At 43.0% G+C, this 144,179-nt stretch overlaps 1 protein-coding gene and 1 long non-coding RNA gene across 6 annotated transcripts; one reads left to right on the top strand and one right to left on the bottom strand.

Moving 5' to 3' along the window:
* Positions 1-52,021: 52,021 nt before the first annotated feature.
* VRK1 (VRK serine/threonine kinase 1) lies at positions 52,022-104,030 on the bottom strand. Of its 5 annotated transcripts, none has more exons than XM_079948968.1 (14): positions 103,850-104,030; positions 95,328-95,481; positions 87,646-87,701; positions 84,878-84,947; positions 82,677-82,764; positions 80,888-80,996; positions 80,661-80,753; positions 77,602-77,734; positions 75,245-75,365; positions 73,491-73,549; positions 70,312-70,490; positions 62,144-62,255; positions 61,781-61,868; positions 52,022-52,384 (listed from the first exon to the last, which is right to left on the bottom strand). In XM_079948968.1, exons 2-14 carry the CDS (start codon positions 95,476-95,478, stop codon positions 52,285-52,287), a joined length of 1,359 nt encoding a protein of 452 aa, XP_079805094.1. In that variant the 5' UTR covers positions 95,479-95,481; positions 103,850-104,030; the 3' UTR covers positions 52,022-52,284. The 5 variants fall into 5 exon arrangements, with proteins under 5 accessions (XP_079805094.1, XP_079805093.1, XP_079805092.1 ...); XM_079948967.1 differs by having other exon boundaries at positions 103,825-104,030; XM_079948966.1 differs by having other exon boundaries at positions 95,328-95,486; positions 103,850-104,028.
* Positions 104,031-104,278: 248 nt separating this feature from the next.
* On the top strand, positions 104,279-109,421 carry LOC307200847. Its single transcript, XR_013832450.1, has 3 exons — positions 104,279-104,308; positions 104,699-104,849; positions 109,114-109,421. It is a non-coding gene; the product is annotated as an uncharacterized lncRNA (long non-coding RNA).
* Positions 109,422-144,179: the final 34,758 nt, after the last annotated feature.

Genomic DNA, 144,179 nt, shown 5'->3' on the forward strand with positions numbered 1-144,179 from the left:
CATCACCTCTTGAGTGCCTGCCTGCCTGCCTGCCTGCCTGAATCTTTCATGGAAGCAAAAAGGGGCACCTATGGAATGCGGCTGTGACGTGGCAGCTAAAAAAGCCAATGCAATTCTGGGTTGCATCAATAGGAGTATAGCATCTAGATCAAGGGAAGTAATAGTGCCACTGTATTCTGCTCTGGTCAGACCTCACCTGGAGTACTGTGTCCAGTTCTGGGCACCACAGTTCATGAAGGACACTGACAAACTAGAACGTGTCCAGAGGAGGGCAACCAAAATGGTCAAAGGCCTGGAAACGATGCCTTATGAGGAACGGCTAAGAGAGCTGGGCATGTTTAGCCTGGAGAAGAGGTTAAGGGGTGATATGATAGCCATGTTCAAATATATAAAAGGATGTCACATAGAGGAGGGAGAAAGGTTGTTTTCTGCTGCTCCAGAGAAGCGGACACGGAGCAATGGCTCCAAACTACAAGAAAGAAGATTCCACCTAAACATTAGGAAGAACTTCCTGACAGTAAGAGCTGTTCGACAGTGGAATTTGCTGCCAAGGAGTGTGGTGGAGTCTCCTTCTTTGGAGGTCTTTAAGCAGAGGTTTGACAACCATGTGTCAGGAGTGCTCTGATGGTGTTTCCTGCTTGGCAGGGGGTTGGACTCGATGGCCCTTGTGGACTCTTCTAACTCTATGATTCTATGAATCCTACCATCCTGACTTTAATAAAGGGATGGGGAACATTTTTCAGTCTGAGAGCCACATTCCCTTCAGGCCAACTTTCTGGGAGCTACATGCAAGCTGGTCTAAGGAAAAACTGGGTAGAGCAATGAATTTTTTTACCTTTGCAGGTGTCCAAGACAAATGGAAAGTGTTTCCCACGGTCACTGACCTTATTTCTCCATTCTCCGATCAACCAGGTTTGGCAGGTTTTTTGGGAACCATACAAAAACCTGCACGACTTCTTTGCCGAAAGTGAAATGTTGCATGAAAAGGCATACCACACGTGGCAATCTCGCTTTCTAGCCACCGTCTACTTTGGGTGGGGGGAAATACACACCTCTTGTCTGTCACCATCCTGAAACAATACATGGCTGATTCCTTTCTCCCTTTCTAATCTCTGGAAAACACTGCCTCCGAGTGGCAAGCTTCAAGATAGAAGACTTCCAGTCCCTGTTTCCTTCCCGACTCCCCTTCATCTCATTCCCCTTTCTGAAAAATCCCCAACTATTTTTCTTAAGGATATTCATTAACCTTGTTGAGTGGAAAAACCAAAGTGAACTTCTTAAGAACTGAGTCATATAAGCAATCTCACAGTGGGCATTATTTCCCCCGTTTATTTTAAGAATTATCAACAAAGTTGTTTAAAGCAGTAATCAATTTCAGTTCTTGTTTACTTGCCATCTTCATTTTCACATTTCCCAACATATTGCGAAGGAACGTAAGAAGCTGCCTTATACTTAATCAAACCATTGATCCATCTAGTTCAGTGCTGTCTACACGGACTGGCAGCAGATCTCCAGGGTTTCAGGCAGGGCCCTCTCCCAACTCCACCTGCAGATATTAGTGATTGAGCCTGAGACCTTCTGCATGCAAGGCAAATAGTCTACCACTGAGCCAAGGCCCTACCCCTTTCATGTACACATGCTGAATCACTTATTGAAACACTATCGTATTTACCTGTCCTCCTGTGACATAGAGAGTTTGCTTTCCTAAATGCACCCCGTTCCCCTGAAAGCCAGATCTTTCCCTTCATCAGCTTTGTTTGTCCTGGAATTCTCCCCCACCAGGTTTTGGGTTTTGTCTTGTCTTTAGGTTAGGAAAATGAGAATGTTATGTTTGTTTCTCTGCAAAAGAACAAAGAGTCACTGTGGGCTGATAACAAGTTGCAGAACTGTAAGGTTGCTCCAAAATACAGCGGTGAAGTCTTGAGGGAATGACAGGCTTCTCAAAATATATGTGAGTTTTTACACAGACTAGAAGAGAATAGATAATTATAGTTTGCCAGTGGACTTGGATCTAGGTCAGGAGTAGCTAACTTGGTGCTTTCCATATGTTTTGGACTCCAATTCCCATCAGCTGCAGCCAGCATGGGCAACAGTAGAGGATGATGGGAACTGTAGTCCAACATCTGGAGAGCTACCCCTAAACATTAGAACTTGGTTTCCAGCAACTGGTATTCAGAAGCATTACTGCCCCCAAATGTGGTAGCCACTGGTGCATGCCCTGATTATTCCTCTCCCCCCCCCCCCATTCATTTCTAACGGAAATACATAGCGATCCTGCTCTATAGCTGTGGAGAATATTCTGCTATGATTATGGTAGGGCAGGAAAGCTGTGGTGGTAGGGGGAGGAACTCAACCCGTGGGATCAATATATCTCAGGATCGGTTTATATCATACATAAAAAGACACCATAACTGTACTGCTCGCTTCTTGTTTAGTGTCCTGTTCTTTCTATCCACTAATACATCGTAAACCAGCTGATCCCTGAGGTAGGACACTGGCAAGGAATCACACACTTTTTAAAAGTTACTTTTCAGGGGCTTTGTCTGTGCATCTCGAATTGATGCAGGACGTGGAGGTGAAGAGAGGGCTGGAGCTGCCTTCAGCATTTGTCTGGGAGGCTGAGACACCACCCACAAGAGATGATCAGGCCAAAGAAGACTGCTGTTGTATTCAAGGCTGGCTGATGTTCTATCAATGTTCTGTAATTTCTTTTCTTTAGTGCAGGAAGATGGGAAGCTGCATTATACTACGTCAGATCATTGGTCAGTCGGTCTGCGTGGACTAGCAGGATCAATTCAGGATTTTGGGCAGGGGTTTCTCCCACCCCTACCTCAAGATACTGGGGACTGAACCAGAGACCTTCTGCAATATGTTTCTAAATACAGTGGTACCTCAAGTTAAGTACTTAATTCGTTCTGGAGGTCCGTACTTAACCTGAAACAGTTCTTAACCTGAAGCACCACTTTAGCTAATGGGGCCTCCTGCTGCCACCGCGCCGTCGGAGCCCGATTTCTGTTCTTATCCTGAAGCAAAGTTCTTAACCTGAAGCACTATTACTAGGTTAGCGGAGTGTGTAACCTGAAGCGTATGTAACCTGAAGCGTATGTAACCCGAGGTACCACTGTACCAGTTTGGTGGGAGCAAGTGGCTGTTGCTTGCTTGAGGTTTTAAGCTGGCTCTCCTTTATTGGGAACAGGATTTTGGACTGAACAGACTGTTGACTAAACTGAGACTCTAAGATAATAGCAACTAGGTAGGCAGGCTGGGCACACGCTTTAAAATAACTAGTCCCCCCCCCCACACACACACACAAATGTCAATGCAAGAAGAGCCCTACTGGATCAGACTAAAGGTCTATCTAGTCACTGTCAGGAGCTCATCCTACACTCGAGTAAGACCCTGGCAGAGACACATGCCCAACTGGCATGTTCTCTCCCTCCTGGTCGATTGTTCAGGAGCTTCAAAAGCTTTCTTCAGCCCAAACATCACAGCGACCAATGCCAACAGACATTGGCACACTTAGGGATCCGCAGAGTCTTCGCAGCTTGCGTAACAGACCTCAGCAACTCAGCATTTTGGCTAATCTACTTTATTTACATATAAACACACACGGAGCACTGCAACATGTCTCCCTCTCTCTCTCTCTAGCATCAGACACGAAGAGAAAGGACAAAGGACAATAGTCCCACTTCACAGAACACAGTAACACAAACATCCTGTCTCCATCACTTCCCACACTGTGGAATGAAAACATACACCGTCATGTGATAGACAAAAATCCCATGACTGCAAAAACAGAGCAGGAATTCTAACAGTCACCCCCAGTAGACCATCCAATGTCTATTAGAAGCCTACAGGCAGCTCATGAGCTCCATGGCATTCTCTCGCCACTTGTGACCTGAACTGGTTAAAGCAGAAATTCTATGCTCCAACTTTGTGCTCAAACAGGGCACCACTGAAATTTGAAAGGCAAAAGTTCACCCTTCGCAGAAGTTTATATTGTCACAAGTTTATATTGAGCCCAGAAACAAGGTACATAGGTACGGGTTGGAGAATCTATCAATTCTGGTTTCTCTCTTTCTCATATTTGCACTCTCAAGTTTTCCACATCAGTTTGCAAAATTTTGAAAAACCGTGAAAATTCAGGAGCATTTTACTGTATATGTCTCCTCCTGTGCACATCCTTTGTACCTAATTTTGCCTAACGTAGCAATTTTTACAAAGTGCTTCTATACAAACAGACACAAACATACACACACTTGATGGTTAATTTAAACTGGTTTTATTTCTACTGCATCTTTTATATATTATATTATATTATATTATATTATATTATATTATATTATATTATATTATATTATATTATATTTTAGTCACTCCCCCACCCCTGAAAAAAACAGAATCTCAAAGCAACTTATAAACATAGGGCTGGTTGATTGATTACAGAAACCGATTTTCTATAATCAATTAAAAGATTAACAATTTTGCCCCCCCCCCCCCAAAAAAAGATCAACTTTTGTGTCCGGACTTTTGCTCTTTGAAAGATAGCAACCCCATATACAAACATCAACATTTTAAAACAAGGATAAAACTCTCTACAATACCAAAGTAACACATATAGAAAAACCGGTCTAATTCCGTCCCATCCCACTAAAAGGTAAGCAGGAAAGGTAAGCTACAAAGGCCCGAGTTTTTACCTGGTGCCTTAAAAACAATAGTGAGAGTGCTGGGCATGGCTCCCTGGGGAGAGTATTACATAAAGAAAGGAGTCACCTCTGAGAAAACCCATTCCCATATCTTTTGCAAGCTTACTGGATTCTGCTTAGAGAGTATGGTTAAGTGGTATATAAACTTGTAACTTTAATAAAGGTTAGGGAGGGCCAACACCAATACGAAAAGTGCAGCTGATTAATATTATATTAGAATGAAATAATCCAGGTTACTGGGGGAAGATATAGATTAAAATATATTTACGATCTACTTACGTATTAAATATACTTGGCTAAGGTAATCCCTTTTTAAACTATAATTATTTTATAAATTAAAAAGAGCGAGATTTTGAGTGGTCTTGTATTGAATAACATTTAATGTCTTTGTAGAATGTGTGTTTCAGATTTATGTAACATTACTATGTTACAAGCCTAGGGCTTGTGGATCAGAAGGTTGGCGGTTCAAATCACCGTGGGGATTCAAACTGCTGACCATTCGATCGGCAAGCCCAAGCGGCACAGTGGTTTAACCCACAGCACCACCCGTGTCCCTTCTTGAACAGTAGTTTCTTAATTTTTAGAAATAAAAATAAATGCATTAGTCCCTTCAACATTTTCTAATTATTCTCATTTTCCATTTTTCTGTGGAGGAAAAACCCCAAATGCACTCAGTGGCATTTCTGATTTGCAGAACTGTGCAGTTGCACAGATCAAAATGACTGTGTACCCTTCAAGTGACCTCATTTGCTTTTAGGATCATTTGGATAGGCAGTATAGAAGTCCCAAAGGAATGTAGTAAATAAATATGGTGTAGGAAAGTCTGCACCAGCTCCATCCTAACAATAATTCTGCCAAAAAACAAAAGTTGACACTATGAAGATGCACACTGCAATGCAGATCTTTCAGGCCGGATGAAGATCGGAAGTATTTTATTTTATTTATTTTATTTACTTTATTTATTTTATTTTATTCCCTACCCATCTGGCTGGGTTTCCCCAGCCACTCTGGGTGGCTCCTAACCAAATATTAAAAACACAATACAGCATTAAACATTAAAAACTTCCCTAAACAGGGCTGCCTTCACCTTCAGATGTCTTTTAAAAGTAAGATAGTTGCTTATTGCCTTGACATCTGAAGGGGGGGTATTCCACAGGGAGGGTGCCACTACTGAGAAGGCCCTCTGCCTGGTTCCCTGTAACCTCACTTCTCGCAGACAGGGAACTGCCAGAAGGCCCTCGGAGCTGGACATCAGTGTCCGGGCTGAACGATGGGGGTGAATCACATATATTGTGATCTGGCCTGGAAAGACTAGTATCAGCATTTTAATAATAATAATAATAATAATAATTATTATTATTATTATTATTATTATTATTATTATTATTATTATTTCTATACCACCCATCTGGCTGGGTTTCCCCAGCCAGGTAGCATTCCAATGGGATCTCTGCCTGGTGAGAAGGGTCTTAGTTCAGTGACAGAGCATCTGTTTTGCATTCAGAAGATCCCAGATTCATTCCTATGTATCTCAGGGATGGGGACTGAGAAATATCCTCATCTGATGCACAAGGCAACTTCCTGTGTGCCTCTGCCTACCCTACACCATCAAACAATTTCCCACTATTTCATGGGAGTCTGTCAGGCTTCAGGGAATCTGATCTCCCTCCATCTTGGCAGGCTGCCAGTAATAGAAAAAAGAAGCTGTTACCAAGGTATTTTGTTCAATATTCAGAGAGAGAGATGTAGGATGCAGTCTCTCAGATAATGGGGTTGCTCCGAGTAAAGTCCCACCCCCCTCCGTCTCTCCAATTTTACGTCATTCCTGCATTGGCTGATTTTTGCTTTCTGCCTCTGAGCTTTCTGTTCTCCTACTCTCAATGCCTGCCAGGTCCTGGGAGAGGGGGCGTGTCTGGAATGCTTTCCAAAGACACTGAGTCTGTCAGCTGTCTCTCCCCTGGTGCTTCTTCTTCCTCCTGCTCCTCTGCCAATATTTCCCAGCTTCTCCCCACTGCAGCCTCTGAACTGTGCCCTTCTGCAAACCACTGTTCTAAATCTATACTGCCTCCCACTTCTCTGGGAAGTGCAGGAGGAGAGGGCGGTCCCCACCATTCCTCCTCAGTCCAGTCCCCGACAGAGCCACTGTTTCATTAAAAAATAATATAAATGCAAATATTTGATTTCTCACAATGCTACAGAGCCACAGGGCAGATCCCACACTCAATGCCAATGCTAATCGAAGCATTTCTGCTGCTCTGGTGATTCTCAATGCAACTGGACAGTTTGTTGCTCCTTCCACACTAAGCCAACTCTGTGGCTTGGGGTGTGGTGGAATCAGAGCAGTAGCAGAAGCTTAGCTCCTCCTTCCAGACATCAGGTGTGTGTTCAATGCACATGCAATATTTTCCATACATCCACGTGATTGTGCCAAGGCCATTTCACACGTTTCTTCATACTGTGCACACAGTTAAGCTAAGGAATTCGCTTCCACGAGAGTTAGGTGATAGCCACCAACTTGGATGGCTTCCAAAAAGGATAATAATCATTAATCATTAATCATTAATAATAATATATTATTTATACCGCGCTCATCTGGCTGGGTTTCCCCCAATCAAATATTAAAAACGCAATGCAGCATTAAACATTAAAAACTTCCCTAAACAGGGCTGCCTTCAGATGCCTCTTAAAAGTAGGATAGTTCTTTATTTCCTTGACATCTGAAAGGGGGGCGGTATTCCACAAGGAGGGTGCCACTACCAAGAAGGCCCTGTGCCTGGTTCACTGTAACTTCACTTCTTGCAGTGAGGGAACCAGCAGAAGACCCTCAGAGGAGGACCTCAGTGTCCGGGCTGAACTCTCCTTCAGTTATACTGGGCCGAGGCTGTTTAGGGCTTTAAAGGTCCAGAAAGGAAGAGTCAACAAAGGGGTGTTATCTGCTTAGGGCAGTGAATGACTGAGAGCATCACCACAGTGGTTGGGAAGGAAGAGACAAATGAGAAAAGAACTGAAAAAAAATGGCTCTTTGTCACCTTCCAGCCTTGCAAAATAATGGAACAAATTAATGGACCTTAACAGATTGGAGAACTGGGCCAAACTAACAAAATGAATTTCAATAGGGCCAAATGTCAGGTTCTGCACTTACAAAACAACAACAGACCACACCTGCAATACTGTGCCCAGTTCTGGGTGCCACAATTTAAGAAGGATGGGATATGTGCAGAGGAGGGCAGCCAAGATGATCAAGGTTCTGGAAACCAAACCTTATGAGGAATGCTTGAGGGAGTTGGGTGTGTTTAGCCTGGATAAGAGGAGACTGGGAGGAGATATTATAGCCATTTTCAAATACGGTATCTAAAGGGTTGTCTCACATGAAAGATGGAGCAAGCTTGTTTTCTTCTGCTCTGGAGTGTAGGATCTGAACCAATGGCAGGGGATGCTGAATTTTGGCCTTGCACAAAGTGCTGCGGAAATTTGAGTGATCTGCCACCTGTCACGGATGTTTTAGTTGATATTCCTGCATTGCAGGGAGCTGGACTAGATAACTGCCAGGATCCTTTCTGACTCTACAGTTCTGTCATTCTATGTGCCATGGCCCAAAGTGACTTGCAGAAGTCACTTGCTGAAGAGGACCACAGAAATTGTGGGATGCCCACTAGAGTATTCTCAGGAACGTAGGAAACTGCCTTATCTATTGGCCCATCTCCACAATTTCAGAGAGGGCTCTTTTCCAGGCCTACCTGGAGATGCCAGGGGTTAGTGGCTTGGTGTTGGGGCTGTTGTTGTTGGTAGGAATGCTGGCTGGTTCCTGTGAGGCAACTGCTGGGCTGCGGAGTTACTGAGCTTCTATCCTCTGCGCCCATCGTCACGCCTCTAATCCACCTTGCCTGGGGAAGGGCCTATTCCTATTGCCTTGCTGAGGTAAACGCAGCAACATAGGAACATAGGAAACTGCCTTATCTTGAGTTAGACCCTTGGTTTATATAGTTCAGTATTTTCTATACTGCATGGCTGGCAGTGGCTCTCCATGGTTTCAGGCAGCAAGTCTCTCCCAGAGGTTCAGTCTGGGACCTTCTGCACACAAGCTCTACCACTCAGCTATGGGCATTCCCCAAGAATTGTGGGATACACCAAAAGCCTTTCTACTTGGAATAATAGGACTGGAATTGCCCCCCAAAGATGTTAGATTGTTTTTGTATGCCACTACAGCGGCAAGACTTTTATTAGCCAAAAATTGGAAATCGCAAGAAATACCAACAATAGAAGAATGGCAGGTGAAGATGATGGATTTTTTGGAGCTGGCCGACCTGACTGGGAGAATCTGTGACCAGAAAGAAGAGGAGACACAAGAGGATTGGAAGAAATTCAAATAATATTTAACTAAATATTGTAATATAAGATAAATAGAAAATTCTTGGAAGGAACAAATAGGCCTAGGGGTAGAATAAGAATAGGTGGTAGTAAATATTAAGGATTAGAATGATAATAAAGGAGAAGAGGTTAGTTAATGAATAGAGTTAATATTATTAGAAATATGAAGTTGGAGAACTGTTATACAGGTGATATAATGAAATTCAGATAGAGTGGATTTGAGGAAGTCAGTTATCAATGTAATGAAATTATGGGTGTGAAGTAATAATTCTCTTTTTTTGTTTTTTACTATATGTTTTGTTATGTTTTGTTATGTTTTCTTTTTCTTTCTGTGATAATTGTGAAAATCAATTAAAAAAATTGGGGGGGAAGAGAGAATTGCAGGATGCAATGGACACTCGGGTTGCAAACGTGATCTGTGCGGGATGCACATTCGCAACCCCCAGTGTTTGCAACCCGCAATGGTGCACCTGCACATGCACAAAGTGTGATTTAGCGCTTCTGCACATGCGCGACTGCCGAAACCCGGAAGTAACCCGTTCTGGTACTTCCGGGTTTCGGCGGGTCCATAACCCCAAAAAACGCAACCTGAAGCTTCTGTAACTCGAGGTATGACTGTACTTTGGCCGTGCAATTCAGCGACAGTGTGCTCTAGGAACAATACCTTCCTGGGAATGCACGCAACACCGGTCGTCGACAACTGTGGCGAGCAAGGGGGTCCGTGGTGAGCACTACCTGTGAGCCAGCCATGCCTCGTTAAACTCAGAGCGATCAACACTTGAGTTGGAAGTGGTCCTGTTTGCTACCATACACTGCGTGTTCACTGAATTCACTCTTACAGTAAAATAGACTTTGTGGCTGCTTTTCATCAGCGCCTTGTGCTCTTTGGTGTTTGGTTGTGGTGTAGTAGTGACAGTTCCCCTGTGATAGATGGCTTTGAGGTTCGGCTGCAGACCTCAGTAAAATCAAACAGCATCGCTATTTGTGTGTGTGTGGGGGGGGGTTATTTCCCCCCTCTCCCCTCCCCTTTTCAAGGAAAGAACGACAAATTTTTAAAGAGCTCCAAAATGCACAGGAATCCGTTTATATTAAAAATGCAGCATAATTGCCTAATTACAGTATTTGCATCATGCTACACAGATTGGCTGGGTTATTTCAAATTGTTTTAGAGTCAGAATGGCAACGGGCCTGCAATCTTCCTAAAGCGCTCAGCACATGTGCGGTTGCATAATGAAACATCGCAAATTTTACCCTGCAATTGTGCTTGCTTTAGCCTCGCCTAAGTGCTACATTAAGAGCATCAGATTACCAAATTTACCCAAAACACTTTCAAAAACAGAACTAACTCCCCACCATCGCCGCCACATCACACCACTGCCAACTCTCATCCACAAATTAAGTCCCTAAAGATTCTTTTTTTAAAAAAAATCATTAACTGCACTGAAGCAATAAATATTTTCTTTTTTCCAGTTCCTCAACCGTTTTGCATGAGGAGGTGGCTAAGTTTTATCAGTTAATTTACACCAGTATTGTCTCTTGTGTAAGTAGGCAATGCAAACACTTGTCTTTCATTTCATTGCTTTGAAAGCTGCTTTTCCTGACACAGAGACTGAGAGATGGACAGCCACACACGCACACACACACAACAGAGTGATCACTACAACACAAATTGGGCATCAGAGATGTAGCCCAGACTTCTTTGCTATCATCCCTGATTGCCCTGTGGGATGAGAAGTGGCCAATTTAAACCATGAATATAGTCTGGGGATACATGAATCGTGAATCAAATTTCATGTATGGAAAGGAACAATCATTCAGAAAGGCAGAAAACGCAGTCATCTGCTTTTTAAAGTTGGAAGGGAAGTCTGCAATAGACAACAACAAGGAGATATATTAAAATACCAGGAGTATAGTACCTGGATATTATATATATATATATATATATATATATATATATATATATATATTCTTTGCTTCTGGCTTTCCTTTTTGTTTTGTTTTTTAATTGGGCTGGAAAGGGTTACTTCATTATGCAGCAAATTAGAAAATTCATAATTTATCATTGCACCCAGTTGAAATGCCACCCAACTGAGTCGCACCCCTGCGAAAACCATCACATAGTAACAAACTGTCAAAGTCTGCTGCAGCCGACGGGCAAAATTAATATGCAAATGTATGCAAGAAATTAAAAAGCAGAATTACCCAGGCAAATGAGGTAGCTATACTTGAATTGTTAGAATTATGAATAATTACTGCGAATTTTCTGCTCCTAATATAACTTGTTTTTTTATAAACAAAGACTTAATTATCGAGATGCGCTGGAGAATTTCCGTGGCGCTCATTAATCTTGCAAAAAAAAAAAAAAAAAAAAAACAAGTCCCTGGTGCCCAAACCGTAATGAAGAGCGCGTGCCCTGAATCTTCAGAAAGATCAGAGGCACCAGGATGCCAGGGCTGGATAAAAAAAAAAAAAAGGCAGTGCCAATGTCCCCTCTTGTACCCTGGAGTGTCATAACGTCTTCCACTAACTATCAAAGGGACTTATTTATGCCAGCAGCTGAGCTATAAGTCCAATTTACGATGCCTTGAGCAGTGGTGAAATGATCTGTTGATGTGCTATGGAAATGCCATCTTGCGGTGGTTCAGCCTGGTCCCAGGGATACCAACTTGACAAAGGGGAGGCCTCCACTCCACGGCTAATGGATGCCACATGACAGACCACAATACCCAAGAGGGACAATCTTTTAGGACCAGTCTCAATGGTCGTCCATTAATCTTGGTTCTGCAGTGCTCTGGTGTCCATGGGAACAAGGGCATTATCATAAACACTGATTTTAAATTTCCCCATTAGGGACTGCAAGACAGACAAGAGTTGCTTGGGGTGATGAGCCTGGAAGCAGGGGTGGAGGGGGGGGGGACAAGAGAATGGCCACTGTTAGCTTGTAGATATATGGGAGCCAGCCTCACCCAGAAGTGGATGGTATAGGCAATATTCCCCCTCCCCTGCCAAGATATCACATAGGGCCAACAAAGAAGGAAATAGCTCTAAGTGTGTCTGCGGAACAGTGGCTGTTCCTTTCCTCTGTTTTTGCAGAGAGAGAGAGAGAGAGAGAGAGAGAGAGAGAGAGAAGGAAGGAAATCTGTCTGGCCCTGCCGGGTTGAGATAATTTACCATAAGAAAGCAAAAAAGGGAAAATAACCCCAGGTACTCTCCATGCAGACCAAATTGAACCTGCTGTGAGCTTATTATTACTTAAAAACTGGCATGTAAGTGGAAATGACTGACTCCCTGTCATTATCCCTATTTACCAGGATGATAAACCTCGAGCAGATGAGAAGGCAAAATTACAAAACATCAGTTCTGGCGCTCAGAGGCTACTTCAAGGAGCTCAAGGCAGGCTGTGTTTTCTAAAGCATCCTCTCTGAATTCAAGTCCCCAAATTTCCTGATGCCTTGACAGGACCATTTGGCTGCATAGACAAATTGTCACCTTTTAAACCAGGAAATCTCTCTCTCTCTCTCTCTCTCTATCTCTAACACAAAACTCCACCACTTTCTCCCCCTAATCCTCCCATTTCTCTACATGCACAGAAAAGAGACAGTAGCAGAATATTTGAAAATGTTTCCTCTTGCCTCCTGGTCTACATACTTAAATATGGATGTGGGAAGCTGATGCCTTGATACATGGAGGACAGGGTGGTGGCGAGTGTGGAATGGCTTTTCGCTCTGATCCAAATGATGTATCTTCGGAACTTCCATTTCCTGGATGTTGTTTTAATGCAGAAATAGGAGAGGCTGTGCTTCGGCTCCACCTCTTGGTCCAACTCTATGCAAGTTTACTCAGAAGTAGGCACTGCCGAATGCATTAGGAGTCACCGCTACAGATAATACTCTGAAATGCTCTTTTCTGTGAGCCTGTAAAAAGAACCATTTGGGAAGCTCATTTGGATACCATTAGAACTCCGAAAGCACAGCCCAAAATTTCCATTTCATTTTGAAGGAATTTTTTTTAAAAAAGTCTACAGGATCAACGTTTCCCAACTAAAGACCTAGCTGCCTGGGTGGGTGGCTCATTCTAAATCCACATATAGACTTGTAGCATTGGAAGGGATCTCCAGGGTCATCTAATCCAACCTCCTACAATGCAGAATCCTGCCCACAGCCATCCCTGGGTCATAAAACCATCAGCCTTCTGGTATTCCCAGGCATTCTCCCATCCAAGTACTAACCAGGCCTGACCCTGCTTAGCTTCCGAGATCAGAAGAGATTGGGCTTATTCAGGTTAGACAGACATTCAGGGTCAAACTGGTTGTGAAAACAGCAGGCACTTCTGTGCATCGGCACCCTTGTTTCTGAGGCTGTGTGTGCTTAAAGCACATGGCTCTCCTCCCGCCCAGCCTAGAAACAGTAGTGTTTTTTTAAGGCTGTTTGGAATTGTGGTTCTGTTCCCAGGATTCTTTGCAGGGAACCCTGTGTTTACAGCCTGAGTCATGTAGAATTTGTGAGGGGAAAAGCTACAGATCAGTGGCAGAGCACATTGAAATCAACTGATTGCCTGCCTCCCCCCAAAAAACTGCTCAACTTTGGCTGGGTTGCATCCAGTGGTGTGTGTGTGTTTGTTTGTTTGTGTGTGTGTATGTGTGTGTGTGTGTGTGTGTGTGTGTGTGTGGTGTGTGTGTTGGGGGGGACTTTAATTTTCAGACAAACCAAAGTTCAGACAAACAACCAAAATTCAGTAAGTTCCCACCATCACCCAAAAAAGTCATTGAAGGAATTAATTATTTTGATGTACATAGATGTTTATTATTTGTCTATTTGAAGTGCATAGCCTGACCATCCTCCCCCCAGGGTGGTTTAAACAATTTAAAACAATTTAAAATAGCACTACGTCACATATAGCAGATAGCAGTTAAAACCAGCAGTGTTACAAGTTCATAAAAGTATTAGCCCAATGCCTGGATGATTTTTTTATTTTTATTTTTAAAATGTCACTACATGTTTTCAGAATGCAGGGAAAGGGTAGAGAGGGGAAGAGAGCTGCTTTATTCCCCCTTGGGAGGCAGTTCCATAACTGGGGTGCTGCCACCAAGAATGTCCTGCCTGTTCAGCCCTTGCCTGGGGGATGGCAGAAAACCAAACAGGGATGGAGGAGGAATTCCATTCAATCTGCATTTGAAAAAGCAACCCTACCCAAATCATATTTTCTGAAATAGCACAAGAACTGGAACACAACCATTCTTTGAAATTTGCAGTTTTCCAGATTGTGCAGTGCAATTCTCCAGCCAAGCAACATATACAGAAATGCATAGACTGTGATAAAGTGTGACTAAAAAGCACTGCATTAGTGCAAATTACATGCAAAAATCCATTACATTAGACAAAACTGCTTTGCGCAATTTTGTGCATTGGTCAATACCGCATGCAAACCTGTTTGTATCAGGAAAAATGCTGATTCATTTTCATGAGGACTTTCTTTTTTTAGCAAGAAAGAATAAATGTGGAGAACTGAACTTAAGATTTGAAAAATAAGAAACTGAGAGGAAGTGAAATGGGCAGATTCTCAAGCCCCTCAAAGCCAAAGGCAATGGGGTGGTCATAAGAGATATTTGATCAGACCGAAAAGTGTAGGAGCAATAACAGAATAATAGAAATGTAGAGTAGGAAGGGACCATGAGGGTCATCTAGCCCAACCCCCCGCAATGCAGGAATCTTTTATCCAACGTGGGAGTCAAACCCAAGACCCTGAGATTTGGAGTCTCATGCTCCACCGACTAAGCCAGGCATGGCCAAACTTGGCCCTCCAGCTGTTTGGGGACTACAATCCCCATCATCCATGACCACTGGTCCTATTAGCTAGGGATGATGGGAGTTGTAGTCCCAAAACAGCTGGAGGGCCAAGTTTGGCTATGCCTGGACTAAGCTATCCTCCACCCCTTTCCTGCCTCGAATGGATCAATATCTCTTTTGACTGCCCTATTTCTTTTTTGCTTCTCCTCTAGTTTCTTTTTTTTTGGGGGGGGGGGGGTTTCCTAGATTTGTTGCATCCCGTCTGAGAGATGCCAACTTACAGCCCAGTCCAAGTTATGCTTTCTGCCCTAATGATGCTAATGGGAGAGTTAAGCACCGCCAAGATTTAAGCACCTATCCTGCTGCATATGCCTCTCTCCTATTGACATCAAAGGGATTTAGAAGTACTTAACTGGATCACTCCTACTGCGATGGCAGGGGGGGGGGACCGGCAGGGGAGGGAGAGAGCCCTCAAACATGGCTCTTTTGTTGTCACATTCCTCCATTGTATCGAGTGGCGTATTATTCTGCTGGCAGAGACTGAAAACTGTATTTTTCCGAAGCACTGGTGTGCCTACCTTGTTCTTACATCTGAAATGGCATTACCTTGTCACGCGCGTACATTGATCTAGTTTGACTGTCATCCTCCCCCTTCCATTATTTAGGGTTATTACTTTTTTGTTATTATTTTTCACTCAACTCTGTAATTACTCTTAACTTTCAAGTTTATTTTGATCTCTTTGTTCATGGATTTAGGCTCCCCTCCCCCCCTTCTTTCTCTTTGACAAAAGCATGTGGCTGTTGAGAATACAGCCATAATCATGCCTAATATTGTTCAATTAACAGTCACTCATTTGTGACTATTAATTTGGTTTTCCTTTGAACCTCTTAATGCATGTGGATGTAACAAAGCGTTGCCAATCTGATTTTTTTTTTAAGGGTTCTCCCACTTTAGTTTTCCCCAAAAGAAAGTTGCTACTTGCCTCTTAGTTAAAGAATCCTTAAATTGTACCTGCAACAGGGGTCAGACCTTAGTGGAGAGGTGAAAGCAGGCACCCGACTGACTTAAAACACCACAATTTTATTGATAGCAGCTTAAAACGTGATAGCAGCTTACTACTATTTAACTTTAAGAATTGCTCCAGGGTGGTTTTTGTTGTCCTCCTCCCAACCCACCCATTTTTCCTTTTGTGCTGTGTCTTTTGGAAAAGTAAGTCTGCAGGCAAAAATTCTCTTGTTTTGTATTGATTGCGTGTAAGCCACTCTGAAAATCTTTTTAGCTGAAGAACGGGGTGAAAATGCTTGAAATAAATTAAACACAGTACTTCTCAACATCGGAAGGGAAAGGTTCTCCGGGTATGAGAGCCCAACAGTGATGAACTGCTGGAGGGATGGCTGGGGACAAAGCCTATGTTAAGGCAGTCAATTGTTCACCCCTACCCAAAGTCAAGGGACGCGGGTGGCGCTGTGGTCTGAACCACAGAGCCTAGGGCTTGCCGATCAGAAGGTTGACGGTTTGAATCCCTGCGACGGGGTGAGCTCCCATTGCTCTGTCCCTGCTCCTGCCAACCTAGCAGTTCGAAAGTATGTCAAAGTGCAAGTAGATAAATAGGTACCGCTCCGGTGGGATTGTAAACAGTGTTTCCGTGCGCTGCTCTGGTTTGCCAGAAGCAGCTTAGTCATGCTGGCCACATGACTCGGAAGCTGTACGCCGGCTCCCTCGGCCAATAAAGCGAGATGAGCGCCGCAACCCCAGAGTCGGCCACGACTGGACCTAACGGTCAGGGGTCCTTTACGTTTATCCAAAGTCAATCCCAAAACTGAGGTGGCCCCTTGCATCCCAAATCCCTAGCTCCTATAACCATCACCACCCCATGAAGGCGTGTCAGGCACAGCCAAACATCCCATAGTGAGCTGTTGCGGCAGACAGCACATATGGTAGGAAAGCATACAGTGTAGCTTTTAGGGCTGTGTGCTCAGTCCGAACAAATCCCAGATCCTGAGGCATCATAGAGCAATCCAGGGCTATCACAAAGGAGCAAGGGGAGAAGGTGTGTGTGTGTGTGTGTGTGTGTGTGTGAGAGAGAGAGAGAGAGAGAGAGAGAGAGAGAGAGAGAGAGAGAGAGATTTCTCTGATGGAGACTGAGACTGTCTTGCTCTGTGCTAGACTCAAGAATTGCGACTTTGGGCTTCTTTGAAACCCTAATGGGAAGCAAGCATGGAGGGTTCATGCTATGAGTCCCTTCATCCTATGCTCAGCTATAGATGCATATATACAACCATATAAGGGACACAGTGGCGCTGTGGTCTAAACCACTAAGACTCCTGTTCTCACCGATCGGAAGGCCAGCAGTTTGAATCCACATGACAGAGTGAGCTCCCATTGCTCTGTCCCAGCTCCTGCCAACCTAGCAGCTGAAAAGCATACCAGCTGGAGTAGATAAATAGGTACCACTGCAGCAGGAAGGTGAACAGCGTTTCCATGAACACTGGCTTCCGTCACAGTGTTCCATTGCACCAGAAGCGGTTTAGTCATGCTGGCCACATGACCTGTAAAGTAGTCTGTGGACAAACGCTGGCTCCCTCGGCCTAACCCTAACCCTATAGTCAAATTCGACTGGACTTAACCATACAGGGGTCCTTTACAACCCTATTTCCTAAAGATACCACAGTCTCAATTGATCTTCACACTAACCGAATTCTGGGAAAACTCAAGAACCTCTTCCTGTTCAGAGACTGGCGTATGTGCAACAAAACTCTTATACCATAGCCTTTCCCCCATAGAAGACAATATATACTTTCACGCCCTCATTTTCACTTGTACACATCAAAAACAGAATACACATACACGGCAAATGCAAGTTTGCAAAGACATGTACTTTACAGTCAAAAAGACTAAGGAGCCAGGATTGGCTGCGGTTATGCATAACTGGGGAAACAAATGTATATTTTCGAACGCATAGTGTGCGAAAACAGCTCTAAATGAATATCTAGCGCAGGCACGAGAAACCTAACCCTGTCCCAATGCTGGACTGGAAAAATGCAAAACTAACTTTCTCAGTAGTGCAGTTAAAGTCTGCAGAGTTGCTCGGATTTCCGGAATGTGGAGTGGCTGCAATTTTTGTTTTTATTTTATTTTTTTGTGCTGCAAGCAAGGCTCAACCATACGCACCAATCGTACAGGCAAATGAAAGAGTAACATAAAGGCGCACAGACAGCAACAGCAACAAATGATCCCCTTGGTGCCATAGCTAGAGGCTTAATGAAAATATATCTACAAGATACAAAACCACTTTAAAACAATTTTGCACCATTAATCACCTCTTTAATACCAAGTCTTATCTTATTAATTGCCAATGCAATTCTGGGCTGCATCAATAGGAGTATAGCATCTAGATCAAGGGAAGTAATAGTGCCACTGTATTCTGCTCTGGTCAGACCTCACCTGGAGTACTGTGTCCAGTTCTGGGCACCGCAGTTCAAGAAGGACACTGACAAACTGGAATGTGTCCAGAGGAGGGCAACCAAAATGGTCAAAGGCCTGGAAACGATGCCTTATGAGGAACGGCTAAGGGAGCTGGGCATGTTTAGCCTGGAGAAGAGGAGGTTAAGGGGTGATATGATAGCCATGTTCAAATATATAAAAGGATGTCACATAGAGGAGGGAGAAAGGTTGTTTTCTGCTGCTCCAGAGAAGCGGACACGGAGCAATGGTTCCAAACTACAAGAAAAAAGATTCCACCTAAACATTAGGAAGAACTTCCTGACAGTAAGAGCTGTTCGACAGTGGAATTTGCTGCCAAGGAGTGTGGTGGAGTCTCCTTCTTTGGAGGTCTTTAAGCAGAGGCTTGACAACCATATGTCAGGAGTGCTCTGATGGTGTTTCCTGCTTGGCAGGGGGTTGGACTCGATGGCCCTTGTGGTCTCTTCCAACTCTACGATTCTATGATTCTATGATAATTCCAGTCTAACTAAATGGAATTGCAAAGGTTTCCAGAGATTTCTTTTGTTAGATGCAGGTTGGAAAATCATTATATACAATTTGTACTTCTGCCTCTCACTCTGTCTCGTGGATTCTTTTGGGCCAGGACAACTTAGGGATCTCCAAGTGGTTCCCCTTCTTTCCAATCTTTTTCTTCTTTTTTAAAATCAGTATTACATTTCAGAATGTATTGAGAGAGCAAATTAAATAATACGCATAGCTTTAATTTGTCTCTGATTTGGATTCTGCAGGCACAAATCTGCCTTGGCTATCATCGTTATCATATTGTTTTATTACGACTCTTAAAATTAAAATCCATTCTTGTCTTTAAATGTTTTATTGTACTTATCGTTCTTGTTTTGCATTGCGGGATCCGTGATTAATTTTGCCCGCCAAGTGCATATGGCTACCTGGCTATCATCCATTATCTTCATCACTGTTGCTTCAAAATGAGCACTTTATTATTACCTTTTTTTTTCCTCCAGCTTTTCAATTACCAGATGTGCTCTCACATTTCTCCACTCTGGAGGCATCTCCCTAGACTTAGACTTAAGGAACGTGCACAAAACACCCAGTGTAAGTGAGCGAGGTCAAGGGGACCAACTTATCCAAAGAGGATAACACAACAACGAAATCCAGAACAGCTATTTCAATACAGTTAGTGGCTGTGGGAACAACATGAAAATGAACTGGAGTTGCTAAATAGTTAGACTTTGGGGTTCTGTCTGTCTCCTGCAGGAGTAGCCAACATGGTGTTTTCCTGGCATTTTGGACACCTCCCGTCATTGCCAAACATCACAGTCAATGGTCAGTCCTTTGGCCTGATGTTATTCCATTAAAGGAATCCAGGGACTCGATGGTTTCGTCAACCCCTGAAAGGGGGTTGTGCCCGTGCCTGAGTCCAGGGGGAAATTTGGGTGGCGGAGATAGCCTCTTCCCAGCTTTCCACTTATCCAGGTGTTCACCCTTGGCTGACCTATGCTAGAACCCTGGGTCAGCGCTACCTGCATAGCAGGGAGCTAGTCAAACCAGAGCCTATGCAACCAGTCACTTTCTGTAATCAATAAATTTGTGGCCTAAATTCTGCCAAAAACCCAAACCAAAATTTGAGTCAAGTGTGAATTCATTTACGAGGGAGGTTCTGGGTCTGATCATGCAAATAACTTCTCACATCCACCTCCTACGTCAGGCTTAAAAACTAAAATTCTCACTCCACTCCCTTCCACCACATTTGTCAAAAACCTGTCCTGGTATGGGTACAACGTTGTCAGGTGGGGCCAGGCAGCCAGGCCATTGTGCTCACCCCATTCCCATCATGCCAAGTGCAGCAGCACCGTTGCCAGGAGAGTTGCCGCGTCTGCTCATCCGACATAACCTCCAACTGCCCCCAAAATACCAGGATCGTTATGAAAACCCTTACATCTTAAGCCATCGCAGCTTCTCACTTTTTCACACAGCGTCCCAAATTCCCAAGGGGCCTTCCCTTTGGTATAGCCTTTTGACGTGTTAGTGGAAGTTCAGATCCGTGCATCCCTGTAACGCATTTCTAGGCCTCCTGCTCCCTTTCCCCCTTGCGCAATATGAAAACAAGCAAGTTTTTTGGTCAGTTTCTCATAAAGGGAAGGGCCTGTCTGTGAGGGGTGCTGAGGCATTTCAGGCAGTGAAGAGAGGCCATTACAATCGCTTGGCTCTGGCTTGCTTTGTTTGGCTGCTACATCTGTGTTCGTGTCCCAGCCTCTGAGGGGGAAGCGTGAAATAGGGGAGACAATGATGTAGAATATGTCCCTATTTTCATCTGAGGGATGTTGGAGGGTAGGATCCCACCACCCCATTCACCATTGCTGCTGGGAGTGACAGTGATATTTCCCTCTGATTATTTTGAACCACCACCAAGAAAATGTTTGTTGCTGTTTTTTAAGAGTCAGCCCAGAATGACATGTTTTGTCCTTTTTTGAAACAGGAATAAAAATAAGGCTGCTCTCTTCAGCTGCATATATAAAAAATTAGGCTGCTCTCTTCAGAGATAGATGATAGATAGATGATAGCTAGATAGATGATAGATTAGATAGATGATAGATAGATGATAGATGATAGATAGATGATAGATAGATAGATAGATAGATAGATAGATAGATAGATAGATAGATAGATAGATGATAGATAGATAGATGATAGATAGATAGATGATAGATGATAGATAGATAGATAGATGATAGATAGATAGATAGATAGATAGATAGATAGATAGATAGATAGATAGATGATAGATAGATAGATAGATAGATAGATAGATAGACAGACAGATAGATAGATAGATAGCCTGCTGCCTTTGGCTGCATACACACCGAAAGTTTAATGTGCACATGATGTCCCCAAGGAATCCTGGGAACTACGGTCTACCCTTCAGAAATTCCTCGCACCCTTAACAAAAAGCATTGTTCCTCGCACCCTTAACATAAAGCATTTCCCAGGATTCTTTGGGGGAAGTCACATGCTTTGAATGTGCTTTCCATATATGTTGTGCACTCAGATTTCTACTCTCCCATGGGCTTTGGCTATAGATGGAACAGAACATTACTTTTACCTCGGGAGGCAGGAGAATAAAAAGGTCAACCATTTTGGAACCCGTCAGGGTTCTTTTTAGACTGACATGCCCTCTACTCTTCCACCTTACAGTAGAAGAACAACGTCTATATTAATGGCTACTGGCCCTCTAAGTTCAGAGGCAGTGAGCTACTGGATGCCAACTGCTGGTGAGCAATGACAGGAGAGGGGTCTGGCCTTCGTGACCTGCTTGTGGGTTTCTCAGAGAAACATCAGATTGGTCACTGGGGAAAAGGATGCTAGATTAGTTAGGCCTCTGGTCTGATCCGTCAGGGCTCTTCTTATGTTCCTAATCTGTCCCTCACCGCTAAGCTGAAGCCACAGGGGGTTGACTCTACTAACTGAGCTAAATTAATGCTGAAGGTGACAGATCACTTTGGCTTATGAAGTACCCGAAAGCATGCTAATTTCATGCAATATTCAGAAGCAGGTTGGATCTCAGCATTTGCTTACCACTCTGAAACAAGCCCCTCAAATCCAGACCTTGTGAGACTTTGCTTGTCTTCTGCTTGGAAAGGTTAGATGTTGCGCGACAATGATGCGCAATGGCATGGTGGACTTGACTGAGTAAATCTAGCCTGACATTGTTATTTTCCATTTCTGTCAGGGACAAATGACTACCTGCGAATTGGACATCTCTTCACCCACCTTCCTCTTCCTGCTATCCCCCTTCACTTCTATGTCTTTCTGCCTGACACACATCCAAGCCCAAACATTGTGCCAACCCCCCAAAAATCTCCTGGGTTTTTATTCATTCTCCAACAATTAACAAGAATAATGTACAGTGGTACCTCGGGTTAAGTACTTAATTCGTTCCGGAGGTCCGTTCTTAACCTGAAACTGTTCTTAACCTGAAGCACCACTTTAGCTAATGGGGCCTCCCGCTGCCGACACGCTGCCGGAGCACGATTTCTGTTCTCATCCTGAAGCAAAGTTCTTAACCTGAAGCACTATTTCTGGGTTAGTGGAGTCTGTAACCTGAAGCGTATGTAACCTGAGGCGTATGCAACCCGAGGTACCACTGTATTGCAGACAGAAATTATCAAAAGGGGAAAGAGAGAAAAAAACCCCAATGAAATTCTCATAGGTGGAGTTAGGTTTAATGAGGCTGAGGGGTACGCTGGCTGAGACCCTACCTGCCCGTGAACTGTCCTGTCAGAGTGGTGCATGCTCTAGTTATCTCCTGCTTGGACTACTGCAACACGCTCTACGTGGGGCTACCTTGGTAGGTGACTTGGAAACTACAACTAATCCAGAATACGGCAGCTAGACTGGTGACTGGGAGCGGCCACCAAGACCATATAACACAGGTCCTGAAAGACCTACAGTGGCTCCCGGTACATTTCCAAGCACAATTCAAAGTGTTGGTGCTGACATTTAAAGCCCTAAACGGCCTCAGCCCAGTATACCGGAAGGAGCGTCTCCACCCCCATCGTTCAGCCACTTCTGGGGGTCTTCTGGCAGTTCCCTCCCTGCGAGAAGTGAGATTGCAGGGAACCAGGCAGAGGGCCTTCTTGATAGTGGTGCCCACCTTGTGGCATGTCGTCCCATCAGATGTCAAGGAAATAAACAACCATCTGACTTTAGAAGACATCTGAAGGCAGCCCTGTTTAGGGAAGTTTTTTAATGTCTGATGTTTTATCGTGTTTTTAATATTCTGTTGGGAGCTGCCCAGAGTGGCAGGGGAAACTCAACCAGATGGGCGGGGTATAAAGAAATTATTATTATTATTATTATTATTATTATTATTATTATTATTTTATTATTTTATTATTATTATTACTATTACTACTACTACTACTACTACTACTATTACTACTACTACTACTACTACTACTACTACTACTATAAGTGTCCTTTCCTTCATCCTGCAGATCATTTCACCTGTGGCCTGTACTCTGCAGCCTTCCCAGGTTCCTGCTCTTCAGTTAAAGCCTAGGGAAATATATCAAGAGTTAACCTCTCCTTTTTCAGTTCAGGAAGCCCAGGCAACCAAGGAGGCTGCAAGCATGTGGGGAAAACTCAACCTAGGAGGCACAAGATTTAGATAATGGGAGATTGGAGAAGGAGGGTATGAAATTGAGAGAGGGACAGCAACTCTTTTCATGGCTGCCAAACTGTTCCCAAGTTTATAAGCATCTGCCACTGCCCTCCCCCTACGCACACTGTTTGTTTTCCTAAATTAAAAGGTTTCAAATGCTTTACTCTTTCCATGAGTATTCCATTCTGATTATCCTTTTGGGAACTGAGTCAGATATATCCTTGTTTCCTGGAGGGAGCCCCCCAAAATGGGGAGAAGGGTGGTTGGAGGGGAGGGATTGTTGGATGGAAAATGAAAGGGGAGAGGGGGGTGCAGAGGAGGTACACCAGGGGAGGAAGCGGAGGGAGCCTGAGAGAGAGAGAGAGAGAGAGAGAGAGATATGTCCAGGATTTTATGGATGTATGGCAGCCCTAATAGAACATTAGCACATTTTCCTACAACATACAATAGACAGCTCCCCCATAACAGCCATGGGAAGCATTGGCAGCACACTAATAACAGAATTTGTTTGGTTCAGTAAGAGATGGGGGTTAAGTCTTTACCTGCTGCTGAAAAGATATCTGTGGAGGTTCCAGGCGGACCTCATGGGGGAGAGCATTTCACAGATAGGGAGCCACAACAGAAAAGGCTTGCACGCCTTCCCAGTTGTCATTTGTTCATCCCACACTTTTCAGTGCATTTCCCCATTGCTTTCCAGTGTGCCAAGATGTGTGCATTTCCCAAACCCCATTGGGAAATAATGGCCAGAGAGTGTACAAAATTCAGTCAATAAATGCACATTCCCCAAGGCTACAAAGTTCCTTCTTCATGCAAGGATTGTATGCACATTCTCCACAAGGCTTGGTGAAAGTATACTGTGGCTGGTTATTATGCACAATATCCACTCAACTTGTAGTCCCCTTGCCATGCATGCATACAAACACAAGAAAGGTCTGTATGGAAAGCTATTGATCCGAGCTGCTTTATTTTTATAGCACCATTAGGAAGCATTAAAACATAAGATCACTGGAAAGACCATTTCAGATAATGCCACGAACTGCTTTTCTTTTCAGTTTATGAGATGAATATTTCAAAGTACTCATAGATTGTTGTTAATTGTAATAAGTTCGAATAAAACTTGAGAAAAGAGCTATCCCGTATCCGAAAGAAAATATTTCCACAGTAGAGTTGGTAGCCAGAAGTCTCTCTCCACAGCTTTGTGAAAAGGTAGAGATTATATTATTTATTTAAGCTTTTTATTAGCCACTCTTCAGCCCAAACTCTCCAGGTGGCTTACAAAATCTAACAATGAAAACCACAATTAATAAAACAAATATCATAAATAAACCACAGTTAAACAAAAGAAATGTAACCTGCCCCATGAGAAGGGAAGGAAGCAAACCTACTTATCCAGCCATTGCTTCATCTACAACACTGTCAGCAAGGAAATCTCTCCCCTGCCCCCGGCTGCTGCCATTAAACTACCCTTTAACCTCTGGAATTCTCTAGAACAGGAACATCCAACTCCCAAGAGGCTGCAATCTACTCACAGAATAAAAAAACTGGCAATGATCTACCCCTTGGGGACGGGGAGCATTTCAGGTCAAAGTTGCTGAGCTCTTTTTAAAGGAGGTATGTTTAGCTTTTTAGAGGGGCACATCAAAAATGTTCATCTTTCTTTAGGGGGAAAAGAGGAAAGTCGCTCACCAAAATCTCCATCAGGAAACATCACAGCGAAACCTCCTTCTTCCGTTCTAGCGATCATGCACAAATAGAGGACGGGGCGACGGGAGATCCTCTTTTTCCCCTGCAAAGGAAAAAGAGCCTGTGATGTCCAACCACAATCAAGCCTAACCTCCCAGGGATCGCTGTTGACTATTTGGACATCCCTGCTCTAGAACAACAGTGATTAGAGCGCTGGGTAGAAGCAGCTCAAGGGATGAGGGAAGAGCTGTTCTGCTAACTTCCTGTCAGGTGGGTCTCTGCTGCTTTACCAGGAGGGAGAGGGGCAAGACAAGGCACTGGGGAGGTTGGCGTGGTGCAAACACACTAGCAGGATCCACTAGCAAAGCTGCATGTTCCACGAGAGCCAGTGTGGTGTAGTGGTTAAGAGCAGTGGACTCGTAATCTGGTGAACCGGGTTCGATTCCCCGCTCCTCCACATGCAGCTGCTGGGTGACTTTGGGCCAGTCACACTTCTCTGAAGTCTCTCAGCCTCATTCACCTCACAGAGTATTTGTTGTGAGGGAGGAAGGGAAAGGAGATTGTTAGCTGCTTTGAGACTCCTTAGGGTAGTGATAAAGCGGGATATCAAATCCAAACTCCACTACCAGGAGCGGAGAGCAGGTGGGGGTATGCTGCATGCCCGGGCGTGTGGCACGCATCCTGGGGCATGCCACACCACCCGCAGGGGCATGGTGCACATCCCAGGGGCATGGCACATCACCCGCGAGGGCGTAGCGTGCTGCCCAAAGGGGCGTGGTGTGCGTTCGGAGGGCATGGTGCCCAGTGCGTGGGGGATGCACGGTGTGTGTCCGGGGGGGGGGGCTGCCACGATGGCACCCTACCGGAATAGTGGTGCCGGGGGCGGTCTGCTCCCTCTGCACTCCCGTTCTTCTGTCAGCGGCAGGAGCACCAAAATGGCTCCAGCATTTGGAAACCTCCCTGATGTCTGCCCCCCGCTGGTAGGCAACCAGGACCCACTTGTGGGAAGTTAGTGTAGCAACTCCTCCCCACCCAGCAAGCCAGTGTGGTGTAGTGGTTAAGAGCGGTAGTCTCGTAATCTGGGGAACCGGGTTCGCGTCTCTGCTCCTCCACATGCAGCTGCTGGGTGACCTTGGACCAGTCACACTTCTCTGAAGTCTCTCAGCCCCACTCACCTCACAGAGTGTTTGTTGTGGGGGAGGAAGGGAAAGGAGAATGTTAGCCACTTTGAGACTCCTTCAGGTAGTGATAAAGCAGGATATCAAATCCAAACTCTTCTTCTTCAAGCCGCTACTGCTTTTGAGGTAAAATCCAGGAGACTCAGGTTCAAATCTCAACGCAGCCATGAAGTTCACTGGTTGGCCTTGAGGCAGCTATTACCTCCCTAATGTACCTCACAGGGTTGTTGTGAGAATAAAATGGAGAACACACTGCCTTGAGCTCCTTAGAGAATGGGCAGGATACCAAAGCAGTTAGTAAATAAACTCTGTGCTGGGTAGTTAGGTATAGGGTGCAAAGCAAGGCCTCAAATCTGTTGGTAGAGCACGAGACTCTGAATCTCAAGGTTACGGGTTCAAGCCCCATGTTGGGCAAAAAGATTCCTGCATTTCAGGGCATTTGGACTAGATGACCCTTGTGGGGGTCAGCTCTACGATGTTGTGATTCTATGATTCTATTCCAAATAAAATTAAACCAAATCAGTGTTGTGTTGTGGCAACACTCTGAGGGAACTGTGGGAAATTGAAATAGCACCGCCCAGAGTCCAGCAGTAAGAAGCGTCGCTGCTGCTCCTGCCTGAAGTCTGCTGAGGTAGGATGGGGTCCCCAGAGAGCATCTGGCAAAGGCCCACTCAAGCCTCTCTGAGAACAGAGAGAGTGGCTGGAGCCGCTGATGGCGGGAAAAGGGCTGGCAAGCGAGAAGGGTCAGCGCCATCTTTTTATATGCTAAAGAGGTAAGATTCCCCAGCCCTGCTTTATATGCAAACAAGGTAGACACACGAGCGATCTGCAGTGAGGGGCAGGCACTTTTACGTTGCTAAAAAGAAGAAGAAAGCGTATGACCTGAAAAGGGGATATTTGCATATGCTAATTGATATGCAAAGATGCAAATTTGGAAACAAGTACTGTCATTTAAGCAGAAATACAATGCATCTCGCCCTAGAGAGAAGGACCAGGGGACCTGCGTATCCCTGCTCAGCCTGCTGACCGAGTGTTAAGCTGTGGATGGGCAACTTGGAGCCTCCTTCCTGCTCTCCCTTCTGAGGGTTCTTGAGCTTTAAACTGGACACGGACCAGGAAAACTTTCAAACAGAGTACTCGAAATAGAGGGCTGTCCTCTGTACTGTAAGACACGTGGCCACATGATGAGCCATGGCTCCATCTCCTCTCGTTTGACCCCAAGTATCTGGAGTCCCACAGGACGCGGGTGGTGCTGTGGGTTAAACCACAGAGCCTAGGACTTGCCGATCAGAAGGTCGGCAGTTCGAATCCCTGTGACGGGGTGAGCTCCCATTGCTTGGTCCCAGCTCCTGCCAACCTGGCAGTTCGAAAGCACGTCAAAGTGCAAGTAGATAAATAGGTACCGCTCCAGCAGGAAGGTAAACAGTGTTTCCGTGCGCTGCTCTGGTTCGCCAGAAGTGGCTTAGTCATGCTGGCCACATGACCCGGAAGTTGTACGCTGGCTCCCTCAACCAATAAAGCGAGATGAGTGCCACAACCCCAGAGTCGGTCATGACTGGACCTAATGGTCAGGGGTCCCTTTACGTTTACTATCTGGAGTCCCCTGATGTTCTTCGCTGCAGAATTCATCGGAGTGCCTTGCTGACTGGCTGCTCAGAAAAGTTTCAGTGAAAGGGACTTGGTATCAGCACATTACTTTTAAAGGTTTTTGCAGTGGCAGAACCGAGGCCTCGTGTGCCTTTGAGCATTTAAAACGGAGCAAAGTTAAATGATAAAGTGCACCTTTAACTTAATGACAGTAATTCAGTTTCAGATGGTGAGTGCTATTATACCCCCCCCTTAAGTCTAGACTCAGTCATAATTGAAATGACAATTATAATAATCCTCGTGTAATGAAGATTATTCTGAATGAATGAAAGAAAGAAATCTTTTTGGATGGTGTGTGTGTGTTTTCCCATAACCTAAGTATAATGGCATCGTTCTCCATAGGTGAATAGACAAGTGTTTCGCTTGCCACTAAACTGCTGCAGTTTTCCTTTCCAGGTTCAGAAGCACTTAGTGAGCATTCTTCCAACGAACATTTGGCCTCCAAGCCTGAGGTTCCCTACCGCTGCTTTTTATTTTTTTAAAAAAAAAATTCCAACATTAAGATTAGCAAAAAAAGAGGCGACTGCAGAAAAAGCAACACAAAAATAAAAATAAAAGTTAACCTTTTCTGTGGTGGCTCCCCAACTGTGGAATACTCCCCCCAGAGAGGCTCGCCTGACCCCATCATTACATGTCTTTAAGCTCCAGACAAAAACATTCCTCTTTACTCAGGACTATATCTATTAAATAATATATGGCCTGTTATAACTTGGGGGAGGGGGCTGTTGTTATTATGATTATTTTATTATTATGCTGTCTGTTGTTTTGCTTTTTATTATCCTTTTATTCTTGGTGCTCTGTAATGTGCTTTTAATGTTGCATACTGCCCTGGGGTCCTCTGATAAAGGGCAGTATATACATTGAATAAATAATAATAATAATAATAATAATAATAACCACCAAACGTATAGGAAAATCAGATTGTTTTATTCTGATTGTTTATGCCTAAAGTAAACAAAGTCAGTGCCAGTTACAGAAACAGCCCTTTCTTGGTCACAAGCAGAGAAGCACAGAAGGAGACCTTAAAACATAGAGACAGCATCAAGTGAGATGAGGCAGAGCCACTTTCATAAATGCGTATGCATCTGCAGCAGCACAACTGGATGCTTTCATCTGCCCCAGCTGCAACAAAACATGTCTCTCCCATATCAGTCTCTACTGATACACCGGCTCACCACAGGGTTGTGTGTTGAGTCCCCTGCTCTATACTCTCTATACGTATGATTGTACAGCCATCTATCCCAGCAACAAAATCATCAAGTTTGCTGATGACACTACGGTGGTGGGGCTCATTTCAGGAGGGGATGAGTCCGCCTATCGGGACGAGGTGGAGCGGCTTTGTGTTTGGTGTGGAGAGAACAATCTGGCTCTTAATACGGCTAAGACCAAGGAATTGGTGGTGGATTACAGGAAAAAAAAGGCGGACATTCAGCCCTTGTATATCAAAGGGGAACGGGTGGAGAGGGTGGCGGAATTCAGGTTTTTGGGAGTGACTATCGATCAGGGCATGACTTGGAGCGCAAATACCACTGCTCTGGTGAAGAAGGCCCAGCAGAGAATTTATTTCCTCAGACTTTTAAAGAAGAACAATCTGAGTGAGAGACTGCTGGTGTCCTTCTACCGAGGCTCCATAGAGAGCATTCTCACATACTGTATTTGTGCCTGGTTCTCCAGTTGTACAGCTAGGAAGAGGAAGGTGCTCCAGAAGGTCATAACCACAGCCCAAAGGATTATTGGTCATCCTCTCCCATCTTTGGAAGAACTGTACGGTTCCCGTTGTCTTAGGAAAGCAAACAACATCCTGCAGGATGCATCTCACCCGGGATACAGTCTGTTTGCACTACTGCCTTCTGGCAGGAGATATAGAAACATCAAGTCAAGGACAAATAGACTGAAAAATAGTTTCTATCCAAGAGCTGTGGCCTTTTTAAATGCTGTAACTCGATAGTGTGACCTGGGAGTTTGATGGGTGTGGGTGTGGGTGTGGCTGGAATGTGGTTTGTTTGGTTGTTGTTGTTGTTTTGCTTTTGTTGTTTTTAAGGGATGGCATCCAATTTCGTTGCACTTGTGCAATGTTGCACTTGTGTAATGACAATAAAGAATCTATCTATCTATCTATCTATCTATCTATCTATATCAGTCTCTACAGCCACGGCAGGCACTGTAACTCCTGCAACGGTTGGACTTCACTCCCATTGTCTACTGAGCAGTGCTGGATTTACGTCTAAGCTAAACAAGCTATAGCTTAGGGCCTCACTCTCTTGCCTCCCCCCAAAAAATTCACTATTAATATACTTCTTAATAGTATTTCAGTTCAACAATTACTTTGATAAACTACATATTTTGTTATGTGCAAATGGCTTTAGATACCTATTAGGTCCATAAATTACCATATAGCATATATTCAACACAAAAAAACAGCGACAATTTGTTGTTGACAAAGGACAGCTGGACATAGAAAGGCCCCCATTACCTTCAGTAGCTTAGGGCCTCATCATCAAATGCCAATGGAACCTGAAAACTGGCGAGTGGATCGTGCAAGTTGAGTTTCGCTTTCACAAATGCTTTTGGGAGCAGGACTCTTGTGATTCACGTGCCATGGTTTGGTGTAACATTGTGGAAGGTGTTCCTGGGGTGAAGTAGGTACAGATTGGAACTGCTTTTTCTAGGCTGCATTTCATATGCAAGACCAGTGCTATTTTTCTAGAAAAGAGGTGCTGGAACTCACCGTGAACACTCCCCTTGCTCTCTTATAATAGCAGTGGTGCACACCTGAGAGATGCCGGAACTGAGTTCTGGTGAGTTCTGGCTGGGGGGGGGGGAGTTCGGTGCAAGATGATCTACACTATGACAGTTGGGCATGCAGGGGCATGCGTAATCATATCTCTGGCCATTTCACTGCACCTTCTCTGATTAGGCACTGCCAAGATACGTGGTACGTGTTTTGCGTGTCAAGGTCCTCCAACCCACCCCCAAATGATTCACACTTCACACATAATTTTTGTTTAAGGTTTTTGGCATAATTTTGGCCACAACTTTATTAAAATACATAAATGTGAGTGGTTGCTTAGGCGTTGGTTATGACTATCTGTCCCCACACCTAGGGACAGAACTGACTTCCGGATTCCAGCGAAAGCCAGAAAGGGAAAACAATATTGGGGAGAGCATGGAGCTGGGCACCAGACCCTCACCCCACCCCCTCCATGCTCCCTGGGGCTTGCACGGCCCTAAGCCCCCTTCAAGGGTACGGACGAAAGAATGGCAAGCCCCTGGATTCCTTTAACGGAATTCCCTTTCCGCAGCAGCATTGGAGGGGCAAGCACCACCAATCCTTACCCCTCCACCAACCAATTTTTTAACCAATGCCTAACCTTACAAGTTGTGACAATTTGCTACTCAGTAGGCAAAAACCAAATGGCACCAGCCAATCAGCCAATTGGACAAAATTCCTACCAGGCCCCTGCCCCTAAGCAGACGACCCTATGACAGGCATAGCAAGGTCAACCAAGATTCCTAAAATTAGGGAGGGTGGGCGCGTGATCCGATGCACACAGCAAAAGTGCCTAGTCCGAGCTGCATGACTTCATTTTATAACCTTTGGTCCAACCCCCTAAATGGCAACACCAAAAATTTGCCCAACAACCCAACCGCCCAATCACTGCAGATGGTCATCCAAACTAACCCGCCCAGCAACAGAGGGGTGGCCTGTCAGACCCCACCGCAACACGTGCTCTCTATGAAGGAGAACACACTTTGTGGGGTTTACAAATATTACAATATTACACATGATTCCCCCTCAATAATCTCATGCAGGAAAACACTATACACACCTTTTAATTATGAAATACAGCACAAGTAATTCACCCTGCTAGACGCATGTGAGAGAAGAAGCCATGTACACAACGCCTGTTCGCCATGGGCTGATCCCATGTGTACTACCCTAAAAGCAGATTAAGAATTGGTTATTTCTTCTTCGGCCTGACCTAGTTCTAATCATTTGCCATTCAAAAGATGCAGAACTTAGATCTTGGCAGGAAGCTGTTACCATTCACTGCGAATGGTGGTTTAAAAGGACTGCTGTATGTAGTCAAATACATTGGCACAGTAGGGAGATGTGATCTTTTCTAAGGCTGTTATTCTAATCATTTCATCTAGTCCCTTGTCCCAATATAATATTCACTGGCACAAAGTTAATTTAATGCTCTTTTTTTTTCCTCGAGAAAAAAAAAGAAGACAAAAAAAAAATCCCAGTGATAGTACAAAAACCCTATTATAAAAGCAGAATGCATTGAACAGGGGCTTCTGGGAAGCCCTTCATCTCCTGTTAATTGTACACTGCATTTTGTGTCAGGAAGCCCTTGGTGGCAATGCACGGTTGCCTCTTCCCTTATTTTAATGCAATATTTAAGAACAGTTTGAGAACCGCCGGGGATAGCGGGCATTCTCCATAGATTCGCTGGAAGGAATTGCAATTAAATATAAGCCAACAGATTATATTAGGAAGCATTTCTCCCCTCCCCCCTTCCTTTCCTTTCCTTTTCCTTTTTTGCTTAGGGCTGGCGAAATTCCCATCATTGTGATGGGAAGAGTGTATGTAGCTAGAGACCTGGTGGGTTGAAGGGACCAGGGGCGGATTTGGGCTTTTCTAATCTCAGCAGCGGCCTATGTGAGGCCAAAATTTGGCAGGTACACACATGCTTTTCGCCTTCTGTTCTGAACAGTTCACCACAACCTGGGTGTGGCGCCCCCTAGGCTTGGCACCCAGTGTGGCAAAACCAGTCGTGCCACCCTAAATCCACCTCTGAACAGACGCAGCATGTGTGCAGGGAAAGGATGCCTTTTGGTATGCTCAAGACCACGTGAGGAGACCTTTTTCAGGTCAACAACTTTCGGCGCAACCTTGGTGGGCAGGATCAGAGGCCAAAAAAAAAGTAGGTGGAGCAACGAATGTTGATTCTACCTTTGTACAGTAGGCTAGTGTGACGTTAACATATGAGAGTGCTGGAGGTGAAATAGTTAAACAAGTTACCCAATCAGAACCCAGGGGGGTGGAGTCAGAGGGACTATAAAACCAGCTCTGGGAGGGGCGAAGGAGGGAGTTCTTTGGGAGTTGGGTGGTTGGTTGGAGTGGGAGTGAATAGGGATAGAGTCAGTGGGTAGGTTGAGTTAGGGTAGCGAAATAAGCTGAGTCAGGAACAGTTAGGAGCTAGGAAGACAAGTAAATATCTGAGAGGTGGTTTAGTGAGTGAGAGCAGGTAGTAGAAGTTATAGGTCTGGACAGGCACCCCATGATTGTAATTGACCGATACCGTTTATGAAACCACACACTTGTTAAACTGCAATAAATAAACAGAAGCTTATGTTCCAACTTAACCCTGACTGGACTCAGTATTGTACCAGGTAGGGCCTGGGTGGTGGCAGCGAGAAATAAAGTGGTGGCACAGGGATCAATAGATGGTGAAACGTCCGGGGACCCTGTGTGATCTCCACAGCTGGTTGTTACGCAGTCAAGACTCATTGTCAGAATTCAGGGACACATTCCAGCGCACTTCTGCACATACGCGACCGCCGAAACCCAGAAGTAACACCTGGGTTTTTAATTCAGAGGAAAGAGTGTTGTGAAGTAAACAATGAAGACTAATTTTGGAAGGGGCTTTTCATCTCTAAAATGTTAAAAGGTGGTATTTCAACCAGTGACATCTGAAAAAGGTAACTTTTGTTGAGGCACTGGTGATATGCAAAGATATTTAAATATAACTGATGAATGGATCAGTTAATTGGTTTAAAGGCAGGTGATTATTCAAATAAATATTATTCATTTGGTTGGCAGTCCTTGTAACTGGGCTTCAGAAAGTTTGGATCCAGTTTAATTGCTTCCTCCTTGTTCTGAAATATTAAATGATCAAGCAACCCCTGTGTTGTGTGTCCAGGGAAGGTCTATAGAAAACATCATGACGTGTGACAAGTGCTATGTTGTGGTTTAGTCTCATCAGAAAGATTCACTTTTCACATCAGTTCAGATGAGCATCCACATCAGTATTTTTACTTGAAACCTGTAAGCCAAGTAAATGCTGCATTCTCCTGAACCGAATGTTGTTTAACAGGGTAATATGCTAGCTTTCAAAATAATTAGCTGAGCAGTAATGAGGATTTAATGGGGTTTTGGGCACCGCTGAAGGACGGACGCAAATACTTTGTTTTTTAACCTACCTTGTGGCTAATGACCTCAGGTGGGAATATGGGAGTATTGCATTTGGAAACAAAAAACCCCACAAAGAACAGAACTGGAACTGAAGGTTGGCTGTAGATTTTCAATGAACTTCTTGTTGGAAAAAGATGAAACAAAACAAAATAAACATGTCTGATCCTCCCCAGACTTCACATTTTATTTTTTTATTTTGTTTTTAAAAGCATAAAAGAAGCAGAGCCCTCCTGAATTGGATCTGCACAATAGAAACATCAAAACCTACATTTCCACAGCCTATCTTTAACAGCATATCTGGCAGAAATCTGCATTGATTGAAGTAATTTCTGATTAGTAAAAATCCAAAGTATCACAGGCCCGAGAGCTAGAGGATGTCTGCAAGAAATCATAGCCTTGCCTATGGCTATCGTTTAGGTTTTGCTTCCTTGGACAGCTTTCGTGTGAGAACGTTGCTTTCTTGGAATTCTGCAAGGTTCTGGAGCACTGGCCAGCCAGCCTTGGTAGAGGCACCTGTTGGCATCTACTCAAGGATGAAGCAGGACTCAATGGCCAATTGCACTGTCCAGCACTCCTGTGATTCTGGATCTTGACAGGACACCCTCCTCTCCAGGGATAACAAGTGAAGGAGCCCAGATCCAAACTCCCATTAGTGTTCTTGGCAGATAGCAATAAAATTTCCTTGTCCGTGTGGGTGGGTGGGTGAATTTTTACACACTTAAGGGCCTCTGAATTTATTTTAAAAAAATGAGGCTCTCTTGAGACTCTAAAAGGTTTACAATAGATTGAGCCCATAATTATGATGTATTTCTTAGCGGACGAACTTTGCCACATTGGGACATCAGAAAGTCAATAGGAATAAAAAGCTTGTCAATGGAATAATTCCACCCTCTTCTCCTGAGTAAATGTGATTTAGGAGTTACGGCCTCCTAAGGTAGCAGCCAGTGAAGAAGTGAAACAAATAGAGGAGTAACCATGGGGGTGCCAGCCAGCAGTCATGTACCTGCACCGTGCCAATGGCAGCCGCTGACTGCCTTCATCACCAACTCATACACCCTTTTCGGCAGACCCAGCATCAGCCAATGATGTTCTGGAGCAGCTGCAGCATCCTCAGACAGTTCCTTTCTCTTTAATCAGATTTATGTGGAACTCCATCCCATTGCCTACCAGATGAGCACCTTCTCTGCTGTCCCTACAGCCCTGCAAAAGAGGTTCCACATTCAACAACCCTGCCAAAATCTTTATCCCAGTTGGCATCAGTCTTGAACTGATTTCATGCATGTGCTGTTGTTTTAGACTTTTTAGAGTGTGTGTGTGGATACAATTATTTTAACTGCTTTTATTTATGTTTTTTAATACGTTATATTATTGTAAATCACTTTGGGATTCCTCAGTGGAAGAGGCATCCAGTTGTATCTAAACAGAGATTACAACTTGTTCCTTTATCTCAGGGATCATCATGCAAAATGTGATTTACAGTATCTTCAAATGTATCCAATTGCATAGTGAACAAACAACTTTCCAAAATACGTGTCATTGTCTCTGCAGTTTGACAGCTTGGACAAATAACTTAAAGGCCTACAATTCATCATCTGGGCTGGTGCAGCATTTTATTTTATTTTTAAAAATGAGTTTTTAGCCCTTCAAGTGAGCAAGGTAGGCTTGAACCTGTGTGGACATTCATGGTGAAATTTCAGAACTCAAGGCCAATTCAAAGTACAATTTCTAGTAGTTGGGCCCTGCCCCTTTTGGTAGGCTCCTCCTTTTAACTATCCGTTATTTCTCAGATGTCGGCACCATGGAATTCAGTCTGGTGCTCACAGATCTTTCCTACAAAAGCTATGTGGATTCTGCAAGCGGTCAGAGGAGATGGGCCTGAGTTTGCAACCTATAAACTTGGCTTTGCTTTTCGTTTGATTTCAAGGGCCTATTCAGATTTCATTTGGGGTGCTTCTTTTGTGTTTCCTTCTGTTGAAAATTCTGGACAACAAAGCCTGGCTTCTCTGAGCAAATAATGCCGTTGTTTGCCAGGATATTGCTTCGGATGAAATCAAGCAGTGAGCTTAAGGAGGTCCTCTGGGAGATTCACTAAGGACCATGTTTTTCACCTTGGTCTTTGGGGCTATGTCCTTAATTGGAGCTTAGTGTCCCATTAATGATTCGGCCCTCCGGGACTGCCAGGACCATTTCGGCACTGCAGTTCGTCTGCCTAATGGACCGCCAAACAACAAAGATCCCTTGCAGTCTTCTCCCAGAGGACCCCCCCACCCCCATTAAATATACAGCAGTCCTCAATTAACCTGATGTTTATAAAACATTGTGGCACAAAGGCTTAAAGGGCCATCTCCTTAGGAAGGTCTCTCACTTAAAAGAGAGGGAATCTAATTGCCCCGTGGTGCATGCATGTCCATATGCAAAAACCAGCTTGCGCCTGATGCTAATGGGTCAACTGCTGCACCCTTGCGAGCAAGTGAACAAGAGCTTTTCGTGCCACTTGAGTATCAGTTGCATGGCATTAGGACACCGCGGACTGACCCTGGACGAGGGCCACTTCAGGGTGGTGATTCCAGGGAGGGGAATTCATTGCAGCAAAAGCAGCAACAGACTCCCAGCACGTTCAGAACTGAACTAAGCATGGTGTAAACTTTCACAGGCCAGAACCCGCTTTGTCGAAAACATGAAGGGGTCTCAGAAGTGGTCCCTTGGATGCTGCACACACCCCATTTGTTTAGAGGGTATTTAGAGCACATGGCTTTGCCCCCAAGGAAACCTGGGAGCTGTAGTTTACCCCTCGCAGAGCGAGCGTTCTCAGCACCCTTAACAAACCTCAGTTCCCAGGGTTCTTTGGGGGAAGCCATGTGCTTTAAACATACAGTATCAGTGAAGTCGTTCTTCTCTCTCATCAGAAGAAATCTTCCCCATCCTGGACCTTCGAAGCACAATGGTGTTATATTTTTTCCATGTTTGAGAAAGGTCCATAGCTCAGGGGTAAAGAAAATGCTTTGCAGTATTGGGGGGCGGGGTTCATCATGGGTTTGTTTTGTTCTTGTTTTTAATTATGTATTTTGTGTTTTTATTCTGTGAACTGCCCTGAGATCTTTCGATGAAGGGCCGTATACAAATATAAAATAAAATAAATTAATGAAATGAAATGAAATGAAATATGCCAAGGATTCCAGGTTCAATTCCTGGCATCCCTGTCTAGGGCTGGGTAAGATTCTGCTCCTGCAACCCTGATAACTGCCACCAGTCAATGTAAATGGTATTGAACTACATGGAACAATGGTCTGACTAGATATAAGCATCCTCTGCTTGTTCCTGTATGCCATATCTGCAGGGAAACATTTCCCCTGATCTGTACCTGAAACCTGAATGATTTTTGCCTGTGTGCTACTGTTAACTTGTCTTTGAGTTCAAGTCCTCTCAGAAAAGAGAAACATATTTACTTAGGATATTGCACAGAAGGCTCTGTAAAAATACATTATCAAATGGAGGGGGAAAAATTTCTTAGCAAACAAGATGTCATTGCAATAGTACAAATGTCAAATTTAAATTCATTTTATTAAGATGTATGGCATTTAATGGTGGGCTCTGAAAATGACTTTATAAACAGAACATCATTTTCCTATAAAAGGGATGGTATATTTTTAAATCAAGCCTGTAAAAACTCAGTCATCAGTGGTTTATGAAACTTGAGTACACTGATGCTTCAGTACTCAATTAATGTCAAGCAATATGGATTTCAATCTGGCCTGAATATATTTAAACAAATGAACTAGAGACAAATGTTGGCTCTTTGGCCAGCCAGAGCTAAAAATCCATTTTCTACCCCATTTGTAATAAGAACTAATTTGAATGCAATTTATCTAAAGCACAATATGTTTCCTAATTTTTGCATGGAACCATTACTTACAGTTTAAGTAATAGGCATATCCTTGGATCTCGGGGCACTTAAGTGAAATTTCATGGAATTGAACTGCAATGCACAATCTTTAAAAAATAAAAAAAGTATTATCCTAAAGAGTAATTGAATATGGAGAAAGTATTTGGTGGGAGGGCTGGAGAGCAAGGCCATTAAGCTGGAAGTTAAGATAAAGAAAACGAGTCTTTTGTGACACTTTTAAAACACATATTTCAACGCGAACATTCCTGCTTGTGTCATTTTTGAATGGTATTCTGATGAAATTGGTCCCTGGAGCATTTTCGTTTAAGAAAGGGGGGGAAAGGCAAACTAGGCAAGGTATGATAGAGGTGTGGAAGATGATGCATTATGGGGAGAAAGTAAAAAGGGAGAAGCTTTTCACCCTCTCTCATAATAGTAGAACTTGGGGACATGTAATGTTGGAAGATTTGGGACAGGCGAAAGGAAATACTTGTTCACAGTTGAACTATGAAAGTCATGGTAATATATATATATATATATATATATATATATATATATATATATATATATATATAAAATGTTCAGTAGCACCTTAGAGTATAACTTTTCATGTGCATGGACACTTCTTCAGATACACTGAAACAGAAGTCACCAGACCCTTATATATAGTGGGAGAGTGGGGTGGGGTTTTTCTCGGAAGGGTAGTAGGAGACGGATGATTGACTCAATGGGTATGGTAAACCTGTGGACGACTGTTAACGACTGCAATTAGTCCTACAGGAAAAGGCAAGGGTTAGTATGCAGATGATTAGCATATGTAATGAGACAGGAATCCAATATCTCTATTAAGACCAGGTCTCTCCATAGTTTTCAGTTTAGTGATAAGTTGTAATTCAGCAACTTCTCTTTCAAGTCTGTTTCTGAAATTCTTTTGTAATAAGACAGCTGCTTTGAGAGCCTGTACTGAATGTCCTAGTAGATTGAAGTGTTCTCCTACTGGCTTCTCTGTCTTGTGATTCCAAAGATAAATTCAGGGAGGATAAGGCTAATATAGCTACTAGTCCACCTATCAGTTGCTGGGAATAAAAAGATGTAAAGGACTGGGCATCGGAGGAGGAATGGTGTAGATTGCCTCCACCTTCTCCTGAACTTTCCAGAAAAGAGGAGGACAGTATAGATTCACAACGGTGGTTTGCAGAGGGTCACAGCTCAGAGATAGAAGAGGGGCAAAACTGGGAAATAATGGGAGAAGCAGAGCAGGAACAGCTGGTTGACATGTTATCACTAGAGAGCATTCCAGACCCCCCCCCTTCTCACAGAACATGGCAAGCAATGAAAGTAGGAGAGCAGAGAGTCCAGAGGCAATTGTCTCTAAGCAGACACCGTAAGGGGCGTGTGGGCTGCTGTTGACTGAGAAGGGATGGGGGGGGGGAGATTACTTAGAACAACACCATCACCCAAGAGGTGATATTTCTACATCTCTCTCTCTGTGAATATTGAATAAAAGACATTGGTAAGAGCTTCTTGCCGTTCCGTTACTAGCAGCCTGCTGTGAGGGAAGGGGAACGGGTTCCCTGAAGCCTGACACTAGTGGGGAGAGTTGTGTTGCATTCAGGTCCTGTTTGTGGACTTCCCATAGGTATCTGGTTGGCCACTGTGAGAACAAGATGCTGTGCCAGATAGATCCATCTGATTCCTTTACTCCTATTCCAGTGCACATGGAGTCGTTTGGAATCCTGATTTTCCTGGGTTTCAAAATACATGAAAACCTCCTCTGTGAATACAGAAGGCTTCCTTGCTGCTGACATTCTCGCTTGCATTTGTGCCTGTTCAGCTGAGCCACATCACAATGTCTGAACAAGACTTTGGTTGATGTATCAGCTTCTATGAAAGAAAGAGTTCGAAGACACCCTTACTAGCAACAAGCAACTACTGCCTTGAAAGTAAAGAGATCAGTTCCACCTTATGATCCATTCAAAGTCCTTCTGTATCTGTGTTCGTGGATGAAATTTTAAAAATAGGCCATATATTCAGATCATCTGTTTAACAAGTTCTGGAAGGAATAAGGTTTGCCTTTCTGATGCTTGAGAAATGTTTTGTTATGTAAAGGGATGGCTAAGGGGGGCGGGAATGAATGCCTCACACCAAGATTTGTTTGACAGAACATTTGCTTTTTATTCAACAGTAGAGAAAGGGAATAAAACTGTTCAGTTCCTTTCCCCCAAAAAACGGGTGGGGAACCGGTGGCCTTCCAGATAGAGGCGACAACTTCTCGAGAAAATGGGGGGGGGGGAGGCGATGCGATGCCCTGACATCACGTGCGCAATGTTGCAAAATTTCCTGGTGTTGCATGCGCAACATTGTGAGGAGCCAGGGTGTGGAGCCAAATGCCCTCTGAACATTGTAGGAGCCTAGCCCCCTAAAAGAAGAAAATATTTTGGGGGGCAAGGTTGCTTTGGTCCTCAGGAGGTGGCACCTATTCCTCCAGATGTTGTTGGATTATTTTCCATAATCCCTGCCCTAAAAGCATTACTGTACTGTCCAAACATGCACAACGTGAATCTGTTTCCCATGGTGGACCTCGCCCGTTTCGTACTACAGGTCTCCTTTCGAATTTTGCAAACACTTCTTTTAACCTTGCTGTACTATGTGACAAGCGACACAGGTGGCGCTGTGGGTTAAACCACAGAGCCAAGGACTTGCCGATCAGAAGGTCGGCGGTTCGAATCCCTGTGACGGGGTGAGCTCCCGTTGCTCAGTCCCTGCTCCTGCCAACCTAGCAGTTCGAAAGCACATTAAAGTGCAAGTAGATAAATAGGTACCGCTCCGGCGGGAAGGTAAACGGCATTTCTGTGCAGTGCTCTGGTTCGCCAGAAGTGGCTTAGTCATGCTGGCTACACATCCTGGAAGCTGTACGCCGGCTCCCTCGGCCAATAAAGCGAGATGAGTGCCGCAACCCCAGAGTTGGTCACAACTGGACCTAATGGTCAGAGGTCCTTTACTATATCAATGCAAAAGACAGTGTTAAGAGCAAATTAGCTGGACGTTTGGGGATGAAATCTTAAAGAGGGATAAATAGCATGTTTGTTTAGACAGCTTTATTTGTTTCTTGAAATAGTTCAACCACAAAATTGATATCAAAATCTTTATTTGCAAGCGGTCCAGGATAAGGGGGGGGGGGGGGGAATCCATCACCACCTGAAAACGAACAATGTTTCATTCATATTCAGATATAAAAACTCTAAAGTTGCTAGGCTATCCGTTCCATTTAGACAAGCTAAGAAGGAAATAAAAGAGACCTACTTTTTATATCTTTGTTTTTTAACCTGCAGAATTAGAGGTGACTAGATGGTATTCAATATATAGAATGGCTTGTCTGGCAGCTGAATGGAGGCTCTTGTTACCTTTAATCTTGAACTTCGACTTGACCTAAGCCAGTATCAAGTGATACCAGTTTACCATCTGTCCTTGGTCAGCCCGATGGAAGACTTCAAAGGGTAGATTTAATAGCATATAGCTTGGCCTTGATGTAGAGGCTGTATCTGTTCTTACTTACCGAACAATAAAACCCTGTATTTAGTTTCCCATCAACAGATGGAAGGCCAGCCCCTCACTCCATTTCGTTGCCCCATCTGGATGCCTTAGAAGTAACAGAAAATGGAAGTCGAGGCCACCGAAATGCCCTGGTCAAATCCAGAGAGTAAGAAGGGGAACACCAAGGAGACTGAGGGCTGTGCTGGGTCATGGCAAATTAAATACATTCCAGGCAGCCCTAAGCGATTGTCAAAACTAAATCAATATTGGCTCCAGGATAATGGCAGCAAAATCAGATGATGTATTGATGGGAATGCCCTGAAAAGCATTTTGCCACGATCCAGGTGCGCCAACATTTAAAATTGGTCGAAACTCTCCCGTAAGGCACAATATTTATTTCTCTCAAAAGAAGGACACAACTCTCAGGAGACACAATACCTCAAGGACTGTCTCTTCCTATATAAACTGACTCTTGACTCTGCGTCCATCAACTGAGGCCCTTCTTTATGTGCCTCCTCCACATGAGGTCCAGAGGGTGGCAACACGAGAACGGGCCTTCTCTGTAGTGGCTCTCCAATTGTGGAATGCTCTCCTCAGGGAGGTTCGCCTGGCACCTTCATTATATATCTTTAGACACCAGGCGAAAATGTTCCCCTTCAACCAAGCCTTGGGCTGATGAATATACTACAGCCTTTCAATATTCTGATGAATATTCCAACGTGTTTAATTCATTCTGGAGGTCCGTTCTTAACCTGAACTGTTCTTAACCTGAGGTACCACTTTAGCTAATGGGGCCTCCCGCTTCTGCCACACGATTTCTGTTCTCATCCTGAAGCAAAGTTCTTAACCCAAGGTACTATTTCTGGGTTAGCGGAGTCTGTAACCTGAAGCGTATGTAAATAGAAGCGCCTGTAACCCGAGGCACCACTGTACATATTTATAAATCAGTGTTTGGCTAAATTTTAAAATCAGCCTCTCCCCCTCTTCTGAACTTGCTGTTTTTGAGACCAGTGCTGTTTTTCTAGAAAAAGAGGTGCCGGAACTCAGCAAGAATGCCTCCCTTGTTCTCCTATAATGGCAATGGCATTCAGTTGAGAGGTGCCAGAACTGAGTTCCAGCAAGTTCCGGCTGCGGAAAAAAAATCCCTGCCCATACCCATTGCATGATTAACTGGAGGGAGTTCTCCGACGCAAGAGGTGATGATGGTGCTAAGAAAGGGCTTGAAATCTACTTGTAGTCTCAGTGGCTATGTGGAACATTAACGGTCAGAGTCAATATGCCACTGATGGCCATTCGCTGGGGAGCTTTGGCTTTCAAGCCCTCCTTGTGAGTTTATTGGAGGCATCCGATTGGCCACTAGTCTAGGATGCTAAACTACATGGATCTCAGACTAATCCAGTGGGGTTTTTTTTGCACCCACATGCCATGCCAACCTTCTGGCTCCACCTCTCATTAGCCACAGCCAGCATGCCTAGTGGTCAGCAACCATTGTGGCAGTTGCAGTCCAACGCCATCTGCAAAATGACAGGTTCCCCATCCCTGCACTAGCTAGGATGCCCTGGTTATCTCCCGCTTGGACTACTACAATGTGCTCTATGTGGGGCTACCTTTGAAGGTGACTTGGAAACTACAACTAATCCAGAATGCGGCAGCCGGACTGGGAGCTGCTGCTGGGACCACATAACACCGGTCCTGAAAGACCTACAGTGGCTCCCAGTACGTTTCTGAGCACAATTCAAAGTGTTGGTGCTGACCTTTAAAGCCCTGAACAGCCTTGGCTGGGTATACCTGAAGGAGCATCTCTATCCCCATTGTTCAGCTTAGACACTGAAGTTCATCTCTGAGTGGTTCCCTCACTGCAAGAAGTGAAGCTACAGGGAAGCAGGCAGAAGGCCTTCTCAGTAGGGGCGCCCACTCTGTGGAACGCTCTCCCATCTTATGTCAAAGAGATAAGTAACTAAATAACTAGACACCTGAAGGCAGCCCTGTATAGGGAAGCTTTTAAAAATGTTTTATTATGTTTTTTATATATGTTGGAAGCCGCCCAGAGTGGCTGGGGCAACCCGGTCAGATGGGTGGGGTACAAATAATAAATTATTATTATTATTATTATTATTATTATTATTATTATTATTACTAGTACTAGCTGGAGTTCCTGCAGGCACTGAGTATGAAATAGCCACCTGGAGCTGTGTAGGCAAAGGAGTTTTGCACAACATACAACAATGCTTTGCTTCCGCAACCAACGGTGGAATGTTTTCCATGTGAAACAATATTTAAGATTAAGAAAAAAATCACAATAATAAAACACAGGCCAATGACAACAAGGTCAACTTTATTATCCTCTGCAGCAGAAAGCAATGGAAAGGTAAAGATGGAACACTTTACCATGCATAGCAATTATTCGGCTTGATTACCTCCTGCCCACCAGCACGGAATGTACACTTCCAGAGGTTACGTTTAACGTTGATAGATCTAGAAATGCTGGATATTGCCGTTCCCTTCCCTCAAAATGCTGCTACATCTGTGGGAAGCTATTTGCCAGCAATCTAATTTCCCCCCCGCAATTTGAAGAAATGTAGCACAATATTTATTTTTGTTTCCTCTCAAAAGAAAGGAGAGAGAGAGAGAAAGTAGAGTACAGCTATTTTATTAGCATTGAAAACAAAGCACCTTCCATTTGAAACCTAACTTAGATAAACAGCTGAAAAACGTTGTGCTTTTATATGCTATTATGCTCAATAATATTATTGGTTATGCCTTTTTTATATATTTTTGTAATATATTGAGGAACTTGCCGATGTTTGTTCTCTCTCTTTGCCCAGACAAATGAATTCCTCGCAGCCATAATAATACTTCAAAAAGCTGCCAAATGAAGAGCCGGTTGAGGGTAGTGTAGTGGTTACAGACTGCTGGACTAGGTACAAGATAAAAGGTAAAGGACCCCTGGACGGTTAAGTCCAATCAAAGGCGACTATGCAGTTGCGGCGCTCATCTAGCTTTTCAGGCCGAGGGAGCTGGCGTTTGTCATGGTCATGTGGCCAGCATGACTAAACCGCTTCTGGCACAACAGGACACCGTGACAGAAGCCAGAGAGAACAGAAACACTGTTTACCTTCCCTCTGCAGTGGTACCTATTTATCTACTTGCACTGGTGTGCTTTCAATCTGCTTGGTTGGCAGAAGCTGGGGCAGAACAACGGTAGCTCACCCCGTCGCGGAGATTCAAACCGCCAACCTTCCGATCGGCAAGCCTTAGAGGCTCAGTGGTTGGGACCACAGCAAATCCCCAGTCACTGCCTCTCAGCCTAACCTACCTCACAAGGTGGTTGCAAGGATAACACTGGGGAGTGTAAGCCACTTTCCTTTTCCTTAGAGGAAAGGTAGGATATAATAACAATTAAAAAAACAACAGCAAATTAAATGATTGAAGGGGAAGGAAACAACACACCTCCCTACCCAGGCTTGCTCTACCTGACTGACATCTGATGCCCTTTTAAATGTGTTGTGGGAGGGGGGTTATTGGTTTGTTGTTGTTCCTGTCTTTATTATGTATGTTGTATTTTTTTATCTTGTATTTTTATGTTACGAACTGCTCTGAGATCTACAGTGGTACCTCAGGTTAAGTACTTAATTCGTTCTGGAGGTCCGTACTTAACCTGAAACTGTTCTTAACCTGAAGCACCACTTTAGCTAATGGGGCCTCCCACTGCCGCACGATTTCTGCCGCCGGAGCACGATTTCTGTTCTCATCCTGAAGCAAAGTTCTTAACCTGAAGCACTATTTCTGGGTTAGCGGAGTCTGTAACCTGAAGCGTATGTAACCTGAGGTACCACTGTACGGATGAAGGGCGGCATACAAATTGACTAAATAATAGAGAGGAGCAGCCAGTTCTTTCCAGGGATGCCTCTACCAGTATTGAATACCGATGGCTGAGGAGCAAAGAAGGAGAGTGAACCATTAGGCAGACTGAGGCAGGTGCTGGGTGTTGGACACAGCAGTGAGATGGTTCAAGACAGAGCAGCGTTGGCCAAGTGGCCTCCACTATGCTCCCCAAGCTAATCTGCTGCCTTCAAGTACCACCATATTGGATGCTGGGTCTTCACTAGTGTCGAAGTAAGATTCAGCTGCCAGCTTGGTTGGCTTCTCTATATAGAACAGTGACCAATGTCTTGAGATGACCTAGATTCCTATTTCGGACATTCAACAAGGTTTCAAAAGCTCAGGAGCCCCTATCGAGGCCCGCCTTGTTTACCATCAAGGTGTAAGATGCTTTGGGGGGGCTCCCAACTTCTGCAGGCTCTGCGCGCATCTCATATGCAAAACCCACACCCCGGCTGATGCTTTAATTCAAATGAGAGGACCCTGGAGTCTTCAAATGCATCTATTGGCAACCCAGGGAATTTCTCTTTCTCCACCCCTCGCCCCCACTCCCTCTCTCTCAGTACATCACACTTCAAGCCAATTGCAGAGTTTAAAGCTTGATTGCAGAGTTTAAAGCTATCTGGAACAGGCATTCCCAAGTGATTCCGGGCACTTTGCAATCGGTGACACGAGGAGTATCAAAGCAAAGCACGAACATCAGGCCAGAAGACTGACTGCTTCAAATGACACTCCAGCCTCCCAGCAGTAGCGAGTAGGCAATGCTATGGAAATGTAGCTAATTGCAGCTTTTGTCATTTGCCAGTCCCCTTTTAGCCCGCAATAGTTTCATTTCAGTAATTGACTTCCACGCGCTACTTACAAATGCTCGTTTTTGCAGGTGGAATCTCAGAGTGATAGGAACACGTGACGCAGCCTGGTCACGCATAGGGTTAGGAAGAGATTTCCAGCATTTCAATATTCAGGCAGTATTAACCCAAAGCGATCCGTCCATGCAAGGGAAAGCGGGCATGAAGCCAGACACTGTGTAGAGCTACGTGAGATGAAAATAAGGCATCCTAAGTCAACAGGAAAGCAAAACCCCAAATACTGACATCCTGGAATGTTTAGTCAAAGTTGTATTGGTCGATTTTAATAAAGAATAAAATAATTTCAAGATGTAACCCACAAATCAGACCTATGCTGTGTCAGTTCCCCCAATGAGTTTGCATTCAAACTGGCCAGAATAAGATTCTAGAAGTTTCTAGCTTCCTTTCATTGAGCAATTTGGTGAAAATGTCGCCTGTATATTTTGGGGTATATGGGGCATTAGGGGAGGAGGAGTACCTCTTGTGGGGGACACATCATGCTCTTTCTGGGGTTGTTTCTCCACCTTTGGTCCGCATCCTGCCCTCAGATCTCACCTGTGGCTCCTAAAAGCTGTTAGCATGTGACAGCAGCCACACCCCAGGATCAGCTTCTACTGGCCAGCTAAACCAGGCGAAGGTGGCTGATGGGTCTCAAACCCTCAGACTTCCCCTGCATATGAAGGCTCCAGTGGATTGGGCGAACGAGACCGATAGTGGGTCCAGCTGTCAAGATGGCAGTTTCTGCACATGCTGTAGAGGGATTTGAGGGCCACATGGAGCCCCTCATCAGCCCATCTAGGAGAAGAAAAACTCTGATCCTAAACCTCCACCGCCTTGCAGGCTATCTCCAGGAGATGAAAAGGCTAAGGAGTAAACCCTACACAAATCCAGAGCCGAGTCCCTAAGACGGTGGGATTGTGACATGTACATCTCCTTCAAGCAACACCTGCAGCCAAGCTCTGCTTTCCTTTGGACCACATTAGAGAGGCCAAAAAGCAGGTCTTGTCATCTGGGCAGCCCAGGACATCCATATACACTGCCCAGGCTAATGCAGCTGTTTGACTTCACCCCCTGGTCACCCACGGTGAGAACAGATGGATGATTAGATGGTTGGTTGGCCTGATCTCATAGGCTCTTACGTTCATATGAGCTAGGGACAGAGTATTTCTTCTTTCAAGAAAACAAACAAGGCAAGGAAGGGGCAAATAATATAGCAGAGGAAGATGGGGACCCCTTTCCTCCCCCCCCTTCTCTCACACAGGGCATTTGAAATGGGTCAGCCCTAGGATCATGACCATAAACATATTTACTGGGGCATAAATTCTATTGATTAAGATTGCACTAATTTCCAATCCATTTCTCCCATGTTATTAGCAGTGGATGAAGCAAGGGAGAAAAGACTGTGAAGCAGGAGTGCGTGAACTGTGGCCCTCCAGATGTTGTTGGACTCCTGCTCCCATCGATCGCAGCCACCAGGGCCATCAGTCACACATAATGGCAGTTGCAGCACAACATCTGCAGGGCCTCAGGTTCCCCTACCCTGCTGCAAAGGAACGGCCTTCAGAACAAAACCCAAATGCCCTGGTCTGCCAAAGCGGCAGCCATGTGCAGAAGGGCTTCTGAGCACAGCTGAAAAAGACGCTGCATTATGATGCACATCCATGCACCGCTGAACTGGCTGGATGCACCCATTGTCTAGAGTTGCCTCAGTTGGGACAGAGGTCTTTAATTAAGGAAGTTGCATCCGCTAACTGCAAGCTGGTATAAGCTTCCTCTTTGGCTTCCTGGCAGGGTGTTTTGCAAAGCAATCTCTGCAAGATTTACCGTCCCACCAGAAGGTGCTTTGGATGTTTGTGCTAACCATTTTGATCAACTAAATGAAATAGAGGAAAAATCATCATTCATCTGATTAAAAAATAAATTTAAAAAATCAGAACAAGACTCCAAGTGGAGAATTAGCTAGTAGAGCCTTGACACCTCCACCTCAGCTGCTGCCCCCCTCTCTCCATCCCTCCCCCCATCTCTGAAAATCTTTGGTTTCCAAAACTAACAGTGCAATCCTTTGCATGCTTATACTTGCAAAGGGACACGGGTGGCGCTGTGGTCTAAACCACTGAGCCCCTTAGGCTTGCTGATCAGAAGGTCGGCTGTTCGAATCCCCGCAATGGGGTGAGCTCCCATTGCTCTGTCCCAGCTCCTGCCAACCTAGCAGTTCGAAAGCATGCCAGTGCAAGTAGATAAATAGGTACCACTGCAGCGGAAAGGTAAAAGGCGTTTTCGTGCGCTCTGGCACTTGTCATGGTCCTCCATGCACCAGAAGCGGTTTAATCATGCTGGCCACATGACCTGGAAAGCTGTCTGTGGACAAATGCAGGTTCCCTCAGCCTAAAAGCGAGATGAGTCGCCTTTGACTGGACTTAACTGTCCAGGGGTCCTTTACCTTTACCTATTTACCTTATATGACAAGGTCTTCTCCATTCACTTTTCCATGCAATCCTTTGCATGCTTATACTTGCAAGCAAGTTCCACTGTGTTTATGGGGACTTACTCCCAGGTACATATGCATGGGATTACAGACTAAGCCTGTGGACTCTCTGGCCACATCTGCACCATATATTTAAAGCACTATTATACCTCTTTCGCAATCATGGCCTTCCTGCAAATAATTCTTGGAACTGTAGTTTGTTAAGGATGCAGAGAGTTGGTAGAGAACGCTATTCCCCTCACAGAGCTACAATTCCCAGGGTGGTTTAATGATCAAGCCCTCCTACCAGGGAACTGTAGCTCTGTGATCTACTAAAAACTCTCAGGACCCTCAGCCAACCAGGATTCTTTGGGGAAAACCATGACTGCTTAAAATGGTATAATAGTGCTTTAGGCGTGGTGAGAATTTGGCCTCTATGTGTTTCCCACTCAGAGCAACGTGGAAGGCATCCCTTCCAAAATTTCTACTGAAGTCTGGCATTGCGAGAGCTGCAAACATAAGCACTGGCTGCCATATATTGGCTTTTTGCTTTAATAGCCTTTTAACCAACTTTCTTAATGGACTGAATACAATTTAGATATGGAACTTGGCTAAAACGTAGCTTCAATTGGCTATTAAAATTTAAGAGCCAACTAAGATAGCTAATTACAAAAAAAAGAGAGAGAGAGAAAGAAAAAGAGCTCCGGTGATAATGCTAAGCAGAATTAGTAATAGCAAATGACAGTCTGTCTAGTCTTATTCCCAAAGGGAAGCGGAATTCTTAACTGAGAAGTCAAGCAGACAATGTGAACCCCCCCTCCCCACTACCACCACTACCAAAAAACCCCCAACCCTTAATTATATTACTGGTGTTATGGCATCCCAAATCTGGCAGCTTTTTGGGGCAAACCATGTTAGCGTATCGGCAGGGGTGGGCTGCCAAAGCTATTCCATTCTGGGCTGTCAGATTCTTAAGACATTATATATACACACACTCATTTAAGAATTATTACTGGGGGAATGGGAGCAAAGAGAGAGAGAAAATGAAACCATCAAACCAGCAGAGTATTTGGGGTGTGTGTGTGTGTGTGTGTGTGTGTGTGTGTGTGTTTAAGAGAGAGAGGGAAAGGACAGAACCCAGCCTATAATTAAATCAAAGTCTCCCCTCCAGATATTTTAGATTAGAGAGGGAGGGGACCAAAGTACACAAGGATCTGCCTGCTGAATGTTTTGGTACCAAGAAATGTTGTACGATTCATTATCAATACCCTCATTACACCATCAGCTGAAGTGCATACTAGTTCTCCTGTGAAGATTTATCATGTATGGTGGCTACTTTGAAAGGGGTGGGGGAGAGAAGATGGGGGAGGGGGAACCCCACGTAGGTAGTGGAGTCTTTAACATTCCCGACTCAAGTGTCTCCCTGCTGTGCCTGTAAATGTCAGTCCGGTTTTTTCACGGCTGTGCGCACAGATTAGAAACAGCAGGAGAGCTCGGGAGTATGACTACAATACCGGTAAGGACTCTTGTCTTCATGGCAGTGCTCAAGTGATTCTTGGAATGCAGGACCCTGCTGTTTTCTAATATTTACACACAACTGGAGTCATCAAGAGCAGTAAATGCAGTCTATAAGGAAGCTTGCTTCCTTTGTGTAAGGGACTTTACATTCAAATCAGGACGCCCCAAGTGCTGCCACCCTCCTTCTGCTCCCTCCCACCCCACAGACAACAGGATAGGGCAATACTTTTTAACCATGTCGTCATAGCAATGTGCTTCCTATCTTCTCCCTGGTTCTTTAAAACACCAGGCAGCAGTTCCTAAGGAACGCCTCTCCTTAACGCCGTGGGGTTTTCGTTGGGCGAACAAACTTCTTGCTTTCCAAAACTCCCCCAAAATTGCCTTATCTCCCTCCGTCTCTCCACTCTTGGCTCTGAGGACATCCATTTTTGGAACCCTGCCTTGGTCAGTTCTGCCATTCTCAAGTCACTCCACGCCCTGCTCCCGAATGTCAGTCCTCACTTACTTTCTTGCTGCCCCTTCAGCCTGGAACTGCTTCCCAGAGACACTTTCATGCAAACAAGCTCCATTAATTCCTTCAGCTCCATTCCTGGACCTCGGCCTTTCCAGGGACGCTTAGGAAAAACGAATACCAAAATGGACCAAACTAAAGTGCCTGGGATTGAAATGACTGCATATCCTTCCTGTTCGTTCTGGCCTTGGTCCGCGCCCCACCCCACAAACTTCTTCTGTGGCTTAAACTTAAAACTCCTTCGGCACAGATTTGTCACACCTGCTGTTAGTATAGCCCCAGCCATGTAAGTATGTACATCAGGGGCAGGGAACCTTTCAGAGACTGCGCGCTGCATTCCCACCTGAGTAATCTTCCAGGGGCCACATGCCAGTGATGTGCAGGGCCAGAGGCAAAAATGGCAGAAGCAAGAGCTGCAAATTTTTTCTTTCCCCAGTAGGCTAGTTTAGTTACACACACAGGAAACCACGAGGCACCAACGGAGATCAAGGGCACACTCCAGCCAGGAGAAAACACCCAAGGAGAATAAGAGCTGGGGAAGGGTTAGAATCAGAGGGCCAGAATCAGAGTTCCCTTGCAAGAGAGATTGACTCCTGAACCACCTTGAGAACTGTAGCTCTGTGAGGGGAATAGGGGTCTGCTAACCACTCTCAGCCCCCATAACTGCAGTGTCCAGCGTCTTGTAGTGGCAGCCATAACCACTAAACGTGGTATGATACTGCTTTAAATGTATGGTGCAGATGGGGCCTTAGTGGGACATTGTTGTTGTTGTTATACCACCCTTCATCAGAGGAACATGGGGCACTTTACAGTATAAAAACACAAAACATAACAACAAGCCAAACAATAACTCCTCCAAAAATAAATTTATCAGTTCTTCCAATTATTATTTTTAGTTTGTTTTGGTTTTTTACCGTGCGTGGGAGGTACTAGTTGGTGCTTCTGTCTGTTTTACGGGTTGCAGTTTTGACCTCTGTATTTTTGTTCTTGTTTTCTGTGAACAGCAGCACATAAGTTACCCTAAGTAAATGCATATTGCCAGTCTTTTCTTGAGCTAGCAATTGCAATTGCACCCCATTCGGAAGCACATTTATCTTGCATGTACAGCACCTGGATCCCAACGCAGCTTGCACCCGAACACACTTCCACTTCAACCTCAGGTTTCATTTAAACAGAGACCAGAATTGGGACTTTATTTTTATTCAAGTTTGACATAAACTAAACAGTTAAATGAGCAGGTGCAAAAACAGCCATTCAAGATTTTTGAAAACTTCTGTACTAGTATTAAAACTGTACATTAAAAACTTAAAATACCCCTTTTCCAGTTTCAGCTACATAATGCAGTGCCGCATTGTGACTGCCTATAGGCTAAACACTTACAGAAAAAGGGGAAAGCCCATGATTACTGGAAAAAGAACAGTAACTAGTAAAAAGCAGCAAGCACTCATCATTTAGACTTTCCTATTTCTGGGTCCTCTTCCTGGGGGTCAAGGTTTTCTTGGCTTTGGGAGCGGTCTTCAGTGCCTTGGGTTTCGTGGCTCCTGCCTCTACAGTTGTTAAAAACAAAAACAATTTAGAGGTTAGAAATAACGACTACGGTAAAGTGGTCAGGATATAATCAGAACGTTTTAGATTAACAAAGGAAAATCCACGTGAATTTGCTACTGATTTAGACCAGACATAAAAAAAAGAAAGGAAAGGAAACGCAACCTGCTCACATCAGCTTTAGGACACTCTTGAACCCCACAAAATTAATTTATAGCAGTAAAAATCGTAGAAGTAGTTTATAGTATTTCGAGCTATACAAACTAATTAGTCTGAAAAGGCAGCCTATGGGCAGTACCTAGTCCTCTATGCGATTTCATCTGGCCCCTTTTAAGATTCCTGGATAGTGATCCCTGTGTGTCTACACTGCCAAAGGAGAGGACTATGTGAAGGCAGCTCTTAGGCACACAACGGGTCCTTTCCTCTATTCCTCAGTCCAGTGGTTAGCAGCGATGCTTGGGGAACGTTCACTTCCTACAGTCCTGACACCAAGAGCATTTAAATAATAAATAAATAAATTTTATTTATATCCCGCCCTCCCCAGCTGAAGCTGGGCTCAGGGCGGCTAACAACAATCAAAATAATCCAACGGTTCTAAAAACATTTCATTATAAAAATTAATTAAAATCAAATTGATGGCAACCATTAAGCAAAATTCTGTGCAGATTGCCAGAGGAGGGGGGTTAGGCTGCGCCCTGACCAAAGGCCTGGTGGAACGGCTCTGTCTTGCAGGCCCTTCGGAAAGATGTCAAGTCCCGCAGGGCCCTAGTCTCTTGTGACAGAGCGTTCCACCAGATTGGAGCCGCGGCTGAGAAGGCCCTGGCTCTAGTTGAGGCCAGCCTAACCTCTCTGTGGCCTGGGATCTTCAAGATGTTTTTATTTGCAGACCGTAAGTTCCTCTGTGGGACATACCAGGAGAGGTGGTCCCGTAGGTACGAGGGTCCTAGGCCGTATAGAGCTTTAAAGGTTAAAACCAGCACCTTAAACCTGATCCTGTACTCCACCGGGAGCCAGTGCAGCTGGTATAGTACCGGATGAATGTGATCTGGCAGCGAAGACCCCATAAGGAGTCTCGCCGCGGCATTCTGCACCCGCTGGAGTTTCTGGGTCAGTCTCAAGGGCAGCCCCACGTAGAGCGAGTTACAATAATCCAGTCTGGAGGTGACCGTCGCGTGGATCACAGTGGCTAGGTCAGGGTGAGAGAGATAAGGAGCCAACTGCTTAGCTTGGCGGAGATGAAAAAATGCTGCCTTTGTTATAGCTGTAATCTGTGCCTCCATAGAGAGGGAGGTATCGAAGATTACACCCAAACTCTTAACGGACGATGCTGGCACTAATTGCACCCCCGCAAAAGATGGGAGTTGCCCCCTCAATCCCATATCGCCCCGTCCCAGCCAGAGGACCTCTGTCTTCGAAGGATTTAACTTCAACCGGGTCCCACGTAACCATCCAGCCACAGCTTCCAGACATCTGGTCAGTGTGTCTGGGGCCGAGTCAGGGTGGCCATCCATCAACAGACAGAGTTGGGTGTCATCGGCATACTGATGGCAGCCCAGCCCAAAACTCCGGACAAGCTGGGCGAGGGGACGCATAAAGAGGAGTGGCGCGATGACAATTCCCCCCCAAGCGCCACCCTCTGTCCCTGACCAGAGAGAAACGAGCGCAGCCATTGAAGGACTGTGCCCTGAATCCCCACGTCGGCAAGGCGGTGCAAGCATCCACAGGATCTGCCAAGGCCCGGGGATTAGGGAGGGGAAGGATAAAAAGGTGGGAAAGAAATAAATTCCAGCTTCAAGTGAGGAGGGAGGTGCCTCAGGTTAGCCCCCTATCTTTTCATGAACCCCACCTCTAAAATAAATACTTTCCATGTATGCTCCTGTACTGTAATATTGGTAATAACACTGTAATTGCATGTAGAATGGTCTCACAGCAGATCCACAGCCGGGGACCTGCAGCTGTATACATAGGTGTTCACACACCGAGTTCTTTATTTGCTGTTGTTGCAGCACCCCTTCCCTCCCAGCCGCTCGTCTTATGTCTTCAGAGATCAATAAAAATACCCCACGACTGTTTAGAAATCTGAGTTGCAGGTAGGGCAGGGAGAAAAGAGGTGTTTGGCTGACGACAATGAATCCTCAATATATATTTGCAAGCGTGTAAGTCCCTCTCTGAGAAATTGATGCTCCAGTGCGGGAAATACATTTGGGGTAAAGCAAGGGCTGTTTTGGACAGTGGTGCCTTAGCAGGTAAAGAAGGAGCATAGGTGATTCTTGCATTGGTTGTTCTCGCTGATATTTCATTGTCTAAATCACTTTGAAAACACAGAGATCTCTCACCTTGCCTGCTGTCAGATCTGATCTGTGTATTCCAAGACTTTTCAGGGCACAAATATGACTGCAAATGAGATCCATGTGCCAGTTAAGTAGAGTGCAGTCAGTTCTCCCTTCTGCTACTCCTATCACCCTCATATCCAAACTTGCTCGAAAATGAGCAAATCAGCTTCACATCCAACAGTGAAAGTTAAACAAAGGGAAATGAATTGGGGAGATTTTATATTTCTAAGGAGGACACAGAAGGCAAGGTCCAGAAACAACTACTGTTTCTCAGTAAAAAAAAAAAAAGATAAAGATAAAAGAAGCATACAAGCACTCATGCAGCTTTAACTAGGGAGTAGTAGGCAAACATCTCTAGTATCTAGTAAGATCTGGAATGGTCTCCCTCAGAAAGTTGTGGACTCTCCTTCCTTGGAGGTTTTTAAGCAAAGGTTGGATGGCCATCTGTCATGGATGCTTTAGCTGAGATTCCTGCATTGCATGGAGTTGGACTAGATGACCCTTGGAATCTCTTCCAACTCTACAATTCTACAATCTCAGCTATTTATTATGTTTTTATATGTGTTGTAAGCCACCCAGAATGGCTGGGGAAACCGAGCTAGATGGGTGAGGTATAAATAATAAAACTACAGTGGTACCTCTGGTTGCGAATGCTTCTGGTTGCACATGTGTCGGGTTATGAGCTCCGCTAACCCAGAAATAGTGCTTCAGGTTAAGAACTTTGCTTCAGGATAAGAACAGAAATCGGGCTCCGGCGGTGCGGCAGCAGCAGGAGGCCCCATTAGCTAAAGTAGAGCTTCAGGTTAAGAACAGTTTCAGGTTAAGAACGGACCTCCAGAACGAATTAAGTACTTAACCTGAGGTACCACTGTACAGTGGTACCTCTGTTAGCAAATGCTTCTGGCTGCACATGTGTCGGGTTATGAGGTCCGCTAACCTGGAAGTAGCTGCTCCTGGTTGCGACCTTTGCCCAGGATGCAAGTGGAAATTGTGCGCCAGAGGCGCGCACACAGCAGGATGCCCCATTGCTGAAAGCATGCCTCAGGTTAAGAACAGTTTCCAGTTACAAACAGACGTCCAGAACAGATTTAGTTCATACCCAGAGGTACCACTGTATTATTAATAATACAGTGGTGCCCCGTAAGATGAATGCCTCGCAAGACGGAAAACTCGCTAGACGAAAGAGTTTTCCGTTTTGGAGGCGCTTCGCAAAACGAATTTCCTATGGGCTTGCTTCGCAAGACGAAAATGTCTTGCGAGTTCCTGCGGGTTCCCCCCCCCTTTTTCTAAGCCGCTAAGCCGCTTATCTGCTAAGCCGATAAGCCGCTAAAAGCCGCTAAACCGCTAATAGCGCTAATCCGTCAATGGGCTTGCTTCGCAAGACGAAAAAACCGCTAGACGAAGAGACTCGCGGAATGGATTCTTTTCGTCTTGCGAGGCACCACTGTAATAATAATAATAATAAGAAGAATAAGAATAACAGACACATAAAACATGCACTATGAAAAGTCAAAATCTTGTACTTCCCACTAACAATTGCCTCCACCTCAACTGAAGGCCAAGCTCACATATATTAACACCAAACTCCTTATCCTGATGTTGGATCCTCATGTCGCCAAAAGGACACCATCCACACAAAATTAATGAGACATCGGCAGGCTTGGAGTAACTCCAAGGTGTTCAGAAGTACAAAAAATAATAATAATCTGGGAGATCTCAAATGCAGGAGCCCAGTGATGACTGACTTTGCTTGGTAGACAAGGAATGCCAATTGGCTCTTGGAAGGGAGGGAATGGAAATTGAGGGGAAAGCGAAATGGGACACAGCATCCTGGAATAAGGATAGCTGGACCTGAGAAGGAGCACCACACACTTTTATGTTGAAATTCCCACTGCAACCTCAGACATCTGAAAAGGATACATGGGAGAAATGCCAGCCATATTTCGAGAAATTTAAAACAGGAGATGGGGTACCAAGACCAATTCTCAACACCACATGATTGGTTTGTTACTGGGAACAGAAAATAAATAAATTGCAGCTGTGCAAAGTTGTACTGCTGGAGAAACACCATGGAAAATATACGTCACATGGCTGGGAAATCCTACACTGAGAGATTAGCCAACAGCTTAACAGGAAAAAACAGACCAGATAGCGTGTGGGGTCTCTGACTGAAGAAGGCTCATAATGGATTAGAGGCCCTGGACACTGAGGGCCCAATTCAGGCTTGAAAAGCGGAATGGCGCTGAAAGACCGTGCGCTCAGGGGCATAAAAATGGAACATTTGCAAGTTAAGACGTCAGTGCTGGGCAAACTGGATACAAGCCACTGCATGTATGGATGGGCAGTATATGCTAACAAACAGGCTGCATCCGTTATGTAGAGAAGCAAGTTTCACATAGTTTCAAGTACTGTACATCGTGTGGACAAGGGTTATCTAGTAGAAGACATACTTGGAAATTCCCTCCCCATTTAAATTCTCCTCTCCCCTGCCCCATTACCACCACTCCAAAGTAGTAAAAGGAGCACGCCAGTCACTTTGAGAGACATCTTTACATTTACCAGCTCAATTTACCAGCTTTACATTTACCAGCTCAATTTACATTTATCACTACACCAGGGGTCTGCAACCTTTAAGACAAAAAGAGCCACTTGGAACCGTTTCCGAAGAAAAAAAAACTGGGAGCTGCAAAACTCGTCATTATAAAAATAACTTTTTTGTCACTTTTTTATTATTTCTTTGTTTGACCCCTCAGAATTACTCCTCCTCATAGAAATAAACGTTAAATTAACAAGTTACCTTTTTGTGTGTGTGTGTTCTTCATTCCCCTTCAAAACAGTGACCAGCATACATGCCCCCTTTCAATGCAGTGACCAGCGTACATGCCCCTTACAATGTAGCGGGAGGGCGGGCGGGAAGGTGACGTCGGGACGGTGCGTGATTAACGCACGCACCGCCCCCATGCGACATCCCAGCCAGTATAGCGCCCGCCACAGTGGGGAGTGTCGGGGCGCACAATGCACCTCCTCCCCTCGCTAGTATCCGCCCCGGAGCCATGGCAAAGGTGTAAAAGAGCCACATGCAGCTCCGGAGCCGCGGGTTGCAGACCCCTCCACTACACTAACCATGCAAAATCATTTTTCTTCCACAAGGGTTTTCTCTGCGTTAAACCTTTTCTCTGCAACCTATACCTTATACTGTCTCTACCTTCTACACTGCTAAAGAACCTCTCTAAACCCCTCTCTGTTAATTCTTTCTCTACTCCAGAGCATACATATTCTTCTTTCTGCATGTCACCTCTCTGTTTCTCCTTTTTCCTCATTAATTCTCTTCCTTCTCGCTTACATCTTGCGGGGTCCAGAAGCACAAGCTCATGAATCTTTCACTCTCCTAGCAATTCACACACTTGCGGAGCTTCAAGGCCAAGACATTGTTATTAATGGATTTATTTATACACCGCTTAATTGCAAAGGTGGAAAATGCTAAAGCCACACACTCTTCACACTGATTTCCCATAAAGCAGGACAAGTGGGGTGGCTGTTTAAAGCACAGCAGGAGCAGGGTGGAGAGGAATGCCAAATCCTTCCCTTGCCTATGTTTCACACCCTAAGCAACTTCACTTCACACACTTGATGGCGCCCTCCCATCAGATGTCAAGGAAATAAACAACTACCTGACTTTTAGAAGGCATCTGAAGGCAGCCCTGTTTAGGGAAGTTTTTAATGTCTGATGTTTCATTGTGTTTTTAATATTCTGTTGGGAGCCGCCCAGAGTGGCTGAGGAAACCCTGCCAGATGGGCAGGCTATAAATAATATAATTTTTTATTATTATTATTATTATTATTATTATTATTATTATTATTATTATTACACCGACAGGGATCCACTGCAGAAAAGGCCCGTTCTCATGTTGCCACCTTCTGGACCTCTCATGGAGGAGGCACACGAGAAAGGACCTCAGACGATCATCACAGAGTCTGGGTCAGTTTATATGGGGATTGAGGAATTCCATTCCTCTGAAGTACCTCCGCCACCCCACAAATAACCAAGCAGAAAGTTTTTGAAAGCTTTTTTTAAAAAATCCACTTCTCTGACCCCCCCCGCCCCCCAAATTAAGCTAAACAATCGACAACTTAATTATAACAGTTTCATGTTTAACAGAAGGTGACAGATTCATTTTAAAGCTGGGTTTTCCTCTTAACACGTTTCCACGTGTTAATAAAAGCTCAAAATAATAATAATAAAGTTTCAAACTTTTTTTTAAAAACCAAACACACACAAAAACCAAGCAATGGATTTCATCTGTCCCAGAGCAGGCGATACCAGGCTGGATAAGAGTAACAGACATTTGTCTGACAATACGAGGAACATAATTAACATTTTAGAAGAGTTACAAGTGAATATCAACACTAAAGCAGTTTTGATATTTGTGGACGCGGAGAAAGCCTTTGACAATATTTCTTGGAGTTTTATGAAGAAAAATTTACAGGGGATGGGGGTCGGTCAAGGGTTCGAAAATGGTATAGGTGCAATTTATTCAGAACAAAAGGCTAAATTAATTGTGAACAATGTAGTGACGGAAGAATTTAAGATAGAGAAAGGAACACGACAAGGTTGCCCAATCTCTCCATTGCTTTTTATATCGGTCCTGGAGGTCCTTTTAAATATGATTAGAAGGGACCAAACAGTTAAAGGTATACAAGTTGGAGCCAAACAGTACAAACTGAAAGCATTTGCTGATGATTTGGTATTGACATTACAGGAGCCAGAATCCAGTACTAAAAGAGTACTGGAACTAATTCAAGAATTTGGCCAGGTATCGGGTTTTAAGTTGAATAAGATGAAAACTAAGGTTTTAGAGAAAAATCTAACAGTGACTGAGAGAGAGAGGTTTCAGAAGGAGACAGGATTAGCACTGGTTAAGAAAGTGAAATACCTAGGGGTTAATATGACTGCTAAGAATGTGAACTTATTTAAGGATAACTATGAAAAATGTTGGATGGAAGTGAAAAAGGATTTAGAAATATGGTCAAACCTGAAGCTATCATTGCTAGGCCGAATTGCTGCGAAAAAGATGAATGTATTGCCAAGGATGTTGTTTTTGTTTCAAACATTGCAAATTTTGGATAAAATGGAGTGTTTCAAGAAGTGGCAGAGAGATATTTCTAGATTTGTCTGGCAGGGCAAGAAGCCTCAAATAAAATTTAAGATATTAACTGATGCTAAAGAAAGAGGTGGATTTGCCCTGCCGGACTTAAAACTTTATTATGAATCAGCCGCATTTTGCTGGCTGAGAGAATGGATGCTTCTTGAGAACACTGATCTGTTGGATTTAGAAGGTTTTAACAATGTTTTTGGGTGGCATGCATATTTGTGGTATGATAAGGTCAAAGCACATAAAGCGTTTAAAAACCATATTGTCAAGAAAGCACTGTTTAATGTTTGGATAAGATATAAGGACTTGCTTGAAAATAAAACCCCAAGGTGGCTGTCACCAATGGAAGCGAAGGCTCAGAAAAAGCTCAATATGGAGGCCAAATGGCCGAAATATTGGGAAATTTTGGAACAAGAGGGAGACAGACTAAAATTGCAGAGCTTTGAAAAATTAAAAAATAGAGTGCGAGATTGGCTTCACTATTACCAGATAATGGAGGCATATAATTTGGACAAAAAAATTGGCTTCCAGGTGGAAAAATAAAATTGGAAATAGAACTGCTAGATCCTAAAATTAAGAATTTGTCAAGAATGTATAACTTGCTGTTGAAATGGAATACTCAGGATGAAACGGTGAAATCTGTTATGATTAAATGGGTACAAGACGTTGGACATAATATTATGATGGCTGACTGGGAACAGTTATGGACCACAGGTATGAAATTCACGGCATGTAATGCCTTAAGAGAGAATATAATGAAAATGATATACAGGTGGTACATGACACCAGTCAAGCTTGCAAAAATCTATCATCTTCCCGATAATAAATGTTGGAAGTGCCCAAGGATTAAGACCTTCTGGGAGATGATCTATAATGAAATGAAAAAGGTATTTAAATATACCTTTCTGAAGAAACCAGAGGCCTTTCTCCTGGGCATGGTCGGCCAATTGGTGCCAAAGAAGGACAGAACTTTCTTTATGTATGCTACAACAGCAGCAAGAATACTTATTGCAAAGTACTGGAAGACACAAGATTTACCCACCCGGGAAGAATGGCAGATGAAGGTGATGGACTACATGGAACTGGCGGAAATGACTGGCAGAATCCAAGACCAGGGAGAAGAGTCGGTGGAGGAAGATTGGAGGAAATTTAAAAACTATTTACAGAAACATTGTAAAATTAATAACTGTTAGAAGGATGTTGGAATAATATTATATGATTTTAGCAGGAATGATATAAAGGATTTGGGAATAACTGACTGTTAATTGGTGAAAGGAGGAAAAGTAAAGTTATAGTATATTAAGACAATTTACAGGACAAAAATTTTAAAAGAGGGAAAGGATTTGCTGAAATGGATAATTGACCTAGAATACAAAAAAGGGAGGTGTGAGGAGGTCAAGGAAATAAGCTAATGAAAGATTAGTAATGAGGAGATCTGATGTATTTTTCTTTGCATTTTTGTTTTTGTTTAATCGGTTTTATGTCTCTGTTTTTTTATATTGTGATGTGTTGTTTTGTTTTTGTTTAATGTGGTATTTTTACTTTTTCTTTATGTAGCCTTTAAAATTTTAATAAATATCACTTAAAAAAAAAAGAGTAACAGACTGAGTGGAAGTCGAGTCCATTGAGTTATGCATACACCATGCATCTTCACTTGGAAATAGTATCACCTGCACCGATGCCTGTCTCTTAGGGATAGGCTCAGTGGCGGAAGGTGTGTGGGCTCCAACATCTAACCTCTGGCATTTCCTGCTAAAAAGATCTTGGTTGACAGGGCTGGTAAGTCTTGCTTTCAAACGTTCTGCTGCTGCATATAGCCTGGGTCGTAAGCTACCAATTATGCCAAAGCAGCACCAAGGTTCTTTTTCAGTCTATCTGGATAACTCCCTTTTCTTAAAGTAGCTCCACTCACTGTTGAATACGGCGGCGGCTGCGGCGGCTGCTGCTAGCCTCTGGCTGTAACCTGCTGTGATGAATTGGTCCTGAGGAGCGAGCACTTCCTGACAGTGAATTGGACAAGATAGGGGAGGATGAAAATGAGAACAGAGAGGAAAATAAAAGGTGGGGAAAGGGGCTGGGGACTACAACCAACCACAACCATCCGTTTTATATGTTGGGCCAAAAGCATATTTCGCGTTTGCTGCAGATAGACAACTGACAAGCTTACATTCCCCAGGTTGCCCAGTATAAAAGAGTGACATTTATTGCAAAACTTAATGCTTTTTTATTTTCAGCAAAATGAAAGATCTATGACAAATACCAATGGGGTACTTACTAGAGGTAGCACGTTTTCTTCTTTTGATGTTTTTCGCATCTTCTACAGCTGTTTCGCCGTTGTCTTCATCAGTAGAGGCTGGCCCTGATGCAGCAGCTGCTTTTCTTTTCGTCTATCCCCGAACAAAACAAGAAACAAAGCCACACTTTATACAAAGCAGAAAAGTGCATGCAGACAAGTTAAATCACAAAATGATGGTGCACTGTAGTAAACTGTTTGGCATGTTTCTCCATCTTTGCCCTTGTGTGAGTAACCAGATCAAAAGCCTATAGGAGGAATAGTATTTTGTCATAATTAACACACCATGGTTTTCATTCCCTCATTTTGAAAGTTTGCTGTTGTTTTTAAATGAGGTTCCTATGCAAACCCATAGTCTGTTGGAGAACAAGGTTGTAGTTGCAGTCATGAGGTATAATACATCAAATGCTGTATCATTAAAATGCATTTGGATTGCATTCAGACACAAGGGTATTCCGCCAGCCACAGACTAGAAAATGAACTTTGTGGGATTCCCGAGTAACTGAGCTCAAATGTTTATTTTAAAGTTTCTTGTCTTTGAGATCACAGGGGAAAAGCGTCACAATTTTTACAATATGTGGACAGCATCAGCTAGGAATGCACAAGAACTCTGATTTTTGCAAACTGCTATACAAAATGAGCAGATCTGCACCTCTCGTACCAATACTGTATGTGCATTGGAACTTTGCTATGCACCTGATTTCACATTTCTCCAAATGGCACAACACAGTTCTTGGCTAATTCGAAGTATGTGTTAAGAACACGTTTTGAGAGAAAATGCATACATTTCATATTTTTAAGGATTTCTTTTTTTTCTTTTTAAATGCAAATTAATGCAGAAAGAGAACTTAGTCGTGTGGGGAACATGTTCAAGTGACACGGATCAGAAAGAGACAGATTCCCTCCTTCCTCATCATGGGAACTAAGCCTGAAAAAATGTCTCTCCTTTCTCTCTCCCCACCCCCTTGCCACATCACCCTATGGGAAGACCTGGTTCTCAACCAAAGATACATCAGGTTAGACATATTCTAAAAACAACAGAGCATGCAAAATACTTTAAAATAAATCGGGTGTCTCTCTTTTCCCATCACCTCCTCTCCCCCCCTTTTTTTTTTGCAATGAATGTCGACAAGCCAGTACGTTTTGCCAGACACACAAACACATCTTCACCCATAAGCATAAAAATAACTGCGAAAGTTCAGCCTGCTTTTGGGGGGTAAGTTTGACAAACGTGTAGCTTTACTGAAATAGCTGCTGAAGTGGTTGCAACCTCACATAGCTGATGAGAGAAGGGGAGAGTGCATTACATCTTTCCAAAGTGTTGCTTCATGATTACCATCTAAACCCTGCTGGGCTGAACAGATTGGTTCGATAATTACATACAATAACTGCAGTGGGCAGGTAACCCTCAGCTGGCACAGGGCAGCTCCCCTGTGAGAACTTCCATATGCAAACTGCACTGATGGAGTGCATTAGGTACATCTTTCCTGCCGGTGCACAGGCCTGATTAACGCCAACCAAGACTCCAAGGTTAGCATGTCAGCAGATTTGTGATGCATTAGGCAGGAATAAACACAGACACTTTTGTTCGTTCTGACCAAAATTAAGGAGGAATATTTCACCACTGTATTGCTTTTATATTCAGGATATAAACGCATTCCTCCTGGTTGCACCGAGGAGAGATTTTTAAAAGGCTCATTGTGAAAACAGATATCCAATACTTCCCACACAAAAAGCAAAAGGACATTTATCTTGTTTCCAAGCTTATTCAATAAAAAAAGGGATTTCTTAATCTTGATGCAGGTGAGTTACATGACAAGAGAAGTCAGGCATCATTCTCTGACAGAGGCAACACCCATGTTTGATGCAGAGTGCAAGGCAAACTATGAATCACTAATTCATATTTATTTCACTTCAAATGTTTCCTAACAGTTATCGAGTGCCATCAATGGGCCCATCACCGAGCATAAGACATGCCCCACGGCTTGAGTAGTTTACAGGAACAATAATGGATGCTTTCACTGCACCACAATGAGGATAACTTCTCTTTCAGCAGGAGCTAACGGAACCCATGCAAATATTAAAGTAACATCATCCATTACATATGAAAGTGAATTAGATTCAAGCCAAGTTGGAAACAATGGCTCATTAATAAATCGCAGAACTAGAATCATTTTAAAATTTATAGTAGAGGAAAAAATATAGATCTCTTAGCGCAAAAGAATTTCAATTAAGGTAGGCAGCAGATGTTGCCGCTGTTTCTCAATACTGGCCATTCTGATATGTCATATATACCCTAGCACAAACTGGATTAAAGTTCACCCAACAGTTTAACATTTGAGAAGCCTACCATGCTATATGCAAGATGCATGCCCCACTGTGATCAGTGGAGCTTACTCCCTACTAAGTGTGTTTAGGATGCAAATTATGAAATAGCAGAAGAGGAGTCTACACATTTAAATATAGTTCTCAACTGAATTTCATTTTTAGGAAGGGAGAACAACAGCTCATCTTAGAGTTGTCTGAGGTCCAATTAATATGCAAGACTGTCTTATCTTCTAACCAAAGTTAGATTGAAAGTGCTTATTAACTTTATTAAGTTCACACACTCCTCCCTCTTCCAATCTAGCAATAGGTCCAACTTTGGGTTTGGAGCCAACTATGCTTAGCATAAAATATTGCCATGCAAGGAAGCCCGAGGTGATACTTTTAGAAGCCACTTTGACACTCAGGATTTGCATGCAATTCGACACCATACTGAGGAGGCATACAAAGTACCATCTGGTCCAACTGAATTGGATCAATTTCAATTACTACAGCCCACCAATATCCTTGCAGGAGAGTCTGAGTGACCACACGTGGCTCATCAGGGGGATTGATAGGACGAGAGGGATTAACATCAAGACTCTGGAAACTTAGCGTTATGCGATGTTAGCTGCTTCCAACACTTTCTCCTCTATTCCAAAAATAGTCATGCATTACCAAAGATTCCTGCATTGCAGGGGGTTGAACTAGTTGACTCTCAGGGTCCCTTCCAACTCTATAATTCTTTGATTGCTTTTTTTTTTTTAAGTGCTGTTAGATTTATCAATCCTTCCTTCCCCTGACGCGTATAACTGTTTGTCTCTTCTGAAAAATAAGCAAAGTGTATTTTTCCACCTATAAATGCTGTTTGACTTGATAATGACAAGTGTTTACTGGAAGTACTTCATAATTCAGAATACCATGATCATTTCTTCAGATTAACTGAAAGTTATTTTTTACCAGTCAGAAACAGGACAAAACACTTCTACTCTAGAATTTCTCTTCTAGGAAACTAAGCTTCTGAGAGAGAATTTATCCACGCTTATCTTTTGTCCTGCTCTTTCCAGCCACACTTTAAAGCTCCCTGTCCAAGCAACCTTTTTCTTTGCTCTGGATCTTCCCCCATGAAAACACACTATTTAAAGATGAATTGAAACAAATGTTAATTTGGGTTTTTGTGGGGAGGGCTCTGGAGGAAAAAAAAAAGTGGGGATGCTCAGACATGAAGCTATAAAATGCAGACTGTGCCTGGAAAGAGCAGAGAAAAGGTGTATGTGGATAAACCCCAGAATGGGAAATGTAAAAATCAGTGCTGAGCTAGGAACAAAATCCAGATCAAGCTGCACTTTGAAATCCAGTCGAGACAACTGCTAAATGCTGAAAGTCCCTTCATACACTGTCCTTTACAAGGATCATGTCGATCTCACACACCAATCATAAGTAAACTAATGAATCAATTATGAAATGGCTAACGCAGCCTGCAGGCATTATAGTGTTCTCATGTGATGAGCAGGCTCTTTTAGAATATGAGTTTTCACTCAGAAAAAGAGGTTCTAGTTCTTAGGATGGCAAGGCTGCGTGCCAAGATGTTGATCCTATAAATTCTCAAAAAGGAGAGCAAGGAAAGAAAAAGTGCAAAGCAAACTATGCAAATGACCAACTTTTTATTTATAGCTACGAGTCTTAGTTTTGTAATAAAGTTGGCAACCTGGCAAAGCGTGAATGGAAAGTATTTTTAGCCTAACTTGTTACATCCTGTTGGTTCTTGACCTCTGAAATGGAATTCTTCTGGATAAGCTATCTGAGTTTGGGACAAGTTTATGGAGATGTAAGGCTAATAGTCATGATGGCTGTGTTCTACCTCCAGCACTATTAACTGGGACTGAGAGCTGTGATCACATTACAACTGTACTTTGCCAGCTACACAGTGGTGTCTTCCTGTTTTAGTTTTAATGTCATATGACCTTTCCGTAAGCCATCTTGGGAATTTGATGATCAGCACTGTACAAATCTCTAAAAGTGAATAAATATTCATCAGCTCTTCAAGAGATTATCTCTATTTTTTAACCCAGTGCTGCTGTGAAGCATGGCACATCTATTCTAAAAAGAGTTAGGAAGAAAAAATAGTTTTGGATTTGTGTATATATTTATTGTCATTCATTCATTCATTACATTTAGATCCTGCATTTTCTCCGCAAGTTTTTCCTCCTCCCCTATTTTTCATCTTCACAACAATCTTGTGAGGTAGGTTAGGCTGGAAGATAGTCACTGGCAAGTGGGGATCTGAACCCTGATCATCAAGATCCTAGTTCAAAACTAACCATTATACTATGAACGATCCTAGTCCAAAACTAGGCTAGACTATGAATCCATTCAGCTACATTATGTGCAATTCTCCCACCCACTTACGGATACGTTACCATACCAAACAAGTGAATGCTGATTGGATTCACGATTCACACCAAGCTAAATGCCAAGATAAACCAATTGAACAATTCGAGAGAGAGTAGAGCTGAGTGCATTAATATATTAATTGGTTCAATTAACTAAAGTGTGGCTTTTTTACCTGAATTGTAAATCAGAGCACTTCCCTTTCAAAGATCCTCAGCACAGAGAATGCTCTCGATTCAGGCAAGGCATTTGAAGATTATCTTTCAGAATACAATTTCCCAGTTTGGGGAAAGGAAAAGGAAACTTACAAATACCATACAACCATCACCTGTATTTAAAGTCAACTTAGAGGGAAAGATCAACAACATGATCCCAAAGATATTTACTTGGAAGCAAGACCAATTATTTCAGTGCAACTTATAGCTTCAATTAACTAAACATCAATAGGCTAACAACCTGAATCATAGACAAAAATCAATTGCCAGGGTGGGGGTTGAGGGGGATGAGAAGAGAGTCACCAGCTAAGATTAATTCTTGTTTGATTGAGGCTTTATTCTCCAACTGCCTGTTTCAATGCAAGAGCAATCACATCAATTTACACTGAAAGAGACTCAAAAAGTGATGGGTCCCAGATATTTATTTAGGTAGATTTATATCCTGCCCTTCTGTTGCAGGAAATTGGTAGCATCAGATGAAAAGGGTCTTACAGCTCTGCTACGAGATGGGCTATGCACAACTGCTGCACTAGTGCAGTAAAACATCCAGTGCAGTAAGACAGGCCCACGCAAATCCAAATGCAGTATTTGCTTTCAACATTTTAATGCATTTCATAGAGATGTGCTAGTGTATAGCTTCTGCTATTGTTTGGCTCAGGCAACAGAAGCCAATTGATTGCCTGTCCTTAGCAATATTCCCTTGAAGTCTCTGGAATAATGATTTCTTGTTCCGGAACATACGTTATGTGAACAGAATGGAAAGATAACAGCTTCTTCTCTAAACTATCCATTTTTTAGTCCACTTCAAATTTCACTCCTCTTCGTTAAAATATGGTTCGACTGAAAGATTAAGAAACTCTAGCTTTTAAACATATAGGCTACACCAGTCAGCATGTCAAGCACGATCTATTAATTTCAAGTATACTAATGAACATTGTATACTGTGCTTCCTGGTGACAAGACTTCACTATACGATACTGTTAATTCCACAATTACTGCTATGACTATTCCTATATATATTTCAGGCTGTACTAGCCGACAAATCAATATTGTTTTGCAGTAAACCCCTGGATGGTTTAGTCTAGTCAAACCTGGCTATGGGGTGTGGCGCTCATCTCGCTTCAGGCTGAGGGAGCCAGCGTTTGTCCACAGACAGCTTTCCGGGTCATGTGGCCAGCATGACTAAACTGCTTCTGGCGCAACGGGACACCGTGATGGAAACCAGAGCGCACAGAAACACCATTTACCTTCCCAGCGGTACCTATTTATCTACTCGTGCTGGTATGCTTTCGAACTGCTAGGCTGGCAGAAGTTGGCAGGGAGTATGGGGTGTTAGAGGAGGAGTAGTACTTCTGGTAGCAGACACGTCATGCTCCTTCTGTTGTAGGTTGTTGACTTTTGGTCCCTACCCTGCACTCAGCTCCCACTTGTGGCTCCTAGTAGCTGTCAGCTCATGACAGAAGCCACACCCTGAGAAATGGCACACCCGAACCATCATCCTATTGGCACATCCCATTGGTTGAAGCATTCCAGTGCTCAGTCTAGTACTATCACTTCATCCTTCTCTTCAGTCAGTAGCTCTGAGCGCAGCCATTTGGTGCCAATGCTTTCCTTCTTATCCAGCTTCCTTTTGCGGCTCTTGCTTTCTGGGTCATCAGCATTAGCTGAAAAACCTTCCTCAGTCTCAACTATCAGTACATCATCATCTTGAGCTGTGGGTGCTGATTCCTGTATATACACAGCAGCCTTCAAATAAATCTTACACTTGAATCATAAATAATGTCATTTCATGACATCTCTGTCAATACATATATTCGCTGAAGGTTTTTCCTGTTTATGAATAACAAAGCAGTCAAATATGCTTTTGCAAAGAGATGGACTCTAAAAAGGAAAAGGAACTGACCTCTCTTTCTCTGCCTCTGCCTCTGCCTCTGCCTCTCTCTCTCTCTCTCTCACACACACACACACACTTGTAGATAAAAGTTCTGTTCAGAAGTACAGGCATTAAAAGCAGCATTTATACAGAGTTCATACAAAAAATATTGAAATACACACATTTGGTGCATCAATGTTTTACCCATGGGATACAATCCATCACAGAAATGTATCACTATGACAAACCCAAAATCCCACTTCTAATCTTTTTAATTACTGTTCATGAACAGCATTATGCTAGTACTCAGTAATTATATTCTGATCAAACAGCCTGGTGTCCAATACCAAGCTTATGGATAAAATTCTGGTAAGTAAAATACTGGATATTATATAGAAGTACAGTGGTACCTTGGGTTACATACGCTTCAGGTTACAAACTCCGCTAACCCAGAAATAGTACCTCGGGTTAAGAACTTTGCTTCAGGATGAGAACAGAAATCGCCCGGCGGCAGTGCGGCGGCAGCGGGAGGCCCCATTAGCTAAAGTGGTGCTTCAGGTTAAGAACAGTTTTAGGTTAAGAACGGACCTCCAGAACGAATCAAGTTCTTAACCCGAGGTACCACTGTAGACTGAATGCTTGGTTTACATGCCATTACAGGAATAACACATCTGGTGATTTATCTGTAGAACAGTCTCTCTGGCTGTTCAGCTATCATGTCAATTAAAGATTTGATAGCCTATAGCAGGGATGGGGAATTTTTAGCCCTCTGGATGTTGTTGGACTCCCCACTCTCCTCAGCCCCAAACAGTCCATTCAGAGATGGTGAGAGCTGTAGTCAGCATTATCTGTGGGACCACAGGTTCTCCATACCTGAGCCACACAAGGACTTCCTGCATGAAAACTGTATCTACCATGTTGAAATGCACAAAAAAAGAAAACCTTCTGGGTAGACACCAGCCAAGATCCAAAGAGCTTTTTCCTAGCTTTCACATGAGTTCCAAGGAGACTTGGGTGGATGTGTGTTTTTCCACTTCAGCCCCTTACACTGTGTGAAGTGGCATTTCAACAGCGGTTTGTGATGTGGCACAGAGGTCTCCATAAAAGAGAAGGAAAAAAACCTCCCAGTGGCGCACGTGTAAGCTCTTGGGCAAGGCTAAAGTAGCTCTTTGGACTCAGGCCAGTGACAATAAGATGGAACAAGCCTTTTGCTCATGAAATATAGTCAAGTCTCAAGTGTGCATTTGTTCCCTTTCCTCTTCCAGTCTGGATTTCACCTACGTGACACCCATTTCCAACAGCACTCGCTCGCTTTCCAGCTGAAAAGAAGAGGCATTAAATACTGATCTGAATTAAAAAATAAAGACCTTAAGTGCAGGCTTTGCTGGAATGTCTCCATTCTCTGAAACATCCAAGTCCAGTATACCATCATCCTTCTGACCAATGTCCTTGAGACCCTGAAGAAGTATTTCCCGTAACTGCTCGTATGGTGGTTTCTCAGCATAAGTCAGAGACATCACCGTTTCCATGTATTTGGCTATTTCATCTGAAATAAACAATAAGTGTCTATCTAAGGAGATTGAATTATACTACAAACACATTCTAAAGTGATTCACCTAGAAAATTCACACAATTCTATGCTACCGCTCAGCCATGGCTGTTGTGCAGAATCTGATTTCAAGGGTTTACTCGGAGTAGGACTTATGCTGAATATCACCCTTCATCATGAAAAAGCCATCCTAGCATTTCAATAAGAAAGCACTACAAACAACCCTGCAATTTTGCTTTGGAAGGAGGCGTTTACATAATACACTAGTCTTGCTCAGGAGTGTTTATTTCAATGAAAATAGACTTGAGCCCAATGACTTACACTCTATATATATATATATATATATATATATATATATATATATATATATAAAATATTTATTGGTGTTTCAAAAAGTTAAAACAGAAAGAAAAAGAAAAACAGAAAATACAAAATACAGAAAAAAAGTAAAAACAATTAAAAACAAATCCATCTTTCCATATCTTATCTATCATTTGCTTGTTTCCTTGACCTCCTCACACCTCCCTTTTTTGCATTCTAGTTCATTAGTTGTTTCAGCAAATCCTTTCCTTCATTGTTTTTATCTTACTAATTTATCTTAATATATTATAACTTTACATTCTGACCTGTTAACAATCCATTTCATATTCTGTTATTCAATTTGCCTTACTTTATTTAACCTTATCTTACCGTAAAATACCTTAAAACTTAAAGCTTATTTATACATAACTCTTTATATCATTTCTACTAAAGCCAGACAGTTTCATTCCAACATTTTCCCTAATATTCATTAATTTAACACTAGTTCCCCCCCCAAAAAAATTTTCCTTTATAGACTCTTCCAATTTTCATCCAACGTCCCTTCTTCCTGGTCTCGGGTTATGTCAGTCCTTACTGTCCATTCCATCTAGTCCATCAACCTGGTAGTCTTATGTCCGAGGCTCTTAAATCTCTTCCATGCTCCTTCTGCAGATCTTCTTCTTGTTGTTCATACTTGCACTTTTCCTTATCTTTTGTTGATCTCTTTCTTGAATTCTTTCCTTTCTCATTGAGGAGTAGGTCTCTGGGGGATTTCAGCCCATAATTATCTCCATCTCCCCTCATCAGACCAGCCCATTCCCCACAGTTCCACTCCCCACAGTCATCAATATAATTCAAAAAATATTTAACAGCATATTTCAAAGTCCCTCCAAAGTTAAGAGCCTCCTCAGCTCCAGACTCCCTCTGGCACATTCCAAATTCAATCTTCCAAAACAACGGCTTATGCTCCTGCAGGGCCTTGGATCTCTCCATTTGTATTGCTTGAGGTACAACGGCAACCTCCTCCATTATCATCTGCCCTTGCATTTGCCCAGTCCAACCAGTTTCCTGAGTTAGTCCCTGTATTTCTGTGTCAGTATTCCCTGTTTGTCCACATTCACTGACTACAACAGTCATCAAATCCAACTTCTCATTCATCAAATCCATCTTCTCATGCAACTGCTCCAGCAAAGCACTTGTTTTGCAAAAAGCAAGCACCAAGACTTCTTCCAAACACATTTTTATTCAAGGTCGCAGTCTGTTTCCACGATCTTAATCTTGCAGCTGTGAAGTCCCCAAGTAAACTGCAGCAACAATTTAACAAGCTCCCTCTAGAGGAGACAATTTCTATTTATGTCCATCTTTTTAAAGCATGTCCAACAAAAGAAAGTTACTTTCAATTTTCAAATATTTTGTTTCTTTAGAATGCAAAAGGCAACATTGGAATCAGTTTGTTTCTCTTTTTTAGCTATCTGTCAAAATGTTCCATTCACAGTCCAACAATTTCTGTCTCTGACCCCCGTTCCCAGGTTTGAGACGGTGGAAACTTATTTTTCTTTACTCCCTCTCCTGCAGACTTAAACAGTCAAATCCCCCCCCTTTTCTCCTGCTTCCAAGGGGGTTTTAGTGGTTATAAATGAAGGAAATTTCGACCTTTACAAAACAACTTTCCAGGCTATTAGCTTACAAGGTTTTTGCTTCAGTCTGTTTACAAAAAGCGGAAGGCGGACTTCCTGTTTTGAACCTTCCCGCTTCGGTGCCAAATTAGGATGTTTCTTGATCCAATTTTCCGTTTCTACTCACGGGTACTTGTTTAGAGTCCAATTGTTGACAGGAAAAAGTCAGCGCTCTCCGGCAATGGCTATGCGGCTTCCCTCCGTGAAAATAGCAATCAGTTCGCAGCACCACGCCGCTCACCCTACTTCGCTCCGGAGCCCCAAAATGGGGTTCCCCGCGAGTAGGGGAGGCGCTCCTGGTGCTCTGCTGAACCCCACGTTCCCAGGCTTCCTCCACCTGGGATTTCTAGCGGGTCCCCACCCTCGCTGCGTTGGGAAGACCCAGTTTCTACGGAGCCACCTCCTCCGGTCGGAGGAACTCTGCCATTTGGCAATGGCGCTAACCCGGAAGTTCTACACTTTCTAAGTTCAATTCATTCAGGAGTTTTTAAACTTCCCAGAAATTATGTCACGTTTTCCAGTATTTTAGACATAAAGTGCTTGTTTTGTCTGCAGGCAGAAATACACACATCTCTCCAGCAAGCAAAAATTGTCATGATCTGAAAGCCAGTCATGTTTCATGTGTGCTGCATGCTATGACTGAAGAATCTGGATCCTCCTGGCATCCCAAATCCCACTGGTGGTCTATGTGTGAACGCTAAACGATCTTAATAGCTTTGAATTTTGCCCCCTGCATTAAAAAGAAAATATATTTCCTTACAAGCCAATCCTTTCATCCTGCAATTTCACGACAACCTCAACTATATTTGCAAAATTCAAAATGTACAAATATGTAGCAAGTTGTTCAAGGGGTCGTTTTAACTTTGTTTGGAAAATGAGCACCAGAAGCTCTCCAAAAACAAGCAGATCCTGGACACTTTTTGTTTCAACAAAACCCCTTTGAATTCTTTTTTATAATTCTTGTAAAAAATTTTTTCCAAAAGTTTCATTATGGGTTAATATGACAATTGAATATTCTTACCTGGTTTATCTTTTTTAGAGAAACACTCACTCATCAAGTCTGCAATATTATCTGTATACCTGATGGGGGGTGGGGGGAAGCAGACAAATTATGTTTAAGAGATCAGCAGCTAGTATTTTTGGTGAATATTCTCCCTTAGGTAAATAAGTGTGTATCAACACAATGATGAGAGTAAAAATGGGGCAAATCCCTTAAATTTTAAAATTATACTTCAGTACTGAATAAAATATCCCATTTTCTAATATAGTACAATCTCATTTAGTAACATTTGCTCAAAATATACAGGCAATCAAAACTGTGGATGAATGAAAAGATTATTGCATTATATTTTTGATGGATGTGTTACTATATCATGAAATTCCCAGAGAATCATGCATGTATATCAAATAGGAAAGCCGGGGCCTTTAATTAGACCAACCTGTGTTGGGAAAGTAGAGAAAGTCAGAACTTTCAAGCAGAAATAATAGGCAAATTGAAATTACACTGACAGAAGAGGCTGGAAACATCTTCAGAGCTGAGGGTCATATTTCCCCAGCGGAATGCTGTCAAAGAGGCCCCACACCAGCAGATCTACTTGCAGAGGATGGACTTGCAACCGCACACTTTGCACAAGAGATAAGCCCCTTTCCCTCCCCACAGATGGTTGAGACAGAGCTAGATGAAATCTCGCTGTGGGTTGCAGCCAACCCACAGGTTCCCCATTCCAGCTATGCAGAGCAAGGAGGGGTGATTACCCTGTAATTCACGAAAGCTAGGGCTAAGCTGCTGCTAGCAAATGAGGAACACTGTGGTAATGATTTAGCATCTAGGTTATTTCAGGGCAGCTTGTTCCAAAACAGATCTGAGCCCAACGTTAATAAAAACTATGGTCATGCTATTCATGTCTGGAATCTGTTGCAAACTAAGAGGGATGTGGGATGAGTAGGTAGTATGTACTCATTGCCTAGAAATTTTCAGCAGTAACAGATTATACTACTATGCCCTTGTTTGCAGTTTCTGGCTACCAAGGCCCCATCAGACTGTTGCAAAAAACAAAACAAAAAAACCAGCAGTGCACAGGTGGGTGCATTTAATGAGATTCCTAAGTTTGGATGACATGTGCAATGAGAATGATGAAAAGTGGATGGTGAGCTACTTGTTCAACAGCTACACTTTCCATTTGCTGCATGTTCAGTATGTTCACCTGTCAGGGCTGGCCCACCCATCAGGCAGATGCCTCAGGGCGGCAGGCTCCTGTGGGTGGCAGTGCTGCTGTGTACCTGCTGCTCACTGCTGCCAGATGCTTGGCACCTCCTCTTGCTCCTTTGCCACTACAGCTACACACCACTGTCTTAGCCACGCCCCTGCAGCCTGCCTGCTGCTGTACCTCCTTGACCACTACCCAGGGAAGCCTCAGTGTGCTGGCAGAAGCAAGGGGCTGTGGAGGAGGAGGGGGGTGGGGAGTAGACGGGGGGGGGGGTTGCCTCAAGTGGCAAAATATCCTGGGCCAGCCCTGTCATCTGTTTTCTTTTATGTAAAATGAGGAATACCCATAATCAGTGTGAATACCTTATCCTATTATTTAAATAAGGGCTTTTCATTCAGTTAGGTGAGTATTGGAAAATAGAGTAATCTCATTCCTTTTGGGTAGTCAAGCCCCAACTATACATCTGACTAATATTTTGAATTTGGGAGCCTCACTATCAGCCAAGTTGAAAGATTACTATTTTGAATAAGACAAATTTGTTTGTGAAAATTAAAAATAAGAGTTTTACCTAATTTTGGAGTCTTTGACATAATTGGGGTCTTTCAGATTGTCTTCCCAAGGGAGTTTACCACAAAGCCAACAGATCATACAATAACCCAGAATTTCCAAGTCACCACGCCTTGATGGAGCTGCAAACAAAACAGAGCATTAACTTCACAGTTGTGTCTTAGAGTCAATTTAGAGATATATAGATGATTTATAGATCAAGTTTGGGAACTATAAAATATTTTCTTAAGAATCCAAAAGGAGCCATCAGTGTACTGTCACAGGGTCTTTCAAAACTGATGGATGGGATCTCTTTGGAGTGTGCGGAACATTGGCCAAGATTTGGCATGGTACTATTGGTCACAGGCCTACAGGCGCTCATAGTTCAGGGTCTTCTAAGGGTGGATCATTATTCCAGTGTCATCAGTGAATAGAGAGGTGAGGTATGGAGAGTCCCCAGATGCTGTTCTGCCTGGTTGGAGATTAAATGTGCAGGGAGAAGAGGTGTGTAATTGATGAGGTTTCTAAGTGGTGTCAGAGATTACTATGGCTGGGATCCAAACAGCTACTTTAGTGGTACCCAAGGATTTGCACCTGTCCAGTGGGGTTTCTTTTAGAACAGAAAATCCCATGCTGTCTCACAAATTGCTTTTGAGACTATCCTCAGCAGCATGACAAGAATGGGGAGCCACTCATTGCATTAGCACAAGTCCAAAACCTCTTTGGGTTCAACATTTTCAAGATCCTGAACCTAGTAAACTTAGAAGACATGTACTTTGAGGCACAGTGACCCATGCCACACTTCCTGATGGGACCCTTTTTAGTTTTTTATATTATTAATTTTTTTACCATTGGTCTCTGACTGTGGACAGCACAAGAATGACACCAACCCCTGGAACTGTACTTTTAAAACTCCTGTCTTACGAGACGAAATGCAACAATGTGCCATTGCTCTCACCACTGTAACGTACCAATGCAACTCATAATCTGAAAATCAATCAAGATTGCTTTAAAAAGCCTGGATCCAAAGAACAGATATGCATGCATGGAATAATGGAAAGCAATGCCTCAAGGGCAGTTTTTCTCCATATGCACCTTCCCAGACACTGAGATCATCCTCGTGTGCCTCCTCCATGAGAAGTCTGGAAGGTGGCAACACAAGAACAGGCATTTTCTGCGAGGGCTCCCCAGTGACGTTCGGCTGGTACCTTCCTTACACACCTTTAGGCGCCAGTTGAGAACATGCCTCTTTAACCAGGCCTTTGGCTGATTGTCATCCAATTTCCCTTTAAATGTGTTGTGGAAAGGGAGGGGAATTATTGGTTTGTTTTCGTTCTTACTTTTATGAAGGATTTTGTGTTTTGTATATTGTGATTTTATGTTGTGAACCACCCTGAGGTCTACAGGTATAGGAAGGTATACAAATTGTAATAATAATAGTAAGCAAGAGCTTTGCTTTTATCCATTGTTTTCAGCAGCAGTACCCACCCGAAGCCTAAAGCTTGTGAATTTAAAAACAGCTAACCTCTTCTGTACTTAGAAATCCTGCTTAGAAAAAAAGGAGCGCTCTGGCTATGTGAAAGTAGCCGGGTGTAGCTCTGTGGTTCAGAATGTGCTTCGCATGCAGAAAGTCCTGGGTTCAAATCCTGCCATTTCCAGACAGGGATGGAAAAATACTCCTGCATGAAACCCTGGGAATGCCCTGTCAGTCAGTATAGCCAACACTAAGCTAGATGGACCAACAGTCTGAATTAGCATAAGGCTGCTTCCTCTCTCATCTTTGAATGTACATTCATCCATTCTTTACCATCTAAGATCTAAACATATTTTTTAAGAGCTAATATGTAAAAAAAAAAAAAAAAAGTAGTCTTGTTTTATATACTTGGCAATATGATAAAATATATTAATATTTGACTGGCCAAGTAAGACAATCTGTACAAAGATTTCAGCACGCAGATGTCCCGTTTGCAGACAATGTTGGTACAGTGGTACCTCTGACTGCGGATGGGATCCGTTACGGAGCTCCGGTCAAATCCGCAACCAGAGGGGCCGCTTCTGTGCATGCATGCACAGCTAAACACTTCTGGGTTTGCTGCTTTCGCAACCCGAAGTTTACATTATCCAAGGGTAACTTAAGCCGAAGTGATAATGTATTATTATTCTCCAACACTACTACAATCTGGCTTGTAACATCGTTTCAAGTTATTCTGCTAATTATTTGCAGCTTTGTTCCCACTGTGGAATTCTAAATTAATTCTTGATAAGTAAGTGGGCTACTTTAGACCAGTATTTCAACATGGCCACATTTTCAAGCTTGTTACCTTGCATTCACAGCAACCACAAGAAACGTTATGCAAGAAGCAAAGCAAAACTACTTACCCACCCCCTTGTGAGCATCAATACTAGTAAATTCAAGAGTTCCATCATGACACCTCTTGGGGTTCTCTTTATAATCTTTGTGGTTACCTTCCGGACAGTATCGATAGGCGAGGCCATAATCCACCAAGTACACCTATTAAGATTCCAAATGCACAAAGATGAGCGTCATCAAAGAATTTATAAGGATGCTTTTACAATACTTTCAAAAATTCTCTTATCATTCAGATTCAAATGCTTAGGTTATACTTGAACAAACATCTACAAACTATTCATTTTTCCTTATTGCATTATTAAGGTCATTTATATACTGTCATTTATATATTTATATACTGCCATTTATATATTTATATACTGTCATTTATATATTTCTAAGCAATGCACATAAACATAAACCATGCAGAATATAAAGTAATAAAAAGTCATCATAAAACGGAACACTAGCTTCTACTGCCATGCATGTAAAGTTCAGCAAGGAGGTGCCTGTCTAATCTCAGTTGGGAGGAGAGCTCCATAGGTTTGGGCCCACAGCTCTGAACACATGGCTTCTAGCAGTTATGAGCCATGCCACCTGAGTCACAGGGGATTGCCAACAGAGATGTCACAAAAGATCTCAGTGATCAAGCTGGGATATAAGGGATCAAGTGGTCCTTTGGATACTCTGGACCCATGTTGTTAAAGGCCTTGTGAATTAATACAAGAACCTTGAACCTGGCTAGGGCAGCCGGTGCAAGTTTTTAAGCACCAGGGTTATGTGCAGGTTGCAATGGAACCACTGTAAATCAGTGCCCCCAATACCTATCCCAGAAAGCCACCCTTGTCAATTGTATCAAAAGTTGCAGGTGGTTTGAGAAGCAGGAGCAAAAGATGTATCCTGCCATCCCTCTATCAATCCAGGTCATCTATCAGGGTGACCAAGGTTGGTTCAGTCAAAAATCCGAACCTGAACCCAGAATGAAATTGATCTAGCTAGTCCACATCTTCCAGGAATTTCTCCAACTGCTCTCTCCACTACCTTGCCTACAGAAGGGGCATTCATGACTGGGTGTGACTAATCATTGATTCCACGTACTCCAATATAACACAATCCCATAGTGAGATACTTGCTTTTTGTTGTTGTTAAAATAAAGGAAGAAACCAAGTTAAAGCAAGCAGGGATGGGAAGACCAGTGGATTAAAACAACCTTGCAAATAAACCCACAAAAGTTACTAGCCTGTAACAATTTTTTGCTATCCTGCTGGGGACTGGCACAGGAAACTCTGTCTCTGCTGCAGCAGCCCGCTATATTTCTATGATGGGCATGGAGGAGGGTTTTTTCCTCTTCTGGCAGCCTGCTTGGTTTCTATGGACACAAGGCAGGGAAGGAGCACTCCATCTCTCCTCCAACAGCCTGTTTGCTCACCTGTATGCAATTCTTTGTCACTTATGGCTACCAGGCTAGTGCTTAAATACAAGGCTGGGATTCAACTCCCATCATCTCTGGCCGTGTTGGCTGGGACTGATAGGAGTTAAAGTCCAACAACAATGGGAAGGCCACAGATTCCTGGTCTCTGATCTAGAGAAATCCAATACAAGCTTTAAAATAACGGGGGGGGGGGGGGATATTTTAAACTATATAGGTAAAGACTATATTGTCTCATAATCCTTGAAAAAGAAACATTTGGTTGGCTGCATGGATCCGACCAAATTGCCCCAGGTGGCTCCGATTTGCGTCAAGTCACCAAGATAAGTTTGATCTATAATTTCTTTTTTAAACCTATCACGAATGATAAGTAAGATGGTAAGTGCTTTCACTCAGTTACAGAAGACTCCTGCTCATTTTTAAACAAACAGACACTACCTACTCAGATGGCAGAGGATGGTTTGCATCTGTTTGAGACTCACTAATTGGCACAGTGACTCCAGTCAGTATCAGCGCCATCATCTTCCCTATACCTTAAATGGAGAATGCTCTTCCTTCCTCCAATAGGACCAAGAGTTTTCTACCCTCTGGTTGAATACTTAATTTGATATTAAAGGATTTAACAAATTGTTCAACCGTTTTTAATAATTATATTTTCATCCTACCTTTCGGACAAAAATATTGTCTCCCAAAGCAGCTCACATCAATGAAAAATTCAATACAGTCCTGGTGGGAGGCACTGTACATAAATTAAAATGAGACACAGGCCTTGACCTCAGGCTGGCAGACTAAAAAACACAAGACATCCAAGGGAAGGGAAGGGAAGGGGGGGAATAGGTAGAGGATGGAGATCAGTTCGGCAATGCCAGAACAGCAGTGAATTTTAAATGGGCATCTTTATTAGATGAGGGCAGGAGCTGATCTTTCCTTGCTAGCACTCTTGCTTTGGTATATATAAAAAAAATGTAATTGCCCAGTGACATTTAGACCTCTGGCCAGTTTAGTCCATATACATGTGGGTAGCAGACTCGTAAAACTTTTTTTCTTTCTTTTTTGTAGACTAGTAAGTGTCACAAATTCATTTGTAAGGCTAGTTGGGCCACTTTAAAAAAAGTAAAACATTCGCTTATTCACTCCAAGATAAGCACTCAAACAAGGGGAAATTATGGACTTTGTATGTGCATTTGCCAAACACTAAAGATGTAAAATAATAATAATAATAAAATTAGACAGCTACAGATATTTCTGTAAACCAATTGATTTGAACAATCAACCTGTTAAAAATCAGGTTTTCCAAGTAACAGAACACTTATGCTTGATGGATTCTTCAAACAAAGGAAATAAAAAATTGACAAAGCAGACAGGCAAATGTAATTCACCAGTGTACTATATAATTTTAAACTTCCACCCCCAAATAGCTATTTGAAATTCATTTTGTATCGCAAGCATTCTCCTGAATATTATTCAGGGCAGAATAGCCAATTTGATCAACTGCCAGCAAAGTGAATAAAAAATGTACAACATTAACTAGATATAAATGTCAAGCAGAAATATTAATGCTGTACACATTCATAAAGGCAAGATTTCTGCTGAGGTTCACAGCAGCTCCATTAAAAAAAAACAATAGGTTAAACAATGAAGAAAAAACCTGGAAGTTACCTGATGTGGAGCCTTGTAGCCCAGGAGAAGATTTGAGGCCTTGATGTCTCCATGCACATATTCATGTTCATGAATGTATTCTAAAACATCAAGCTAATAAAGACATAACAGAACAATTTCAGCATATATAAACCACACACAGCAGAGGGCAACTACTCTTTACAGGTTAACTTTAAAGCAAAGAAACTACATTAGATAGCATTAATAATACTTAATTTTTAACTTACTATTCTCAAGCCCAACAGTAATACTGTTTTGCGGGTAAAGTGCTTTCCTCTCTCTTCAAAAATCTTCTGGAGATCTTTCCCAAATCTGTCCATTACCATAAATCTGTAGCTGGTTTCAGAAAAAGAAAACATAGCCTTTAAGAAAATCCAAACGAGATACCTTAATATATATATACCTTTTTAGTGTAAGTATTTTAAATTTTAGGTTGCTTTCCAGCAAAGAAAAAAAAAAGCCCCAAAGCAAAGTACAAAATGAATAAACATGCACATTTAACAACAGAAATTGAATATCTACTGTAGATACATTAAATGTATTTATTTAAATTATGTAGCAACAAAAGATACACACAATAAGCCACTGAGAAGTCTAAACAGGAGAACAAATGAATAGTGAAGGACTGTCAGAATAAGAAGAGCTAAGCAAGTTTCCTATGGATGAACAGGGACAAGACTAGGTTCCTGAGGGAGAGTGTTCCAGGGTCTGGTCTCCTGTCCCATGACAGCGGGTGAAAGAGATGCTAGCGGGGCAGAGGTCTGGGCCTCACCAAAATATCTTAGGAGGAAGGAATGATCGTGTGGAAGCAGATCGTCCATAAATACTATGATCTCAAACTGAAAATGTAATTCTTTCAAGCAGTGGAGGTTGATCTGTTACAGCCAGTGGGGCACTGCCCCACCAACTTCAATAAGATTCAAATGCAGAAACAGGAAGCCGTTGACTAAATGGGAAGGATCCTGCTCTGCGTCAAATGACAAGACTGGGTCAGGCTGCTTCTCTCTCCTCTTCTACCTTTTTATTTAATAATTTGATGAATGGTTATTTCATAATTTCCATTTCTACGTACCATTCCTTCTAGAAGCTGCATTAGTTGACTGTGAAAAGTTGCTCCTAGTATCATAGAGCTGGAAGGGAACACGAGGGTAATCTAGTCCAACCCCCAGCAATGCTGGAATCTCACCCAATGTGGGGCTCAAACAACATAACCCTGAGATTAAGAGTCTCATGCTCTAACGACTGAGCTATATGTAAGGGTGTATCTTCAGAAGCCCTTGGGTTGTTGTTTTTTTAAAAAAGAGCCATAGACAAATTCAGTCTCTTCCCAAACATGAGGGCTCTTTGATCATGTAGAATCTTCTGTGAGCTGGGTGGGTGGGTGGGTTTTTTAAAAAATGCCCCCTTTCTCCTGCAGCCTCTTGTGCTGCTTCCCCAACCCTCTGGAGAAGACTTTGGGAGGTGCAGGATGTTCTAGAAGGGAAGGGAGAATCAGATAAAATTGTATTTCTAGTAGTGACATAAGCTTCTACTCAGCGCCTTTTTTCTTAGGGGTACTCTCATTTTCCTACTCATATTGGAAACTTAGATTCACAAAAGGTTTAGGGGTATGCGTACCCCTGTGTCCCCCCAGAAAAAAAACACTGCTGCTACTACATTCAAGAGTTTCCCATCAAGCAGAGGGACACAACTGGATACAATTCAGGGGAAAAGTTCTAAAATTCATCTAACAATGCCTTTTGCATGCATCTGTCCATACATATTTCCAGTAACATTGATCTGTTCATCAGTAACATTAATTTAACTGTTAGTACAGGTTTAATTCTCCATATAGAATTTTTCCTCACATGGCAATTCCTCTGATATTTTCACATTGATCAACTTTTAAGTCTGAATGCTGACACAACACCAAAGGCCATCAGTTACTGAGATGTGCTAAGAATGTGAGAAACTCACACAGGGGGAGTAGTGGCTATGAATAATCCTATAAACTCAAAAATAAGAAATGGTTTGTACCTTTTGCCGTTCTTTTGATGCAAGCCAGAACCCCAGTACTTGGGTACACCTAAGTATTTCAGCTTGTGAGAAGAAATCCATTTCTTAACTGAAACAAGAAAAAAGTTTCCAAATATGCATTGTTACAGCTTTCTGCAAAGCAATTATTGCCATATTTGTGTAAGGATGTGATTAGTTAAATCAGACAGAAGGCAAAATGATGAACTCCTATGGATAAGTACTAAACATTTACTACTAACTCACTAAGGGGGCAATCTTATGGCAAGATCTGCCAGGTTGAAAAGATTAGGATGCAGCAGATCTCTGGCTCAGCCAGTGCTAAGTCCCCAATCAGCTAAGGATATGCTCATATAACTTGCTCATCCCAGCTCGGCTGGTGGAACCCAGGTCAGAGTACCCAAAAAAGTGGCATTCTGGGGGCTGTACCAGAATGGGGGATGAGGGACTTAGGAGGGCTCCTAAGCCCAATCAGTTTGGTCATGTGACCTGGAGACCCAGAACAGAACACCTTTTTTGCCGATCGAAAGGTCGGCGGTTCGAATCCCTGCGGCGGGGTGCGCTCCCGCTGCTCGGTCCCAGCGCCTGCCAACCTAGCAGTTCGAAAGCACCTCCGGGTGCAAGTAGATAAATAGGGACCGCTTACCAGCGGGAAGGTAAACGGCGTTTCCGTGTGCGGCTCTGGCTCGCCAGAGCAGCGATGTCACGCTGGCCACGTGACCCGGAAGTGTCTCCAGACTGCGCTGGCCCCTGGCCTCTTAAGTGAGATGGGCGCACAACCCCAGAGTCTGTCAAGACTGGCCCGTACGGGCAGGGGTACCTTTACCTTTACCTTTCCATCTGCCAGGCTTAGGCAAAGCAGCAGCCCTGCCGCTGAATGGAGTTTGGATCTGGTATAACTTTAACTTGCACCAGCTTGCCTTATGCCAACCTTTTTGTGCATAGGATTGCTCCCTTAGTTACTAAGCATGTGATCTAATGCACTAAGCATTTTAAGGCTCAACAGAATCACAGAGTTGAAAGGGTGACTGGGAGCGGCCGCTGAGACCACATAACACCAGTCTTGAAAGACCTACACTGGCTCCCAGTATGTTTCCAAGCACAATTCAAAGTGTTGATGCTGACCTTTAAAGCCCTAAACGGCCTCGGTCCAGTAATCTGAAGAGCATCTCCACCCCCATCGTTCTGCCCAGACACTGAGGTCCAATGTCGAGGGCCTTCTGGCGGTTCCCTCGCTGCAAGAAGCCAAGTTACAGGGAACCAGGCAGAGGGCCTTCTCGGTAGTGGCACCCGCCCTGTGGAACGCCCTCCCACCAGATGTCAAAGAGAAGAACAACTACCAGACTTTTAGAAGACATCTGAAGGCAGCCCTGTTTAGGGAAGCTTTTCATGTTTGACAGACTATTGTATTTTAATATTTTGTTGGAAGCCGCCCAGAGTGGTTGGGGAAACCCAGCCAGATGGGTGGGGTATAAATAGATTATTATTGTTGTTATTATTATTATTATTATTATTATTATTATTATTGACCACAAGGGTCATCTAGTCCAACCCGCTGCAATGCAGAGGCCTTTTACGCAATGTGAGCCTCGTTCCCATGACCCTGAGATTAAGAGTCTCATGCTCTAACAACTGAGTTAGGCATGTGCTTAGGTCTCTCTCATTGAAATTAGTGGGATTTAAAAGGGCTCAACTTAGGAACTGCATTATGCCCTTTCTATCATTTATGCGTTCCACGAGTTTCTTTCTGCCTTCTTGGCAATTTTAATATAGCAAACATCTCGTCTCCTAGCAAATCCAAGCATATTATTTAATTAAAATTGCTTATGCTTTCTCCCCCCTTTGAACAGCCACCTTGCGCTACAAAAATTTCACTTTCCCCTTGGAAATTAGTGGCTGCAGCCTCAATGGGCTGTGACCTTTGAGCATAAAAAAGGACAAGAGAAAGTGTTCCAGTTCAGTAGGCCCTGTTTATAAACAATTACCTTCAATAACTACCCAACACTGCACCATTATGAAGAAACATCCAGTTGTAATTAGGTATGCCCTTAAAGTTACCATTCAGAGTCCTCTGAGAACTATGGTTTTCGTTGCCCATGAATCATTAAATATATTATTACACCTCTCCCAACGTCTCACATTAGATTATTCAAAAAGGTTTAAAGATATTGTTTTGTTGATTCAAACACCAGTAGATTACTTACTTAGGTCAGGTTTAGCTGTCCGCATGTAGAAACTCAGTTCTGTAAAGAGTGGTCCATTGTCACTGGGTTCCTTTAAAAAATACGTTTTTTTAATTAAAAAAAGTGAAAGCTTTCAAATCTGTTGGGTACTCTCCTCTAGTAAATACTTTTTAACAGATAAAGCTTTCTTCCGCTGTCCTATGCAGAATTCTAACAACCTAAGTAAATTCTAATCCTTTTTCTTCATCTTCTTAATGACTGTTACATAATGCAAAAAAAGGTTCAATTAAAAAAGGAACATTTTTGTAGATTTCAATACTGGGAGCAAGGATTAACTTAATATGGTGACTGAAAACTTAAGTGATCTTCTGCATTTCAGTAATATTGTGGTATGCAGAAACAGCAAATTACTACTATATACATTTTTGCTTGACCCCCTCTTAGAGCAAATATGTGTTTGTAACAATGGAATATACCCTCTAACAGGTCATATCACTAGTCCATCTAGCCCCAAACTGTCTATTCTAACTGTCCACATCTCCCAAAGATCTCAAGCAGAGATCTTACCCATCACCTGTTCCCTGATATTTTTGGTTGAGGACACCAGGAATAGAACCTGGGACTATATGCATGCAAAGCATGGGCTCTGTTACTGAGCTATCATCCCTCCAATATGTACAAGGAATAGTTTTTTATAATAGAATCACAGAGTTGGAAGGGACCCCGAGGATCGTCTAGTTCAAGCCCCTGCAATGCAGGAATATGCAACTATCCCATAGGGGGATCAAACCTGCATCCCTGACGTCATCAGCACCATGCTCTAACCAACTGAGCTATATTGAATCAGTTCCTATGACAACAAAGGCTCAGATACTAAAGAGCACAGATCATTTACCACTAATGGCAGTGAATGAGCTTATGCACACTAAAGCCTAGTAGGCATGGGAGATTAATGTTGGTCAGAAATGTTCATGTTAGTTCAGCCACGTCCTGCTGAGATCTGAAGCAAGTTGAATGTTATGGTAGGCTTTCCCTTGCCAAGAAACCCGTCTCAACCCTGTTTTCTTCTCTCCAAAGTACAAACTTTGCCCATGTCATATACCACATTATTTTGTCCACATGAAGTTGACTTAAGCAACTCAATCTTGATCCAGGGTAAACTCAAATGTACACAAGTACTTCACAAATCTACATCTGGGGTCATACGTCCCCATCTGTAAAAGACATTTATGTTTTCAAGCTGTCTATTCTACGTAGTCAGAGGCATTCATTTATTAACACAATTTGTCTCCATTATGGTTACACACTAAAGCAAGCTACAAAGTACTGATATTCTGTATAAATAAAATGTTTATATCAGCATCCTCTTAAAACCACACATACATCATCGGCATGAACTACGCATTAATGCTTTTCAATACATTTAGTAGTCAGGGGCATGATGTATAGACTATTTTTACAAACATAAACTTAATCGATTCATAGTGTCTATAACTCTATAAATAACAGGCAGCCCGATACAGGCAAATTCACGGCACTAGGTTACTGCTACCAGGCAATAATACTTGCAACTATGCTAAATGGAAACTTAACAATTTGGCTTAAACAAACAAACAAACAAACAAACAAACAAACAAACAAACAGGCTTCCCTCTTCCTGTTAAAATGGGCAATAGTCTCTAGATAGGTAAATAGCAAGCAGGGTTTCAGCAAATAGGGCCAAATCCTATTTGCTTCAAGGGGTGCCATCTCCCCCGCCCTCCAACTTTCCAGGCATGCCACATCCACTCCTTCTCAAGGGGTGGAGAGACTGTGGAAGAGGGAACTGAGAGGCAGCAGAAAGGAAGTGGCTGCACAAAGCTTGCACTCTGTCCTCTGTGACACGTTCACTTTTTATGGGGAAACGGGCTGTATCAGAAGCAACGCATGACTCTCTTTCCTACTGTTGCTGGTCTGGCTGGTGTATGGAGTCAGAATGCCCCAATATAGCAGGGGGCTCTGAAACAAGTGCCAGCTTCAAGTGCCTAGTCGTCTCCCAGCCACCTCTATATTGACAGCCTTGTTTTGTGAACCGTCCTGAAACCTCCAAGTATAGGGCAGTATATAAATTCAATTAATAACAATAACAATGTCAGGTAATAAGATTATGAGTGGTACAGTTGGACAGCAGGGACCAGACAGGGGGGGGGGATGATCTGGCCCTCCACTGTGTAAAATGGCTTGTAGCCAGAATGAGTTGCCAAATAAGGAATTATAGCTAAGCACCTCTAATACCATAAGGACATATACCAAAAGTTATAAGCCTGTACTCCAGCTCCAATCTGTCACAGCATTAGTAACTGTCCATTTCTTATGCAATTGATAAATATTTCAGGGAATCTTAAAGCAGAAAAACAATCCCAGCAGATGAATGCAGTAGTGTAATTTGAGACTATAACCGTGCAGTTATAGGAATGTAGGTCAGTATGTGTTCAGTTATTTCAGCAACAGGACAATGTTTGCATTTTTTAAATGTATTATGTATTTATTTATTTCCATTTATGAATGTTCATATGAAGTGGTTTAGCAATGCATAAGGAATGCTAATGGCAGAACAGAATAAAAAGATTTTAAAGTAAGGCTTCAACTTATCTAAACTTATTTCAACCTACTTGTAATTCATGGGACATTGGGTGCCTAAGGATTTTCTCTCCACAAAATTCTACATACCTACTGAAAGAGTCTTTCTAGTTTTCCTAGGATGTTCTGTGCATGCATCTGAAAATGGACTACTTCAAATATATACTTACCACTTTTATAACATAGGGTGCATCACTGGTGACTGATTTTGAAGAATTAACATCAGCTGTTAAAATATGAAGGGTTTCTTATCAGCATGGTGAAAGAACTATTTGCTTAATATACAGTTAGTAGTAACAAATAAGGATGTTGAACGCTTAAAGTTAAGTGTTCAACTTGTTTCATAACCAGCGGTTTGACGCTGGCTTGTTTTGTAACCGACCAGATTTTGTGACAAATCACAGTTCCTGGTTTTCAAACAATGACAAGGAAGGATTAGAGGAAACTGAAAATAAATGCTGATGAGGTTCTCCTCCTGGCAGAGGGAGATGACAGCACACAAGACTGATGTTTTGTTCAGGCTCATTGTAGCTCCTGGACCCAGCGCCAAACCATGGTTTAGTGTGGCATGCGAACATGGCCTGTGTGCATTGTATAATAATAATGGTGAAATCCTTCTCGCATTAACACTGAAGGAGGAAAGAATAGGCAACTTCGATTAGACTCATTCCAGCTCGTATACATTGCGCTAAACCATAGTGATAAACATGTGCTTGTTACACTTAACATTTTAATTTTCCGTGCACATGTTAAATTGTACCATGAAGTGCCTCTCCGGGAATTGCTTGTCACTTCCAGCAGGCACTTAGCTTCTGCAAGTGACGAAGATAGTGACATTAGCCTGTCTAACTCTTGCAAGCCAGAAAGGGACCATGCCCTCTGCATTCCAATTATTGCTAGTCCAAACAGAGCAAGATCAGTACAGACAGCACAGTAACGGTACCACTGAAGAGCCTCAATTGCTTAAACTAGAAACTACACTGTCTTTGAGGTACTTCTTGTTGCAGGTCTTGTATCAATACTCTGATCACCGTGGAAGCGAGTTACCATCAAATGTGCTCTTATAACACAGAAAGGCTATTTTTTATATTAAGGCTCTGCTCATTTATATTTCAGCTCATAAAGGAATCCTGTGGCTGAGATACTTAGCAGAAGTTTAGAAAAAGCAAAATATATATGCAGGGATTAGAAAGTAAGAGCCTCGGACTTCCGGAGGCGGCGCGAACGGCAATGGCAGTCCTCTTCTTGTTGTGAAGGGGAAGTTTCGCGGAAAACGGGTCGTCCGCTACGGTGAAGCGGAGACCCTCATCGGAAACCCACAGCTAGCAAGAGCCTGTGGTCGTGGGACTCGGCGGGCGCCAGAAGCGGCCCCAGAAACGCAGAAGGGACCCTGTAAGGGGCTCCGGAACGTGGAGGGGGTATCGCGGCGCTGTGAGTCGATCGCTATTCCCGTGGAGTGAAGCCGCACAGCCGCTGTCGGTGAGCGCTGACCTTTTTTCCTGGAAATATTCGATCTTCAAAAAGCAACAATCCGTGAGTAAGAAAAGAGTGTAAAATCTGAGCCTAAAACTATTATAAATTCGGCTAAAAGCAGAGAGATATAAACAGGAAGTCCGTCTTCCGCTGCTGCTTAAACTTCAAAGCAAAAGATTTCGACGTTTGGAGCCTTTGAAGAGGCGTTAAAAATAACTGATCTGTGCATTTATTGAAGCTGCTTTTGTGCAAAGTGAGGACTTTAACTATCTTTGTGATTTATTCTTTTTATTTGGACTGTGCTAAACCTCTTCTTCTGGAATTACAATTTTATTGAGAAGCCTAGGTATTTGGACTGCCTGAATAATAGAGCTGTCAGACTGCAGACTTTGACACTTTGTAATTGGGGTTTGTTACAACCTGAGTGTCTATGGACTGGTTACATTGAAACATCATTCTGGGCACTTGTTAGAGACAATGTAATGCCTTTTAAACCAACTCTGCTAAATATAAGTTAAGTTGAAGATTCCTGGAAACTAAATTGGACTTTATTGACTTTTATTGACTTGGCTTCTTCCCTCAAGATATTCTGAGCTCCCTCTAGAGGATTTTGGATTTACAGTTGTGACTTTATTTTACTTTCTCTTTCCTTTCCTCCTATTTGACTGTTTACTCTCTGGGCTGCTGCTTTCCCATGGGAACAAATCAGTTTGACCTTGATTACTAGACAAAACTGGAATGAGTGGTGCAAAAAAAAAGAGGCTAGAGTAAGAACTAGACAAACAACCTTAGCCTTAGCCTCACAGGCACGTAGATCTTCTGTTCCTACTCTGCCGTCGGCAGGGGGAGAAGAAGCTGCGCAATTACAGTTGGAAGATATGGCTGCAGGAGCATCTGGTTCAATTCTAGAGAAAATCTTTGAAAAATTGGAATCTCTGGACAAGAAAGTGGATGAACAAACGGCCAAGATTGACCAAAATGCAGCCTGCTTAAACAGAATAACTGAACAAGTGGCTCTGAACGTACAATCAATTGGACAGCTATCTGAAGCCACTGCAGAAAATCGCAAATTGGCTGAGGCAACTAGCCAAAAAGTTGAAAATCTAGAACAAGAGGTGAAACCACTGCACAAACAAGTTGGCGAGCAACAGATGTATTTGTCTATGATAGAATTGCGGAACCGGGAAAATAATTTAAGATTGAGGTCAATACCAGAACTTGAACAAGGAAATTTAATTGAGATCCTGACTAAAGAATTTTCTAAATTCTGGCCTTTAGAGAAGGAAAAGGATTTTAAAATTGTGTCGGCTTTCAGACTTGGAAGGTTGGCAAGGAAAGACAAGCCCAGAGATTGTTTGATAATTCTGAGATCGAAGGAGGAAAGAGATAAAATACTAGGCCTACACTACGAAAGTCACTGAATATTTCGGGTACAAGAGCTGAACTTTACAAAGATATTCCGAAACAACTTCTGGACCTTAGATCCACCTATCTTGAACTGGTTAAATTGCTGAGGAGCAATTCAATTATTTTTAGGTGGGAATTTCCCCAGGGACTATCTTTTACCTTCAGAGGGAAGAAGGTTAAAATTAAAACAGCTGAAGATAGAGATAAATTTCTGACTGCCTACGGAGAGGACCTTCAGAAAGGGATTGAAACACCCTTTGGGCCTGGACCGTTATCTACACCTGCACCCTTGGAACCTGAAGATCCAGAGAAAAAGATACCACCGTCAGAGAAATAACAGATTTGTTCAGGATGTCTCTGCAACTTCTGAGTTGGAACATTAATGGCTGCAATTCCCCGGAAAAGAGGAGAAGAATTTTTCACATATTGAGAAAAGAACAATTGGACATTATCTGCTTGCAAGAAACACACGTGACTAGGCTCCATAGAAAAGTGCTAATAAATAGAAGATTAGGCCAAGAATTTATCTCTTCGGACCGAGTTAAGAAAAGAGGAGTGGTGATATATGCAAAGGAGAGCCTGTCACCAAAATTTCTATTTAAAGATGACCAAGGAAGAATTTTGGCTATTGAGATACAGAATCAGGGAGAAAAGTTTTTGATATTGGGAATTTACGCACCAAATGAGGGGAAATCGGAATTTTATAAGAAGCTGCATGAGACAATGCTGGACTATCTGGACTATGATAACATTATGATGGGAGATATGAACGGGGTGGCATCAACCAATATGGACAAGTCTCAAAGCCTAAATGTGACAAAAGATGGCAGACTACCTAAAACTTTTTTTGAACTGACTGACAATATGGACTTGATTGACATTTGGAGGACAAAGAACCCCCTGGGAAGAGAGGGAACATTCTTTTCTGAAGCCCAACTGACATGGACAAGAATCGACCAAATATGGATAACTAGAGGTCTGGCACCTAAGACGAGAAAGGTGGAAATCTGCCCAAAGACCTGCTCCGACCATAATGCCATAAAGATGGATATGAGACTAATTCCAACCGGCTCCTTTAGATGGAAGATGAATGACAACCTGTTCAGAGATCAGGAGATTACCAAAAAGGCCCAAAAAGCTTTGAAGGACTATTTTGAGATAAATTTGAACACCATGGTGGAAAAAAGAATCATCTGGGATGCAAGTAAGGCGGTTATGAGGGGGTTTCTGATACAACAGAACGCCGCAAAGAAAAGAGCTCAAAATGAGAAAAAAGATAAGATCTTGGAGAAAATCAAAGACTGTGAGAAGAAGCTAAGAGTGAAACCGAAGTCAAAGGAGATCTTAAAAGAAATTAAATTTCACCAGGCACAATACTCCAAATTGATAAATCAGGAAGTGGAGTGGAAAGTTAAGTTGATGAAACAAAGATCATTTGATTCGGCAAATAAATGTGGAAACCTGCTAGCATGGCAGTTGAAAAAGAGACAAAAATTAAATACGATCACTAACCTAGAGATATAAGTTACAGATAGGTAGCCGTGTTGGTCTGCCATAGTCAAAACAAAAAAAAACAAAAAAAAATTCCTTTATAGATGCGGAGAAGGCCTTTGACAACATTTCTTGGAAGTTTATGAAGAAAAACTTGGAAGGGATGGGAGTGGGACGGGGTTTTGAAAATGGGATAGATGCAATTTATTCAGAACAAAAGGCTAAATTGATAGTTAACAATGTGGTGACAGAAGAGTTTAAAATTGAAAAAGGAACACGACAAGGTTGCCCTATTTCCCCTCTGTTACTTATTTCGGTCCTGGAGGTGCTCCTGAATATGATTAGAGGGGACCGGTTGGTGGAAGGAATTCAGGTCGGAGCGAAACAGTACAAACTTAAAGCCTTTGCAGATGACCTAGTTTTGACTTTACAGGAGCCAGAATCTAGTACGAAAAGGGCATTACAACTGATCCAAGAGTTTGGTCGGGTGGCGGGATTTAAATTAAACAAACAAAAAACTAAGGTACTGGAAAAATATTTGACAACTTCAGAGTCAGAAAGGTTTCAGAAAGAGACAGAATTAAATGTGGTGAAAAAAGTAAAATATCTAGGGGTGAACATAACAGCAAAAAATCTGAGTCTATTTAAGAATAATTATGAAAAGTGTTGGTTAGAAATCAAGAGGGACTTAGAAAGTTGGTCAAGATTGAAACTTTCCTTGTTGGGCCGAATTGCTGCTATAAAAATGAATGTATTGCCAAGGATGCTGTTTCTTTTTCAGACTTTACAGATTGTGGACAAAATGGAGTGTTTCGGGAGGTGGCAAAGAGATATTTCTAAATTTGTCTGGCAGGGCAAAAAGCCCAGAATTAAGTTTAAAATATTAACTGATGCTAAAGAAAGAGGGGGGTTTGCCCTGCCAGACTTAAGGTTGTACTATGAATCAGCAGCTTTCTGCTGGCTGAAAGATTGGCTGCTTCTTGAAAACGCTGATGTCTTAGACTTGGAAGGATTTAACAATGCTTTTGGTTGGCATGCATATTTGTGGTATGACAATGTTAAGATTCATAAGAATTTCAAGAATCATATTGTCAGGAAAGAAGTGTTTAATGTCTGGCCAAAATATAAAGACTTATTAGAAAACAAGACCCCGAGGTGGTTATCACCTATGGAAGCTAAAGCAGTGAAAAGACCCAATATGGAGGTTAAATGGCCAAAGTATTGGGAAATATTAGAAAGAGATGGAGACAATTGGAGATTGCAGAGTATGGAGAAACTAAAAGATAAAGTGCGAGATTGGTTACCTTACGCTCAGATTAAAGAGGCTTTTAAATTGGATAAAAAGTTAGGATTCCAGGTGGAAAAATCGAAATTGGAAACAGAACTGTTAGAACCTAAGACTAAATTACTTTCAAGAATGTATAACTTGCTGCTGAGGTGGAATACACAGGATGAAACGGTTAAATCAGCTATGATAAAGTGGGCACAGGACATTGGGTATAATATCATGTTTGCTGACTGGGAAAAGTTATGGACCACCGGTATGAAGTTTACGGCATGTAATGCCTTGAAAGAAAATATTATGAAAATGATATATAGGTGGTACATGACCCCAGTCAAGCTGGCAAAAATATATCATTTGTCCGATAATAAATGTAGGAAATGTAAGGAAACTGAAGGAACATTCTTTCACCTCTGGTGGACTTGCCCTAAAGTGAAGGCCTTCTGGGAAATGATATATAACGAGTTGAAAAAGGTATTTAAGTATACCTTTCCCAAGAAACCAGAGGCCTTCCTTCTGGGCATTGTGGGCCAGAGGGTGTTAAAGAATGATCGAACATTATTTATGTATGCAACAACAGCAGCAAGGATACTCGTCGCTAAATATTGGAAAACTCAAGATTTGCCCACGCTGGAAGAATGGCAGATGCAACTGATGGACTATATGGAGCTTGCAGAAATGACCGGCAGAATTCGAGACCTGGGAGAGGAAGCCGTGGAAGAGGATTGGAAGAAATTTAAGGATTATCTACAAAAATATTGTAAACTATATGAGTGTTAGGAAGGATGACAGATTTGACTAACAGGGCCCATTAAGTTAGTTGATAGATATTATGAGAATGAGTGAACTTCATGAGAAAAATAAATTTTGAATAAACATTGTGTTTAAAATTAGATATTTAAGACCTAGATAAAAATTTTCAAAATTAGGGACAAAATATTGGAAATATGTTCAATAAGAATTGAAAAAAGGTGATAAGTTGCTGGCTAAAGCATTATAAATTTGGAACGCAGGAGCGTGAGATGTGAGGAAGTCCAAAGGATGAAGAAAAGATGGGTACTGCAAGATGTTAAATTTTATGCTTGTTTTTTCTTATGTTTATTTTCTGTTTATTCTGTCTTTTCTCTATTGTATCAACAAAACTCTTAATAAAAAAAAAATATTATAGTAATAGAAAGTAAGAGCCTCTGGCTTCAACCTGGCAGGAAACAAGTCTTGAGACAGAAACCCCTCCCTCTTCTTTACACTATGGCCATCCATTTCAGCTTTCTGTTCCTAAACCAGATTACATATTTATACACACACACACGCAAAGAAGAAAACTCATTAGGCAGTGATGGGTAGGTTTTACATCATAGGAAATCTGAGACACAAACTCCAGGTATTACTCTGGAAATCTCTAGCTGAAATGCATTATTCATTTTTACAAGCCATGCCCAGCCAACAGCCAACTGTGTCCAAACTTCCACATAACAAAGGACATAAGAACTGCCTAGCTTAATCAGACTAGGGTCTGTCAAGTCCAGCATCCTCTTTCCAAACAGCAGCCAGCCAGGTGCGTCTGGGAAGCTTCCAAGCAGGGCATGCAAGGTGATGAATAAAATCCAGATCAGCAGCAGAAACTTAGTAAGCTAAGCAAATGAATAATCTAAACAAAGCAGAATGTTAAGTGTGTCTTTGGGCTCATCAGGTGATTATTTTGAAGGAAAGGAGGGAAATCAAGCTGCCATTCTCTAGCCAAATTGTGCCCATGATAAATTGATTTCACTGTTCCCATGTTTTCGGATTACAGTGGTGCCTCGCAAGACGAAAAGAATCCGTTCCGCGATTCTCTTCGTCTAGCGGTTTTTTTGTCTTGCGAAGCAAGCCCATTGACGGCTTAGCGGATTAGCGCTATTAGCGGCTTTTAGCGGCTTATCAGCTTAGCGGATAAGCAGATAAGCGGCTTAGAAAAAGGGGGGGAGGGGGGAAAAAGTCAGAAAAACTCGCAAGACATTTTGTCTTGCGAAGCAAGCCCATAGGGAAATTCGTTTTGCGAAGCGCCTCCAAAATGGAAAACCCTTTCGTCTAGCGGGTTTTTCGTCTTGCGAGGCATTCGTCTTGCGGGGCACCACTGTATATGTTCCCCACACCACCACCCCTGGCCTAAAGAAAGGAATGCAGTGCTCCAACTTTAACAGGCTTCTTTCTCAGTCTTACCAAGATAGAGGCAGCCAAAACCACCTTTGCCTATAACCGGACCAAGCTTCCAATCTTTCTTTGTTAGGTCAGTAAAAACTTCTCCTGGAGGAAATTCTTCTGCAAGTTTCCGTTTTGCAGGGCCTCTTTTCCCAGCTGCTTTCTTAGGCATATTCTAAACTAAAACAAACAAAAAACAAAAATCAACACACCTGTTAAGAGGTAGGTTATTCCACACTGTCACTTGCTTTTAGTTATTTAATATACCAGTTCTCTTTCTTCAACATATGCTGCCTCCAACAAAACCCAAGTACTAAAATAAGAACCAAACAAATTCTCACTCTAGAATGAAGATACTTGAAGTGCTGTTTTCTCCCCCTTTGGGGACAAAATTGCCTTCTCCTAATTGAATCTTAAAACCATATTTCCACATGAACAACAATAAGAATTCTTTAGTTTGTAAATGGTATATGTATCAGCTCTCAAATGGTATATGTATCAGCTCTCAAACACTCATTATGACCATACAGGTTATTTTAAAACACTTTTACCCTGCTCTTGAGCTGAAAAGACTTCCAGATCCATTTAAAAAAGCACACACACACACACACACACACGACAATCCCTGCCCCCAGGCTTACAATATAAAAACCTCAACACGAAAGGAAAAGGGGACGAGAAAGTGGAAAAAAGCAAACTCAGGTATTGTTATCATTTTAAATTACAGTTCTTATAATGAAGAGCTGGGCTGGGATGGAAATTGCTCAGGTACCCTGATGGAATGGGAGATAAGGGAGAGCCAAAGGCAGCTGATCTCTCAGTATAGCCAGTTGAAGATCCATACTTCCTTTCTTTTTTTCTGCTTCAACTTGATGGCTACTGCTAGGTGACAGCTGAAGGACAGCCAAAGGCAGATGGTCTTAAAAGGGGGATTGGACAAATTCATGGAAGATAAGGCTATCAATGGCTACTAGTCATGCTGGCTATGTTCTGTGTCTACTGTTGGAGGCAGTATGCCTCTGAATGCCAGTTTCTGGGAATGGCAAATGGGGAGAGGGTTGTTGCACTCAAATCCGGTTTGCGGGTTTCCTGAAGGCATCTATCTCTTGTGCTGCTGTGAGAACAGGATGCTGGACTAGATGGGCTTTTGGCCTGAATTTAATCAGCAGTTCTCAATCCTTCATAAAGATTGAGTACATCTGAACAACCAGTTTCCACACTTCTATGTGAGCAAAGCTCTTTATGCTTCCCTGTTATAGACATTAATTGTCTTGTGCTCTAAAATGTGTCTTAATTATCTATCCTAACCATAACTATGACCTCACTATCCAGTACTGTAGATGGAAATGGCAACAGAGCAAAGGGAGATGTTGAACCAGGGGGGAGGAGAGGGCTGTGTTTAACAACAGTTAAAATTTTATCCAGAGTTTCTGCACCTCATCCTCATGAGTGCAGGGAGAAATAACCTACAAGTCACAGCGGCAGCCAGGCAAGCCTCGATGGCAAGCCTACTTTACATGTGGCAACATATTATATTACCTTGTTTCACAAACATGGGCAGAAGGAGCAAGGTAACCTGGCTGGAAGGGTGGTATACAATTAATTGTAATAAATAAATGTTCTTGTACAACTTATTCTCAATTGGAAGGGAAGCTTTACACAGTTATAAATGCTTACTTGCAATGCACATGAAGGGAGACTCCTTAACTATGAAAAGTAAAAGCAAGACTCTTTCTAGGAATCCTACTGTTATGCTAACTGCACAGGCTCCATTTCCTGGCCGAGAATGCCCACATCCATCTGCTTATGATGGCACTGTGCCTATTTGCAAGGTGGCCAAACTATTACTAGGGCATTGATGCCAAGCAATGAGTCTGAATGGGCAGAACACAAATTTCACAGTATTCATTCACTTCCAGACAACCTGCTCTTTGTGGAGATATCAAATCTTACACAACCCTACTTATGACCACCCCTACAGCTCAAATTTAACTCACTGCAAACATCCTTTAACCTGCCCCCAGACTCAGGAAAAGGTACTTCTGTCCATTGGGATTTAAGATACAGGAGTGGCAATTTTGTGCAGGCATCCATGCACATGTTTCCATCCAATTTTCCTACAGAAAAGTCAGGTTAGATATCTAAATAAATATGTATATGCATGAATGACTTGGGGATGTTAGCATGTGCAGTTTCACGGATGGCATACTGACAACAGTGAGCAGCAGACTGTCAGATAACACAAATAGCAGTAACTAGTTTTATTTATCAAATGGCTTAACTACCATGTGAATTAGAAATACAGGAAGCAGCCTTAAGCTGGGTCAGACTATTTGTCCATCAAGCCGAGCAAACACTATTCCCATTGGAAGCAGCTCTCTACGGCCTCAGGTCTTTACCATCAGCTGCTTTCTAAGTAAAGATGCCCAGGGATTGAACCAGGCACCTTCTGCATGCAATGGATGTGCTCTGCCACTGAACTACAACACCTCAGAAATGCGCTGGATGAAAAGGTATAGCTGATACAGTCAGCTATTGGCTATTATATTTGACAAGACTTCACAAACAGGGTTCTCCTCTTTTTGCCCCTTGAAAATAAACTGTTCTGTTCATTAGCAAACTATTACCCCTTGCTTTTAGAAATGTGCAAATATATACACACACACACACACACACACACACACACAGTTGTACCTCGGGTTACATACGCTTCAGGTTACATACACTTCAGGTTACAGACTCCACTAACCCAGAAATAGTACCTTGGGTTAAGAACTTTGCTTCAGGATGATAACAGAAATCGTGCTCCGGCGGCGCGGTGGCAGCGGGAGGTCCCATTAGCTAAAGTGGTCTTCAGGTTAAGAACAGTTTCAGGTTAAGAACGGACCTCCGGAATGAATTAAGTTCTTAATCCGAGGTACCACTGTGTGTGTGTGTGTGTGTGTATACAGTGGTGCCTCGCAAGACGAAATTAATCCGTTCCGTGAGGCTCTTCGTATAGCGGTTTTTTCGTCTTGCAAAGCAAGCCCATTGACAGCTTAGCGGATTAGCGCTATTAGCGGTTTAGCGGCTTTTAGCAATCAGCTGTTAAGCGGCTTATCAGCGGATCAGCTGATCAGCGGCTTAGGAAGGGGGGGGAGGGAAAAAAACCCACAGGAACTCGCAAGACATTTTCGTCTTGCGAAGCAAGCCCATAGGGAAATTCGTTTTGCGAAACGCCTCCAAAACGGAAAACCCTTTCGTCTAGCGGGTTTTCCGTCTTGCGAGGCGTTCGTCTTGCGGGGCACCACTATATATATATATATATATATATATATATAGTGGTCAGCAAGGTGCAAAAGTTTAGGAAAATGAGCTACAGCAGTTCTCTTTGTGCATTCTGGCATACACTGCCCAGGCATCTTCTGATGAAAGGTGATTAACAAATGAATAAATAACATGGAGAAGGGAGGCAGTGGAACTGTGCTGGTGGTCCTGACAACCTACAATACCAACACTAGAATAGGCTCATTATGAAAGCATAAGAACCACAACTCTAATTATTTTATTTGTTTATAAAAATATCCTTGTCTTTCCATAAAATGCTCCCGGCAATTTACAATGACAAAATCAAAACAAAGCTAATGTTAAATAGAAACATAAAAGAAAAATCAGTAACCGCCGTCATAAATAAATTAAATAGGCCACTTTAAATCATTACAGTTTCTTCTGAGAAACTACATTTTGGCCACAGAACAAAAGTTCAGCATTATTAAAAGGGCCCATCATTTGTTCCCATCCACCATACTCCATATGGTGAAAGAAAGATCACCAGGAGAGCCTCAGTTAACAAAGTTCAAGGACACTTGGGGTAAGATCTCATAGTAAGAAAAAATCAAAGAGAAGGAAGTCCAAGATGGATGGGAGTTTCTTAAAGCACCCCCTTGGTAGGTGTAGGTCACAAAGCTTCTGACTTGCTTTCCAGCCGACCTGACACTTGCATGGTGTTTGTATTCTGAAAGCAGCCTTGCTTCTTAATCTTATTTAAGTGAAGGGGTCAAGGAAGAGAGGCAAGTTAAGTAGTCCTCGTGATTTTGTGAGAAGAGTCTGAAGATGCGTGAGCTACAAGGGAACTAGGTCATGACTTTGTTGCCCAGGGTCTGCAACTTTGCGAATTAAAATAGATTCTCCTCTAGTGAAAAAAGAAATTCTGAACACAGAAAAAGTATGCAAACTAATTAATGATATATTCTACCCTGAAAATGGAGGGAAGGAATAGCATAGAAACTGGACTTTAAGAAGGCTGATTTCAAAAAGTTTAAGGAATTACTGGGTGAAATCCCAAGGTCAGAAATACTCAAAGAGAAAGGAGTCCAAGACAGATGGCAGTTTCTTAAAGGTGAAATACTAAGGTAGACAATTCCAACAAAAAAGAAAAGTGGGAGGCACCTAAATAAACCAGTGTGACTGCATAAGGAGCTTACAGATGAACTGAGATGTAAGGAGAGAAGGTATGAGAAATAGAAAGGAGAAATCACAAAGTAAAAGTATATATGAGTAGCCAAGAGTTGCAAGAAGGTCAGGTGGGCCAAAGCTCAGAATGAACTCAGGCTTGCAGGAGAGGTTTAAAATAATAATAAATCTTTCTTTGGCTATGTTTGAAGCAAGAACAAGCAAATAGTATGGGCAAGTATTATAGTTGAAATAATGTTCAGGTGGCGCACTTGGAACATCTCTCACTAGGCAACAGTCATTTTTGCTCCATTATATTCCTCAACAGTGTGTTACAATGATCTAACTTAGACATAACTAGGGCATGAATGACTGTTCAGTGTCATTGCATCTGCCATTAATTTTTCTCCCCCCTCCCTCCCTGCACACTTCGTTTCTTAGCAGCCATTTCCTATTATATGTTTCCATCCCTGCTGAACAGAACTAAAATGAACATGCCTCTAATTTATTTTGAACACAAAGTTTCTGCTGTGTGGGAACACAGAATGATTCAACAGCTGATGTCCTTCCTCATTTGGTAGTGCTCTAATCCACCACAAACTGCTGTTTATTTCAGCAAGGTTGCTTCCTTTTAGTGATCAGGCAGTGCCACTAAGTTTGTAAGTACTGCATAGATGACATTTTCTAAGAAAACCCAAGGAACAGGGGACATACAACACCCACGTCCAACCTCAAAAATAAAGAAATTAGATTCTCCTCTTATTTAAATGAGGGGGCACTGTTTATCAAATAGGAGAAAGGGAAAAAATAGTATGGATACTTTAGTAATTTACAAATGGCTGGAACCAAAAAAGTATGAGTACTTTGCCCAGGCAGCAAGGCTTCCTGCCTCTTTCCTGCTTAAGACATGTGTACCCAGAAGCTCTTATAAAGTGCCAGGGATAGCAGGCAATGGATGTGACATGAAGGCTGGGAACATCAACCTTGCTTATGTTGCAATCCCTTGCAGACTACCACAGAGCCTGGAGACAGGCAGGCAGGTCGTGTATCCAGCAGTGACCAGAGGAGGAATGACCACTGGAAGGAGTGCAGAGAAGAAACGCCATAGCACATCTGCAGCAGCACAACCGGATGCCTTCTGCCCCAACTACAACAAAACACGTCTCTCCCACATCAGTCTCTACAGCCACAGCCAGCACTGCAACTTTCCAACCGTTTGACTTCACCCCCAAAGGAGCACTCCTCCAATGACAGATGGATGCCAACCAGACTTGAAACAGATAATTTCCAAAGCAATTAACATCTATTATCTATTAAATTTATATACCGCCCTTCATCATAAGATCTCAGGGTGGTACACAGAATAAAATTCTTCTCAGGCCTTTAGTACACCTTTTTTTTGTGTGAGTTACCAGAAGATGACATGTAATGTCAGGTTCTGTGGGTTTATATGCCACAAACCCCATAATAATATATGAGAAATCCTTATTTAGAACTCATTAACAAAACTCCCATTAAGCTACTTCACCTCCTCTTTATTAAAAACAGGTAAATGGAAGTACAAAACAAAGTCCACACACATTTTTACATGGGACAAATTGCTTTTGAGATTCTCTTAGGCATTTTATCTGAATGTGCAAAAGCAAAATAATAATAACGCAGAAATACAAAAGAAATGCATGCAGAAGGTTCCAGGTTCAAGTCCTGACATTTCCAGTTTCAAAGAATATCAGGCAGCAGAAAAAGAGCCCTGCCAGTCAGAGTAGACAGTCCTCTGGGCTAGAGATGAATCAGTGGTGTGACAGCACTAATCATTCAGAGCACTAGAACTACCAAGTGAAACCTATACAGGATATTGACTTCTAAAAATAGCTTCCACCTTGTTATAGTAAGACACTTTATTATATGAATGCATATAAATAATACATAATTTAATTCCGCTATTCCACAGCTACGGCATACTGGGTTGACCTTTTCACATTCAAGTATCTACAACTCCTAAAATCTCCTTCCTTGTCAGTCACTCGTCAGTGCAGATCCAGTAAGCATATATTCTCAAATTGTTTATATTTAACTTAATTTATTCAGTTACATGACTACATTGTTGCTATTCTAGCCTCACAGCAAGTCTGCAAGGTAGGTTAGCAGGAAGACAGCAATTTATTAGAAGAGCCCTCTGTACTTCATGGATAGAAATGTGAATCTAGATTTCCAAGACCCAAGAATATAGGATAGTTTACAATTTTTTAAAATGGCTTGCAAAATAAGAGGCAGAATATAAATCAATTATGGCATAATAAGCTCTTGTGGACTACAGTTCACTTCATCAGATCAACACTAGCCAACAAAATACTGCCCTGTAATAAACATGAACCTTTAAGGTGCCAAACATTGCTTGTGTGGCAAAAGACGAACATAGATCCCACTCTGGAAGAGATTAAGCTACAATCCTAAACAGTCTCACTAGAGAGTAAGACCTTTTGAACACTACAGAACTTCCTTGTGAGAGCACTGTACTGCCCATCATGATGGCTAAATGGAACATCAAAGTTCAGGGGCAGTGTACCTTTCAAATAGCTGATACCAAGGTCAAACAATGGGACAAATTACAGTACAAGATGACATCTCACTGCCCACTGTGAAAAGCAGAGTGCCAAAGTGTGTGCATCTTTTTGGACAGATTCAGCATGGCTCTCTTGCAGTTCTGTTGATACATGACAGCTCTAAGAACTCTGCCACTACAATGCCTTTGCTTTGCATTAAAACTTGTTGACCTAGAGTATCCTGAGCTGTGTGTGTGTGAAAATAAACCAAGAATACAACCCGCCACATTTACACCAAAGTGAATTCCCTTTGGAATGGGCTTCAATACAAAGCGAGATGATGAAAAGGCCTCCAGCAGGCGAAGGTTGTGTGTGAGATAAAGTGTGAAAGAGCACACAACCCACTTCCCCCATCACCGAAGCCAACGCGGTGCAGTGGCTGGTGAAGTTTTGGCTGATTGTCACCTGCAGCCTTCAAGATGTGTCGGATTGCCACTCCCATCAGCTCAATGTCATGGTCAGCGGTGATGGGAACCATAGTCTATAAACATCTGGAAGGCCAGAGGCTCCCCAACCCCAGGTGAACATCCCCACTTGCAGTGCAGCCCTAACCACATCTATTTAGTTGCAAAGTTGCTTTGGGTTTCCCTGGGCAAGACAAAATGACAAGAAATGTAATAGATAATAAGAAATCTTACTGAATTCCACGGGGCTTATACCCAGGCCAAGTGGGGTTAGGGTTGCACCCAGCCACACACTGAGCGGCCTTGAGCCCTGTTTAGGGAAGTTTTTAATGTTTGGTATTTTATTGTATTTTTATTATTTTGTTGGAAGCCGCCCTAGAGTGGCTGGGGAAACCCAGCCAGATGGGCTGGGTATAAATAAATTATTATTATTATTATTATTATTATTACTCCCTGCCTCTCTCCTGAACATGCCCCCCTCCCAATGGTTCGCTTGAGAACAAAATGGGTGGCAGAGAGACACAGCCACCTAAGCTGCCTCCAGCACCTCCAAGGATAATGAGCGCAGCTATAATGATTTTAAGGAATCTCAATAATGGGGAGGAGGGCAAGGAGTGGAATGAGATGCAGACGCACTTTCTTCTCCCCGTTTGTATCTGATAAAAGTGACTCTAGCCCACTCTCTATTAATAATAATTAGTAATAATAACGGGCCACAAAACTCCTTACTTTCTTCTGCAAACACCGCTCGGGAAATCCTCACAGAAAAGTCCCCGCCCGAGTGGCTCCGCCTACCCCGCAACCTGCCAGCCCACGTGTGGAACCGGGAGGGGCACCCCAAGGGCCATCTAGTCGAACCCCGCCTCACTTCGCCTCAGCAGCGGTGCCCTCCCAGCCCTACCCCGGAGGCTGCTGTTATTATTATTATTATTATCGTCATCGCTATTTACACTGTGCAGCTGGGAATGCTGAGGGGGGGGGGCCAAGAGAGGAGCGAGCAGCCTGGGCCCGCGGCGGCCTAAGCTCGCCTCGCCCCCCTCACAGGCGCCTGCCTCCCCTCAGGCTGCCTCCCCTCCTTACTTTTGTTTTTACTTCTGTAATATACCTCCCTGCTTCCCTCCTCTGCTCGCTCGCTTCCTTCCGCCCGCTCTGAAATTCCCGCCGCGAGTCTCTCGCTCTCTCCGCTTCCCTGTCAAAGTCCAGCGCTCGGCTTCCTCTCTTTCCCGCCCCCGCGCGACGCGGCACCTCATTGGTTAATTAATCCACGCGCCCTCCCGCCCGAAAGTGACGAGGCTTCTTTTTTTTGTAACGTTTGCCCCTCCTCGGCCGCCGTCGCAAGGCAAACTGCCTCCTTTCTCTCTACCCTCCCACGCCAATCGCGTGCTGCGATGCATCCTGGGAAGTGTAGTTTTATTTCCCGCGTAGGAAGGGCGCGCCGCTGTTTCTCGCTTCTTCCCACCCCGCCCACTCCTCCTCTCGCGCATGCGCGTTTGAAGAGGGGAGCCGGTACTAAGTTTGAATGTACAGTACTGTATTTTAAACTACAGTACATGCACTGGTAGATGTTATATATGTTGAATTGTGGTTGTTGTTGTTTTAATGATTCCCCCTGCGCCTTGTTTATGTCTTAGTGGGTCTTTTTTTCCCCTGTAAGCCGCCTTGAGTCCCCTCAGAAGAAAAGGTGGGCTATTATTATTATATTATATTATATTATATTATATTATATTATATTATAAATAATACTCAGAAGGCCAGTACCCCAGTTCTGGGTGACTTATTGTGCAAATCATGTGATGGGTTGGGAAAGGGCTAGGCAATTCCCTTGTTTAGGATTAGCTGCCGTTTGCATTTTGAAAAAATAAAAAAAAATGCAATAGTAGGTTGACAAGAGCTTGCAAAATAAGTAGAATGCATATTCATGGAATGAGCTTGTTCATATTTTCTAGGTAGGCAGAACTGTGTGCACAAACTCATTTCAGTCAGTGCAGAAATGGGAGAAAGTGCATCAGTGGTCAGCGAACAACAAATCTGTTAGAACAAGAACTTATAGTGCAACCGTAAGGAAAATACTACTGCAGCATTTGGGACTTTGGTTTAGAGAAAAGGTGAGTAACATGGTAGAAGTTTTTGAAAATTATGCATGACATGGAGAAACGGATAGAGGAGAAATGTCCCTCTCTCATAACACTTGAACTCATGGATATCCTATGAAACTGAACTTTGAAGATTCAGGATGGATAAAAGAAAAGACTGCTTCACACAGCACACAGTTAAACTATGAATCTCAATCCCCCAGGAGGCAGTGATGGCCAACAACTTAGATGGCTTTAAAAGAGGATTTGGTACAAATTCAGAGAGGAGAATTTGGTCCAGGTCTACTAGCCATGATGGCTATGCTCAATGCTTCCGAATACTAGTTGCTGGAAACCACAGAGTGCTCTTGTGCTTAGGTTCTGCTTGCTGATTTCTCTCATGCATCTGGTTGGCCACTGTGAGAAGAGGATGCTGGACTAAATGGGCCACTGGCCTGATCCAGCAAACTCTCCTTCCATTCTTAAGTTTAATGTTAAGCATATATAACAAAACAGTATTGTGGCACTTTAAGGTCTATCAAATTTCTTCTGGCATAACTTTTCCAGAGGTCAAGCTCGCTTTGTCAGATGCATGAAGTGTTGGTGCTGACCTTTAAAGCCCTAAACAGCCTCGGTCCGGTAATCTGAAGAGCATCTCCACCCCCATCGTTCTACCCAGATACTGAGGTCCAGCGCCGAGGGCCTTCTGGCGGTTCCCTCACTGCGAGAAGCCAAGTTACAGGGAACCAGGCAGAGAGCCTTCTCAGTGGCACCCGCCCTGTGGAACGCCCTCCCACCAGATGTCAAAGAGAAGAACAACTACCAGACTTTTAGAAGACATCTGAAGGCAGCCCTGTTTAGGGAAGCTTTTAATATCTAAGGACTATTGTATTTTAATATTTTGTTGGAAGCTGCCCAGAGTGGCTGGGGAGGCCCAGCCAGATGGGCGGGGTATAAATAATAAATTATTATTATATGAAATGAAATATTAGTTGGAAGGTATACGAAGCAGAAAATTATGAGATGCAAAAATTACAGTCAGTAATCACTGGGGCTTATATATAAGAGGCACACCTTAACCTTTTACAGTAGCAGACTGTTGATCATTTACTGAGCATTGCTGACACCATTGTATAATTAACAGCTTATATTTTGGGAATGATTCCTGTTCTTATGTAGCTGCGTTGTTTCATATTTTCTCGATGTCCCATTATCATACTATAAAGTAGTTGTGTTCTATGTTGCAGTTCAAGGACTGCTAGTTGTTTCTTTTTGTTTTCCAATGTACAGTGGTGCCCCGCAAGACGAACGCCTCGCAAGACGGAAAACCCGCTAGACGAAAGGGTTTTCCGTTTTGGAGGCGCTTCGCAAAACGAATTTCCCTATGGGCTTGCTTCACAAGACGAAATGTCTTGCGAGTTTTTCCGACTTCCCCCCCCCCTTTTTCTAAGCCGCTAAGCCGCTTATCAGCTGATCCGATAAGCCGCTAATAGCGCTAATCCGCTAAGCCTTCAGTGGGCTTGCTTCGCAAGACGAAAAAACCGCTAGACGAAGAGAATCGCGGAACGGATTCTTTTCATCTTGCGAGGCACCACTGTATTTCTTATCGATAAAAAAAATTCAGTGTGCATATTTTCTACCGTTTCTGTGATGAAGACAGGGACGTCCTACCATACCCTCCAACATTTCTCCATTGAAAATGGGGACATCCTGGGGGAAAGTGGGACATTTGGGGATCAAATCAGAAACCGGGACAGCTTCTGTAAATTCAGGACAGTCCTTGGAAAATAGGAACACTTGGAGGGTCTGAAAGTGTGGCCCAGGGAAAAGAGTTTGAGAACCACTGTGTCTTCTACAACAGTGGACAACCCTTCTATTTATCTCTGCAGACTGTTGGTAAGATGCTCTGGGGTTACTGTGAGCAGTTAGAGTGGCAACTGCCTAGCAATCACTGGAAAGAAGACCCCATGTGTCAGAAGCAGAGGGCCCTCAGCAGGTGCCCAAGGGTGCCGGCTGCTGCTGTGAGCCCTCTCCAAGAGGGCTTCATATATATTCCCACTTTCTGGTTTCAATACAGTCATACCTCGGGTTACAGACACTTCAGGTTGCGAGGTTTCAGGATATGGAAACGCTGAAATCCGGAAGTACCGGAATGGGTTACTTCTGGGTTTCGGTGCATGCACAGAAGCACCGAATCACAACCCGCGCGTGCGCAGATGCAGCGCTGCTGGTTGCAAATGTGCCTTTATAACCTTTTCACACATCTGTATCCCTGGAAGTCAATGAATGAATTTATTAATACGGTCACGGACCAGCATCAACACACACAATATCACAGATCATAAAAAATATCAAAAAATACAAGGGACAATATGAATATAACAAGGATTTAAATATAAAAATTAAAAATTAATTGTTAGCGTGCCCCCTGTAATTAACATTTGGGGGTTTGGTCATTATGGGGCACCACTTCCTGCGATTGATTGCAGACGCACAGAATTTAGCTACATTTAATGTAGTCTTGGGATTCTTGTCCTCTAGCAGTAGTTTTAAACTATGGTATTCCAATTCTTTCCTAGACTTTTGCAAAATAGGTGTCATGAAAGTCCCTGGAAGTGCGGAATCGTTTGTGGGAGAGAGGGTTGAAAATATTCATTGTGGTTGCAAAAAGTTACACGGGAAGCAGGCCAACAATATTTTTCCCGGTGATATCAGGAGGCGGATGAACGATTCACTTCAGTAAGTTCAACTTGGGAGTCTCTTAAAGAGTGCCAAGCCTGGGAAATTATTTTGTTGTTGCTGAATGACATCAATCCAAATTAAAGGATTCTTGTGACTTTCAAAGTTATGCTTATTTATTTTATCGCCCCAATTTTTTTGTTGATGAGAGTGCTTTTTACCCTCTTACCTGGACCATCATTAGGCCTTCCTTCTAATCACCTTCTGGAATATAGCATACGATGCCACCCATCATATACCTAATACAGGCCCCCACAAACGGTACAGTCTTGCTATGGCTGTACAAAGGACTTCTGTTTATCATCAAACATTTCATGAATCCCATTACGTGTGAAAGAATTATTATCTATCCCGCTGCAGCAAAAACACTTTTTCCTATAATGGAATTTTTACTCTGGAAATTTATTTTAGTATTAAAAGGTTCCACTTTATACTGTCTACAGTTCAATCAGTGATCTAAAAGGCACTTACATGCTTTGAACGAGATACATAAAAAGCTTTTATTGCAAAAGCTTTGCAGTATCTACCAATTTTGCCATTGATCTGTTTCCATGTAAGGCAATCCTGGAAGGTGCCCAGGCTGTATAAAACCACATGGTGGGTTTTGATCTCCAGCCGGTGATTAAAGCACATTATGGAGGTTTGAAAATTTTCTTGTGGCTATTAGCATACCTTGAAACATCACTGTATTAAATGCTAGCGGTGTTCTTAATACATGCTATTTAAAAACAAGAACCCCAGAATCTATAAACTCCTTATTTATTACTCTGTTGCCGGGAGGACGTAAAGCTCTTGAATGAAGTGAGTTTGGCCTTTAGTGATAGAAGCTTTGCTGATCAAAGAGTGATTTCCTGAGGTAATTAGGAACAGGCACAATGCAGTGAGGTGGAAGGTATATGTATTTTTAAATCCTCATTTGCTACTAATACTACTAATAGGCACAACCTCAGCCACTGTGGAGCTGAAAGGCTAGAGTGAATTCCTATTAGGGATGAGGAAGAAACTTGATAACGTCTACACTTAAAGGTTGAACGTACCTAATTTGCAATTTCCAAAAATAGGCAAACCCAACGACAGCTGTCCTTCAAAATATGAAATGCTCCTAATTTTGCCACGCTGTTCTCCAGCCAAATTTGAATACATTGGGTTAAAGTGTGCATAAGAATGTATATGTTACTGAAAATAACACACACATATACACAAATGCATTATATTGTGGGATTGTGTGTATATGTTAAATGTGTGCATTAGGCAAATTTGCATTAAAAATGTGTATATTGGGGGGTGAGTTTTCATGAGGATATATATATATATATACACATATATATATATATATATATATATATATATATATATATATATATGCTAAGTGATCCAGTTGAAGATTGAAAAAATAAGAAACAGAGAGAAAGCAAAACTGGCAGTTTTGCCCATCCTTAGTTCCTACCAGCAAGTTGGGTTAGGTCTGCTGAGTTTATGACCCACCAGCCATGTAAGGTGCTGCATCTGGGGCTTGCTCAATATCCTAATTGTGTTGCATCTGGAACTTTAGAAACAGGAGATGAACACTGAGCAGTCTGTCTGGGCTGGAAGATAGAAAGCAGCATTGTACCGGGTCAGTTCAATGATAAACTCCAAAGATGGGAGCAGTTGGCATTTAAATTGCCCAGCAACGGCTGCCGCACAGGCCAGTATTTCTATTTAAATTAGAGTGATTATTTCTAAATTTGCACCTGTTCATCATATGCCAGTTTTAACCCAATCTGTATCTTTTTTTGCTTTCTTCTTTGGTGATATATAAGTGGCCACCCCATGCCACCAGACCATGACCATGCTGGTGGAAGGATGCAACCCTGGGCAGTGTGTATGGAGCATAGCTTTCAACCTTCCCTTTTTTTTTGCAGGAAATTCCCTTATTCCAGCGCTGCTTCCCGCTGCTATTCCGGATTGTTAGATATCTCGTAGACTGTCCCTGGGACAGGTGAGGCTGCTGATCCCTTATTTTTGAGGCTGCTGATCCCTTATTTTCAAATCTGAAAGTTGACAGCTATGGTATGTAGGTCCGGGGCTGCCCAGATGACAAGACCCTTCTCCCAGCCTCGCTGATGTGGTCCAAAAGAAAGGAAAGCAATACATTTGGCAGCAGTTTGGCTGCAGGAGTTGCTGGAAGGAGGCATGCAAGTCGCCACCCAACCATCTTAGAGGCACTACTCTGGATTTATGTAGGGTTACTCCTTAGCGTTTTCTTTTCCTGAAGGCAGCGGAGGTTTAGGATAAGAGTTTTCCTTCTCCTAGATACCTCCCCAAGTTTTTATATATACACAAACATTTTAAAACAAACAAACAGACAATAATCAACCCCAGTGCTTTTCTTTTCAGGGTACGCAGTACTGGCACCTCTTTTTTCATTGTTAAAAAATGGGGCACTTACGGTACTTCATGGTGAGTACCGACACACATTTTTCTAGGAAAAAAGCACTGTTTCTATTAAAAACAGCACTGAAAACACTTAAAGCCATTTAAAAGTACATACGTACAACAACCACCCTCAGAAGACCCTGTCAGAACAAAATATTCTATCAGAAAAAAGAAAGCAGAGAGAGGTTTAGCCTAACCTCTGGTGGAAGGGAGTTCCACAGTCTAGGAGCAGACGCCAAGAAGGCCAATGATATCCTGAAAAGTACATTGTGTCAGGAGCAATAGCAACAAGTAGAGGATACAAGGAACTTCGTGCTATTATATTTGCATGGTAGTTTACATGGCATATAAAGAAGGAATTTTGATTATTTATTCATTGATTCCCTGATTACCAATCCCCTTTCCTGGCTGCTTCTTTTTTATATTAAAAGAAAAAGGTAAACAAAAGACACCCAACCTCCAAAAAACTCATCATCAGATGTCCCGTTGGTTCTCCTGCACAGGCAACGCAAGCTCAAAAAGTTAACACACTGAGAGTTAACAAAAATACTGTTAATCACCACTGACATTCTCTCATTCTTTAGACAGGCATGCTAAGAGTTTAATCACATGCATTATTGTAATCAACCTGCCAATCACGTATTGAAGTGTTTCATTTTTTTTGACAGAATTATAATACTATTTCCCGCTCCCCATCCTACTCCCACCCCAACCGAAAGCATGGAGATGGCAAGTTTGATACTGTACCACAAAAATAAAGGGAGGGGGGAACGGGTGCTTCTCTGTAGAAATTTTAAAAAAGACTGAGAACTGCTAATTCTTTTGCCCCACAAATAGGTTGCACTGCAGACACTGTCAAGAACTTGGTTTATTACAATAGGAAGGTGTTTTATACGCAATCAGACCATTGGTCTGTCTAGTCTACACTGAGCAGACTGGCACTGACTCTCCAGGGTTTCAGACAGGGGCTCTTTTTCCAAGCCCTACCCTGAGATGCTGGAAATTTAACTTCTGCATGCAAAACAGCTGCTTTTCCTTTGAGCTACAGCCCTGTCCAAACCCAAAGTGGCTTATATATTAGGCGCCTAAATGTTTTAAACATTTTGAATAATAATTATTGCGTTGCTCGAACCCTGACATATTTGCTGCCCTAGGCTCCTTTGAGAGGAAGGGTGTGATACAAACGTATTCAAGCAATAAATCTTGGATTCAAATGCAGCTTCCCATCCAAGTAGGTTGAGGTCCACTTAGCTTCAGCAATGTGCTGACCTTTATGGCCTAAACAGCCTCAGCCCAGTATACTTGATGAAGTGTCTCCAACCCCAGCGTTCAGCCTCAGACTTTGAGGTCCAGCTCTGAAGGCCTTCTGGCAGTCCCCTCACCGTAAGAAGGGAAGTTACAGGGAACCACGCAGAGGGCCTTCTTGGTTGTGGTGCCCGCCCTGTGGAACACCCTTCCATCAGATGTCAAGGAAATAAACAACTATGTGACTTTTAGAAGACATCTGAAGGCAACCCTGTATCAGGAAGCTTTTAATGTTCAATGTTCTACTGTGGTTTTATAATAGTTGGAAGCTATCAAGAGTGCCTGGGGCAACCCAGTCAGAGGGGTGGCATATACAGGCAAATAATAATAATAATAATAATAATAATAATAATAATAATAATAATAATTTATTTATATCCCACCCATCTGGCTGGGCTTCCCCAGCCACTCAGGGTGGCTTCCAACAAAATATTAAAATACAGTAATGCATCAAACATTAAAAGCTTCCCTAAACAGGGCTGCCTTCAGATGTCTTCTAAAAGTCTGGTAGTTGTTGTTCTCTTTGACATCTGATGGGAGGTCATTCCACAGGGCGGGTGTCACTACCGAGAAGGCCCTCTGCCTGGTTCCCTGTAACTTGGCTTCTCACAGTGAGGGAACCACCAGAAGGCCCTTGGCGCTGGACCGCAGTGTCTGGGTAGAACGATAGGGGTGGAGATGCTCCTTCAGATATACTGGACCGGGGCCGTTTAGGGCTTTAAAGGTCAGCACCAACACTTTATTAGTGTCCGTGTCCAGCGGACACTGTCATCTTTCTCCTCTCTGAAGAGGACAAAATGGTACATGCATACGATGCAGACAGCATGCTCACATTGTAGGGTAACACTACCTTTCCTTGACTGCTTAGCCATTGTTGGTGTCAACACCTCTGGTGGCGCTGTGGGTTAAAGCCTCAGCGCCTAGGACTTGCCGATCGAAAGGTCGGCGGTTCGAATCCCTGCGGCGGGGTGCGCTCCCGCTGCTCGGTCCCAGCGCCTGCCAACCTAGCAGTTCGAAAGCACCTCCGGGTGCAAGTAGATAAATAGGGACCGCTTACCAGCGGGAAGGTAAACGGTGTTTCCGTGTGCGGCTCTGGCTCGCCAGAGCAGCGATGTCACGCTGGCCACGTGACCCGGAAGTGTCTCCGGACAGCGCTGGCCCCTGGCCTCTTAAGTGAGATGGGCGCACAACCCCAGAGTCTGTCAAGACTGGCCCGTACGGGCAGGGGTACCTTTACCTTTACCTTTATGCACACATGTTGGTTTGATCTCAGCAGAGCTCTTTTGCTTTAAACATAACTGCAGAAGCTTGGCTGAAATGACTGGCAGAATCCGAGACTTGGGAGAAGAAACAATGGAAGAGGACTGGAAGAAGTTTAAGGATTATCTACAAAAATATTATAAGTTGTATGAATGTTAAGTATTTGCACGATTTAGAAAATACCAGCTCCAGCAAATAGGCTTCGTAAAATAGAAAACTAAGTTATAAGTAAGAAAAGGTCAAAATTTAAGGCAATATTTTGTTTAATTTTAAGGTATGAGTAATTGGCAAAAATTACTTTAAATTTAGAAGTATAATATTTGGAAAGTACAAAATAAGGTATGAAATAAGGTAATAATTTGCTGACATTCTGATTATAAATAATGCAGGGTAAGGAGATGTGAGGAAGTCCAGTTAGTTATATCTTTGTATCTTTTTTTTATTTGTTTTGGTTTTTTGGTGTAGGGATTTTGTATTATGTATTTGGAAAATTTAATAAAATATTTATAAAAAAAATAAATAAACATAACTGCAGAAGCATGGACAAAGGCCGCTCGCATAGTAAGAACTGTAGCCAAGATATCAAACACAGCTTTCTTCAAAGGGGTTTAATTTCCAAGGATGTTCTGTAGTAACCAAGAAGTCATGGGACGTGTATACTCCGGTTGTTGAGGTGGGGTGGAGGAGCAGCCTCCCTGGGTTTCCGACTACATCTAATTATTTCTCGGGAATGTCTTCGTCTTTAGCTATTACAAGGCATGAAAGGTATCAAACAATGGCTCCTGAAATACAGTGAGGTGGTTTTTGTATCGGTGTTTCTTTTTAGCACAGTGTAGGACAACCTAGACAGCATCTTAAAAAGCAGAGACATCACCTTGCCAACAAAGGTCTGTATAGTTAAAGCTATGGTTTTCCCAGTAGTGATGTATGGAAGTGAGAGCTGGACCATCAAGAAGGCTGATTGCCGAAGAATTGATGCTTTTGAATTATGGTGCTGCAGGAGACTCTTGAGAGTCCCATGGACTGCAAGAAGATCAAACCTCTCCATTCTGAAGGAAATCAGCCCTGAGTGCTCACTGGAAGGACAGATCCTGAAGCTGAGGCTCCAATACTTTTGCCACCTCATGAGAAGAGAAGACTCCCTGGAAAAGACCTTGATGTTGGGAAAGATGGAGGGCACAAGGAGAAGGGGACAACAGAGGACAAGATGGTTGGACAGTGTTCTCAAAGCTACCAGCATGAGTTTGACCAAACTGTGGGAGGCAGTGGAAGACAGGAGTGCCTGGCGTGCCCTGGTCCATGGGGTCATGAAGAGTCGGACAAGACTAAACAACAACAACAAGACAACCTTGTTTTCATGATACCTCAGGAGGAAGTCCTCCTGTGTTCCAAGGGCCTTAGAATTGGAAGGGACCTGGAGGATTATCTAGTCCAACCCCATGCAGTGCAGGAATGTGCAGCTGCCCCATACGGGGATCGAACCTGCAACCTTGGCACGATCAGCAATACACTCTAACCAACTGAGCCATCCATTACTCCATGGCAAGTGTGCACAGGATCTTGCAAAGGCCTTGGCTGTGCCTCTTGCTCCTACCAAGGTTATTTGAAATCCTTTTAAAAACTAATATTAATTGCAAAATTGCAAATACATCTATAGTACTATTTGCATTTGTTTGCTGTATTTAACAAGGTTTATATACTGCTTAATGATAATAAGAACCCTGAGCAGTTTACATAAACTAATATAAAATAATCATTTAAAGGTATGGAGGAAATCAAACTTTATTTTTTAAAAGTAGCTATAATACGAACAATCAAGTTATGGATGAAACCAACAGTTTTAAAAGTGAATATAAGTAAGATTACATGTCTGGAGAGGTTTGCCCAAACAAAGAAGTTTTTAGCAGGTGTGGAAAAGAGGACAGTAATGTCACCTGCCTGCTATTTATATGCAGTTCCAAGGAATAGGCGCTGCCACCACACTAAAGGATCGATTTCTTGCAAGAGCAGAACAAACATGCTTTGGCATTTGCAAAAGTGGCAGTTCCGCAAATTGAAGCGGTCAAATGGGCACATATGCGATAAGGCGATCCGTCAAGCAAACTGGTCCCGAGCTGTGGAGGGCTTTATATGCTAGTAGTAACACCATGAAATTGGTCTGGTAACAAAGCAGCCGCAAGCAGAGGTCTTCGAACAGGGGTGTAATATGCTGACAGGGTCTCACTCCTGTCAGCAATTGTGCCGCAGCATTCTGTACACAGCTTCCAGATCAAGTGCAAAAGATGTTCTGCATATACACACTTCTATCTATCTACAGTGGTACCTCAGGTTACAGACACTTCAGGTTACAGACGCTTCAGGTTACAAACTCCGCTAACCCAGAAATAGTATCTCGAGTTAAGAACTTTGCTTCAGGGTGAGAACAAAAATTGTGCGGCAGCGGCGCAGCAGAAGAGGGAGGCCCCATTAGCTAAAGTGGTACCTCAGGTTAAGAACAGTTTCAGGTTAAGAACAGACCTCCAGAACAAATTAAGTTCTTAACCTGAGGTACCACTCTATCTATCTATCTATCTATCTATCTATCTATCTATCAATCATCTATCATCTATCTATCATCTATCTAAATACTGATAAAACCTTGTGTCTACTAATGCTCAGATATATAATTTATGTCTGTGAGAACAGTGCTAGATCATTTCACTGTTTTCAATGTTTTTTGGGGGGCAGTTAATGTGGTTGAGAACTTTTAACTAAGAGATGGGGCGTCAAACTATTTTAATAAATAAATATGCCCTTCCCTATCAAACCTGAAGTGCCCTCTGGAATAAGAATTTATTGGTTCAGGGTGGCTACTGTTAATAGCTTCTGAAAGGACTTCCAGAATCCACGATCATGAAAGCAAATCAGTACCACAGAATTCACATCCAGAACACGAACAAATGCAGAGGGTTTTTTTTGGTGTGTGTGTATGCGTGCGTTAATGGTGGAATTTATGGTACTGTATAGCATATTTTTATGCATTTACTCATGGCTGTACTTCATAATAGATGAAAAACATAGAGAAGCAAGATACTGTTGACAGCTATCCATCTGTCAGTGAAGAGAAAGCTTTTCCTGTTCGTGAAAAATAACTTTGCTATGACAACTTTATAGAGGACAGAACTTTCTCTACGCTGTAACAGGGCAATGGGTCACATCAGAACTAAGCCAATAATAGGAAGGACTTATTATATTGCTATTGGATGACCACCTCCGTGGTCTGCAGGATATAATTTCGTCATCCCACTCCAGATTTCTCTGTAGACAGATGTCCCCTCTCACATAAACAACTGTCACAATTGGCATCAGTGTGCTTGTTGGCAGCCCCAACACCAGTCCCCACAAAGCAGCCTGGGTACTGAATGGATTGGAGAAGATCGAATTACATCCCACGCCTCTTATTCACAAGGGTCGGCATTTGCTGTGCCAGTAGCTGGGGCAAAACCTATAGACCCTTCCGAGACTGTCACAATTTCCCCCCACTTTCATTTCTATGTTTTAATGATCTTATAGGATTGAAAAGGCAATAAATCCAAGACAAAGATGAGATTTGATTGTTTGAAAATATTTCCAGATGTTTTGAATGGCTTTTCTTCTTCTTCTTTGTATCATTTTGTTGTCTGCTGCCCTGGGCTTGCTTTGGGAAGAAGGGCAGCATAGAAATTTAATAATTAAAATAAATGTCCACAGGTTTGCAGTTCAAGCTTGGGGTGGCCAGCAGTCCTACACATCGCAGAGAGGCAACCAGAGTTTGGCATTGGCTGCACTCAACTGGAGGGCATTGCCCGTCATCAGAGTGACCCTCATGGTATGTGGGTTGGCCACATTCAAACTTTGCATGCTCAGATGTGCAGATTTCTTAGATATGAACCAAATCGTCTTAATTCCAGTGGCTCATAGTGCTTGCTTCAGATATGAGGCAAGCACAGTGGCCTGATCATCAGCCCAGTACATTTTGCCACTTATGGAGGACCAACATTTCCCACCTGGCTGCAACTCCCACTGCCTCGGCATCTTCCACTAACACCCACACACCCACCACTAGTGGACTTACAGTCCCTGATGCTCACTGTTCCACCTCCCCTTATTCTTCCCAGCCTGGATGGTGCAGCCACCTCATATGCAAACGAGATAGCCTTGGAGAACCCCTTGCACCCCCAATTTCTCTCTTGGATAGGGGCTATGCAGGCAGTCTACAGCAATGGGGCCGGCAAGGAGCAGGGGCAGGAGGAGATTAGCTGCTGTGGGCAGCCAACGGAAGCAGCACCGGAGTGGATGCAATTTGCAACTCCTCTTGACCCACCTGAGCCAACCCAGAGGCTCTTCTTGGCTTGGCTAGCCCTGATAAATCTCAGCTGAAGTAGAAGCAAAGCCCTTCCTCTCATCTACCCCCTTCTTTCCTTTGCTGCTTCCCACTGCCAGTGACAGGGAGAAAAATAAGGAAGACTCCCTTCTTTTCTCTTTGGCATTTGCAAGCCTGGCACCTTGGATGCTCTGACAAGCGCCGAAGGGATTGATGGAGGGGTGGGTTCTCATCTGGCTCCCATTGCCATCAGCCAGGGTCTGATGAGGTCCAACCTGATCAATATGATACGATATGATGATTTTTATTGTCATTTTCCCATACAGAACAACGAAATTGAAAAAAATCTACATCAGACATTCAAAAACCAACAAGCCTGCTATCCCATCTATCCCAGCCAAGATCGCATTTGGATAGAAACTGTTTCTCAGGCAGCTAGTCCTAGTCTTTATAACCCTGTACCTTCCCTGCTCCTGCCAACCTAGCAGTTCGAAAGCACATCGAAAGCAAGTAGATAAATAGGTACCGCTCCAGCGGGAAGGTAAACGGCGTTTCCGTGTGCTGCTCTGGTTCGCCAGAAGCGGCTTAGTCATGCTGGCCACATGACCCAGAAGCTGTACGCCAGCTCCCTCGGCCAATAAAGCGAGATGAGCGCCGCAACCCCAGAGTCGGCCACGACTGGACCTAACGGTCAGGGGTCCCTTTCCCTTTCTTCAAGAAGGCAGAAGACGAAAGAGATCATTTCCGGGGTGCACACTATCCTGCACTATATCTGCAGCTTTCTTATGACACCTGGAAGCATAGATTTGATCCAAGGTTGAACCTGGAATAAACTGAGCTATTGACTGATTTGGGGGGTCCACAACACTGAACCGATTCCCTGGGTGCATTTAGAGACTGGAGGGCCGCTGGTGCAAGCACTCTTCATACAGGCTGCGCTTGTAATAGGCTGTATGGGGTAAGGAGATTTCCTTTGGTGGCAGAGACGCTGGGTGGTTTTGCAGCACATTAGCTGGCATGTACCGCTGGAGTTAATGTTCCCCTTAATGGACCAGGGAACACACCTACTGCAATTTTTTTGTAACCATTTCTACTGCATCCTTGACATGGGATAAATAAACAGAACTGGCAATATTGCTAAAACCGTCCACTAAACATTTTTTCCTCATCTCCCTCCCCACCCCATGCAATATCAACACATGCTGAAATTTAAATATCACTTCCATCTGCGCTCTTTTCTCTGTTAATAATCAAATTGCAGCCATCAAGTCTTCATTGGGAAAAAGGGGGGGGGGGCCTCAACTTGCTCTGGAAAGTAAGCACAGCCATTTGAAACCTTTTTCTGTGTGTGTGATTTTGGAATGGCGTGTCAATTCTTAAAAGCGCTGAATTTGTAGCACCGCCGCCTCATCAACATATCATAATGTATATTGGCCTGTTTTATCAAACAGCAAAGATAATAATGTACTTTTAAAAAGAGAGGGAAATGTTTCTTCCGAGATATAAAGCAGGGAAGATGAAGTAATATGTGAATATGCCACTTCAGTCCTAACTTAATGGAGGCCCCCAAATACTATATCACTTGTACCAATGACAAAATGGGCAAGACTGCATTGACTGTGAGGGTTATGAGCATTTCTTAATATGCCCCATGTCCCCACCCCCACCCCTTATCCTGGAGTTCTTACAAGAAGAAAACCTCATTTTTCTCTATGTCCCCATTTGACTTGTTAGGTATGGATGAATATGCCAATTTTGGGTTCCCTCAGTTGGTAATTTTATCAATGTTAAGTTCAGTTGTCCCCATTTCCTCAACAGCTTGCAAATGATTTAATTATGCACTTCACCAAATATACATACAGTGGTACCTTTGGTTACAAACTTAGTTCATTCCGGAGGTCCGTTCTTAACCTGAAACCGTTCTTAACCTGAGGTACCACTTTAGCTAATGGGGCCTCCCACTGCCACGCAATTTCTGTTCTTATCCTGAAGCAAAGTTCTTAACCCAAGGTACTACTTCCGGGTTAGCGGAGTCTGTAACCCGAAGTGTTTGTAACCTGAAGTGTTTGTAACCTGAGGTACCACTGTATTTTTGCACATAATTTTGTCTAATGCGTGCATTTTTGCAAGCAATTTTCCCTGACATAATGCTTTTTCCTACATTATTTTCATTAACAAGTAGGGTTGTGTAAGGCCTCCCAAGCACATGTTTATCAAGGGTTAAGCCCTAATTAAAGCATGTGGCTGGCAGCAAGGAGAGGGGGAAGAAAGAGGCAAGGCATTGCTCATTAAAATTATCAGGTGGCAGGAGAAGGAAACAACTTCTGCTTGAGGCCGGGAAAGCTCCTGCCGTTCAGAACAGGCAACCTTGGACTAGATGGAAAAATAGCCCGACCTGCTCGAAAGCACCTCCCCATGTCCCTCTGTTTTTCTGCAGATCTGTGCTCGTGATAACTTATTCCTTGAAAACGTTGGATAAGATCTTTCAAAAGCAAACTTCAGCTTAGAATTTAGGTATGTTGAAGAGATGCAATAGCAATTAAAGAGGGGTTGGCGGGAGGGAATTAGCAGCAGAGGAGCAGAGCTCCATGCGTGCACCCTAACTGGGGGTGGTATTTGCATGCACGACCCCCCCCCCTCCCCAGGATGGCACGCACAAAGCAATGTTTGTGAAAGGGCCCCACTGATCAGCTGTTCTGGAGTAGGGCGAGTGGAGGGCTGCATCTGCTCACCCCCGTTCTCTCTTTCCTGACAAACAGTTGACCAGTACAGTGGTACCTCGGGTTAAGTACTTAATTCGTTCTGGAGGTCCGTACTTAACCTGAAACTGTTCTTAACCTGAAGCACCACTTTAGCTAGTGGGGCCTCCTGCTGCTGACACGCCGCCAGAGCACAATTTCGGGTTCTCATCCTGAAGCAAAGTTCTTAACCTGAAGCACTATTTTTGGGTTAGCAGAGTCTGTAACCTGAAGCGTATGTAACCCGAGGTACCACTGTACATTCCCACCTTCCTTACTTCCTTAAATAGCTGTGGCTTTCCTGTGCACACTGTCTGGGTTGATAGTCTCTCAATATATCTCCTGTTACAACTTCAAATCACACGCCTACCAAGTGCCCCAGGAAAAAACCAGGACCGCCTGGGTTTTTTGTGCAAGATTGCAACAACCATTTTGGGTCCCACTCACTCGTGTCACACTCTCACGCCCCCTCCAAGTGTTTTTTTTGGGGGGGCGAGAGCAAGATGTGGGTTGTGTGATTCACCTGGAAGCGTATCCTAGAAGACCCGCACCCCGGTTTTGGGTCTCCCCATGTTGGATGGTATGTAATCAGGGCCAACCCCTACCATTAGACAAGAGTGAGGTAGGTGCCTCAGATGCTGGAGGGTGGAGACTGATGCTAAGGAGCTGGAAGGCTGAACTGCGTGTGCCAGGTGGCTTACCTGAAATCCTCTGAACTGCCATCACAAGGGATGGTTTCACCAATGCTGGAGATTCAACACCAGCCAGCTTCAAATATGTAGGGAGTCAAGGAGATGGGATGCCATCTTGCTGTTTGCCGTAGGCAGTCAGACTCTGCTTGCACTGTTGTTTACTCCAGAAGTCTTGAGAGCAGAGCTTCTGAAACTTCAGGAGCACTGTGCCTCACTAAGGATACTCAAGGTTGCTTCAGCTGCTATCAGAACACAGACAGAGAGGAGGATAACTCTTTTGTACTGAGTTGAATAGGATCCAAAATGCAGCAGTCTGATTGGTCCTAGAACAACAGGATTCAGAATGCAGCAGTCTGATTGGTCCACAGGAGCCACCCAATCCAGCTCCAGGTGGAAGCGAATCCGCAACCTGATTGGCCTACAGGAGAATCCCTGAATTAGCCAATCACGTGGGGCCCATTGTGTAAATAATGTATATAAAACAGACATTCTGGGGGAGCTTCTATTCCTCCTCACCACTATGAGCTGAATAAAGATCATGAAATCCACTCTCGACTCCGAGTATATTTCAATAACCTAATCTGTTGCAGCTGGGAGTTCCCCCCAGGGGTGGGACCACCACAGAGAAAGCTCTCTTGAACTTTACCACCAAAATGGTTCAGAAGTCTGCAAACCTAATAATAATAATAATAATAATAATAATAATAATAATAATAATATTTATACCCTGCCCATCTGGCTGGGTTTCCCCAGTTACTCTGGGCGGCTTCCAACAAAATATTAAAATACAATAGTCCGTCAAACATTAAAAGCTTCCCTAAACAGGGCTGCCTTCAGGTGTCTTCTAAAAGTCTGGTAGTTGTTTTTTCTCTTTGACATCTGGTGGGAGGGCGTTCCACACGGTGGGCGCCACTACCAAAGGCACGTTACACCAAATTAGCTGGGAACTGTGACCTAATGCCAGTTTACTAAGCAAAAACGTAAAACGAATTTCAAGTTGTGGCTTACGGTCCCAGATAGTAAGCTGACATTAAACCATACTTCCCCATTTTGGAGGACATGGCTAACCAGTTTAATTAAATAATACATTATTTATTTATTTGATAAATAAAGAATAAATGTTATTAGCCCAGAGGAGAGGAGGGGAAGGTCAAGGCGGAAGCTCACAGTTCCCTTATTCATTCCTAGCTGCTCAACTACAGCTGGGAACTAGGCACCCTACAAGTCATCTTGCATTTTTTTTATCCTCTAAAAATCTTTCCACTTTCAAAAGAGCTTCTGACGTGAAGCAAGTGGGGTGGGAGAGCAATGAAAAAACTGGTCCCACCTGTAGAGATATATCTCTTGAATATTCTATTAAATCAAAAGTTTTAGCGTAGGGAGGACGCAACTGAAATAGAAAGAAAGAAATGTATTTAAAGATTGGACAGCGATTGAATTAAGCAGTCGTTAAAGAAAATGAATGAAAGAAACAGAGGCTAACAGTATTGGTTAGAGCCAGATTTCGTTCAGATCAGCAAGACAGACTACTAGCACAAAAGTGGAACATCTCAGGGGACACGCCTACAGACCGTCTGTTCCTACCTCTTAATTTTAACTTCCAGTTCCCAAATTTAATTTGATCTTTGCTTCAATAAAAATTTGCCCATTACAGTAGTTTTGGCCAATGCCTGTCTCCAGGGACACACCCCAAACGGGGGGGAATCACTGTTGGAGGCAACAACGCTTCTGAATAGCAGTTGCTGGAAGCCGCAGGAAGGGAGAGCGCTCTTGTGATCCCATCCTATTTGTGGATTTCCCACAGGGTAGTATCTGGTTGGCCACTGTGAGAAAAGGTTGCTAGTCTAGGTGGGCCATTGGTCCGATCCAGCAAGCTCATCTTGTAGGCTTATTTTCTTCCACTATCTTTTCGCTTGGTCTGCCACATTTCACAAATGAGAAAGAGCCATCCACACATCATATACAGTCATACCTTGGATCCTGAATGCCCTGGAACTCGGACATTTTGACTCCCGAATGCCGCAAATCCAGAAGTGATTGTTCCAGTTTGCGAATGTTCTTTTGGAACCTGAACATCCACCGGGGCTTCTGTGGCTTCTGATTGGCTGCAGGAGCTTGCTGCAGCCAATCAGAAGATGCAATTTGGTTTTCGAACATTTTGGAAGTTGAACGTTACTTCTGGAATGGATTCCATTCGACTTCCAAGGTATGACTGTATGTTTATTTTGGCATGTATTCTATGCTTTTATGTGGCATTTTTTATGTTGCACACTGTCCTGAGATACTTGACCTTGCTATGGCTACTATTGGTGGCTGTATTCAGGGCCAGGTTGGAATTTGCCCAGGGGACTTATTGGCACCGTCCTTTGGTTATGCCAACCTCATAGCAGTTGTCACAACATTGTCAGTTAAGGCACTGGGTAAACCTTAGTTTTGGGTGGAAGGGAGGTTGTAGCCTCTGCCTGCCCCGCCAAAGCACAGGGTACCCCGGTCATAGGCGCCATCTTCAGGGGGCCCTGGGGGCCTGGGTACCCACATAATTTTCACCATGGGTGACCCAACACGTTGTGCACTGCAGTGGGGTGCTCCGTTGGGCCCTCCCACTGCAGCAACAACATGTGATATCACATGCTGCATGTGATATCACACACGCGCCAGGCACCCACACTGCTGGGTGGAACCCGACGCACCTGATCCCGGCAAAGGGATCCAGGAGGAGTTGCTTCTCTCTGGAAGCCCAGGCAGGGGCCATAGCACTCCTCAAGCTGGCAACTCTGTGGGTGGTACCTACTTGATGTGTGTCATCAGACCCCCTTTGACTCGGGTTGACCCCAAATTGTTGCCAGGGATTTGATTCAGTGGGGTGATGTCAGAGCTGTGGGCGTCTCTCCTCACCACAGAAGCCACGAGAGCCTCCTTGACGTTTTTATTATCTTTATTTACAGGATTTTCAATGGGTCGTTAGCACATGATTCATCCATCAGAGTCACTTAGTTCAGATCTCTGCTGAGGCCTGTGTTTGGCCCTCCAACAGCTCATAAAATGGCAAAGTCTCTCACCCCTGCGTTCAGCCCTTCTCTTAATCACATGCCTCTTGAGGGCGGTCGTAAATTTTCCCGCCCCTGATTCTGAGCCTGAGCTTAACCCCTGCGTCCCCTGTGAACTTTCTGTCTCCCCAGCCCTTTCTGAGCTTATTCCAGCCGCTCTCTCCTCATTGCCTCCCCCTCCCTCAGGCACCTCATCCACATCTTCTGTTCCCAGGCTTCCCCCTCCCTCTGGGGAACTTGAGATCTCTGGTTTGACCCTGACAGGTGAGATGGAGGAGGAATGGTGGAGATCACCCCCCCCCTTGATGCTGCAGAAGAGGAATGCAGCATTGATTTACAGCAGGGTTTTGAGGAAGGTCACAGCTCAGAGATAGACAAACAGAAGAGTTGGGAGGCAGAGCAGCCAGCTGACATGTTGTCACTGGAGAGCATTTCTGAACCCCCTTCTCCCAGAACTCGGCTCTCGTTAAGAGTGCAGGAACAAAGGACTCAAAGATAATTGAGCATGATCAGCCACCGTAAGGGGAATGCTGTCGCTAGGATGGAGGGAGGAGGAGCTCAGTTGGAGCAACGCATTTATCAGGGCATACAGTGGTAACTCGGGTTACAGACGCTTCAGGTTATAGACACTGCTAACCCAGAAATAGTACCTCGGGTTAAGAACTTTGCTTCAGGATGAGAACAGAAATCACGTGGCGGCAGCGGGAGGCCCCATTAGCTAAAGTGGTACCTCAGGTTAAGAGCATTTTCAGGTTAAGAACAGACCTCCAGTACCACTGTACTGCATTATTTTGTCTCTCGCTGTTATGAATGAATAACCTCATTAATAAGGACTCTACCTTGTTCTCTATGCTTCTTGCTGCCACCGGGGAAGGAATACAATTCCCAAAGCCTTGACAGTGGTATACCTCAGCAAACAGGCAGGTGCTCAAAATGGTTTTCCAATGCCTTGCCAAACCATCTGTAATCAATAAGAGTTGTAGCCTTATTTGACCCAAGCTACATGTTCTGTGTAATCAGTGTGGGCGATCCTGGGGTGGGTGGGGATGCATGGCTCACACAATTAATTACTGCTAGTTACACAAGCATAAACACCGCCCTGTTTAGGTGAAACATCTCTGAGAAAGTTCGTGTGCTCTAAACATTTCCATGGTATCAAGTTAGCCATATCGATTCATAAAAAAACTCGTTGCAGCCAGCTGTAGGCAACCAAACATTAAATGATAACTAATATATGGGAGAACCTACCCATGTGACGCTGACACAACAGCCTCACACATATAACATGTAAAAGAACAGAAGTCTGCTCCGACCTTATACTGAATCACAGCATCAAAGTTTTACACTGAATAGAACTGATCTGCAGAAAGGACTTTACGATCTGAAAATGGAGATGATGTGTGTACTTTAATTTAAAAAATCTTTAATAAAAAAAATTTCCATGGTAGACTTCTCAGGAAATTTAATCTATTTGATTGATTGATTGATTGATTGATTGATTTTTGTGCCATTAGGATTGTTCCTTTTCCTCCATCATTCATTCATTCATTCATTCATTCATTCATTCATTCATTTGTTGTTGTTGTTGTTTAGTTGCTTAGTCGTGTCTGACTCTTCATGACCCCTTGGACCACAGCGCGCAAGGCACTCCTGTCTTCCATTGCCTCCCGCAATTTGGTCAAACTCATGTTCGTAGCTTTGAGAACACTATCCAACCATCTCGTCCTCTGTCGTCCCCTTCTCCTTGTGCCCTCAATCTTTCCCAACATCAGGGTCTTTTCCAGGGAGTCTTCTCTTCTCATGAGGTGGCCAAAGTATTGGAGCCTCAGCTTCACGATCTGTCCTTCCAGTGAGCACTCAGGGCATGTTGTTGTTGTTGTTGTTGTTGTTGTTGTTGTTGTTTAGTTGCTTAGTCATGTCTGACTCTTCATGACCCCTTGGACCAGAGCACGCCAGGCATTCCTGTCTTCCACTGCCTCCCACAGTTTGGTCAAACTCATGTTCGTAGCTTCGAGAACACTGTCCAACCATCTTGTCCTCTGTCATCCCCTTCTCCTTGTGCCCTCCATCTTCCCCAGCATCAGGGTCTTTCCCAGGGAGCCTTGTCTTCTCATGAGGTGGCTAAAGTATTGGAGCCTCAGCTTCATTCATTTAGCGCAGTGGAAATATCCCAAACTAATGTCACCAAAATGCTGCTGTTGGTTTTAAAACCCAAACCTTTGAACTTTGAAGAGGTTTCATTCATGCTGCATATGTACTGATGGACTCTGTGTAGAAGTGCCTTGTTTCTAAGGCTGGCCTAGACTTTCTGTTTCCAATCCATGTCAGCTTCACATGTTTTCACTCTCAATTTCATTGCATCTCCAAACTCATCTACAATTTTTTAAAAAATAAATACTCTCATAATAAGTATTTAAATGCACATGTTCACACATATCTTAATATATATGTAAATAATCTTCTCTCAAAATACATTTTAAAATGTATATTTTGGTACATTTAAACTGCCAGAAACTGCACTGCAGCATTTGGAGATGTGTGAAATCTGGTGGACAGCCAAGCTCTGATCCGCACATTCGTCTGAGATGCACGGATCAGGTATTTTTGTATCAGGATTTGTGAGGCTGAAATTCCTCAAGCATCTCTTCTTTGTGCTGCTGCTGCTGCTGCTTTCCCCCTCTTCTGAGGAACTATATTTCCATGCAAAGTTTAGCATGTGCCCCTATTTTAACCTGGCAAAACGGGAGCGACTGCTATTAACACAGCTCCTTTAAAGCCTAAACTTGGAATGCCTAAAGCTGGGTCACAGACATGGGTTCATGAAGTCTCATTCTCATGAGATTCACCTGCCATATGAACCGACCCAGATCCTTTGATCTGTCAGAAGTTCAGCCTATACTCGAGTAGGACCCTGGCAGAGACACATGCCCGACTGGCATGTTCTCTTCCTCCTGGTCGGTCATTCGGGAGCTTCAGAAGCTTTCTTCAGCCTGAACATCACAGCGACCAATGCCAACCGACACCAGCACACTTAGGGATCCGCAGAGTCTTCGCAGCTTATGTAACAGACCTCAGCAACTCAGCATTTTGGCTAATCTACTTTATTTACATATAAACACACACAGAGCACTGCAACATGGCTCCCTCTCTCTCTAGCATCAGACAGCAAAGAGAAAAAGAACAAAGGACAATAGTCCCACTACACAGAACAGTGTAACACAAACATCCTGTCTCCGTCACTTCCCATTCTGTGGAGTCAAAACATACACCGTCACGTGATAGACAACAATCCTATGACTGAAATCACGGAGCAGGAATTCTAACGTCCTCCCCCAATTCATGAACTGTGTCACAGTCATCAATGTAAAAGCAACAACCATACACACAGTATACCCCTGTATCACCCGTTCCACCCTTGGAACTAACTGCAACTGGATTAGCCTTGGGCCTTACCATCTTGCACTTCTGACTGGTCTTGGCGCCATAACCCTTCTGACTATCAGGAAGTCTCACACTTGGCTTTGTTGGGACTCGAACCCTAGCCGCGTTCCTCTCTGAGGAAACAGTGTTTACCCTTACAGCCTTTGGGTGTGGTTCCCCATCCCTTGAAGACAAACCCAGTACCCCTTTCAAGACTCAGGAGTTCTGATCATCCTCTGAGGCCCTTCTTCATGTGCCTCCTTCGTGAGTCCTGGAGGGTGACAGCACAAGAATAGACCTTTTCCACAATGGCTCCCTGTTTGTGGAAAGTTTTCCGCAGGGAGGCTCACCTGGCGCCTTCATTATATATCTTTAGACACCAGGCAAAAACTTTCCTCAATAACCAAGCCTTTGGCTATTTAAACAATCTCTGGCCTTTTAAAATGCGCGGAGGGTTTCTGTTTTTGTTTTTTGCTATGCTGTGTGTTTTTTGCATATTTTTGTTGTTTACTGTCCTGTGAGCCTTGGATGAAGGGTGGTATAGAAATAATAATAATAATAATAATAATAATAATAATAATAATAATAATAATAATAATAATATAGGGTTGTCCCCCGTACTCTTGATCCTGACCCTCTTCCTTTTAAAAAAAAAAGTCTGACATGAAAAATTAGTAGGTAGGTTTTTCCCCTACTAGTTGTGTCCATGTAAGGCAGGCATGGGGAACCCGTGACCTTGGATAAAGGGCGGTACATACATTTAATTAATTAATTAATGCCCACATTCTCCAGAGTCACACACACACAAACCAGTAGTACTTGAATACAGACACATTTCCACTCGCTTCACAATATCCCCCTTGTTTGTCCCCTTGCAAAGCACAACTGAGTTAAGGGCTTAGTGATGCAGAGTTAGGCCTCAGGAGAACAGTCTCTCCATTTTAAGATTCACTGTTATGGTATCCCTTCCACCACACGCTAAAGATGGGAAAATTAACACTTTGCTTTTTATATATATATAAATATTTTTTATTAGATTTTACAATACAAATTTCAATTTAAACATATCATTCACCTTCACATTTAGGATTCTCAGAATCCCTTGACTTCCCACCATCCTTCCCTGGTTTCCGTTGTAAATCCCATTTTTTCTTCAGCTTATCCGATTTTCTCTAATTTGTTAGAAATATTATTAACCATTTTTCCATTGCATTTTGTACGTTACAAGCATTACTCTAATCCTGCCAAGGTTTTTAGTTGTTTACAGTGTTCTCTTAAATACATTGTAATTTTTTTCCATTCTTTCTTGAATTTCTTCTCTTCCTGGTTTCCGATTTTCCCAGTCAATTTCACCATTTTGGCATAGTCCATCATCTTCATCAGCCATTCCTCTCTGGTTGGAACTTTGTCTTCTTTCCACCTCTGGGCCAGTAGTATCCTCGCTGCTGTTGTCGCGTACATGAAAAGTTTTTTCTGCTCTCTCGGAATCTCTATACCTAAAGTATCTAATAAAAAAAGCCTCTGTTTTTTCCACAAATATTACTTTAAACATTTTCTTCAATTCGTTATATATCATTTCCCAGAATGCTTTAGTTATCTTGCATGTCCACCACATATGGTAGAACGTTCCTTCTTTCTCTTTACATTTCCAGCAAACATTAGAAGCAGTTCTATACATCTTTGCTAATTTTACTGGTCTTAAGTACCATCTATTCATCATTTTCATATGGTTTTCCTTCAACGCACAGCACACTGTAAATTTTAAGTCTTCCAACAATTCACACTTTGCAAATACTTTCTTCTTCTTTTGGCAGCAGAACAGCAAGGGACAATAGATCAGGGAACCATGTAAAACTGTCTCATTGGTGCAAACACTTAATGGGATCTCTGGGCTTTTGGTTTATAGGAGCCAACAACAGCTGGATCCCCATGGGATTTGCTCAGGAAGCTTGAGGGAAACTGTTCTTTACAAGGCAGTTGGATATTTTGTACTCATCTTCCCAACAAAAAAAATTGTAGAGTGAAATAATACCAACAAGGAATTCTTCTTCTTTAGTTTTGTTTTGCTTTTAGATGCCCTTGCATTAAAAGTTTACTTAGATCCGGCAAGGTTTGAAAATGCTGAAAATTAACATTTAAGCCATGGGTAGGTAAACTAAGGCCCAGGGATCCGGCCCAGTCACCTTCTAAATCCAGCCAGGAATCAGCATGTTTTTACATGAGTAGAATGTGTGCTTTTATTTAAAATGCATCTCTGGGTTATTTGTAGGGCATTCCCCTCCCCCCAATATAGTCCGGCCCACCACAAGTTCTGAGGGACAGTGGACCGTCCCCCTGCGGAAAAAAATTGCTGACCTCTGATTTAAGCTTTCCGCCATTGTCGAATTTTGGACAGATGAGAAAAAGGATAGGGCACCTTCAATTGTGCACAGCAATTCCCTCTTCAAGCCCTGTCTTCTTTTTCACCTGGCTACGCTATTCCCTACATTTAGGGTTTTTATTTGGTGCATTGGAATGACTACAGCAACTTTATTTGTTTTTCAATATCTCAAGTTACTTGTGATAAACTGTGCCAGTTGCTAGATAACTCAGAGTTAAGGTTGTGCAAGTAGACCTTCCTTTGCAGGGGATGCCTAGTTCAAAGAAGATAAAGTGGGAGACAGGACTCTTGTTGCTTGACCTTAACATATGGCAAGGTGCCATGTCTAATTTTGTCATTGTTGTTGCAGCTTTTAGGATACGGACGCAAGTAAAACACAAATGAAAGCACATACTGTATTAAAATATTTAACCTGGTTTTTGTTAGAGAGATTATATTTGCTTCTAATCCTGAGGTCAGGGGTGGGGACAACACTTCTTTGATGCATTCTGGAGATATTGGGTCAGATCCAGAAAGCCATGAACATAGAATCATAGAGTTGGAAGAGACCACAAAGGCCATCGAGTCCAACCCCTTGCCAAGCAGGAAACACCATCAGAGCACTCCTGACATATGGTTGTCAAGCCTCTGCTTAAAGACCTCCAAAGAAGGAGACTCCACCACACTTCTTGGCAGCAAATTCCACTGTTGAACAGCTCTGTCAGGAAGTTCTTCCTAATGTTTAGGTGGAATCTTCTTTCTTGTAGTTTGGATCCATTGCTCCGTGTCCGCTTCTCTGGAGCAGCAGAAAACAACCTTTCTCCCTCCTCTATGTGACATCCTTTTATATATTTGAACATGGCTATCATATCACCCCTTAACCTCCTCTTCTCCAGGCTAAACATGCCCAGCTCCCTTAGCTGTTCCTCATAAGGCATCGTTTCCAGGCCTTTGACCATTTTGGTTGCCCTCCTCTGGACACGTTCCAGTTTGTCAGTGTCCTTCTTGAACTGTGGTGCCCAGAACTGGACACAGTACTCCAGGTGAGGTCTGACCAGAGCAGAATACAGTGGCACTATTACTTCCCTTGATCTAGATGCAATACTCCTATTGATGCAGCCCAGAATTGCATTGGCTTTTTTAGCTGCCGTGTCACACTGTTGGCTCATGTCAAGTTTGTGGTCAACCAAGACTCCTAGATCCTTTTCACATGTACTGCTCTCAAGCCAGGTGTCACCCATCTTGTATTTGTGCCTCTCATTTTTTTTTGCCCAAGTGCAATACTTTACATTTCTCCCTGTTAAAATTCATCTTGTTTGTTTTGGCCCAGTTCTCTAATCTGTCAAGGTCGTTTTGAAGTGTGATCCTGTCCTCTGGGGTGTTAGCCACCCCTCCCAGTTTGGTGTCATCTGCAAATTTGATCAGGATGCCCTTGAGTCCATCATCCAAGTCGTTGATAAAGATGTTGAATAAGACCGGGCCCAAGACAGAACCCTGTGGCACCCCACTAGTCACTCTTCTCCAGGATGAAGAGGAACCATTGATGAGCACCCTTTGGGTTCGGTCAGTCAGCCAGTTACAAATCCACTGAGTGGTAGCATAGTCAAGTCTGCATTTTACCAGCTTCTTTACAAGAATATCATGGGGCACCTTGTCAAATGCCTTGCTGAAATCAAGGTAGGCTACATCCACTGTGTTCCCTTCATCTACCAGGCTTGTAATTCTGTCAAAAAATGAGATCAGGTTAGTCTGACATGACTTATTTTTCAGAAATCCATACTGACTATTGGTATCACAGCATTCCTTTCTAGGTGCTCACAGACTGTTTGCTTAATGATCTGCTCCAGAATCTTCCCTGGTATTGATGTCAGACTGACTGGGCGGTAATTATTTGGGTCCTCTCTTTTCCCCTTTTTGAAAATAGGGACAACATTTGCCCTCCTCCAGTCTGCCGGGACTTCGCCTGTTCTCCAGGAATTCTCAAAGATGACTGCCAGTGGTTCTGAGATCACATCTGCCAGTTCTTTTAATACTCTTGGATGCAGTTCATCTGGCCCTGGAGACTTGAATACATCTAGACTAGCCAAGTATTCTTGTACTATCTCCTTAGTTGTTCTGGGTTGTGTTTCCTCTGCTGAATCATTTGCTCCAAATTCTTCAGGTTGGGCATTGTTTTCTTTATCGGAGAAGACTGAGGCAAAGAAGGCATTGAGGAGTTCAGCCCTTGCTGTGTCCCCTGTTTGCATTTCACCATCTTCTCCTCTGAGTGACCCCACTGTTTCTTTCTTCTTCCTTTTGCTACGAAAAGGTAAAGGTAAAGGTACCCCTGCCCGTACGGGCCAGTCTTGACAGACTCTGGGGTTGTGCGCCCATCTCACTTAAGAGGCCAGGGGCCAGCGCTGTCCGGAGACACTTCCGGGTCACGTGGCCAGCGTGACATCGCTGCTCTGGCGAGCCAGAGCCGCACACGGAAACGCCGTTTACCTTCCCGCCGGTAAGCGGTCCCTATTTATCTACTTGCACCCGGAGGTGCTTTCGAACTGCTAGGTTGGCAGGCGCTGGGACCGAGCAGCGGGAGCGCACCCCGCCGCAGGGATTCGAACCGCCGACCTTTCGATCGGCAAGCCCTAGGCGCTGAGGCTTTAACCCACAGCGCCACCTACCATAAAAGCCTTTTTTGTTGCTTTTAACCTCTCTAGCAAGCCTGAGTTCATTCTGTGCTTTAGCTTTTCTGACTTTGTGTCTACATGTGCTGGCTATTTGTTTGAATTCCTCTTTGGTGGTTTCCCCCCTTTTCCATTTTTTGTACACATCCTTTTTTAATCTTAACTCAGTTAAAAGTTCTTTAGATAGCCACCCTGGCTTCTTTAGGCACCTTCCATGTTTCCGTCTCATTGGTATTGCCTGAAGTTGTGCTTTTACTATCTCCCTCTTAACAAACTCCCAGCCATCATGAACTCCCTTTCCTTTTAGTATTACTGTCCATGGGATCTCACCCAGCACTTCCCTAAGTTTTATGAAGTCGGCTTTCTTAAAGTCAAGAAATTGAGTCCTAGTATGCTTGGCTGCTCCTTTCCGCTGTATAGTAAACTTCAGAAGAGCATGATCACTCGCGCCTAATGATCCTTCCACTTCTACCCCACTAACCAAGTCATCTGTGAACAGGAGTTCATGTTCTCAGTTCTTGTGAATGGAAGCAGGGAGCTGCTTTTTTGATGGTTCACCCTCTGGTCCTTGTACCACCCATCCATTGACACCTTTGCCTGCCCACTTCCCTCACCTACTGTAACAAGTAGGATGCCAGTGTTGGGATACAGCCAAGGAATCGGGGGCAATTGGCAGGCCCCCAGCAGGCCCCAGCCCACCAGCCGGTGTGCTGGGCGATCTCCAGTCCTTGGATCAGCATGAAACTGCAACTCTAGCTTCATGCAGCCTTCAGAAGCTGGGCACGCACATTCAGCAGAGTAAATAACGCTGTGCAACAGAAGTGGCAGGAGATGGCTGTGTGAGCATATTTACAAGCAGTTTATTCAGCATACATCAGGACAAAAGGAAAAAAATGTCTTCTCCCCTTCGTATCCAAAGCATGCAGCAAAAGCAAAAGCTATACACAAACGGAAGTTCCCAGCAAGCTGTGCTGGAGTGTAAACAGGCATGTGACACACAACAATGATGCCTGTTCCTTAAGGTGGAATGGAATATTCTAACAGCCAGTTCTGCCCCACTCAGTGGACATCAGAAGGAGGAAGGCATGCTGGAAACATAACACAGGTTGGTCTGTGGCTGCATCAAGTTCCAGTAGCCTTGTAACTCTCGAAGGAAATCATCACCATCATTTGTATGCCGCCTTTCCAGAGTTGAAACTATGCTTAAGGCGGCATACAACATGACAAGATTTACATAATTACAAACATAGCAGAAGTCATAAACAATAAATAAAACACATCAAAAAGTACACAACTATATGGAAACAATTTCCACGTAAATCATGAGATCTAAAACTAAAGATGCAACAATAATATCAACAACAGCAACAGCTCTCTCAACAATACTCTCTAAACAGTACTCAAGCCCATGACATTATCTGTTCAACAGCTTCAGCTTTTGTAGCTGGAGTCCGTCAGCACTCCACTCTCCCAGGCCAGATGGGAAAGGGCCAGCAAGGCAGGATGCAGGTCTTCCAGGGCTCACAGCCAAGATGGTCTCATTTAAAACAACACAGATAAAAATTAAAAACATTTAAAAAGCAGCTGCAGTCCTTGTGAAGCCTATCAAACCCCGCCCCAAGCCAGGTGGAAAGAGGCACAGGCAGGGTCCTTCAGGCCCTCAGCAGGCAGTCCTCCAGCCGAGGAAATGACGATGGGATAGACCCAAAACAGAACTGGATTTAGGGTGTTGCGGACGGTTCTCGCCCCCTTACACACACACAGGGCACTGAGCCGAGGAGCCGCAATATTGAGAAGATCCATTTGGGGGTGTCAAATGTTGGCCTCACACAGGGCGCCATATTACAAAAGATAACCAAAGTTTGCCCCTGCCCAAAGGCCCCCGTTTGTTCACAGAAGGAGTCCTTCCCCCCCCCCCATAGCAGAGGTTTCTAGATGGGAGTGGCTTCTGCAAATCAATCTTTGCAGAAGTTCCCCCAAAGGAGTGTTCTGGGAGTGTGCATGGTGGGAGCAGAGATAGGAGAATTAGGATCCTAAACCCAAGCAGCTTGGTCACGTGACTTGGTGACCTGGTGTTGAACACTGTTTTGAAGACTTGTTTTGCCTCTGCCAGGCTCAGGTAGAGCCCCACTGCTGAATGGGGTTTGGAACTAGTGTAACTGTATACCAGCTTCTCGTGTATAGGATTGCTCCTATAGTCTGCAAGAGAGCAATTGGATCCCATTGAACTGTGTGTTTGTGTGTGTGTGTGTGTGTGCTGTACTTATCCAATGTAAAGCCAACATGTCTCCCAGAGGCATAGGGATTTTGTGGGTTAAAGGAAAGTCCTTTAAACCAGGGGTAAGCAGACTTGTGGCATTGTGGGTTAAACCACAGAGCCTAGGACTTGCAGATCAGAAGGTCAGTGGTTCAAATCCCCGTGACGGGGTGAGCTCCCATTGCTTGGTCCCAGCTCCTGCCAACCTAGCAGTTCGAAAGCACGTCAAAGTTCAAGTAGATAAATAGGTACCGCTCCAGCGGGAAGGTAAACAGCGTTTCCGTGAGCTGCTCTGGTTCGCCATGGTTAGTCATGCTGGCCGCATGACCTGGAAGCTGTACGCCGGCTCCCTCGGCCAATAAAGCGAGATGAGCGCCGCAACCCCAGAGTTGGCCACGACTGGACCTAATGGTCAGGGGTCCCTTTACCTTTTAAGCAGACTTCAGGCTTGTTGGATCTCCCACACCCCACCCAAAAAACCCCAAGATCTACCACAAAGACTGGTGCAAAAGCGGGAATTAAAGAAGGTGCCCCCTCTGAGCCTAGGGAATATTTTTTCAGTACAAGAACTGAATTGAGCTAGCTCTCATTTAAATGTCTATTCTTGATTAGCATTTTTCATTTCAACAGCCTAGATGGGAAAAGCAGTTTTGTTGTCGCTGTTGTTAAACCATTGGGAGTAGAAACAACAACAACAACCCCTTGCTGATCTACTGAAGATTATGCAGATAGTGATGGAGAAGCTCAGTTCACATTTAGAGGCAAACCTATCTAATTTCCACTTCCCGAAACAATATGCAAACCAGAACATGGCCACCCTTTGAAATTCACATTTCTCCGAATTTTGCAATGCAGTTCTCCAGCCAAGCAATGATTACGCAAATGCTAATACTAGGGAAAGTGTGCATTTAAATGTGCATGCAACTAGCGTTTAAAAACATATTTTGTAAGGCGAAATTGCCAACAAAGGAGTGCATGCCAGGATAAATTCACGCTGAAGCACCGATGAATTATCACGAGGGCTTTCTTTTTTAAAAAATCAAAATTCTCCAACTGAGGTGGAAATGTGAAGAAGTGAACTTCAGATGGGAAAAATGAGAAACCTTTAGCTAAGGAACAGGTTTTTGCAAAAAGCAACCTGGCAACACTAACGGGACAGGAAGAGACAGGATTTCTCTCTTCCTTAGGTCCCAAAATGTCTCTCCGGAGGGACAGGCTTTGCCATTCAGCTTTGGCTCACGCAAATCCCACATTCAGCAAGAAAGGGTGCTAAGGAAAAAGAGGTTGTTTTGCTGAACTTCGCCGCTAGAGGGTGTGCCAGGGTCACAGCTCCCAGCCTTGTGCAGAAGGAATGGATGTAAAGAGAGAGGGGAGGAAGGAGGCACGCTGCACGGTTTAATGTTTTTGAGCACAAGAATCTACTTACATAAATGGTGTGTTTATCAATAACATTTTTCGCTTAATGTCTCCTTTTTAACACTGAACCCTGTGGGAACAGCAGCATCAGCCTAACACCCTTTTTTTTTGCAAATGGGCAAAGGAAAGGAAGCACGAAAGATTGAAACAGACTTTGGGGGCATGTTGTTATGTGCTTGTTTGTGAGGTTTTAAGACACATACTTACACACACACGTATAGATCTGTACACACACGCAGACACCTACCTCAGGGATCACCCAGCAGAGGAAATGCAATCCATCTGTTCCCTTAGAAAAATATAGTTGGTTTTTTGTTTTGTTTTTTTAAGGCAACATAGTGTTGTTAAACAGCATCTTACTAGCTCCTGTCCATATTGTTTTGTTCCATTTTGAATGCTTTTTATGTGTGTGTGTGTGTTTTATATATATATAATTGCAAATGGTTTTAGGATGTTTTTTTAAAAAAATACAATTGTATGTTCTATTGTCGTAACCCACAGTGGGAGCTTACGGTGAAGGGTGGGTAAGAAATCTTATAATTGAAAGAAATGTACCAACCAAATAAATAAATATTTGTACCTGCGGAACTGGGAATAAATTATCTTTTCTAATTTGGGCTGGCTGCAAAGTAGCTTTTAAAAACTCCAGAGAATGAACAACGGGCGTGAAGCTGTACTTGAAATGATTTGGGTCTTGCAAATTGCTTACATGCTCTTACTGTAGAGTTGATGAAAATAACTAAAGCTCTGTGTTGTTGTTTTTTTTTGGGGGGAGAAGCTTTTTCCTCCCTCCCCCCTCCTCCTAATAAATGAAATGAAAAAGCACCATTATTGAGCCACCTGCTTCTAATTCCTAATTGTGGCAACTTAATTCTGAAATTGTTTGTTAGCTGCATAATATTGCAGCCATTAAAAACATGGAGAAAGCCATTAAGTTCTTTAAAACACTGTGCTGGGTAAGAGGTTGCAGCTTAACATTTTGATAAAATAACTTTTCTGGAGAAATGTGTTAAAAATTACATTTGCATCTACAGGAGAATGGGAGGGGGAGCATTCTCAGACTGCAGGACCAGAGTGATAAAGGAAAGTTTTTTTAAAAAAGCAAAACAGAATGGGTATTGTATTATTTCAACACCCTAAAAAAAAAAATAGTATTCCCAGCTGTTCTCAGGAATGCTTAGTTATATTTTGGCACCGCATATGTGACATTTTGTATAAACATGTGTCAGTGGACAAATATGTATTTCTCAATGACCATTACTACAGTATCTATTTAGTAACACAGAATGAGATCAATAAATAATCTATACCAGTGTGAAACATCTATATTTTATTGCTGCTATGTGTATTAAAACTATCACTCAACATGCCCTAGCAAAGGATGCTTTGAAATATATGCAATCTGTGCATTATTGTTTTCATTTGATAAGCTCTTTCTCTTCTTTCCCTGTCGTATGGAAAATTTTAAGCATGCCACGTGAAATACAGAAATAGATGGTGTTTATTCCCTTTGCCTATTTGCTTGTAAGACATAATTGCTACCTGCAATATCTAGAGAGCTATGTGCTTTGATTTCCTATCTGCTTATCTACAGACAGGGATCTATAGACAGGAGGGGAGTAAGCAAAATCTCATCAATTGGATTAAGCATATTATTATTATTATTATTATTATTATTATTATTAAATCTCTCTCTCATCCTTCCTTTCAAATGAGCTCAGTGTGGCAAACACAAAAACAATAAAAGAATTATATCATCTAAAACAATTCCAGTACAGATGCACATTTACAATCCCATTTTGCCTTCCAGCATCCTATTAGTGGTCCATATGTATCCAATGAGATCTCTGGGGTGGAGACCCTTGGATGGGCTCTCTTGGCAGTGGCTTCAAGTCTACCTCCCCTTCTGAACTGCATCTCACCAAAACATTGTTGCCATGCTGTCATCAGGTGAAGACACACCTCAAGCTTTTAGGGAAGGGTGGGGTATATTAGATTGGATTATCAGGGCTGCTGAAATGTATTTGGAATTTTGCATGGAATTCACGCTTGCCTGTTTTAGTATTATGGTCTTAACTTTCGTATTCACTTATGTATTTCCACCCTGGGACATTTGAGTAAAGAGCCAGATACAAATTGTGTTTGTGTGTGTGTGTGTGTGTGCGTGCGCGCGCGCACGTGTTGTTCATCTGTTTGCGATGCATTTGGACACCTCTGAAGATATAATAACCAAATTTTGCAGAATGGTTCCTGCAGTCAAGAAGCAGGTTTTTGTCTAGGTCTGGAAACAGCTGGACACACTATTTTGAATCAAGATAGTGGGCTGAATCTTTTAAGACTGCTCTGGTTTTAACCACTGATTTCATCTGTTTGTTTGTTTCTTCCTGAGCAGTGCCAGGTAAAAGGCTGCAAATGTAAAGTAATATAAATAAATCTTTTGGATCAATTAAAACAGTACCAAGTCGACCACACAGCAAAGGGTGAATGGGATTTTAAAATACATATATTTACAAAAATGCAGGCCGTGTGCACTGCCTTGGAAGAGGTGTTTCTACTTCATTTTCTCATGGGAAGGAACACCAAGTCACATGCAATGAGTGTAACGCAACTACTATGCCCATGAAGAGACTTTTGATCCAGTGGAGGCATCTGCTACTATAGGAGGAGGAGACATGTTTATTGTAGATTCCCCTCCCCTCGCCTCCCACCCGCAAGCACACACGGCAAATCCATTTCAGAGAATTGAAGGACTTTTCTGAAAAAGGTAGGAGGTTGTGGGAGGACTGCAGCATTTTACCTCTTCTTCATTTAGTAGATTGATCGCAAGCCCTTCCGGTGATGTGAAGGCACCACCCAAAGAAATAAGGCCTTTTCCTTCTAAAATATTGTTTTATTAATAAGTAAATAGAATGCATCCTATTTACAATTAAAAACTCTCTTCAAAAATTAAGACCCACCAAATGGGACTTACTCCCATGTGCAGGATTGAACCCAGTGGATCTTTCCTCTCTTTGCACATGAGGGAGCCACACCAATTAATTAATCAATTAGAAACCATACGATGAATCACCTAAGATTTGTTGAATCAGTTCTAATAGGTAAGAATGTATGTTCCAGAAGGGAAGTGACAGCAAGTTAACATATCTTCAGCCAAAACATAATTTTATCACTTTCTCTTTATGGTTATGTGCTTTTATTCAGTGGAAAGATGTAAACAACTCAGCAATTAGTAATTATCTTAGATGCTGTCCTGTCCAGTAGACACATGTTTCTATATATGTGGGGCATGTATCCAAACATGTATTTCTTTAAACTTCCTTTTTTTATTCCTGAATACAAAATACAGGGCAAAAATACAGTGACACAATTAAAAATGCCTTGCAACATATATCGTTTCCCAACACAGCTTTCCCATTTTCTTCAAAAGAGATAATAATAATAATAATAATAATAATAAGAACAAATCTGACTCTTAAAGTTCAGCGATCTGTTCAGTTCAATAAGCAAAGAGAAATTACTTCCCATGTTACTAGTCTTCAGTTGGTATAAAGTCTAAATTAGGGATGGGTCAATCTGTTCCACTTTGGTTTCTCTCAGTTTCTTAAAAAATAAACTCCAATCTTCAGTTCTCCACATTTCCACATCAGTTTGTGATTTTTATGGTATAATGAAAATTCACCTACATCTCATTGCAAATTTCTGGTAATACAGTGGTACCTCGGGTTACATATGCTTCAGGTTACAGACTCCGCTAACCCAGAAATAGTACCCCGGGTTAAGAAGTTTGCTTCAGGATGAGAACAGAAATCGTGCGGTGGCAGTGCGGTGGCAGCGGGAGACCCCATTAGCTAAAGTGGTGCTTCAGGTTAAGAGCAGTTTCAGGTTAAGAACGGACCTCCAGAACGAATTAAGTTCTTAACCTTACCACTGTACGTATATTTTTATATACAATCTTGCATACAGGATCAAGAATACAGGTGACAGCCCGATTATTATTATTATTATTATTATTATTATTATTATTATTATTATTATATTTTCTATATCGCCCTTCATCAGAGGGTCACAAGGCAGTTTACAATATAAAAACACAAAAATACATAACATAGAAACAAACAAACACACACACACTTCCACCCAGTTTTAAAGTCCACAGACTGCTTAATTAACCAAAGGCCCAGAAAAAGAGGAATGTTTAAAGTCAGTATAAAGCAGCTTAATATGGTCACTGGTGGCCTGCTTTGTCCAAATCACCTTCCATGTGATGGCAATACAGTGTGCTTTCTGGAAACACAGCTACTCTGTATCAAGTGTCATCTCACTGAATGCACCAGGAAACTTTTCAGGCCTGCAGGAATAATGTTTCAGCCTATGGTCCATACCCCTGGCAACTTCTTCAGTTCTCCATAAACAATGGGGATGATGCCTATATCCTCAGCTGTGGAAAGCCACAAGGGAGGCGTTTGTACGATGGGTAGCAGCAAGGTATGGAGTTTGCACAGGGAAACCATTACCAGCAAACCCTGTGCAAGAGGCGCATTGCAGCTGAGATAAAATGGAAAGGTGCTTCCAGAAAATCTTCTAGGCTTCATGAGGTCCCAGCAGCTATGTACCACCAACTCTATAAATTAGTATTTCCAGCCTTGCAGCTCAGGGGATCACTGTCAGGTCCTCAGCAGTCACAAGCTCTGCTTAACATACCTGAACTGAAGGGATTGTTTGGTTCTGGGCCTCATTGACTCCAGTCGTCCCGTTGTCTTCAACAATGGGAAGCAGGAAGAGGCTGTTGGCTGGCAAATCTGCAAAATTCCATTGCAGAGCAACCTGGCTGTGGATCATCAAAATCTTTGCTTCCCAGGTAGACACACCTGTACCCAGAAATCTGCTGCTTTTTCTTACACTGTACTTCCCCTGAGCCTTTTGCTGAACCTACAGCCTGCATTGAATACCTGTTTTTGTTTTACTGCAACCTGCTCATCTTGATTTATGTCCCTGGATCCCCTTTCAACGCCTTGTCCTCACAGTTGATCTGTCTCGTTTGATTTTTAACCTAGTCCTGCGTGTGCCAGTTCCTCCAGTCCGATTGTTTACAGACCCTGGAATCAGATCCTACGTCCACTTAAGCTACAGTCATGCTGGAACTATTTCTGCTCTACTCAAAGCAAATTCAGTTCTCATTATTCATACATAACAGAGGAAGCTGCCTTAGACTTCCTATATACTTCCCAGCCAATCTGGGCCTTAGCACAGTGCCAAAATATTTGCTTTCAATCAAAGTATCTAGATTCAATCTCCAGCATCTCCATATAGGACTGCGAGTGTCTCCTGTCTGAAATGCTGGAAACCTAGATAGACCAGTGTTCTAACTCTGTATAAAGGCAGCTTCCCATCTTCAACTAGCCCAGTACTGGTGGAGAATTTCTCCGGCAGAGGTCTTTCCCACTATCTGACCACTTAATTGGAGATGCACATTAATGAAACTGGGACCTTCTGCACACTCTACATCTGCATTATAATTCATTCCTACCGATGCCCATTAGTGAGTCATCAACATAGTCTCGTTTCAGCACTTTTGACCCACATCCTGATGTTCAAACCAATTAAACTGCTCATTGCCACCTGGTGGAACCCAACGACCATGATACAAAACCCCTTATTTTTTCAACGATTATAATTTCTATATATAGATAAGCAATTAAAAAAACGGTGGTCTGGTGTGTGTGAAGAAGAGCCAGCACAAATTTAGAAAGATGTGGGGAAAATCTGGGACCTACAGGAAATTTTTGTTCCGAAAAAGCAGCAGCTTTTTAAGAGAGAGAGGCCTATCTGCCATACATTTATTGGGTTTATAGTTTCATAGATTTGTAGAGTTGGAAGGGACCACGAGGGTCATTTAGCCCAACCCTGTGCAATGCTGGACTTCTTCTATGCTAGGTAGCAATAAGCATCACAGAAAAAGGTTTTTTTAAAAAAAGGAAATTGTGGCGATCACACAGGGTCCCCGGATGTTTAACGGTCTATTGATCCCTGTGCCACCACCGTGCTCGTTTCTCCGCTGCCACCAACCTGTTACTCTCGGGTAAAACACTGAGTCCAGACAGTTGGTAAAAGTGGACCAAATAAACAAGTTTATTTTATAAACATTAACTAGCCCAACCCACAGACTTATCCTCTCTGTCTCTTCTAACTCCAGACTGTCTTCTCAACCACTCTAACTCCAACTCTAACTCCTCCCCTTGGGTTCCTATAAGTTAGTCATTTTACAATTAGTTAACCCTTTCCTTATGAACCTAGTATGATGTCACACACCTAGGAGGGCAAACGCCACAGAAATGCATTGCCAACAACAATCGTATATGCTAATTTACTTGCAGAGACATAAAGTTAGAAATACTGTAATTTAAATAGGAAATGCAATGCATCTCTCCATAGTATGACCAGCTGACCTGTGCGCCTGCTGTCCGGGTGCTGAAAACCCCAAGACCCCTGCTGTCCCTTCTGGTGGTTCTAGTGTCGCCGACAACCCTTCAGATAGAGGACTGCACTCTGTGCAATAGGACATGTGGCCACGCCAGATAGCAACCGTCAGCACATTCTGGATGAATTCCATTAATTAAATTGTACACCTTGTGCCAAGTTCTTGCTTTTGCCCTTAGGCCTGGACTCACTCAGTCAGAGGTGGTGCTGCAAGAGCATGGCTGTCCTCTGTGACCCTCTCGTCCCCTATGCATATAGCCCCCAGCGTGAACCTGGTCTGCAGTGTGAGCACCCAGTCATATCAAGGTCCCCTTTTTGCAGATGGAGGATTTGTGCCTTTGCACAATCAGGCACTCGTGCGCTGAGTCTGGTTAACACTTCAGGATATTTGCATGGTAAGGGACCACCTGGTATTTGGCTGGAAGCCCCTCAAAATGTACTGGGACTTGCTTCAGACTTGCACAGAAAGGACCAAGCTGTATATGATTGCTTTTCCCTGAGCATAAAGTACCAGCTACTTCAGGTGTTCTTCAAGCGAGAGGTGCTCCAACCCCCTAACCATTTAAGTTACCTTTCTTTCCTGCTGCATCTTTTCCAGGGACGTGATACCTTCCTTTCTTTCTTTTGAGCTGCAATGATCAGGACTACACACAGTATTCTGAATGGAGCTGAGTCATATGTGTTGCCGTTAGAATACTTGCTGTTTTATTGTGCAGGAACTGCAGCAAGAATGCCTCTTTGCCTTCTCTTAGGTTAGTTTCATTGGTGTCAAGGGAGACCTCCTCACAAACCCAGTTTTTGTAGGCATTTTGGAAATAAAATCCAGTCAAAAAATTTTTTTTCACAGAAACCTAGCAGAATTATTGGGACGTGTGAATTATTGGGATGTGTTTAGGGTGTGTGTGAATTGGCATGTGAATTATTGGGATGTGTTTAGGGGGTGGTATTAAATATGATTCTTGATGTTGCTGTATTTGCCCAGGTCTGAATTGCAATGTATTGGAAAGGGGGCCGATTCTCAAATCATTGTCCATTGATCAGTCCGTTGATTTGCCTGTGGCTTTCTGTGGGAGAGTACACGGGTGACTAATTTAATCTGTATGTGTGTGTAGTCAGACGGGGGCACTGCGCACACAAACATACTTAAATTATTCTCACTGCAGTCCTCAGAGTGCTGCCCCAAAGAAAGCCTTGTGGAGAAACGGGGGTAGTGATTAACAAACAGAAAATAGAAGCCAAATGCCATTACACTAAACTCACAGCTGAACGTAATGCAAAAAAATCTCTACATATAAAGTTTACGGTTCAGCCTGATATCATGCTTGCCTCCTCAGGAGTAAGTCCCACCATGTTCAATTGGGCTGACTTCTGAGTAAATGAGCATGCGGCTGCAGTCTTGTTAAGGTTCTGCAGTTCTTCATTTTCTGTTCATTTTGTATGTGTTTGATTTTTTTCGTTAATTGAAGCATGATCAAGCACTAAACCACAAGCAAAGAATACTGCTGGGGCATATTTAATGCACATGTAGACTACAAATGGATAGTAACACACGCCCAAAATCTATATATCCCTCACTCCACACCACAAATTAACAACCAGAAAACACTCTTCGCTGTCTTCCCACACCAAAAAAAAAAATCCTCTTCAGTGTCATCTTTTAAGGGAAACTTTTCCTTGCATCATCCCTCCCTAAGAACTTCCTCAGAAATCTGTAGGTATGTGGAGTTTCATCCATATAACTGTGATTATAATTATTTTTTATTAAAAAATGAAAGGGAAAAGCAGGGGAAATATTTTGAAAGTCAATTAAAATTTTGTGTACGTTTTCATTTTTTAATGATAAATTAAGTTACTAATTTTGTCCGTGCTCTTTGTAGACACTGCAGGTTTAATTGCTAATTGTTAACTGCGAATGAATACATTTGCATATTAATTAGCTCCCAATTTACATTTTTAATTTGCTTCCTTCAAAAGGTGCAAGATAAAAGGTCGTGTTATTTTAAATAATTTATGCTTTATTGCATAAAATACACTAATATGAAATGTGCCTACTAATTTTAACCCCTTTTCTAAGGAGGAAAAAGAAAAGAAAGAAGAACACTAAAAGCAGGGAGTGGGGGGAGGAATAGGAAATCTAGAGGTGTTTGGGTAAACGGCATTCTGCCATGTTGTCTTTGCATCACAGAACTTGCTTTATTCCCATAAACTGATCTGGTTGAAAAACTAA

Source organism: Podarcis cretensis, assembly GCF_951804945.1.
Source record: "Podarcis cretensis genome assembly, chromosome: 1".
In the NCBI taxonomy this organism is placed as follows: domain Eukaryota; kingdom Metazoa; phylum Chordata; class Lepidosauria; order Squamata; family Lacertidae; genus Podarcis; species Podarcis cretensis.

Excerpts from the sequence above, each read along its gene's own strand:
- VRK1 (XM_079948968.1), bottom strand. The coding sequence starts at position 95,478 with ATGCCTAAGAAAGCAGCTGGGAAAAGAGGCCCTGCAAAACGGAAACTT. Across the intron at positions 84,948-87,645 it reads CACCCTATGTTATAAAAGTG|GAACCCAGTGACAATGGACC; the intron begins GTAAGTATATAT and ends TATTTTTTAAAG. Across the intron at positions 61,869-62,143 it reads AAGAAAACGTGCTACCTCTA|GAAGTGCTCGCTCCTCAGGA; the intron begins GTAAGTACCCCA and ends ATTCACTGTCAG.